This window comes from Mustela putorius, unplaced genomic scaffold (genome assembly GCF_011764305.1).
Source record: "Mustela putorius furo isolate JIRA1106 unplaced genomic scaffold, ASM1176430v1.1 tig00000127_pilon_pilon_pilon, whole genome shotgun sequence".
In the NCBI taxonomy this organism is placed as follows: Eukaryota; Metazoa; Chordata; class Mammalia; order Carnivora; family Mustelidae; genus Mustela; species Mustela putorius.
This window is the reverse complement of record NW_025421288.1, coordinates 10,174,343-10,301,907: the sequence shown is the minus strand read 5'-3', so window position 1 is coordinate 10,301,907 and position 127,565 is coordinate 10,174,343. Positions and strand designations below refer to the sequence as shown.

Below are 127,565 nucleotides of genomic sequence, written 5' to 3'. Positions count from 1 at the left end.
TTTCTCTAGAATGTGCGATTATTTGTCGTATGTTATACTCAGATAACAGGAAAAATCTCATTCCACATCCTGTTACAAATGCTTAGTGGTCATTTGGATTTCCTTTTCTGCAGCTGGCATGTCTACATCCTTTGTCATTTGCCTTTTATGACCAAGTAGCAGGAGCTCTTTGTATATCATCGACCAAAGGTCGCAAATTATGGCCCTTAGACCAAAACTGGCCAGCTGCCTGTTTCTGTAAGGCCTTCTAGTTAAGAGTATTTTTTACATTTTTAAGTGGTTGGAAAAAATTAAAAAAAGAGTATTTTAAGATGCATGGAAATGATATGAAATCCAAATTTCAATATGCATAAAATTTTATTGGAATGAAGCGGTGTTCATTTGTTTACAGTCTATGGCTGAGTCTGTGCTACAGAGACAGACTTGAATAGTTGTGACAGAGACCATATGACCCTCAAACCTCAAATATCTACCCTCTGTCATTTACAGAAAATGTCTGCAGACCTGTCAAAGACGATAACCACTGTCTAGCAAGTGTGTTGCACCCAGACTCTTTCCAATCTGTATTTTAACTTTGTCGTTTCTTCTACCAAAGTTTTAGAATTTTGTTTAAAGATTTTATTTTTAAGTAATCTCTACAGGCAATGTGGGGTTTGAACTCACAACCCTGAGATCAGGAGTCAATGACTCCACCAACTGAGCCAGCCAGGTGCCCCTCCCATTTTTATGTCCGCTGTTTCCTTTGTGGCTTTTTGGTTTCCTGTTCTGCTTAATAAAGTCTCCCTAAACAAAGCTTGTTTATGCCAATTTCCTTCTAACTTCTCTTTGATTAATTTAATTGTTTTACATTTCATCTTTTGACCTCTATCTACTCTCTCTCTCTACTTGTTTTATTTATATTGTGAGGAATGATTTATCTTTGTTTTCTTCCAGGCAAACAGCCAGTATGTCAGGTAAACTTAGTAAATGAAACATTGTTCTCCAAGTGAACCGAACTGTGATCTTTTCATGTATCAAGTCCCCATAAATACTTGAATCTACTTCTTGGATGTTTTCCCCCCATTCTGTTGATTTATTTATTGCCTTTTCTGTGTCATGATAATAATTTTTTTGATTACAGTAGTGGGTCAAATAGGTTTTGGATCAGGAACGTATCGTCAAGTCCTAAAATAACAGTGACTTGGGCAAAAACAGAAGTTTATTTCTCTGTCAGATAAAAGAATCCAGAAATGGGCAGCCTGGGACTGATGTGATGGCTTCATGTTCATCACGGGCTGAATTCCTTCCACCTTTCTCTTCAACTATGCTTGTGTTAGCATCCATACTTAAGGTCAGCTCAGAGTCCAAGATGGCTTCTGGAATGCCAGCCATCACATCACTTTCCAAGCGGGGTAGGGGTGAGACTTTTCCAAACCTTCCAAACCTTCATCTGTTCCTCTCTGAAGGAGTCATTCTGTAAACCCTTCTGACAACTTTTAGATTTTAGTCATCAAGCCATATCTTTAAAGGAGGCCAGGATATGCAAGTTTATAAGTTTTTTTTTTTTTAAAGATTTTATTTATTTATTTGACAGGCAGAGATCACAAGTAGGCAGAGAGGTGGGCAGAGATAGAGAGGAAGGGAAGCAGGCTCCCTGCTGAGCAGAGAGCCCGATGTGGGGCTCGATCCCAGGACTCTGGGATCATAACCTGAGCTGAAGGCAGAGGCTTTAACCCACTGAGCCACCCAGGCGCCCCTAAGAGATGATTTTAAACTTTAAAATCCTTTTATGTTTTCCAGCCCATCCCAGGCCATTCTGATTGGAGGTATTTAAAGTTTTTATTTACTTGGGAAGAATTGATACGTTTTTTATAAAAAGATTTTTTTTTAAGATTTTATTTTTAAGGAATCACACTCAGCATGGAGCTTAAACTCACAACCCTGAGGTCAAGAGCCGCATGCTCCACTGACCCAGCCAGCCAGGTGCCTCAAGAATTGATACTTAAATGATATCAAGCAGGATCTTGATATCTCTTCATTTTTCTAGGCCTTGTGTTTATGTCCTTAAATACAACTTTGCAGCTTTTTCCATATAGATCCTGATTTTGTTCAAATTATTGATGCAATATTTTTTTCTTGGTCTTGTGAATGGAATATTTTTTCCACACTGATTTCTACTTGGTTATTGACAATTCGAAGAAAAGCTATTGGGTGTTTTTTGGTTTTTGTTTTAAATTTATTTGAGGGTGGGAAGGAGCAGAGGGAGAGAGAGAGAATCTGAAGCAGACTCCCTGCTGAGCACAGAGCCCAACGTGGGACTCGATCTCACGACCTTGAGATCATGACCTGAGTTGAAACCAAGAGCCAGACTCTCAACCGACTGAAACACCCAGGCGCCCCAGCTATTGGTTTTTGGTACATATTTCTTGAAGCCAGTCATTTTTGCCAAATCCCTTCATTTTAATGTTTTAGAAGAGCCTCAGATTTTCTAGATTATATTGCTATAAATAAAGGTATCTGTTTCCCCTTCTTTTCCAATATTGATGCTAGTCCTTCTATTTTCCTGCATCAGCACATTGATTCAAACCTTGAAATCACAGTCGAGGGTGCCTGGGTGGCTCAGTTGGTGAAGCGTCTGCCTTCGGCTCAGGTTGTAATCTCAGGGTCCTGGGATCAAGTCCTGCATCAGGTTTCCTGCTCAGCGGCGAGTCTGTGTCTCCCTCTTCTTCTGTGATCTCTCTTGCTTTCACTCTCTCTCAGATAATAAAATAAATCTTAGAAAAAAAGCTCACAGTTGAAACAGAACGGGCATCTTGCCCTTTGGCTGTTTCTAAGAGTAGTGGCTTTGGCATGGCCTCGTATGGTTTGGTGATTGCTACTGGTTTTGTTAAGAATACATAATCAGGGGTTGGTTGTTTTCTTCCAATTCTCTTTTACTCAGAGTTTATTAGGAATGGCTGCTGAATTGTACACAACCACAAGACAACGATTTTCTCTTTTAACTCACAAATGTAATAAAGCAAATCTTGTCACTTCGCACCCACTAAGAAGGCTATAATAAAAGAGATCAGCGGGGCGCCTGGGTGGCTCAGGCGGTTGACTGTCTTGACTCTTGGTTTTGGCTCCGGTCATGATCTCAGAGTTGTGAGATTGAGCCCAAGCCCTGCATAGAGCTCTTGGGATTCTCTGCTTGGGATTCTCTCTCGGCCCCTTCCCTCCCAGCCCCCACCACTCGCACGCTCCTGCGTGTGCTCTCCTTCTCTCTCAAAAAAGGAAAGAAAGAGGGCTCAGTCATTTAAGTTTCCCAGGGTTCTGGGATCGAGTCCTGCATCAGGCTCCTTGCTTAGCAGGGAGCCTGCTGTTTCCCCTGCTTGTGCTCTCTCCGTCTTTCTGACAAATAAATAAAATATTGAATGAAAGAAAGAACGAACAAGCATAGGAATAGAAGGCCACATAATATATAATTCCATTTATATAATATGTCTGAAAGAGACAAATCCATAGAGATGGAGAATGGATTAGTGGTTGCCAGGAGCTGGGGGAGGGAAGAAATGGGGAGTGACTGCTAATGGGTATAGGGTTTCTTTTTGGAGTAAAGAGAATGTTCTAAAATTCGATAGTGGTGATGGTTGCCCAATGTGTAAATATATGACATTGTGAATATAATAAAAACCGCTGAATTGTACCATTTTATAGGGTGAGTTATCCCAATAAAACTTTTATTTTAAACAAGGTTATGTGTGTTCTAAGCAATATAGTCTACTGTAAATGTCTAAAATTTTCTTTACTTTGAGATACTATATAATTAATATAATTCCTGTTAAGCTGTGAAATAAACCTTATTATCCTGAAGGGCTTGGCGGGGGGTGGGGGGTGTGAGTGCGTGTCACTAATTTTTTGAGTGACTTGTCATCTCTAAGGAACTGTATAGTCAGGGAATAAAATGCAGAGTCCCAAGCAGCAACATCCTAAAATCTGTGGGTAAAAACCCGGGCTGCTTGTGGTGAGGAAGGGCACATCCTGGTGCATGTGGCCAGGGTCAGTCAGGAAAGGGCTGCTCCCAGGGAGGTTCCAGAACAGCCTGTGTTCTGAGCGACCTCTTGGGTCCCACTCACTGCACCCTTGCTCTGGGACAGCCGTTTCTTTGACCTTTGCTATGTCGTGTGATGATGGTATGATCCCCGAGTTCATGAAATAGTTACTTCTACTTCCCAAATGTGAATACAGAAGCTCTGAAAGGGAGGTGAGGTGTCCAGAGAAGGTTCTCAGCTTAAAGGCAATGATGGATCCCAGCCTAGCCCAGGTCTCCACCCCATGTCCATGCTTTAATTGCGGCTGAAACAGACACACAACCATCGTCTCGATGTGGCCATGCAATATTTGCAAAGTGTCGTACAAGCGACAATGCTTTTTCTATCTTTTGTCTTTTGGTTTTTAGCATCTTCTTGTGAGGAAGACCTTGTTAATCCCGGCTTCCTGATAGGGATCCCATAAATGCAGCGAGGTTAGGTAAGTGGCTGGAGGTCACACAGCTGCTAAGAGCGGAGCAGACTGAGGACTGGGTCTTTTTTGCTGTAGCCTTGAGGGGGTGTAGAGAAACCACTGTGGGAGCCCTCAGGAAACAGTGAGGGGAGACTTCAAACCAGCTCCCGTCATTGATTTCCAGGACTCGGATTGCAAACGGGGGACCTCGAGGATCTCACATTTATTAGAAATGTTGGAAAGGGTGAAGGTCCGGGCCCGTCGTACACTGCCGCTAGCAACACACCGGGCGGGTAGGTCACATGTCTCTGTTCGTTCCCTCGCAGGGGTGGACTCAAATCAGATGGAGCGTGGGGTTGAGAGAGTTGTGTTTGGAAACTGCAAAGTGTGGCTTTGAGAGAATTGAGTCAAACTGCAGCAGCAGTATATAAATTTATTATATAATATTTATAATCCATAACGTAATTAATAACATATACCATAAGAGTAAACCATCACATCCATCCCCGGCCCAAGGACACCAAAGAGAAATTTTAAAGGACTTGAGGGAAGTGCAGAGATAGGATGGAAATACTTTGAACTGTCATATGATAATGTCATTTGTATGAAGTGAGAAAGAAAATTTGAGAGCGTTACAACAGAATCCCAAGACAAGCAATGCGATATCCTAAGTGAGAAAGGACTAATTTTACTCTTTAAAAAAAAAAAGATTTTATTTATTTATTTGACACACAGAGCGAGATCACAAGTAGGCAGAGAGGCAGGCAGAGACAGAGGGAGAAGCAGTCCCACCCCAGGACCCTGAGATCATGACCTGAGCCAAAGGCAGAGGCTTAACTCACTGAGCCACCCAGGCGCCCCTAATTTTACTCTTTAAATTCATTTTACACCTTAATTATTTGCTTATCATGGTAAAGACACAACATAAAATTTACCACCTTAGCCATCTTTCAGTGTACTGCTAGTGTGATCTCCTCATTTATCTTTGGCACTCTTGCTGCTGGGAGCCATTGCTCTACCCTGTAGGCATGTTGCCACCAGGTGGCGGCAGAGTGTCGCAGTCCAGAACCGTTACTCCAGCGGGCCTTTCTGGATCCCCGGTCGGTTGCTAGCGAAACCAGGGCTCTTTGGATGGTGGGGTGGGGGTAGGGGACAGAATTAAAACAAAGCCATGAACCTTGAGCCAATTAACTACTGTTTACTGAGTAACCATCACGTCTGAGGCACTGGATTCTCTCTGTGGCAGAAAGGGATCTGGGTTACAAGGACAGTCTAATAATAAGAGCATAATGAGAGCAGCTGGATCCACACCAAAGGGGTTGGGCACCATGCTGGGGCTTCTTCTGTCTTATCCTCACTCCTTAAAGCAACCTTGTGTGGCATTATTGCTCCCCGCCTCCTTTCTGCGGCCACACTGGTCCTTTGTCACCAGGCTTTTCATCGCCACTGGGGCCCCCACCCGGACCAGTCCCCTCTTCCCAGAGCTAACTCCAATTCTTTCCTGTTTTCATCTTGGGGCTGTCTTCTCTGACCTCCAGGACCTCTCTTTTGGGATCCTAATTACAACTTTATTTTTTTAACTTTTAAAAAAAAGATTTTATTTATTTATTTGACAGACAGAGATCACAAGTAGGCAGAGAGGCAGGCAGAGAGAGAGAGAGAGAGAGGGCGAAGCAGGCTCCCTGCTGAGGAGAGAGCCCCATGCGGGGCTCGATCTCAGGACCCTGGGATCATGACCTGAGCTGAAGGCAGAGGCTTCAACCCACTGAGCCACCCAGGTGCCCCTAATTACAACTTTAATTTCATGTTTATTTCTTGTGTTAGTTAATATCTTGGGTTAGTCAATATCTCTCCAGCCCATTTTACCCTAAGCTCCACTGGGCAGGCGGCATGTGTGTTTTTAGACCCTGGTGCCTGACACATGGTAGGCTCTCAAGCCCACTGCATACTGAAGGAACAAAGGAAACAAGGTATTTGCTTAGGGTCCCACAGCCAGTAGAGATCCCAACCTAGAGGGGCTGCAGATTTGCACTCTGTCCTCTCAGGTTGGCTTTGAGCCCTTTGTGACCTTGGGGAGGTTATCTATTTCTGCACTTCAGTTTCCTAATTTGTCAAATGAGCATAAAACCCTGCCGGGGTCCCTGGATGGCTTGGCTCAGTCTGTTGAGTGTCTGACCCTCAATTTCAGCTCAGGTTGTGATCTCAGGGTCCTGAGCCCAGGTTGCATTGAGCTCAGCGTTTGGGGGGGGGTCTGCTTGAGTTTCTCAACCTCTGCTTCTGCCTCAGCTTGCTTGCACTCTCTCTCTCTCTCTCTCCCTCTCTCTCTCAAATAAATACTCTTAAAAAAAAAAAAAAAGGAAGAAAACCATGCAGAAGGACTGTTGGACCCCAGGTCAGCTGTGACAGTGAAATGAGTTGATACATCCAAAGCATTTAGGTACTAGGGTATGGGGCAGAGACCCACAGGAGAACATAAATGATCTCATTAATAATGCCTTTATTATTATTTTATTTATTTATTATTTTATTATTATTGCTATGTAAAGATCTTTATTTATTTGAGAGAGAGAGAGAAAAAGAGAGCATGAGCTGAGGGGAGGGGCAGAGAGAGAGAGAAGCAGGCTCCCCACTGAGCAGGGAGCTTGATGCAGGGTTCAATCCCAGGACCCAAGCCAAAGGCAGACACTCAACTGACTGAGCCACCCAGGCGTTCCTCATTAATAATGTTCTATATTGATTACATGTTGAAATGATAATATCTGAAATACCTTGGGGTTAAATAAAATATCTTTTATCATAATGTATACTATAAATTAGTTTTTTGAAACTTCTAAAAAATGTGGCCACTAGGAAATTTAAAATTACGTATGTGACTTGGGTTCTGTTTCTAGCAGACAACCGCTGCTCTAGGTCGCGGTTTCAATGTGGAATTAGCTGGGTGGTCTAAAAGCAGGCTTTGACCTGCCCTGTTGGGTGAACTGGAAAGAGTAGCTGATATCTCTGAATCTCAGTTTCCTCCTGTGTAAGCAGGAAAAGTCACAGACGTGTGGTGCCTTTTTATACTGGGGTATAATGCTGGTCAGCCCCTTGCACAGTGCCTGGTATCTGGAATGTCCTTGATAAACTTTAATTATCCTAATTGTGATCGTGGCAAGGAGTAGACTACATTCCGATGGTGGAAACTGCTGGCCGTCCTATACCCGTGTTTCATTTCTTCTACCAAGACACACCAGCTTCTTAGCTGGCCCAGTGGCTACCCAGAATCAAACCTACATCTCCTAGCCTCCCTTGTAGCCTCGTGTGGCCATCTACCAGGTTCTGGCGAATAGGATGTGAGTCATAGAGAAGTGGGTACCCTCTGGGCTGTGTCCTTAAGGGAAAGAAGCAACAGGCCCCCATCTCCCAATGGTTGGAATGGGGCATGACGGCAGCGATCTTGGATTGTGAGGACAAAAGGAAAGCCCAAAGACCAATGTTCTTAGGTCTCTGATGCTGTGGAGACACATTCCTTCCAGCCTGGATGCCTTATGTCTGACCTATAACAGGAGAGTGAAATTGATTTTTTAAAAACCACCGTTGGGGCACCTGGATGACTCAGGCGGTTAAGCGTCTGACTCTTGATCTCAGCTCAGGTCTTGATCTCAAGGTTGTGAGTTCAAGCCCCACACTGGGCTCCACGCTGGGCATAGAACCAATATAAAAACCACTATTCTTTTGTCTGTGCGCTCTAATGAGTACAGCTCTGGTGTGGAGAGACTGTCCAAGCTAGCACCTGGGATACCAAGATTCCCATGAGTAGCTGAGTTCCAGACCCTGAAGGGTATAAATATTCTACTTGCCTTGGTCCAGATTGGTCCAGGACCAGGTAGGACTGACCTTGTGTGTTGAGGCCCTCAGTGTAGCTGGAGGAAGCCAGGAGTGGACATCCTTGCTTCTCCAAAGGTCTTCACCTCTACTCCTTGGTCCTGTTTCCCAAAGAAGGAGCCCTTGGGTATTTGTGTGCAACTCACCCCTTGGAGTTGCCCAGAGTGTAGAGCTCTGAATGGACCTGCATTCCTCAGGCCTGAGGATTCCTGGTGCAGCCACAAGCGCATCGGTATCCTGGTTTAAAAACTAGTCTAGGTGTTTATAAGCTAGACTTTCAAAAATGAGTTCAGTGGGGACGACATCACCTGGGCCTCTCTGAGGAGGAGGAAGGTGAAGGAAGCCATGGAGATCCAGTGTAGACAACCAGCTCCTCACTGGCCTCACTTCTCAACTTGAACCTCACCCGTTGTCTTCTCAGAAGGATGCAGTGAGAGCTCTGGGCTTAACAACAGGTGGGTGTAAAAGCCGGGGAAATCAGCTGACGTGGGTCCAGTGCCCACTCCCTCTGAATGTGAAAGACCCTGGAGAAGCCCAGAGGGAGGGAGCTGTTTGGGGTCAAAGACCTTAACTAGGTAATTTCAGCAAGAGGTTTAAAAAAAATCTCCACAAGGTCTTTGATGTTCTTCCCTCCCATAGGTGAAGCCTAATTCCCCTCCTGTCATGCACGGCTTGGACTCAGGGCCTCATTTTTTTTTGTGACTAGAATGTGGTGGGAAAAGCCCGTGTGTGACATCTGAAATTGGGACAGAAAAGCCATTGTGGCTCCAGTCTCTCTCGGATCCCTCGCTCTGAGGAAGCCAGGTGCCATGCTGTGGGGACACTCCAGCAGCTCTGTGGACAGGTCGACGTGGCAGAGAACGAGGCCTCCCGCCACCACCTGTCAATGAGCATCTTTTGGCAACAGCTCCTTCAGGCGACATAGCCCCAGCCAGCCTCCTGACTATCACCTCACGAGGAACGCAAACCCAGAAGCACCGGACTCAGTGGCTCCCGAATTCCTCACCTGCAGAGACTGTGGGGTAAGACATTTGTTATTCTGAGCTGCTAACTTTCTGACTAATTTGTCACACAGCCATGTATAGCTAATACATTCAGGTTTCCAGAGATTTCTCTGGGTGGAAGCTTCTCTTGGACACTTGCCCTCCGTGCCCAGATGACTTCTTGCCATATTTTCAGAGATATAAAATCTTCAGGAACAGCATAAAAATTTTAAAATATTTGTTGAGGGGGTGCCTGGCTGGCTCAGTCAGAAGAGTGTGTGGCTCTTGATCTCGGGATCGTGAGTTCAAGACCCACATTGGGTGTAGAGATGACTTTAAATAAAATAAAATATTTATTTGTTGACTTGAATGCAGAACGAGAATACACAATACAAGAATAAGCAATTTAATTAAGTTTGCAAATGATCCAAGCAGCGTTGAGGTGGCTCCCTCCACAGCTGTGGCTTCAGGGCCCACCCCTACCCAGATGGCTCATGGATTTTTACCTGTAGTGGATCGTTGTGGATTTTTCCTTTGAGGTCAGAGGTGCAGGCACAACTGCTTTCTTTTGGAGGGAAAACATCTTAAGTTCAGGATTCCCTAAACTAAATTAGGACCTTCCCCTTCAACATGGTCCTCTTCTGGCATTGCCTGTCCTAGCGAATGACACCAACGTCCATCTAGAACCATGCGTCTCAAGTCTGGGAGTCGCCTGGATGAAGCTCTCGGCCCCTCCCACCACATTGCTTCCCTCTTCTTCCCCAGTGAAACCCCTTTTCCTCACCCCATCACCACCATTCAAGTCCAGGCCACACCCCATCTCCCCTGCACATCTGCAGTGACCTACCAATTGGTCTTCACACCACTCTGGCTCCCTTCTCATCTGTTTTCTACTCCACAACCAGCGTGGTTTTTTTCAAAAAGCAATGTAATCCTATCACACTTGCCTCCTCTCGCCTCTTGCCCCCTCTTGCATTAAGAGTCAACCTTCACTTCCTGTTGCTCATAGGATGATGAGCCATATCCTTACTGTGGCCTCAAGACTCTGCCCAGTTTGGCTTCAGCTACCTCCCTCCAGCCTCCTTTGATATTACTGCGTTCCAGTCCCAGGGGCCTTGCTTCCATGATGGAGCCAAACTTCTTCCTGCCACAGGACTCTTGCGCATGCCCTTCTCCTCTGATTGGGTCTGTCTTTACCCCTCTCATTGCTTCATACTCTCCATTCTTTTTTCACATCACAGACTAAGTAGGAACTATCCCCAACCCACCTGACCAGGTCAGTCCACACCCCCCATCATACCCTCTCATAACTCTTATCCTAATGGAAATGTTATATTATTTTTGACCCCATACCAAATGGTAGGGAACCTGGCTATAAACTCATGGTTTTGTTTCAGTGCCTGGATGTGAGAAATGTTCAGTAAGTATTAGCTGAATGAATGTTACTTTCTGTTATCTTCAGAATAGCCCTGTGAGGTCACTATTTTTAATAAAAATTATTTATCTATTTATTTACTTATTTAGAGAGGAGGGGGAGAGGGACAGAGACTCTTGAGCAGACCCCCCCCCACACACACACCCTGCTGTGTGTGGAACCTCATGTAGGGCTCGATCTCCTGAACCTGAGATCATGACCTGAGTCGAAATCAAGAGTCGGATGCTTAACTGACTAAGCCACCCCGGTACCCTGGGTGTACCCTGAGGTACACATGTTTATCTTCATTTTCCAGATGGGGAGACTGAGGTTAAATGACCTGCCCAAGGCCATGCAGGCAGAAGCTGAACTCACCTCCAGCTGAGTGTACAGACCACATCATCTGTTTCTCTGCTGCTGGGCCAAGGCCCAGATGTCTTTCTGAGTTTTATCTAAGTTTTTTTCACTTCCTTTTATATAACCTGAAAATTTCCTGAGAAGCTCTTGAGTCAATAGCCCTCCTCTTAAAAAACAGTTGTTATTGCCATGATGTTTTAAGAATTGTAGTAAATGACGCATGATAAGAATCAGGCCAGGTGAATTGCTTTCCTCCTGCTGTAGAACAGCTTAATGTTTGGTGATTAAGCAGAACCGCTGAGTGCAGCTGTGCAGGCTGTTCACTGAGCAAGGGTGCCCAACCAAATGGGTGGGAAAGTGATGGTGAAATTGAGCCCACATTTTGCTGGCCAAGCTGCGCTGTGAAGCTGTATCTCCCCAGGGTGTGGTGGGGGTTGGGACTCTTTCCAGCATGTGCAAAGGCACCCCTCACTCCCCGAGCTAGGGGCTCAGGAAGCCGCCTCTGCCCGGAGGGGAGTGCCTTTCTCAAGTTCACTCAAGGGTAGTATATGGGCTAGGTGGCCTGGGGTTTATGGTCAGCCCATTTGCACATTTTAATTGAATCGAGCTTTCTCTGCTGTAGCAATTTTGGAAGAAAAGGGGCCTTGTGTATTTGGGGACTATCGTGTATGAACAGGAAAAGGTGGGAATGACATTAGCCATTCTCTGTCCCAGCCCCACTTTCAGGTCTGGTGGCTCATCTCCTGGACATTCTTCCATAGGGCACAATGTTAACTGTCCTAGAACCAGGGCTAGACTGAACTGGGCCCCAGTTTTTCTCTCTTGTCCTTGCAGGTGACGTTGTGGGAGCTGGCCTGGGTCTCCAATGATCATGTGACCGGGCAAGATGAACTTCGCTTCTCTGTAGCAAACACTCACTTGAAGGGCAGCTTGAGGACACTGGTTTTGTTTTAAATATTTTATTTATTTATTTGACAGAGAGGGAGAGATCACAAGTAGGCAGAGAGGGTGGGGGGAAGCAGGCTCCCTGCTACGCAGAGAGCCTGATGCGGGGTTCGATCCCAGGACCCTGAGATCATGACCTGAGCCGAAGGCAGAGGCTTAACCCACTGAGCCACCCAGGCGCCTCGTGTTTTGTTTTTTTAAGGTTTTATTTTATTTTATTTTTCAAGATTTTATTTATTTATTTATTTGACAGAGAGATCACAAGTAGGCAGAGAGGCAGACAGAGGGGCGGGGAGGGAAGCAGGCTCCTCGCCCAGCCGAGAGCCTGACGCGGGGCTCGATCCTAGAACCCCGAGATCATGACCCAAGCTGAAGGCAGAGGCTTTAACCCACTGAGCCAATCACGTGATCCAAGGCTTTATTTTTTTTTTATTTGTCAGAGAGAGAGCACAAGCAGGGGGAGCAACAGGCAGAGGAAGAAAGCAAGCTCCGTGCTGAGCAGGGAGCCCCATATGGGACTCGATCTCAGGACTCTAGGATCATGACCGGAGCCAAAGGCAGATGCTTAACTGACTGCACCACCCAGACATCCGAGGTGAGTGTTTTCACCATGTTCTCCCCTCCCCACCTTCAAAGAAGAACGACTTCTCCGGGGCTCATCTCCCTCAAGCCTGGTGAGGGCCTTTCCCCATCTGAGGTGCTCCCCCTTAAAACCCCGTCAGAGGAGTGCTGTTGGCTCAGACACTCTAGCTTCCTCAGGCTGAACGGACTGGCCAGTTTAATAAATTCAAATATTCTAAATATTCTTCTGGCTTGTCCTGGGAGACGAGGTGGTGTGTCAGGTGGGCCCTAAAGAAGGAGCTATGAAGGATGCCCATTTTTTGGTTTTATTTTGTTTTGTAAAATTAGCTGATTTTTTTTAGTACTGAAAAAAGCAAATACCTTGAACTTACGCAGATAGCTAGCAAGTGGCCAGAAAGCCAAGTGCATTTTCAGCTCCATTTACATGGAATTAAAGCAACAAGTTTTGTGCATCACCTTATCTTGCTAAACACCAAATGTTCAATTTGTTCCTGCAGTTGAAATGAGCTTACTACAACGTCTTATTGTTCATAATTATCAGGCTGACTCTGGCACTCTGTTCTCCCACAATTCTTTATCTTGTTTTCTTCTCATGAAAGTATTTCAACAGTTATACCTCCTTTCCTAACCAAACCCAAAAAAGTCTAGAATTTTGAGCCTCCCCCTTTTTAAAAAATATTTTATTTATTTATTTATTTGACAGAGAGAGAGATCAGAGAGAGAGGCAGGCAGAGAGAGAGAGGGAAGCAGGCTCCCTGCCGAGCAAAGAGCCTGATGTGGGGCTCGATCCCAGGATCCTGAGATCATGACCTGAGCTGAAGGCAGAGGCTTAACCCACTGAGCCACCCAGGTGCCCCTTGAGCCCTTTTTAAATAAAAGGTGATGTTTAGCTATTTCCACTTCTGTGTGTAAGACTTAAGTGTCCCTTTATGTTCTAATGTCACTCGGTCGCTCTTTTAAGCATCTATCTATCTCTCTGTATATATTTTAAAGATTTTATTTATTTGAGAGAGAAGGAGAGCACGCCAAGAGCAGGGGGAGAGGCAGAGGGAGAAGCAGACTCCCCGCTGAGCAGGGAGCCAAGCAGGCCATCCCAGGACCCTGCAATCATGATCTGAGCCAAAGGCAGTTGCTTAAGTGAGCCACATCAGAAATATATTGGATGGCTTGCTGATAAGTGACAGTATCTTGTTAGGTATATTGAATGAAAAGTGATCATTTCAAGTTTGCTGATTGAATTTACTTTCAAACATTGAAAATTTTGCTTCAAATGGACATTAAGGAGACTTGTCAATTCTTCGTTTTTACCTGCTTACATGAAGTTAGGCAAAAGTTGGGGAAGAGAATAAACTGTCCATATTATGGTAAAACAAAGTTATAACACAGAGACCCTTGTCATATGTCCCCAGAGTTTCCCTGAAGAGCCACATTCTTGCAGCAAGCAAGCATTTACCCCTTTAATGCCTGAATTCCAGTGCCCCCCCCCCCCGGCCTTCCCCAGGAGACTCTGTGGCTCCCGCCTGTCATGCATGGCTTCCTTCACTCAGTGCCCACTCAGCTTCTCCCCATGTCCCTTCTCTCGCCTGTTCTGTCTCTTGCTCACAGATGAACACCTTCCATGGAAAAGGCCTGGCTTTATGCAGATGGGACCAGTGACATAATTTAAAGGGCTTAGGCAGAAATGAAAATGCTCAGAAATGATTATGAATATCAAGATGGTGGCCGCAGAGCATTAAACCAAATGTGGGACACTCCCGAGTGTGGGGACAGTTGGTGTTGATGTTGGCTTGACGTTGGCTTGAAGTTGGTGTTCAGTAATTCTCAGCTAATACCAGAGGATCCCTTTGCTTGCAGCCAGCACTGGGCCACGACTGAGTGGTTGGCGGCCCTTCTCTCGACTTGGGCTTCTCATTTGCTCTCTTTCTGCGCAAAGGGTCTATATTATAATCCTTACTAAATCTTCCTGAGACCAGCTGCTGGTCTAGGAGAGGAAGAGGGAATGCTAGTAACAGCCTTGGCTGAGGAACCAGGAGATCTGGAGAGGATTATAAGACAAATGATTTTAGGTTGCCCTCGAGTGAGTGCTTGCTAAAGAGAGAAATGGCCCTGGGGCCTGGGAGCCAATCACAATAGTAGCACTGAGGGTATTTTCTTTAGACATTCTTTCTCTCTGGCACAGAACTATGCTGGAACAAAGCAAATAGTAAGAAATGACCCAGAAAAGTCACATTTTTCATACATTACCTTGTCTATTCAAAGTAATCTGCAGCCAGGGTGCCTGGGTGGCTCAGTTGGTTGAACATCTGACTCTTAATTTCAGCTCAGGTCTAGATCTTATGGGTCATGAGATCGAGCCCCACATTGGGCTCTGTGCTCAGGAGGGAGTCTGCTTGAAGATTGTCTTTCTGCCCCTCCTCCCCACCAAATAAATAAATCTTTTAAAAAAAGAAATCAGCACCCATCAGGGATGGTTCCTGTTTGCATATGAAGGAGACTTCATGCTCAGGTCCTCTTCAGCCATTGGACTCCAGCACTGGTCACGTGCTCAAAGACATCTGGAGAGGAAGTATCAGGAGCAGTGCGACGGTGGAAATGTTCTGGATCTGTGCCGTCCTCTACAGCAGCCGCATATGGTTGCTGAGCGCTTGAATTGTGGCTAGTGAAACCGAGGAAATGAATTTTAAATTTCATTTAATTTTAATCAGTTTTGGTTTCAATCTCGGTAACCACCTGTGGCCGATAGCAACCACACTGGACAGCACAGACTAAAGCCCCAGCCCAGATGGAGACACCGTATCTTCAAACAACTTTTAATCTTCTAGGGCAGGCAAAGCACAGTGCAGGGAACCATAGGGAGGGCCGCCGAGCCTCCCACCCTTCCTGCTGCTGGACTCTTGTAGGAGACAAGATGGGGAACAATAACTAAGAATTAGAGAATCTACAAGCTGATGAGAACTCAAGCTTACTTTGTCCTTTTCTGGTGATGTTGTTAGACTCTGTCTGTTGTAGAAATGCCCCTAGGATGGGATGCTGATGGTGATGTGATGAGAGTTTTCCACTGGGAAGTTACCCAGGACCGTGGCACTTTTCTTTTTTTAAAGATTGTATTTATTTACTTGACACAGTCTGAGAGACAGCAAGAGAGGGAATACAAGCAGGGGGAGTGTGAGTGGGAGAGTGGGAGAGGGAGAAGCAGGCTTCCTGCTGAGCAGGGAGCCCCACATGGGGCTCCATCCCAGGACCCCATCCAGCCCCAAGATCATGACCCCAGCCGAAGGCCGACACCAGCCGACACCCAATGAGCCACCCATGAGTCCCTGGGACTGTGGAACTTCTGAAATGGTGGAGTAAGGACCTTCAAATATCTCTGCCCCCCAAAACAATGTGAACACTTAAAAAAGATATAAAAATCAACTTTATTCAGAACTCTGAAAACGAATCAAAATTAATCAAGAGGCTTGTAACAGATGCTCCACAGATTAGTCATAAGCAAAATGCCCATCAAAACCACAATGAGATGACACTACACCCACTGACTCTAATGAAAAAAAAAAAAAAAAAAAAAAGGAAAATAACAGGTTTTGGCAAGGATGTGGAGAAATTGGAGCCCTCAGATATTGCCTTGCAGGGGGGAACGTAAAGCGGTGCCATCTCAGGGCAAAACAGTCTGGCCATCCCTCCAAAAGTTACCATATGGCCTAATGATTCCTTGTGTAGATATACAACCCAAAGAACTAAAAACAGGCGTTCAAACAACTACTTGTACACCAACGTTCATAGCAACACAAATCACAGTCGCCCCAAAGTGGAAACAACTCGTATGACCAAGAGTTGACGAATGGATGAACAGGTCGGTAGATCCCTGACATGGAATGTTATTGGGCATAAAAAGGAACGAATCACTGACACGTGCTATGGTGTGGTTGACCCTTGATAGCATTACGCTGCGTTGAGGAAAGCAGACACAAACGACCACATATTATACGTTCTCATTCATATGAAATATCCAAAATAGGCAAGTCTGTAGAGTCAGGAAGTAGATCTGCGCACGCCAGGTATTGGGGGAAAAGAGGTATGAACAGTGATTGCTGATAGATACGGAGGTTCTGTACAGGGTGTCGAATATGCTCTAAAATTACCCAGTGGTGACAGTTGCACAAATTCGTGAATATACTATGAACCACAGAATTATGAACTTTAGAAGGTTAAATGTTATGGTATGTGCATTATAGCTCAATAAAACTGTTATTAAAACAACCACACGAAGCTACTGAGTACGAAAGACCTACTTTGTCCTTTAGCTTTGTTTTGTTTTTAATTATTTATTCTAAACATTGTGGTGAAATAGACATAACATAAAATAGGCACCCATCAGCCATGTAAGAGCGATTAGCCTGGACGCCATTCTTGTCTTGGGTGACAGGCTCTCTGGGCTCCTTTCCGACTGATCCCCACAAAAGAAGTTGGGAGTGTCAGTTTGGCGAGGACTCAGAACTCCTTTCGGGACAGATCACTGGATGAGAGGGAGCTAGAGAAAAGCAAGCAGCCACTAAGGGGCCTGGCCAAGGCTACCTTTTGGGCCCCTGAAAGCTCTTCAGGGGACCTGGTTCCTTACTTGCCCATCTGCGCATCCAGAAAGAACCCCTCTACTACTTTTTTCTTAGCTGATTCCTCCCATAGGAGAATGAGGGGAAAGTCCAGGATGGGCCTCTGGACATTCTCTTGTGAGTAGCTTGGGTGGCCTTCAAGGGACCTCACTCGCAGTTCCCTGTTCTGGTAAGGAACAGTCTCCTGTTTCTGACTCCTCCTCTTCTGAGCATTACTGGGATGTCCTTTGAACTGGTTACACCACTTATGTGAAGGAATGGCCAAGCAGGGCAAAAAAACTAAGATCTAAGGGATCTCCCAACTTTTCGGTCCCATCAGGGCTTATCCCAGGTGGATTTCCCCTCCCTGGGTGCCCCATCTTGCCCCTCCCGGTGGCTGTGCCAGAAAGAACAACTCTACTTAAAGAAGTCTGGAGTATCCACTGAGTTCTAAAGGAGTCTTAAGGGTGGGGAAGCCAGGGTTGCTCTCTGGAGGTAGGGCCAAGCTTGGGTAAGTGCGACTTCTCCCAGCACCTTTCAGAGAGGATGGGGTCGGGGGTGGGGATGGGGGGATTGGCAGGGCTCTGGCTGTCAGAGGCGAGAGTAGGGCCACACATCAGGAAAAGATGAGGAGAACTGAGGTGGGGAATGCCTTGTCCCTCTTCCCAAGTCTCCCTAATCAGCTTTAAGAAATTGAAGTAAGGGATGCCTTTTCCTCTCTCCTTGTGGATGAGTAATTAACTCCCCGACCAACACCCTTCTTCCTTCAGAATCTCTCCCTGGCATTATAGGTTACAGGAAGGGTATCAGACCTGTAAATCACTCAATATCATTCACTCGAATGCCTTCCTGGTTTTAACTGACGAAGGCAACTCATTTGCTTTTGTCTGGGGCACGGCCACAATACAAGTTGGAGGATGAGACTTGGCCACCTGAGTGACTTTGCCTTCTGGGTGCTAACTGGGAAAAAGGTGGCTCATTTTCTTTTGTTCTGATTTTCACCATGTAGGATTGATCCAGCCTCCTACTGCTTTCATTTGGACCCCCAACCCCCAGTGGGGTAGGGAGGAATCAAGGAACATCACATCCACATCAAAAGTTGATTGGCACACGGAGTCTGCAGGGGAATCCTGCCTGGCTTCACCCTTCCTGGGGTAAGATCAGGTCCCCTAACCTGTCCCTCCCTATCTTGGAACCCCTGCTGGTGCTCGAGGGCTTGACCCTCTTCGAGAACAGGTAGTGCTCCAAGGCGGACCAAAGGGAGGGGCTGCGACAAGACCTGAGATGAGGGGGGACCTCAAAGTTTTCCAAACTCGGATGTAAGGCTTCTGTTAAATCAGACCCTCTCTGAAGCAGAAAAATGGGGCGTCCTGGCCACTGCTTAAGAATACGGGGATCAAGAGATGGGTGAGCCCATGGATGGTCTTGCTTTCCAACTGGAGCGCTTGTTATTCCTCCTCAAGACCCCAACTGGGGACCCTCTCAAGACCTCAGTGAGGATATGAATGATCCCTTTGGAAATTGGTATCACCGGCCCTTCCAAGCCTGCATCATAGAGGGATTGAAACCTAGAGGTTTCTCTCCCTCATTCATTTCCCGCGTTAATGGCTATAATTGGAGCCAACTGTGATTCGTCTGTCTCAGGATGGAGACTTTTAAGGACTATTCCCAAGTCCCTGTAGAAACTCTGTTTGTTTTGGGAAATTCACTGTCTTCTCTGGCCTGACATGGATGGCATATTTCCACTTTGGTGGAAAAAAACATGCCATCTACTCATCTGTCCAAGCTGGTAAGGTTTAGAACCAGGAGGGATTCCATCTAGGTTTGCTGAAGGTCAAATAAGCTCACGTTAAAATGGCTGCTAATCTTGTCTCAGAGTCTTCCTGGGTAATTTTTAAGGAAGTTCTGCTTGGATGTTAAATGAGATTACATCTAGGTCTTTTCCAAATAGGATAAAGTGCTAATAAAGCATTGATTACCGGACTTAGGTTTGTGCTTTTAAAGGATATCTGGGTCTGTTGGTAAAAAATTGGTGGTTAATCTTGTCTCGAAGTTTTCTAGGGAAATTTTTAAGGAGGTGGCTTTCAAAGTCTCTGGTAAGGGTATCTGGGTCTATAGGTAAGTTAAGTGTCAACCCAAACTCGGGAAGAAAACCCAACAATTTTCTCAGATTGAGAGAGGTTCTCATTGAATACACAGCCGGCTCTCCTGGTGCTCCCCATGCTGAGGTCATTCTTAAAGATCCAATCAGCTTCCAGGTTCCGAAGGCTCTGGCACCAAATGCCCTATCTATGGCTGCCTGGGACACTGGAAGTGAGAATGCCCCCAGTGACAAAAACTAAGGAGGACACTGGAAATCTGAAGGCCCTCGGGGACCTTAATCCTCAAGGGCTCAGGTGGCCAGAGCCCTGATTGGGACTGCTGGGTCCTGGGGCTCTCCATGGGGCTCCTCCCCAACAGCTCACCCTAGGGAACCCAGAGCCCCAGGCCGTTTTGGAAACACCAGGAAAACCAGCCCATTTCCTTCTTGATACAGGAGACACCCTTTCTGTTCTCTCTGCCCTGGGCCAACTATTCAACTGCGACTGTTGTCGTATCACTGGGCGACCCATTAGCCAGATTTTTTCCTCATCTTCTGGGATGCACCTGGGGATCTGATTTTCTTCCTTCCTTCCTTCCTTCCTTCCTTTCTTTCTTTCTTTCACTTGTTTCTTTTCTTCTCTCTCTCTCTCTCTCTTTTTTTTTCTGGTGCAAAAAAGTGATTTTATTAAAGCACGGGGACAGGACCATCGACAGAAAGAGCTGTAGTGGGGTCAGAAGAAGTGGCCCATTACATACATTCAAGTCGGGTGGGGGTTAGGGAGAGTGTAAGTCTCTAAAGAATTTTGGAAGCAAGGTTTCCAGGACCTTGAGGAGGCTAGCCATTGTGGCCAAAATGTGATTTATTACCGTCTAATAAAACCTTAGTCATGAGACCCTTCAGATGTATATCGGTGGGCCATAAGCTTGGTGGGGGGGAGGTGATCACTAACATGGATCTTGGTGGGGTTTAGAGATAAAGGAATCTTCTAAAGAATTTTTATATGTTAAAGTGGACTTACAGGACCTTGGGGGGTGGGGGTGTGGGGCTAAGATTGGCTTTTGCCCTTAGGAAAGTAGCATCATTGAGGCAATAGAGTCCTTAGAGGAAGAAGGTCCCCTGCCTGTTTCCAGGACTGTCAGTGGGGTAGTGAGGAAATTTAATAATTTTTCTTCTGTCTTTGTTTCCCACATCACCCATCACCCATCACAAAACACCTGAGGGGTGTTTTCGGGTTTCATTTGCTGCAGCTGAGGTCAGCTGGAAAGAAGAGCTGAAGGAGAAATGTAAGACAAAGGTCAGGGAGTACAAGCAGGTGGGCAGTGAGCGTCAGGCCCTGGGGTCCAGCGGGTGAAATCCCCGAATGCTCTTCCATCACAGGCATGTAGGAAAGATGTTCGGGTTCGAAGCCAACAGCCAAGAAAGAATTCTTGAGAAGTTTTGGTGCCAAAAGGGTTTTTTTAAAGCACAGGGACAGGACCTATAGGCAGGAAGAGCTGCCTCTCTCACTCTTTAAGTCCAGAAGTTCCACACTTCTTTTAGGTAAAGAGAAACTCTCGTAGTGATGGCCCCTAGTCAGGCTGGCAATGGCCTCCCTGTAATGGAGGCTGATATTAATTCCCAGGTCTGGGCATCCCAGGCCAAGGTGGGTTGGGACTTAACATAAGCAGTGCCTGTCCCCATATACCTAAAGGACCCCACCGCTTTCCCTTGATGGAAAGGTTATTGGGACATGATAGGACACAGTCACGGAGAAAGGGCAGGTCCCCTATATTGGTTGATCAAGGACACCCAGACAAGCCAGTACCTACCTATTAATGTGGGATCCAGAGTCAGAGAAAGCTTTTAAGAATCTCAAGAGGGCCTTTCTCAGTGCCCAGCTCTAAGTCTTTCCACTGTGAAGGATGTGACAGAAAGGGAATGACCTCGGGCGTCCTAATCCCCGGCTGGCCAGCATGCCTTAGGGGCAGCTATAGCTGCTGGCTCCCTTGATTCCCGAATCTATGAAACTGATTCTGGGACAGGAAAAACGTGAAGAATGACCAGTTCCCCCATTCACAAGTCCCCAGAGGCAAACAGTGAGTAGGAAGTTACCCTGGGGAAGACGGGCAAAGGGACAGGTATCCTCTGGTTTGGGTAGACACCCTTGCCTACTGGGTTAAGGTCTTTCCCTCTAGAACCAAAAAAGCCACAGAAGATCCCTTGGCTTGGACTCCCCCAGACCCTGCAGAGGGAGTAGCCAAGGTTCGGGGCTCTATCACACCATGTCTGAAGACGTCAATCCTTGGAAGAATGAAATGGCACAAGAGACAAGTAAAAATTGGGTGTCTCTACTCCCTATCGCCTTATATGGGAGACCCTTCCTTGTCAATGACCTGCTGACAGACAAGGAAGTCTTTGATTTAATAAATCATCTCATCCCTCTTGCAAGAAGCTTCCCAACTCCCAGCCCCCAAATAACCAACCTCTCCTACTTCACCCTGGGGGCCAAGTCTTGTTAGAGCCAGTCTGGGAAGACCCGCACCCAGGGACAACTCCCAACAGCAATGTGCCTGAAGTTCAAGCCTGGGTCCCCGAAACCCTTCTGGGAACCTAGAGAGGACCTCCAACTTGTCTTGGAGGCACAAGAAACAGATAAGTCTTTTTCCTTTTGCCGGCCATCGCCTCACAAATACATGCTCTATTTCTCGCCGGACGCCCGGCTGTACTCGGTCTTGCATTATGCATTGGGCCTTGCCTCCTTTAGATCTTCCAGAATAAAGATCATCAAACTCCAAATGATGGTGGTTCAGAAGGAGCCTCGCACGGAGGTCAAACCAGACACCTGCAGGGGACCGCGTGACAGATCTTGATGAGAGGAGCCCTGACTGCCGCCCCATCCATGCCCCTGACCAGCAGGAAGTAGCTACGATCGGTCGTCACCCTTTTTCCCTGACAGTAGTTGGGGTTACCTCTTTAGAGGAGGGAATGATGAAGGATAATTGGAAGGCAGGCAGGCAGGAACAAGGGACCCCCCAACACCTTAAGAGGAAACCACCCTTTAAAGGATTTTATGCTGCCCTGGAAGGAGCCCTCCACCCTTCCCACAGGATAGATAGGTGACAGAAACTTGATTGGATGACAGGTGCAGGGACGGTTAATCAGATGAAAACAGCTGGCCAACAAGCCCATAAAAATCCCTAGACTTAGAAACTCCCGGTGGCAACCCCTTGGGGTCCCTCCCTCCTCGAGAGCTTTGTACTATCCCTTCACTATCGCTCAATAAACCTTGTTTTGCTGCCCACCAAAAATAAATAAACAAATAAAAATAAAACAAATATCATACAGATTTTTAAGGCATTGGTCAAGCAAAATAGGAAATACTAAAGTCAGTCATTAAAATTCTGAAAAATTCATATGATATGTGAAATCATATTCGTATATGATTTATCATTCTTGAACTCAGGTATGATCAAAATATTTTATTTATTTATTTATTTTTAAAGATTTTACTTTTAAATTTATTTTTTTTTTAAGATTTTATTTATTTATTTGACAGAGGGAGAGATCACAGGTAGACAGGGAGGCAGGTGGGGGGGGGGAGCAGGCTCCTTGCTGAGCCTAGAGCCCATTCAGGGCTCCATCCCAGGACCTTGAGATCATGACCTGAGCCGAAGTCAGAGGCTTAACCCACTGAGCCACGCAGGGGCCCCTAAGGTTTTTATTTTTAAGTCATCTCTACAACCAATGTGGGACTCAAACTTACAGCCCTGGGATCAAGAGTCCCTCGTGGGGCACCCCGATGGCTCAGCTGGTTGGGTGTCTAACTCTTGACTTCAGCTCAGGGAGTCTGCTTGAGATTCTCTCTCGCTCCCCCTCTGGCCCTCCCTGCTGTATGTGTCGGTGTGTGTGGAGTCACGCGCTCTCTCTCAAGTAAATAAATCTTAAAAAAAAAAAAAAAGAGGGCACCTGGGTGGCTCAGTGGGTTAGGGCCTCTGCCTTCGGCTCAGGTCGCGATCCCAGGGTCCTGGGAACGAGCCCTGCATCAGGCTCTCTGCTCAGCAGGGAGCCTGCTTCCTCCTCTCTCTCTCTCTCTCTCTGTCTGCCTCTCCCCCAACTTGTGATCTCTGTCTGTCAAACAAATAAATAAAATCTTAAAAAGAAAAAAAAAGAAGAAGGAGCATTTGCTTCACTGACTGAGCCAGCCGGGTGCCCCGATCTAAATCTTTGTAAACTTAGGTTTTCTTTCTTTTTTTTTTTTAAGATTTTATTTATTTATTAGAGAGATAAAGAGAGAACACAAGTAGGCAAAGAGGCAGGCAGAGAGAGGGGGAGAAGCAGGCACTCTGCTGAGCAGGGAACTGGATGTGGGGCTCAATCCCAGGAGCCTGAGATCATGATCTGAGCCAAAGGCAGAGGCTTAACCCACTGAGTCACCCAGGAGCCCCTAAACTTAGGTTTTCTGAAGCAGTCAAGTTTTATAGTCTGCTTTGATGTACTACTTTAATTCAGTTATGTTCAACCATTATCTGTTTTCAAAAAAGGGATTTTTATTTCTAAAAACAAACCATGATATAATTCATAATCATAATTCAAACGAGAATTGAATATTGGTTAATCGTTCATACTTAAAGCAGATAAATAAGTAAACAACAAACAGAAATAACAAAATATGAATTAGCATTTGAGAAACTTAGCTGAATTTTTTTGTATTCTATTTAACATCATTAGATCAGAGGCTAGTAACAAAAACATGAACACTGCAATAATCCTGTCTTCTATGTTAGAGAAAACGTAGGTGTAGGGAAAAAAAATACATACATTTACATGCCCATGCTGGATAGAGAAGCTCAGTGATAACCAGCGGACACCCTGATTTTCAGAAATTCAGGAGGCTCTTCTCCATACCGAAGCCCTGTGGGTCTCAAGCATATGTCCTTGTATATCAAATGACCATTACCAAGCTTAGCGATATCAGTAACTAGCAAGCGGTACTATGTCAACAGCACTCTGATCAACATCTTGGACACGCCCCTCACCACCTCTCTTTGGAAGCTCTGCTAGGTTTTTGGCCTTTTGGAGTCTCAGGCATTCACCCTGTGATCTGGGCTGCCTCCCTGGGCTGCTCGCCAGAGAGCTGGTTGGGTCATCCACAGGCAATGTAGGATATGACCTTGAGCTGCAGCTACTAAGGGTTTCAGGGTCTGATAAGAGCCACCACCAAGGAGACAAAACCCTTGGGGAGGCAGCCTGGGGGGACGTTTTCAGCCATCATGTCATTGTTTTAGATTAATCATAGAAAAAAACTGTTGGACTTGAAAAATATTTCAATCATAAAAATTTCCAAACAGGGCGCCTGGGTGGCTCAGTGGGTTAAGCCCCTGCCTTCTGCTCAGGTATGATCTCAGCGTCCTGGGATCAAGCCCCACATCAGGCTCTCTCTCAGCAGGGAGCCTGCCCCCTGACCCCCATGCACCTGTCTCTCTGCCTACTTGTGATCTGTCTGCCAAATAAATAAATAAAGTCTTAAAAAATTTTTCCAAACACGTCCCAAAGTAGGAAGATCAAAGAACTCCCTGCTTCAACCCTGGCACTCACTCTGTCCACTTTTCTAGAATTTTAAAGCAAATTCCCGATGTTTCATTTCATTCCTAAATACTTCAGCTTCACATCTTTTTTCTTTTTTAAAAAGGGACGTTGGCTTCTGTTACCTGATGCCACTTCACAAAATCGACGGATCCCTTCATATCTACTTAAAGCTCATTCTTCATATTCAAGTGTCACAGATTGTCCAATACGTGTCATTTCCCGTTGGTCTCTAAGTCGAATGACTCATCTGCCTTATAATATTTCCAGAGCACAGCCCTATCGTTGCTTTCCATGGTGGTCAAGCGGGGTGCCACCGCATTTCCTTGGCAAGACGTGTCACATTTCCAAAACATGAGAAAGTGAAGAGAGAGGAAGGGCCATTCAGAATATAGGTGTGGGTCCAGAGAAATCACACCGTACATTTGACTTTTGTCTTTTCTGGGAGAAGTGAGGCCAATCCTTTCTTTGTGGTATTTTCACTGACGTTTCTTTGCTTGTCACGAGCCATCTTCACTCTGGGTAAGGAAAGAAACAGAACAACATGCTCTGAGCGGAAAAGCGAGAGCTTCAGAAATGGACGGGCTCCTGGGTCTCTGCCACCGCCCTGAGAAGGAGGGTGCTTGCTGCCCCAGAAGAAGGGTGAAATGGAGATGCAGAGCTGCCCCCTGAGAGGTGCCCCCAGGCCAGGCCAGCCCAGCCCAGCCCATCTGACCTGCAGACACACCCAAGCCCAGCCCCGATCCTCCAAGCCACAGATAAGGAACCCACTTGCAAAGAAGTGCTTTGTGGGTAGATTAGATGACCGTCTTCCTTCTAACCTAGAAAGCATGGCTGAACTTCATTTGAAGGGACAGACTGACTCACTTGTTCCCTACCCCGTGTTTTGCAGCCACAGGTTAGGTGACAAGAGGGATTTAGCCATGCGACAGCTCCCCTCCACATACAAAGTGATGATGTATTTAATAGAAGGAGAATTAGGCAGCACTGTATATGGCCTCCTGTGGGATTCACCTCCAAATGCTTCCTCAGGCTCCCGGGCGATCACCACCAATTTTAAGACACCTGAAGCCATTATGACATTTACAGAAGGAGGGGGAGGGGCAGTGCGAGTGGCCCCAGAGGTCCTGACATGGGCCCAGGGGGGTGCCCCCCACTCCTGCCAAGGCAGCAAGAACCCCAGAGGACCCTTTCCCACTGCTGGTCCCCACAGGCTACAAGGACTTTCTGAGACACTGGAGAGATGCGAGCAGGAAGTCTCTTACCTCTTCTCTGTCTCCTGGATGGTGTTCGGCAACGGCTGGTTGTTGGTCTCTATCAGGAAGGAGCCCGCTGTGGCTGCCAGGATCGGGACCAGGCCAAACATCACCGGCTGTAGCACTGGGCTATGGTTGCCCAGGATGTAGACCAGGGAGGACAAGAGGGAGCCCAGGCGTGTGCTGAAGATCCCAGCACTCATCCCGGTCTGCCTGAGGAGACAGAGAACACGGAAGGGGTTGGGACCGTGCAGGTGCACTGCCGGAATTCAAGCACCTGCACCAAGCCTGAGAGGATCTGGTGAATGAATGAATGAACCAGGCCCTGAGTGTCAGGGCTGGTGCACAAGAGATAAGAAGGCTGCGTGGCAAAGGGCCTGATCCTGGGATGGGTCATGTGGGGGCACATCATGGGGAAGGGAACCTTGATCTCAGATGCGCCCAGGGGGATGCTTACTGGGAGCCATGATAATGACGGAAAGCCTGACAGCTGATACTTACTGAGCACGTGCTCTGGGCTGGGCGCTGCTCCAACACTCAACTCCTCAGCTCTTCATTTCCTACCACTACCTGGGATACTGACATTTTTCCGAAGCTATAGACATGATACCGTTTATGGAGTGCCTGCCAAGTTCCGGTCACTATTCCAAGAGCAATGTCCTACGATACCCAAAATCACGTTAAAATAGGGACTTGAACCTGCTCTTTTGAGACATGAAACCACAAAACCATTTCCAAAAGAAGGCTGGTTTCCTTAGTGGCCCAGCTCTGAGCGACAGGGGCTGCAGTCTCGGTCCCAGAGACAATGACCCATCTTCTTACCTGACTTCGGTTGGGAAGAGCTCCATGGTGTATAGGTAGAGACAACTGAAACAGCCGGCCAGGCTCCCTTTCCCAAACAAACAGAGGATCATCTTAAAGGTATTCAAGTCTGAGAGAAGGCAGTGGGTGGGGTGTAGACAAAAGGGAGTTAATGAAATGTCAATGTAATCACTAATCACCTGTTCTGACATCTCATTGTGTCAAGCACCTCCCAGCCCCATGGCCTTTGCACTGGCCGTACTCCCTCCTCAGCGAGCTCTTCTCCCCACTATTCACCTTCTTCTTTCTTTCTTTCTTTTTTTTTTTTTTTAAAGATTTTATTTATTTATTTGACAAACAGAGATTATAAGTAGGCAGAGAGGAAGGCAGAGAGAGAGGAGGAAGCAGGCTCCGTGCTGAGCAGAGAGCCCGATGCGGGGCTCGATCCCAGGACCCTGGGATCATGACCTGAGCTGAAGGCAGTGGCTTTAACCCACTGAGCCATCCAGGCGCCCCTCACCTTCTTATTTCTCATCTTCTTCTCATCCTTCTCAACTCAAATGCTACTTTGGCGAGGAGGACTTCCCTGATCTGTTTCACTGAGCGGAGCCCACCATATATTCCCTTACTCCTTGGACATCTCCTCTGAGGCACTGATCTCAACTGCAATTAATTATAGTCTGTCTCCCTAAAGGCTTCTGTGTTCCCTGAACCTGGGTCTGGTCTGAGCCCCGGGGCCGGCAGGTGCTGGAGAAAGAGCAGTGAATAACTAACAACCAACCCAAGTTGCTACTTTCAGATGAGGCAGGGGCAGTTGGGGAGTGAGGAATGCTGAGATTTAGCCCTGTCCCGGGGAGTTGGGGAGGTGACTGTCCCACAGACATAGGGTTTTCATCAGTAAAATGATAGATGCGACAGTCTTCAACACATCCCCCACTTGCAGGATTCTAGATTTTTGTGATTCCTACAACCATTTCAGATTAGTATCCCTTGCTACTAGATCTCAGAGGGCTGAATTTATATCTTTATAAACTTACCTAATGATGATAGCTAAAATTTATTCAATGTTTCCCATGAGCCGGACACTGGGATATGAACTTTTTACACAGGATCTTTAATGATTTTTTAAAAATTATTGCAAACATGGAAAACTATAGAGATTGCTATGACAAAATGCCCATGTCACCATCATGTTGTTTTCCCCGATGTTAGCACCTATTAGCTGTGTGACCTTGGACAAGTCACTTCACCTCTCTGTGCTTTATTTATTTATGCTTCAGTTATAAAAGCAGCTTATGATGATCAGATGAGTTGATACATGTGAAGGACTAGCACAGTGCTTGGCAGGCAGTTAACCCCAAATAAGAGCTTCTTAATTATTCTTCCTAAACAACTGTGAGTGTCAATGGAGGGTAAGTGGGTCGACTTGTCCATGATCACAGGAAACCAGTTGAAAAAAGGTTCATCTGGTTCTCTAGTCTGCTCTGAATCATCAAACCAGACCGTGTCATCCATCATATCAGAAGAGAATTTTCACGAGACCCAGAAGAAAACCTCACCTTGAGGAAGAAATGAGGTGACAAGGATCACGCAACCGGCCGCCAGCTGCAAAGAGATGGCAGTGATTCGGCGGCCAAAGTAGCCCATGCTCAGGCCTGTCAGCAGCTTCATGGGGAAATCCACGACTGTAAACAGCAGTTGTGTCCAGTAGATGTTGAACCCAAATTTCTGCACATCCAAACCCAGCCCAAAAAAGGAGAAGCCTGCGGAAAACCTGGAGGAGAGAAAGTGCCAGCAATTTACTTCCTACTCAAGAGGTGACCCATGGTTTGCCTTTCTTTCAAATGGAAGGAGTCTCCAACATTCTGGCCACGGATAGGATGCGATCCTATTCTAGAACCCAATCCTCTCTGGTTCCAGACTTTGCCAGGTTTTCCCATCTTCTCAGATTGCTTCGCCCATGATCTGTTGCCTCCATCTCTGTCTCAAGCCAGTGGGGTACCAAGGAATGACAACTCAGGAGCAGCCGTCCGGTGAATGATTCGGGTGGGGGGTTGTCACTCTTTGGGGCACCACTCACCATCCCAGGGCGATACAGCAAGTTGTCCTGCGGAGTCCCGGAGTGCGGAAGAGATCGAGGAGGAATGGGGTCTCCTTGATAGCAGCTGTGTCCTCCTGCATGTGGAGCCTTACTACCTAGCAGGAAAAGACCAGAGTGGGGATGACGGAAGAAAGGGCTCCGGCCCTTAGTCCTTCCACTTCCTGATGCCCTACAATTACTTGATTCCTCCCACATTGGCCAATTCCTTCACACACACCCTCAAGGAGAAATACAGGACTTCAAATTATGGGCGTGCATTCTCTTATATAGCAACTTCTCCTTTTCTTTTAACTAGTGTTTCTTGATGGTCAACAATGACCACCATTTATTGAGTACTTGTTATGTGCCAGATGGGGGTCTAAGTACTGGATGTGAACGAACTTATTTAATGTAAGGGAGATTCTGCAATCCTTTTTACAGAAGAGGAAACAGAAGCTCCGAAGGTTAAATAATTTGCCCAAGGTCACAGAGCTCTAAGTAGGGAGCTGGGAGTCAAACCCCGGTGAATGGCCCCAAGTCTGGGATCTTAGCCATTGTTATTTTGTTTCTTCATGTTCGTAGTTAGAAAGGTCCCTGCCTCCTCTTTCTCCAGCTCTACTCTCAATTCCCCCTCTCCAGAACTGTCTTCTACTCTTCTAGGTGTTTCTTCTCATACTTATTTCCTATTTCCGGATAAAATGCTACACTGCTATGGCTTGATTTTCCAACTTTAGATTGATTTATGCTAAGAAAGAATGAAGGCTTAACCCTCTTACTCTACTACCTCTGACCTAACCCTTCCCTTCTGTAATTCTCCCAATGTAAGTCTCATTCAGAGTTGAACCATGTCGTGTACTCTGATTATATTTCTTTCTGTGATGTGAGCTTTTTATTTTCCTAAAGTTAATAATTGCCTCTTTTGTGTATTTGCTTGCTAATATTCTTGGTTTCTTAAGTACTTGGCACTTATTTATCCCCAAATTCTTTGATAGAATGATAAAATTCTTATTAAGAGGATAAAGTTCAATGAGCAATCTATCAAGATCATTTTTTTTCCTTCATGAAAGGCCTCTGGTATATGTCTATTTATGTGTTTCAGTACAGACTGATCATTCTTTAGGTTTTCTGTCCAACTCTTTCCCTTCTTTATTACCTTTCTCCTATTTGGGATCTTCTATTTCCTGGATTCCCTGGCTTACATCCTTGTTTTGGTGGAATGTCCCCTGTGGTAGCTTCTGAGAAAGGGTGTAACAAGACACTTTCCCCAAAGGTCCTCTGCCTATCTGATGGTGACAGCAACTGCTTCTGGATGTAGACACTTACCTCTTTGTTCACCCTCGGGAGGCCAACTTAAGCCCCCACTGAGAATTACTGCCAACTCAGGAGGAAGGGTTCGGGTAGTGTGTGGGTTCCCTTTGTGCCTACCTCTGGAGTGAGTTTCCTCCCCTGCTCCTTTCTGCCATTTAATGTTGCCACAGCCTGCAGATTTTTCACAGCCTTGTCAAGTTTGTTGTGGGTGATGAGCCAGCAAGCCGATTCTGGCAGACCCCTAACAGTGAGAGGGCATGGGGTAAGGGAGGGACCGGTCTGGAGGGAGGGACCGATCAGACAGGCAGAGCCTTGAGCCCAACCCTATCCCTGACCAGCTGGAAGGGCCAAGGGATCTCCATCCACAGTGCTTGCCCAGGTACGGGGCTCACACTCCCAATCACCATAGGTCAAGGGCTAGCCCACTTGGAAACAGGGAGATCCAAGAGAAAAATCGGAAAGAACAAAATGGGAGGAGCGTCAGTGAAAGGGGCCTTGGTTGTTTCCGCCATTTTTCTTTTGGTCCTACCGCAAGATATGAATTCGGGCACGTGTTTGTTTTTGCAGAACTGTCACCACGTTGCACACATTTTCTGTCTCCTGCATTTCTCATTTCATGCTGCGCTCTCAATACCTCTCATGGCGCTAGTTTGGGTCTCCCCTGTCATTTTGAGAATTTTGCCTACTTTCCCATGGCTCTGGATTTAAACCTCTTCTCAGTGGCCGGCGGGGTCAAGTGTGCAGCCACTTAGAACCCCAGATGGCGCGATTCACCAGACGATTCGCCAAGGTTGATACGGAGAAAAAGAAACCAAATGAAAACACCTTGTATATCAAGGGTCCTCTCTTCTCTCCTTAAGGAGGTTGGCCCGGTGATGGGTGTTAAGGCAGGCACGGATTGCATGGAGCACTGGGTGTTATACTCAAACAAGGAATCATGAACACTACATCAAAACACTAATGAAGGGGTTCCTGAGTGGCTCAGTGGGTTGAAGCCTCTGCCATTGGCTCAGGTCATGATCCCAGGGTCCTGGGATTGAGCCCCACATCGGGCTCTCTGCTCAGCAGGGAGTCTGCTTCTCTCTCTCTCTGCCTGCCTCTCTGCCTACGTGTGATATCTATCTGATAAATAAATAAAATCTTTTAAAAAACAGTAATGAAGTACTGTATGGTGATTAACATAACGTTAAAAAAAAAGAATATTAAAAAAAAAAAAGGAGATCAGATCTCAGCAGAGCCAAGCCAAGGTCGGCTCTGAGGCCAGCAAACACCTCACTGACATGAAGTCAGATCAGACAAGGCAACTCTACGTAGGCCAGGGGGCGTCTGGGAGCTGACATACCAGGAGTACAGAAGAATGATCACGTAGGCGACAGATAGGGTGCCCTGGAGCCAGCGCCAGGGGCGGATGAGGTAGGCCAGGCCTGTGAGGACCACCTGGCCCAACGTGATCATGTACATGGTGTAGATATTCACCAGCGTCCGCCTCTGCGTCGGGGTCCACTCCATGGCTGGGGATGACAAGTGTGGCAGTGCTGGTAGTGAGCTCCCAGGGCCAGGGAGAGGGGTCAGCCTGGGTGAATCAGGGGCAGGGACCCCAGACAAGGCCCCTGTGGAACTTGCCGCCGATGAACCCTATTGATGGGTGGGCTCTGACCCCGCTTGGTGCCTTGCAGGGCACACTGTCCTGAGCATCCCAAGCAACTTTGCCATCTCATTTGGTCTTTGTGACACCCCTCTACAGGGCCATCTGGGATCCATCACCCCCAACACAGGCAAGGAGTATGTCCCGGGGACTGGGAATTCGAGCCTGGGGCTTAAGCCACCACCTTCAAAGAGCGGACATTTCCTGAAGGTCTTCGAGGGGGCCGGGTATCATTCTATAAATAGGTATGAGATGAGGGAGGTTCAATCATTAACACCCCGTATCACAGATGGGGAAACGGAGGCCCAGACAGGGTAACTGAAGTGCCCACCCCCACCCCCGCCCCCCGGGTGGCACAGCGGTGAGCGGAGCAGCCAGGGCTCCGCAGGGGTACTCACTGAGGCAGAGGCTGGTGATAATGATGCCCGTCATGGCCATCCCGCTGAGGAACCTGAGCACGCAGTAGGCCAGGAAGTTGGGCGAGAAAGCGGCGCTGGTGCCCGCGGCCATCATCAGCAGTATCCCGCTCCGCAGCGCCGTCTTGCGTCCACACCTGCCACCGGGACCGACGGAGCCGCCGGCTGAGCCCCCGGGGTCCGGCTGCCAAGTGGCCTCTCTGCCCCCGCTTTCGCCCCAGCCTGCTGGCCTCCACCAGTCTGCCCCTCACTCCCCCGCATCCTTAGGAAAGGCCTTGGGAAGGGACTCCCGCCTTGCCCCCGCCCCTCCCCACACGAGTTGCGGAGGCCTAGATTCCCCTAGGGGAGGAGGGTTAATTCTTTGCCTCTTGGCTCCGTTCCTTGTTGAAGTACAGCTGTTTCCAGATGGGGCTGTGATGAGCATCTGCGTGTGGCTTCTGGTCCCTGCCCCATGGGGGAGGGAGTGTGAGCAGTGCCTCCAGTGTTCCAAGGGACCCTCGACCCCACACTCATTCTCTTCTACCCCCTCTCAGACCCCCGTGGGCCAGGCAGGTGCCAAGTGCTGAGGCCTCGACCGGGAGCTCCCTTGTCCCTTCCCATGGGACCCCCTACCCACACCCTCTGCCCTGGCCACTGCGCGAGAATCAGACAATAAGGAAGAAACGTAGGTAAAACACACAGACCGTCAGAGGCCACAGAACAGCGCGGAGCAGAGAAGAACAGGGAACGTCAGAGGGGCTGTCCTTGTAAATAGGGTGGCCAGAGAAGGCTCCTCTGGGCAGGTGACACCACAGAGTGCCACGGACATAGCACTGAGGTGTGTCATCTAAGGTCAAGAGCGTCATTTTCCCCATTTTACAGATGAGAAAACAGAGGCTCAAGTTGAAATGACTTGCGCCACACCCGCAGCCAGTGAGAAATCCCCATCATTGTACTCTGAGGCTGTGAGATGTGGCCTGAAGAGGGGTCCTGGGACTAGTGCCCCTGGTGGGGGAATAGCCAGTGCAAAGGCAGGAGGAGGATGGAGTAGGAGGGGCGGGGCCGGTGCTGGGTTCAGAGCCCTGGCTCCGGGGCCAGCCCGGGCAGGGCCAGCAGCCCATGCGCCCACCAGGCTTCACAGGCTAGGAACCAGCGGGCTGGCGGGAGGTCGAGCAGAGGAAAGGCAGGGTCTGTTCTGCACCTGATACGATCGCTCTTCCCATAGGTGTGAGAGCAACAGAAGGGGTCAGGGATAGGAAGAAGCAGGGGGGCTCCTTCAAAGGCTGTTGCAGCCGGCCCGGGGCCAGGGGAAAGAGGCTGCTCCCGGAGTTGCGGCCTCGGAGGCGGCGCGCGGAGGAGGCAGGTCCAGGTCTGTGCCGACGCAGAGCTGTACAGAGCAGACGGGGTTTGCTGGGATACGGGAGAGGAGGGAAATGGGCGAGGTAGGGGGGAGGAGGGGGGGAGCCAAGGGGAGGTCTCAAAAGGGATCAGGCAAACAGTGGAGAAGAGATGGGGTCACAGACTCAGGAGGTCCATCCAGCTCCTACTGGGCTCTTCCCAGAGGCGAGAGCTCTTGACTTGGAGCTCCACTCGGATGTGCTGCGGCCCTCAGCCATCTGTACGCACAGGACGAGCTGGCCAGGCTGCAGGCCCCTTGTTACTGGGGACTGGCGTTTAAGGCAAGAGATCCTTGCCGGCCCCATGGAGATGACTTTAATTCCCTCCTTTCACCTCTGAGTAGGTGGCGGGGTGGGGGACAGAGTCTGGGGCCCTCCAGGTGGCCTCCTATCCGATGAGCAAGGCGCCCCTCCTGCCCAGAGCTTAAGGCTGGGTGTACCAGCACAGGGGACTGTGGTTGAGTGTTCCAGGAGCCCAGCCAGGGGAGACACAGGCGACTGGGGTCACTGGGTGACTGGGAGGGCCCCTCAGTTGTACAGAAATGATCCCAAGAGCTAAGTGAACTTTCCAAGGTTTCCTAGAGGGGCAGAGCCCAGCTCCGCTAATGTCCACCTGCCATGTTCTTTCTGTGGCACCGGGGTGGGGGTGGGGGGAAGCATCCAACAGGCTGGCAAAAATCAAGAGAGGCAAAAGATTAGAAGACGCTGTACCCGGGAGTGGAGTTCTCAGAAATGTGCCTTGGCCTGTTCGGCTTGAACAAGGATCATCAGTCCAGATACGGCATCGAGCGCAAAGCTGCTTCCTTTTTTTTTTTTTTTTTTTAAGATTTTCTTATTTATTGGTCAGAGAGAGAGAGAGGGAGAGAGAGTGAGCACAGGCAGACAGCGTGGCAGGCAGAGGCAGAGGGAGAAGCAGACTCCCTGCCGAGCAAGGAGCCCGATATGGGGCTCGATCCCAGGACGCTGGGATCATGACCTGAGCCGAAGGCAGCTGCTTAACCAACTGAGCCACCCAGGCGTCCCGCAAAGCTGCTTCCTGATGAGAACATTGTCCTCACTTCCAAGAACATGGACAAAATGTCCACGCTGGAATCAGTTTTCCGTGGACCAGTGGTGCTGAGCCCCGCGTCATCTCTGAAATGGGAGCAGCCACCCAGGGCTATTGGGAGGACCTGGGAGAGCGCTCCGTAGAATCAGCCACTCACAGCAACAGTGACTGTGCCAGGGGCTCCTGCTTCCTGGGGAAGCGACCCGTGGAGGCAACCCAGCGGGGAAATCATGGCTGGCAGAAACAAGACCACGGACGCAGCTTTATCACCATTCCCATGATGAAGTTCTTCTGCCGCGTGACTCCAAATTCATCCCCAAGCAGAGAGTAATTCGAGAGTCATGATTGCAATTCATTGCAGAACAAAATAAGGAGGTGTCACCACCCCCAGCCCTCATCAGATGCAGGCACAGGGACTGTCTTCTAGAAAAGTTGGGGTGTCCGGGACCTGGGCAGGGAGGGGCGAGCGCTCTAGCCTGACCCCTCCGTTTGAGGTGTCGGGTGTAGCCCTGGCCGTCTGGCAGGGTAAGGAGGTACGGGGGTCTTCTCCTGTGGGGTCCTGAGCCGTTGAGGACAGTGGGGGGATAGCATGAACTCTAGCCTAGTTGGAAGTTTCTGGAGACTTCCTCAGGCCTCCTCCCCTCACCTGTCAGAGAAGATGCCAAAGACAGTAGCTCCGACCAGCTGTCCCATCATGTATATGGACTGGGCAATGGACTTCAGTGACTTGTGCTTGCACACCAAGTCCCACTGGACGGAAAGAGACAAGTGTCAGCAGGTGGCCCAATGTACCCTCACCGTGTGGCTTCCGTAGAATAGTAAGAGCTGCCTTGTCACCTCTTACACGCTAATACGGTCCCACAGCTTGTCCTTCAGCCCATAACCCTGCTTTCATGAGCACTGGCCCTTTTAGATTAAATGGCGGAAACCTCGATATCAGCATCACCGTGATGAATTAAGCACGTTATCCCAGATGTTTTATGAAACACTTGGTCCCGAGTCTTAGGAAACCTCTACCCTAAAAGAAAGATGACCAGCACAAATCTAGACCCAGTTTACTGGAAAGGCTTTCTTCTTCTTCTTCTTTTTTTTTTTTAAAGATTTTATTTATTTATTTGACAGAGAGAGATCACAAGTAGACAGAGAGGCAGGCAGAGAAAGAGAGAGGAGGAAGCAGGCTCCCTGCTGAGCAAAGAGCCTGATGCGGGACTCGATCCCAAGACCCTGAGATCATGACCTGAGCCGAAGGCAGCGGCTCAACCCACTGAGCCACCCAGGCGCCCGGAAAGGCTTTCTTCTTTCCTTCTTTTTGTTCCCATTTCATTCAGCAGTCTGGGAAATTTGGGAGAAAACAGGAAAACAAAGGCACCTGGGTGGCTCAGTGGGTTAAGCCTCTGCCTTCAGCTCAGGTCATGATGGCAGGGTCCTGGATTGACCCCCACATGCTGAGCAGGGAAACTGCTTCTCCCTCTCCCTCTCTCTCTGCTGTTTCCCCTGCTTGTGCTCCCTTGCTCTCTGCCAAATAAATAAATAAAATCTTAAAACACACACTCGCACACACAGGAAAATGTATGTCATGTCGATTTTCTGACTGCTTTGCAAATAGCTAAGTGAAGGCAAAATAAAATCATCAGACCAAGTGTCGGGGTGGGAGACGCAGTAGGACGGAGCCCTCTGATGTGTCTGAATGTCTTATGCACAGCGAAAACTTCAGCAGAATCTGGGGCCACTCTATGATCCTACAATCCCACTCTTGGGCATACACCCAGCAGAAATGAAAACCTGTGTCCACCCCAATACGTGTGCAAGAACACACATGACCGTGATATTCATAATAGCCCCAAACCGGAAATAGTGCAGGTGCATTTCTCGGTAGAAAGGACATAGATTGTGTGGTATATTCGTGCCATGGGATGCTCCGTGACCCTGAGAAAGAACCAGCTCCCAAATAATATATCAAGATGATTGACTCTTAAAAATCCATACTGAGTGAAAAAAATCCCAGCACACTGAAGAACACACACTATGATCCCATGGGTGTAGGGGGTGGGTGCGTAGTGATGTAGTGACATAGTGACATAGTGACGTAGAAAGGTGCAAGGGAGCCTTCTGGGGTCCTTAGAAGCATTCTGTATCTTGAGCTGGTGTTTACCTATGTAAATGTCATCCTGCCACACACTTAAATTTTGAGCATTTCATGGAACAATTTACACCTCCATTAAAATAAAACAAACAAAAAAGCATCTAAAGACCCAGCGTTCAGCTGTAGCCTTGTCTCACCTCAGAAACGATGGAGGAGGCAACACTCTGGTCATACACCCACCCATCCAGGCAGACCTCGGTGTCCAAGCTTAAAGAGGAGGTGTCGTTGAGGCTTAGGATCTGCCAATGGGGCTCAGAGAACCGCAGGCACCGCTCAGGTTTCCGGTCCTCGTCCAGGGGGATGAAGACCCTCAGTAAGTCCCCATCCCCCACACCGCCCAGGGCATGAGACCCATTGGTCCAGTTGGCCGGCCGGCAGTGATGCTCCGGGGTTATGGCGGTGAAGTTCTGCAGAAAGTTGTGACAGCCGATCAGGAGGGCGGGGAACATCATGAGAGCAGTCTGGAGGATCTGGAACTTTCCCATGCCGCCGATGGTGTGGAGCAGCTCCGAGAAGCCCATGGTGCGCTCTCTGCCGTGGCTGTTGACAGAGGTGTTTGCCCACATGCACCGCGGTCTAATTTATAGGCTCTCTCACCTCCTTCTAGTGGGTTCTTGGGAAAGAGCTTCTGGGTATCTGTCCAGAATCATGATATCATCACATCTTATTTGCTCTGCATCAGGAAATAAGGTGTTTCCACTTAAGACTATTTGTTCAAGGGGTGCCTGGGTGGCTCAGTCGTTAAGTGTCTGCTTTCTGCTCAGGTCATGCATGATCTTGGGGTCCTGGGTTCGAGCCTCGCATCAGGCTCTCTGCTCGGCAGGAAGCCTGCTTCTCTCTCTCCTTATCCCACACCCCCTGCTCGTGTTCCCTTTCTCGTTGTCTCTCTGTCAAATAGATCTTTAAAAAAAAAAAAAGAAAGAAATAATATTTCTTCAAAGAATAAACTTTTCACATGACCATTTCAACGGAGTCCTTCCGGGTAAGTTCCCTGTGTCTTAATTGCACAAGTCCATTGTCAATATTTACTAAAGACCTGCAGACTGGTTATTGTCCCCAGGCTCACGGGCATCATTACAGCTGTGCGTGTGGCAACAAAAAGTGATAAATTCTCGGGAGCCCGGGAGGCTCACTCCATTAAGCATCTGCCTTCAGATCAGGTCGTGATCCCCAGAGTTCTGGGATCGAGCCCCGCTTTGGGAAATCCCTGCTCGGCTGGGGCCTGCTATCTCTCTCTCTCCTCCTGCTTGCCACTCCCTTTGCTTGTGCGCTCTCTCTCTCACTCTCTCTCTCTCTCTCTCTCTCGCTCGCTCGCTGTGTCAAATAAATAAATTAATTAATTTAAAACACCTTTTTAAGAAAAAGTGATAAATTCTCTGAGTCAGCCTTGGTTAAGCTGAGAGGCAGAACTGTAGGCTCCGATCAAACCCGCACACGAGACAGCGCCCGGCCAAGGTCAAGGCCTGATTGATTTGGCTGGTAAAGATACAAGAAGCCGTTTTCTGTTTTAAGGTTTATTACTTACACAGACAGTGAGAAGACAAGTAAGTCAAAGGCGTCAGCTCCCTGAGGCTCTGGTCCAATACATCCAAAAAAGGATGACCTTGAAACCAAAGGGGTTAGGGGATGGCAAAATGAGTTGTGGGATGCCTGCAGCTGAGAAGCCGGCTCCAGACTGCAGCCAAGAGCCTGCAGCTCTCTCCCAGAGCGGGCGCTCAGAGGCCTCCAACCCCATCAGAACACAGGGGTGACAAGAAAGTCTCACGATGCTCCGGGGTACACAGGTGGGCAAGGGGCAGAGGCGTTGTGGTGGCTCCCACATTGGTCCCACTCTCTGGTGTCCCAGAAGACAGCAGCTTCTCACCCAGAAGTAGACGAGCCATGGTTCCAGCCTCTGCCTGCATGGCCTAGGTGGGGTCTCCAGGGCGCCATGGCCCACACGTTCCCCTAAAACTATACCCCCAACCCTTTACTCGCAGCTAAGGCCACTCCCCCAGACACTGGTGTTAATTGTACTCTTAGGGGCTTGAACCAAGTATTTTTTCCAATTTTTAAAATTGTGATTTAAAAAATTGTGGTAAAATACACATAAAATTTGCCATCTTTTAAAAAATATTTTATTTATTTATTTGACAGAAAGCGGCACAGCGAGAGAGGGAACACAAGCAGGGGGAGCAGGAGAGGGAGAAGCACGCTCCCTGCTGAGCAGGGTGTCCGATGCGGGGTTCGATTCCAGGACCCCGAGATCATGACCTGAGCCAAACACAGATGCTTCACGACTGAGCCACCCAGGTGCCCCATAAAAGTTGTCAGCTTAACCATGTTGAAAGGCACAGTTCAGTGGTATTAAGTACACTCACAATGTTATGCAAACATCACCACCGTCTACCTCTATAACTCATCTTGTTGAGCTGAAACTCTGTCCCCATGAAACACTAACTCCCCATCCCCCACTCTCCAAGCCCCTAGTCCCCAGCCTTCTACTCTGTCTCTACGATTTTCACCAAACTAAGCACCTCATATAAATGGAGTAACACAGATTAGGTTTTTTTGTGACCGGCGTATTTCACTTAGCATAATGTCCTTGTGGTTCATCCATTCTGTAGTGTGTTCAGAATTGCCTTCCTTTTAAGGCAGAATAATAATATCCCATTGTCTGTCTACACCACATTTTGTTTATCCACTCATCCATCAGTGGACCCGTGGTTTGCTTCCACATTTTAGCTCTTGTGAATAATACCGCCAATCACTGTGGACATACAGATATCTCTTGGAAGTCCTGCTTTCAGTTCTTGGGGGTATATACTCCAAAGTGGGGTTGTTGGATCATTAATGTAATCCCATGTTTAATGCTTGGAGGAACCATCATACCGCTTTCCAAGGGGGCAGCGCCATTTGGGTTCCCATCAACAGTGCCCAAATGTGGCAATTTCTCCACATCCTCGCCAGCACCTGTCATTAGTAGCCATCTAATGCGTGTCTGGGAGGGTCTCTCCTTGTAATTTCTATCTGCATTCCCCTACTGATCAGTGGCACGGAGCATCTTTTCACGTGCTTACTTACTGGCCATTTGTCTGTCTTTGGAAAATGTTTATTCAAGCCCTTTGCCTCTTTTTGAATCATCTTGGTCGGAGAGCTTTGGGTGTCCTCTGTGTATTTCTGGATATCCACCCCTCCTCAGATATATAAACTGCAAATATTTTCTCCCATTCTGTGGGTTACCGTGGACCCACTCCACTTTCCGTGCCTTAGAAACCATCAGACTACTGAGCACAGCTGCCCCTCTGTGCCTGCCCAGGGCTGTACCGCCCAGCCCCCCTCTGCAGCCAGCCAGCAAATAGGTCATTGAACAAATAACACAGCAAGAGTGGCCGCTGGCCACGCACTTCACCTTGCCAAGCTTGCAGGAAGTTCAGGGCGATAAGATTGCCGGTGGCTTGGGACGCCTGAGTGGCTCAGTTGGTTAAGCAGCTGCCTTCGGCTCAGGTCATGATCCCAGCGTCCTGGGATCGAGTCCCACATCGGGCTCCTTGCTCCGCAGGGAGTCTGCTTCTCCCTCTCTGACTCTGCCTTCCACTCTGTCTGCCTGTGCTCGCTCTTGCTCTCTCTCTGACAAATAAATAAATAAAATCTTTAAAAAAAAAAAAAAAAAAAAAGATTGCCGGTGGCCACCTGTGCTGGAGAGTTTAGAGTGACGACCAGTCTGTGAGAAACATAAAAACCCATCCAACAATAACAAGAGGAAAGCAAAGGGACTGAGCCAGTGTCCAGAATGTTCATCTTGTTCTGTCTTCTAGAGTGGAGGTTGCTCCCTCTTGGGTTCAGTAGCTTTTGGCAGGTGTCTAATTAAGACCTTATTACGGGCACCTGGGTGGCTCGGTTGGTTGAGCGTCTAAGCTTGATGTCGGCTCTGGTCATGATCTCAGGGTGGTGAGATCAAGCCCTGCGTTGGGCTCCATACTGGGACCTGCTTGAGATTCTCCCCTGCTCGCTCTCTCTCTGCCCCTCCCCCATCCCCAAAAGACTCTTTATTAGTCAGTGGTCAAGTTGAGGGTGGCAGCGAATGGCTGGGTTAAACTGCCCGGATGTCCCATGAACAGGTGAGAAAGAGATTAGTGTCCCTGCCCGTGCCCTGATCTCCCAGGTGTAAGGTGATCCCTTCTTCCCATAGTCCTGCGGGCCCCATGGCTACTCCGTCAACAATCAATTCGCCCTCTCCAGTCTTCTCCATGTCTTACCTGCCAAATAATGACATCAGCAGCCCTAGGAGTGGGTTTAACCTAGTACTGGTAATTCTTTTTTGCACTGGTATTTTTATTTTATTTTTATTTTTTAAAATATTTTATTTATTTACTTGATGGAGAGAGAGATCGAAAGTAGGCAGAGAGGCAGGCAGAAAGGGGGGTGGGAAGCAGGCTCCCCGCTGAGCAGAGAGCTGGACACAGGGCTTGATCCCAGGACCCTGAGATCATGATCTGAGCTGAAGGCAGATGCTTAACCCACTGAGCCACCCAAGTGCCCCTGCACTGGTTTTTTTTTGTTGTTGTTGTTGTTTTGTTTTGTTTTTTAAAGCATGAAAGTGATTCCAGGATTGAGAATCAAGATTTTACATTTTCTTTAAAAATAAAAATTACAGATGTTTACAACAGATTTGTTTTTAAAACTATAAAAAAAAAAGGAAAAAAACAGCTTTCCCCAGATGGAGTCACTTGTGCTAAATCCCACTCCAGCCAAGCAAGACTTATTACCTAATTGCCTAATTGCAGTTTTAGCGTCTCCTAGGAGTGGAATTTTAAACCAATTAGTGTAGCATTTCCTGATCCGCACTAGTGAGGTCGTCTGCTAGAGAGACCTCTGTCCTTCTGCCCAAAGGAAGGGGACTGTATTAATCCTTTCTTCCATTTGTGACTTCGATGTTGCTGCCTTAAAAAAGCTGTTTTCCTTTTGCCTTAAGAAGTTTTCCATTTTGTACAGCTCCTTGGAGCTCTTTTCTGTTTGCTAGGAGGGATGCTGCCCAAGTCATGAATCATTGAATAAAGCCAATTAGATCTTCAAATTTAATTTGGCAGGAGTAACAGAATCCAAAGCCAAACTCCTTTTTCTTTCTTTTTCTTTTTTTTTTAAAGTAGGCTCCACGCACAACATGGGGCTTGAACATAGGACACTACCAACTGAGGCAGCCTGATGTCCCAAAGCCAAGTTTCTGATGGCATTTGGGGACAGCAAGAAGCATAGGTGTGGTACCCTAAAAGCTCTTTTTTGAGTTCTTTTTCTTTACCTGTAAGTTCCTCTCGGTTCTGAGCTCCTGGTCTAACTGGCCTTTGGATGCAGGACGGGTCAGGCTGAGCTAGCAGACGATTCCGTCCAGGGCCCAACTGTGCTCACGAGTGGGTCTGCCCAGAGGCAAGCCTCTAGGCTATTAGGATTGAGACTGCCAGATTCTTGAATGGAAAGCACCTAGCCCTTAATTGCTTTTGAAGATCCATGTGAGAACTGTTAGTGGCAGTCCCCAGTCCCCAGCTGTTGGGGACTGCTGCTTCAATTCTCTCCCTAGTCCAAGCTTCCAAGGGAATTGTTGGTGCTGTGCATGGACCATTTGCTGGGCCAGGACAGAGTGACATGTCTCGGTTATTGCTGATCTATTAAGGTGCATATATGTTTCTTCATCTTGTCTTGTACAGGTAAAGGCTAGTTGCCCATGAGAACTCCAGGAGTCAAAAAAGTCCACCAAAATTGGTGGGCATTTAAAGCATTTATTTATATTTATTTTTGTTTTGTTTCATGTCATGTCATGTCATTTCATTTCAAGCATTTAAAAGTTGCTATGACACTGCCACCGCACCCAGAGACTCCATGTTAGGATAAGCTGGTCACGGAAGAGGTGAGATTAACACGAGGTCACCTACGAACCTCAAGAAAATTTCCGTGCACCAAGGTACACTGTATAACATCACACAGTTCCCAACCCACAATGGCACATCTTTTTGGGTAATAGTTTGGCTCCAAGATACCCAAAGTCACAGCTGAAAGTGCTCAGTGGGGAGCCTGCTTCTCCCTCTTCCACTCTTCTTGCTTGTATCTCCTCTCTCTCTGTCTGTCTCTCTCTTTATCTGTGTCAAACAAATAAATAAAAACCTTTAAAAATTTTAAAAATTTAGGGATGCCTGGGTGGCTCAGTTGGTTGGACGACTGCCTTCGGCTCAGGTCATGATCCTGGAGTCCCGGGATCGAGTCCCGCATCGGACTCCCAGCTCCATGGGGAGTCTGCTTCTCCCTCTGACCTTCTCCTCGCTCATGCTCTCTCTCACTGTGTCTCTCTCAAGTAAATAAATAAAAATCTTAAAAAAAAATTTTTTTTAAATTTAAAAATAAGTAACTAAATAAAAACAACCAGACATTACAATGGTCATTACAGGGAATGTTCCTATAGGTAAGCTTGTTCATTTAAAAAGTGAACATGAGGGGCGCCTGGGTGGCTCAGTGGGTTAAAGCCTCTGCCTTTGGCTCAGGTCATGATCCCAGGGTCCTGGGATCGAGCCCTGCATCGGGCTCTCTGCTCAGCAGGGAGCCTGCTTCCTCCTCTCTCTCTCTGCCTGCCTCTCTACCTACTTGTAATCTCTGTCTGTCAAATAAATAAATAAATCTTTTTTTTTTTTTTAAGTGCATGTGAAAGTAAGGGTTTTCAAATTAAACAAGCAGAACAGGATACTTATTTTGGCTGGCATGCAGAAACCTCCAAAAGGCTAAGATTTTTTTTTCAAAAAGGCTAAGATTTATGGTAAAAAGCTAATGAAAAATTAAAGATAAAATTGTACCTAGAACAAAAGACTGGAAGGCTGAGAAAAGCAAGCCTTCTGCTCCCCTCAGTCCTCCCTGGAGCATCTGCAATGCCGTGTGCATTGCCTGTCCCCTAGGGAGAGACTGCCAAGCAGGTACCTTTTGAAATAAGACCACTCAAGGCTGCCGATGGTCCTCTTCCAGTCTCCTACCCTCCTCGAGCAAAGGCCCATCTGAGACCCAGCACCGCATCATCCTTTCCAAATCCAAGCCAACGATCATTGACCTTCAGGAGTGACTCCAGATCTTGTGACAATAGCGTCTTGTACACCCTCCCTGTGGATGGCTCCCAGACCCACAGGGTTAATAACACCAGAAAGAGTTGCTGTTCGTCCCAGCTGAAAGTGACAAAATATTTAAAAGAATGTTTAAGTAGCTCTATGGTTGGAAGTTGGACAGGTGGTTGGATGATATTCCAAGATATCATCTTGGATAAGAACTTTTTTTTTTTTTTTTTGGCCTTCACCGCTGTGCTAAATGCATCCAAAAGGACAGAAAAACTTTCCAATATAGTTGGATGGTTATGTTAGTATTTTGATATCTTTTAGGCGGCAATCCAATTCCCTGAGGAATTAAAAACAGCTCTCCTCGTTTCACAACTTGAGTCTTTACAGAATCCAGGTAAGGCTCTAGAATATTCAACGTCTCTTTTACCAATCCCTCAACCTCTCCTACTGATCGCCAAAGGCCCCTTCTTGTGCCTCTGAGATGTACGTGTGCTACCTGGTCTTCTCCAGGAACTTTTATCTAGGTCATGTCTTTAACATGCCAATGTCAGGGGCACCTGGCTGGCTCAGTGGGTGGGGTGTGTGACCCTTGATCTTGGGGTCATGAGTTCAAGCCCCAAGTTGGTTTTAAGGCTTACTTAAAAATTAATAAAATTAAAAATTTTAAAATAAAATAAAATATCAACTTCAGGGAAGTCATTCTTACCAGAAGAAAAACAAAAGTAGGAAAGCTTATTTGAAATTTAAACAAATAAGAAACAATAACAACTTTAAGTGTCTCCTCCACAAATGCCTATCACATGGTAGGAATCTGAGAGTGGAACACAGCCTTTCTGTGTCTGTCCTATGTCCACGTGTGTCTGTGTGAGTCTGTGTGTGTGTAAATTCGTAGCATTTTCTAACTGCAGATGGTATTGCCAAAATTAATTTGTTAAAGATCTCCCCTTAACTGGCTTAAAGAAAATCAAGTGCTTACATACAAAATCAAGTGCTTAGTGTTTACATAAATTAAATTCTCAAAAATATAATAGAAACTTAATCCAGATGAGGGTGCCTGGGTGGTACAGTCGGTTGGGTGTCTAACTTTTGGTTTTGGTTCTGGTTGTGATCTCCGGCTGGTGGGATCAAGCCCTGTGTCAGGCTCTGAGCTTAGCAAGGAGTCAGCTTGATACACTCGCCCTCTGCCCTTCCCTACCACATGTGTGCATATAAGCACACACACACACACACACACACACACACACTACGGGAAATAAATCAATATTTAAAAAAAAAAGAATTTTAATCCAGATCAATTTCCAGGACATGTGATGTGGGGAAATATTTGATATTAAAGCTAGTTTCAGTTTGTGAATTTATTTTTATTTTTATTTTATTTTTTATTTATTTACTTGACACACAGAGAGAGATCACAAGTAGGCAGAGGCAGGCAGAGGGCAGGGAGGGAAGCGGGCTCCCCGCCCAGCAGAGAGCTGGATGCAGGGCTCGATCCCAGGACCCTGAGATCTGACCTGAGCCGAAGGCAAAGGCTTAACCCACTGAGCCATCCAGGCGCCCAGTTTGTGGATTTAATTAAGGCAGGAATATCTTTAGAGTTAGCAGCATTGAATATAATCTTTTTAGTCCCCCTAGGCTTACTAAAGGCCTGGTAAGTTCATATTATTGCTTACAGAATTCGTCAGCAGGAAAAATACCTCGAGACAATGGCTGACTGTCTTTTAAAAAAATATATATTTTATTTATTTATTTTCAGAGGGAGAGAGGTTGTGCAAGCATGTGAGTCGGGGACGAAGGGCAGAGCGAGAGAGGGAATCTCCAGCAGACTCCACAGTGAGCATGGAGCCTGGCCGGATCGCATCACCCGGAGATCATGACCAGGGCCAAAACCAAGAGTCAGACACTTGGTGGACTGGGCCACCCAACTTTGTGTAGAATCTAAGTGTATTCATTGAGAGGCCAATCTGTAGAATGCTAGAGTAACATTTCACAACTGTTTGCTCCTTTTTCTTTGTTTTACTTTTCTTCTTTTAAGGGTTAAGAATTCCAATATACCAGCTACTAGAAATAATAAGGTAAATTATCCACATGCGAGGAAAGTTAAGAGTGTGAGAAGGTATGGGGAATGGAGGCATGTTTTTGTGTTGAGGGAGAAGTAATTTTGTTCCAATCTGAGGCTGGTTGTCCAAAGAGGAAAAACATAGGACAAATCTGAAAGTAAGCAGGTTTTGTGAAAAGGAGTCTGGGAAAAGGAATTTTAGTGTGGTCAGGCTAAATGAATTTAAAGGTTAAAAGAAGCTTTAACATCAATAGTATACTTATGCAAAACTAAACTTTAGGTTTTTCTTTTATCTGCTGAAAGGACATGTTTTCTTTATTTTTCTAAAAAAGGGTGTTTTAAAATGATAATGAAAACATAACAGTTCAAAATCTGTGGGACACAGCAAAGGCAGTCCTGAGAGGAAAATATATAGTGGTACAGGACTTTCTCAAGAAACAAGAAAGGTCTCAAATACACAACCTAACCCTACACCTGAAGGAGCTGGAGAAAGAACAAGAAAGAAAGCCTAAACCCAGCAGGAGAAGAGAAATCGTAAAGATCAGAGCAGAAATCAATGAAATAGAAACAAAAAAACCAATAGAACAAATCAACAAAACTTGGAGCTGGTTCTTTGAAAGAATTAATAAGATTGATAAACCCCTGGCCAGACTTATCAAAATGAAAAGAGAAAGGACCCAAATAAATAAAATAATGAATGAAAGAAGAGAGATCACAACCAACACCAAAGAAATACAAACAATTATAAAAACATACTGTGAGCAACTCTACGCCAACAAATTTGACAATCTGGAAGAAATGGATGCATTTTTTTTTTAAAGATTTTATTTATTTATCAGAGAGAGAGAAGGGGAGAGAGCAAGCACAGGCAGACAGAATGGCAGGCAGAGGCAGAGGGAGAAGCAGGCTCCCTGCTGAGCAAGGAGCCCGATGTGGGATTCGATCCCAGGACGCCAGGATCATGACCTGAGCCGAAGGCAGCTGCTTAACCAACTGAGCCACCCAGGCATCCCGGATGCATTTTTTTTAAAAAGATTTTATTTATTTATTTGGCAGACAGAGATCACAAGTAGGCAGAGAAGCAGGCAGAGAGAGAGAGAGAGAGGAGGAAGCAGGCTCCTTGCTGAGCAGAGAGCCTGATGTGGGGCTCGATCCCGGAACCTTGGGATCATGACCTGAGCCGAAGGCAGAGGCTTTAACCAACTGAGCCACCCAGGCACCCCAAAATGGATGCATTTCTAAAGACATATAAACTACCACAACTGAACCAGGAAGAAATAGAAAACCTGAACAGACCCATAACCAGTAAGGAGATTGAAACAGCCATCAAAAATCTCCAAACAAACAAAAGCCTAGGGCCAGACAGCTTCCCAGGGGAATTCAACCAAACATTTAAAAAAGAATTAATTCCTATTCTCCTGAAACGGTTCCAAAAAATAGAAATGGAAGGAAAACTTCCAAACTCATTTTATGAGGCCAGCATCACCTTGATCCCAAAACCAGACAAGGATCCCATCAAAAAAGAGAATTATTGGGGTGCCTGGGTGGCTCAGTGGGTTAAGCCACTGCCTTCGGCTCAGGTCATGATCTCAGGGTCCTGGGATCAAGTTCCGCATCGGGCTCTCTGCTCAGCAGGGAGCCTGCTTCCTCCTCTCTCTCTCTCTCTGCCTGCTTCTCTGCCTACTTGTGATGTCTCTCTGTCAAATAAATAAAATTAAAAATCTTTAAAAAAAAAAAAGACATCCAGATCGGCACAGTAGAAGTCAAACTATCACTCTTCACAGATGATATGATACTATTTGTGGAAAACCCAAAAGACTTCACTCCAAAACTGCTAGAACTTGTACAGGAATTTAGTAAAGTGTCAGGATATAAAATCAATGCACAGAAATCAGTTGCATTTCTCTACATCAACAACAAGACAGAAGAAAGAGAAATTAAGGAGTCAATTCCATTTACAATTGCACCCAAAACTATTAGATACCTAGGAATAAACCTAACCAAAGAGGCAAAGAATCTATACTCAGGAAACTATAAAGTACTCATGAAAGAAATTGAGGAAGACACAAAGAAATGGAAAAATGTTCCATGATCCTGGATTGGGAGACCAAATATTGTGAAAATGTCTATGCTACCTAAAGCAATCTACACACTTAATGCAATCCCTATCAAAATCCCACCCATTTTTTTCTCAAAGAAATGGAACAAACAATCCTAAAATTTAAATGGAACCAGAAAAGACCTCAAATAGCCAAAGGAATATTGAAAAAGAAAGCCAAAGTTGGTGGCATCACAATTCTGGACTTCAAGCTCTATTACAAAGCCATCATCATCATCAAGACACTATGGTACTGGCACAAAAACAGACACATAGATCAATGGAACAGAATAGAGAGCCCAGAAATAGACCCTCAACTCTATGGTCAACTAATCTTCGACAAAAGAGGAAAGAATGTCCAATGGAAAAATGACAGCCTCTTCAATAAATGGTTTTGGGAAAATTGGACAGCCACATGCAGAAAAATGAAATCGGACCATTTGCTTACACCACACACGAAAATAGACTCAAAATGGATGAAAGACCTCAATGTGAGAAAGGAATCCATCAAAATCCTTGAGGAGAACACAGGCAGCAACCTCTTTGACCTCAGCTGCAGCAACTTCTTCCTAGGAACATTGCCAAAGGCAAGGGAAGCGAGGGCAAAAATGAACTATTGGGATTTCATCAAGATCAAAAGCTTTTGCACAGCAAAGGAAACAGTCAACAAAACCAAAAGACAACTGACAGAATGGGAGAAGATATTGGCAAATGACATATCAGATAAAGGGCTAGCGTCCAAAACCTATAAAGAACTTAGCAAACTCAACACCCAAAGAACAAATAATCCAATCAAGAAATGGGCAGAGGACGTGAACAGACATTTCTGCAAAGAAGACATCCAGATGGCCAACAGACACATGAAAAAGTGCTCCACATCACTCGGCATCAGGGAAATACAAATCAAAACCACAATGAGATATCACCTCACACCAGTCAGAATGGCTAAAATTAACAAGTGAGGAAATGACAGATGCTGGCGAGGATGGGGAGAAAGGGGAACCCTCCTACATTGTTGGTGGGAATGCGAGCTGGTGCAACCACTCTGGAAAATAGCATAGAGGTTCCTCAAAAAGTTGAAAATAGACCTACCTTATGACCCAGCAATTTCACTACTGGGTATTTACCCTAAAGATACAAATGTAGTGATCCGAAGGGGCACGTGCACCTGAATGTTTATAGTAGCAATGTCTACAATAGCCAAACTATGGAAAGAACCTAGATGTCCATCAACAGATGAATGGATAAAGAAGAGGTGGTATATATACACAATGGAATACTATGCAGCCATCAAAAGAAATGAAATCTTGCCATTTGCGATGACGTGGATGGAACTAGAGGGTATCATGCTTAGTGAAATAAGTCAATCAGAGAAAGACAGCTGTCATATGCTCTCCCTGATATGAGGAAGTAGAGATGCAACATGGGGGGTTTGGGAGTAGGAAAAGAATAAATGAAACAAGCTGGGATTGGGAGGGAGACAAACCATAACTGACTCTTAATTTCACAAAACAAACGAGGGTTGCTGGGGGCAGGGGGGTCAGGATAGGGGGGTGTGGTTATGGACATTGGGGAGGGTATGTGCTATGGTGAGTGCTGTGAAGTGTGTAAACCTGGAGATTCACAGACCTGTACCCCTGGGGATAAAAATACATTCTATGTTTATGAATAAATAAAAATTAAAAAATTAAATAAAAAGAATAAAAATTAAAAAGGGTGTTTTAAAAGATTTTATTTATTTATTTGACAGAGACAGAGAGATCACAAGTAGGCAGAGGCAGGCAGAGAGGGGGGGGGAAGCAGGCTCCCCGCTGAGCAGAGAGCCCAGTTCAGGGCTGGATCTCAGAACTCTGGGATCATGACCTAAGCTGAAGGCAGACACTTAACTAACTGAGCACCCAGGTGCACCAACTTTTGATTTTTTTTTTATTATTAACATATAATGTATTATTTGTTTCAGGGGTACAGGTCTGTGAATCATCAGTCTTACACAATTTGCAGCGCTCACCATAGCACATACAGTCGTCAGTGTCCATCACCCAGCCGCACTACCCCCCCCCCACCCTCCAGCAACCCTCAGTTTGTTTCCAGAGATTAAGCGAGTCTCTTATGGTTTTTCTTCCTCTCTGGTTTCATCTTGTTTCATTTTTCCCTCCCTTCCCCTGTGATCCTCCGTCTTATTTCTCAAATTCCACATATCAGGGAGATCATATGGTAATTGTCTTTCTCTGGTTGACTTATTTTGCTTAGCATAATACCCTCTGTTCCATCCACATTGTTGCAAATGGAAAGATTTCATTTTTGATAGCTGCATAATATTCCACCATATATATACACCACATCTTCTTTATCCATTCATCTGTTGATGGACATCTGGGCTCCTTTCATCATTTGGCTATTGTGGACCTTTGATTTTTTTAAAAAGGTTTTACTTATTTATTTAAGAGTGAGAGCGGGAGCAGGGGGAGAGGCAAAAGAGAAACAGACACCCCACTGAGCACTGAGCCCAATGTAGGGCTTGATACCAGGATCCCAAGATCCTGACCTGAAGCTAAATCAAGAGTTGGATGCCTTTGAGCCACACAGGCACTCTATCTTTGATCTTTTTAATCAAAACTATTTCCTGTGTTTGCTGTCTTTATCTGATCTTTGACTACTTAGCTAATACTTTCAATATTAACAGTACTAAGTTTTTCTCAGAATTACGCAACTGTCTATATTTGCCTGTGAAGTCTTTGTCACTTTGGTTAAATAGATAACTTAGTCATGTTTTAGTGACCCATAATCCCATTTAACGAAAGGTTTTAAAAACTTTCGATGTTTTTTTTTTTTGAGAGAGAAAGAGAGATAGAGAGTGTGTGTGTGTGTGTGTGTATGTGAGAGAGAGAGAGAGAGAGAGAGAATGAGAGAGAGAGAGAGAGAGAGAGCACCTGTGTGAGTGGGGGGTGGCGGGGCAGAAGGAGAGGGAGGGAGAGAAACTCCAGAATGCTCCGAGCTCAGCACCGATCTGACGCAGGGCTCGATCTCACAAGGCGGAGATCACGACTTGAGCCAAAATCAAGAGTCAGACACGTAACCAGCTGAGTCATCTAGGCTCCCCAAAAACTTTTGATATTTTTGACAAACTTCCTCAAAATCAAGTTCTTAAATGAACTCTCATTCTCCTTCTCCAAGTAGGCTCCATCCTGGGCATGGAGCCCAACATGGGGCTTGAACTCACAACCCTGAGATCAAAACCTGAGCTGAGATCAGGAGTTGGATGCTTGACTGACTGAGCTACCCAAGAACCCCAGTGAAGTCTGATCTCAAACTAACTTGGAGATTTTTTGGAGGTCCTTGGAACATCTCAAAAGGTTTGTTCTCTCTCTTTATAAGAAGGGAGATGTGAAACTAATTAGGCTGATTTGATATGTTAAATTACATAGGAAGCATTGTCAAATAAGAAGTTACACTAGTGGGTGCCTGGGTGGCTCAGTTGATTAAGCATCCAACTCTTGATTTTGGCTCAGGTCATATCTCAGGGTCATGAGATCAAGCCCCGTGTCGGGCTCCATGATTTGCGGGGAGTCTGCTTGAGGTTCTCTCTCTCCCTCTGTTCCTCCCCCCAGTAGCATTCTTCCCCCTCTTCTACTAAATCTATCTTAAAAATAAAGTAAAAAATAAAATATTGTGTCACAGAAACAACCAGATTTTCTTGTCAGTTCCATTATAATGAACTTTCATAAGATCTTTAATAATGGATATCTAAAAATCTTTGTCATTTACAGAGTTTTTATTTTACTCTGATGCTTTTATAAAAGTGTTCCAACAAATTGCTTCATATTCAAGGAAACTCCTGGGAAGTACTTTAGGATACAGGGCTGTTGTTCTTTTCAAAATCATTTTAAGTTTAAAAAAAATCACTTTAAGTTCATAAAAGTGAACTGGTAAGAATTTACAGAACTAATGGAAAAACTGGGTTCAAGCAGAACAAGAATGAATAAAGTGGGACCAAAGAAACTGATGAGGATGATTATAATTTTTATGACTTTTTATTTGAAACGTTGCTGGTTCTTGAACATTTGTTTTTTTTTTTTTTCCAGATTTAAGAAAATTTTGTTCTCTTTTCTCTTACTATGGCTCATGGTGATTTGCTAAGGTATACCTTTATAAACAAAGACGAAACATTAATTTCCTCTCCCTCCCTGATCCTGCCAGAAACTCTTGTTCTTTCCATGGTAATATATTTAGTTATGTGTGTAAGCTCAGTAAGAATCTATTCTCCTCGTAACAGGACACAACCGGAGACACTGGGTGTATTACCAAACCTTTGATTGGAACGTCATATTTGAGAAAGATATGCAAGCCTCAGATATGATCAGATAGCTTTAAGGAGCTGTTTTAACCTTGGCTTGGCTTCCTGGCCTCTGGCTTTTAAGAATTCAATCTGAGTTTCGTTATAGAAATTTCCAGCAAAGGGGCGCCTGGGTGGCCAAGCTGGCTAAGCAGCTGTCTCCGGCTCAGGTCATGATCCCGGGGTCATAGGATCAAGTTCCTTATCAGACTCCCTGTTCAGCAAGGAGCCTCCATCTCCCTCTGTCTGCTGCTCCCCTAGCTTGTGCTTGCTCGCTCTTTCTCTGTCAAATAAATAAATAAAATCTCAAAAAAAAAAAAAAAGTTTTCAGGAAAGCTGTCTTAAAAAGAGCTTATATGGTCAATCACTATTTTTGCTTTGCTTATGTAGATAATCAGGCCAAGTTTAATACAAATAAATTAGTTTTACTGTGATTATCTTTGGCTTAAAATAAGCAGACGGGGGGGAATGATCGCCAAGAGAAAAATTATGTTTGCACCTTTGCCTAGATATTAGATTCTCATCCTGCTCGTTGCCTTTGAGGTTTTGGGACACACCTGTAAAATGGACGCAATCCTGTATTCTTCTAGTTTCCTCAAATATCTGGCGATGACTCCCCAAATGTTCTAATTTTCTCCCACCCTTCTGATCTGGAATTCCCCTTGAATCTCTCTCAAAGGGACTCTCCGAGGTCTGTGTGGTCCTGTGCAGACCCGGAAGACCTCCAAAGCGAACTGACCAAGAGGAGAAGCAGCTGATCTTGAAGGTGAGTGTGTCTACCCAAGATGCTGAGTCAAAACTTCGAAGTTCAGCTACACATGAAATCCTTCCTTCTTTTCTTTCATTTACGCTGGCCTTGGCCTGAAGAGACAACACCATCGTCGGGATCTCCCAGGCCATTACAGTGGGGGTGGGGGGTGGGGGGCGGGGGGTGCTAATCTTTCAGACTGCTGGATTGGTCATCAAAAACTCTGACCTTGGGGCGCCTGGGTGGCTCAGTGGGTTAAAGCCTCTGCCTTCGGCTCAGTCATGATCCCAGGGTCCTGGGATAGAGCCCCACATGGAGCTCTCTGCGAAGCAGTAAGCCTGCTTCCCTTCCTCTCTCTTTGCCTGCCTCTCTGCCTACTTGCAATCTCTGTCTTTCAAATAAATAAATAAAGTCTTAAAAACAAAAACAAAAACAAAAAACTCTAACCTATCTATGATGCCAGAGGCCTCCTGGTCCATTTCGCTGTTGCTGGCTAACAGTGCCAAACTTGAGGGACTGCGTGTCGAGGCTGTATGCGAAGAAAGGGACACAGGGCAAAGGTAACCAGAACAAAATTCCCTGTGTGGCCTGCAGCCCTTTAAATATTTCCATGCCTTGTGGATGTCACCTTTCTGGTCCAGAATCCAGCAGGAAATTCCCAGAAGGCCTTTATGAGTCCTTCATGCCTCCATGCAGAGCCTTACTTCCCCGGTTAGGAATAAATGTAAATGAGGCTATAATCAGGAGCGTCTCCTTAACTCTTGAAATTATTGCAGATTTGCTGCTAAAGCGATAGCTACCCAAGAAAAAGGCTTAGGTTCTCTGGCCCAAGTTGTTCTTGATAAGAGGATGACCCTGGATTATATTTCAGCCGAGCGAGGTGTCTGGGCTGAGGCCAACACTACCGGCTACACCCGGATCGAAACTTCTGGGGAGGGACGCTTGGGTGGTTCAGTTGGTTAAGCAGCTGCCTTCGGCTCAGGTCATGATCCCAGCGTCCTGGGATCGAGTCCCACATCGGGCTCCTTGCTCGGCAGGGAGCCTGCTTCTCCCTCTGCCTCTGCCTGCCATTCTGGCTGCCTGTGCTCACTCTCTCTCCCTCTCTCTCTCTCTCTCTGATGAATAAATAAAATCTTAAAAAAAAAAAAAAAAAGAAACTTCTGGGGAAGTTGAAACTCAATTACATGAGCCCAGTTGTACCTAATTACGTACCATGACATAATTACACTGAGCCAGCTGCTTGGCTTAGAAAGGTGACTCCTTCAAAGGGGTCTTTGAAGAGTGCTCCAGTCACTGGGAATTATCCTGTCTATAATAACCAGAGTAATCTCCCTGGCATGTTGTATTATCTCAAAAGTTTGTTTTTAAAGGATTTTATTTATTTATTTGTCAGAGAGAGAGAGAGAGCACAAGCAGGGGGAGCGGCAGGCAGAGGGAGAAGTAGGCTCCCTGCCGAGTGAGGAACCTGATGCGGAACTCGATCCCAGGATCCCGGGATCATGACTCAAGCCGAAGACAGACGCTTAACCAACTGAGCGGCCTAGGCATCCCTCTCTCAAAAGTTTAAATTCATGTTGGCAGCTACTAATCACCAAGCAAATGGTCTCTCGAAGACTGGAACATCAGAAAGGAATAAAGACTAAAAAATTGTAAACTTGAAGTTATGATTTGTGAATACCAGAGATTCAGTAAAAAACCTTGCAAAAACCATCCTGACTTGTGGCCTCTGTGTCACCCAGAGGATCAGTACAGGCTGGGACAAGTACAGAGCAGTCGCTGAGAGTGGCACCCATGCCTTAAATTTTGATTACATCCTCTCAGGTTGGGAGTCTAATCAAAAGGGCAGAATCATTTAAAAAAGGAACAACAGGCCAAAATAGAGTCACTTGTGCCAAACCCCACACCAACGAACCAAGACTTAATACCTAACCAAATGGCAGTTTTAGCTTCTTCTGGGAGAGGCTGGAACCAATCAGTCTGGAATTTCCTGATCAGCCCCAGTGAGGTCATCTGCTTGATAAAGCCCCTCCCCACTGACACCCTGTCCTTTCCTAAAGGAAGGTGACCTTCTTGAAATAATCCTTTCTTCTGTTTATGACTGCCATATCCCTTTCCTTTTCTGCCCACAAAAGCTTTCCATTCTGTGTAGATCCTCAGAGCTCCTTTCTGTGTTCTGGATGAGCTGTTGCCTGATTCATGAAATGTTGAGTAAAGTCAATTAGACCTTTAAATTTACTCAAATTCTGGGCATTTTAAAAAGATTTTATTAATTTGAGAGAGATAGAGTGAGTGAGCACAAGCAAAGGGAGCAGGAGAGGGAGAGGGAGCAGCAGGCTCCCCACTGAGCAGGGAGCCTAATTCGGGTCTCGATCCCAGGACCTGGAGATCATGACATGAGCCGAAGGCAGATGCTTAACTGACTGAGCCACCCGGGTGCCCCCTAATTCTGCTTTTCAATAAAATATGTACAAAATCTTGTTTCTCTATTCAGGTCTTCCATTTTGCTTTTCTGCCTCCTCCCTCAGAGTTTAGCAGTGACATATCATTTTTTTTAAGATTTTATTTATTTATTTGACAGGGAGAGATCACAAGTAGGCAGAGAAGCAGGCAGAGAGAGAGAGGAGGAAGCAGCCTCCCCACTGAGCAGAGAGCCCGATGTGGGACTCAATTCCAGGACCCTGAGATCATGACCTGAGCTGAGGGCAGTGGCTTAACCCACTGAGCCACCCAGGTGCCCTACATGTCACTTTTAAAAAAAAAAATCCTCATACCATTTCGTCTACTCCAGCAACATGAACTGAGTTCTTGCTCTGAGTGGACCATGGTAGCTACACACGAAGTTGACATAACTGTCTTCAAGGAGCCATTTCAGCCTGTAATGAATCCATCACAAACGGTGAGGGCAGAATCACCCAGAGGCAGGCAGGGAAGGTAGGGAATGCACCTGGAGGCGGGGACTGTCATGGTGGATCTTAAGGCATGACAGCAGCCTGCTGCCTTTCAAATTACTGATCCACTGGGGGCTGTGGGTTGAGAACAACTCAGAAAGGAAACTCACATCAAAGATCGCTGAATGAGAGGTGAGATCTATGGGAGGAACTGAGGCTTTGGTGCATCAGGGCTCATGCCTTGGGACAGCTTTCTGGAAGATTCTCCAAGCTCTGTTCCAAAGTGTAAGCTGCTGAAAGACTTGACCTTGGCGAAATGACATGTTGCAGTGGTTCCTGCCCAAACTGTGATATTCTTACTTTTTTCCCAGATTGTCCTTTTTTCCTAGAGCTTTAGGGGTGGAGCCCTGATCTCATCGATTCTCTGGTAATTCCAGGGGAAGGGATCAGACAGGGAAGTTTGCTCAAGACTACTCAGTGAACCAGGATTTGAATCCTTCATGAATCCAATCTGAATGACAGTGAAGGCCAAGGTCAGAGGTGCAGGCACCTGTCCAACATCTGGACTGGGAATGGATCTGAATGGAATGAATTCACCTCCCTGTGAGATGTTTGGAGAACCAAGCCACATCCTGTTTCCGCAAGGTGGTATTGCCAGGAATGCGCGGGAGGGGTTGAGGTCTCCATCCAGTGCCTGAGTCCAGCTTCATCACATATTCAACTAACTACTTACTAAGCATGTGCCACGTGCAAATCCCACATTTGCTAGTCGAGAAGGTAAGTCATACAAACTAGGAGAAAAGAGTTTAATTGCATATATGGGCAAGACAGAGTAAATGCCAAAGGAGTGGAGCAGAGTGAGGTCGCAAGGACAAGCTGGGTGGGGCCATCCCAGGGACAACCAGGGGCACAAGTGTCAGCCACCCTAACCTTGCAAAGACACAATGTTTGGCACCTGGACAGGGTCTCTCTTGACTTTCTACACATTTGTGATGCCAGTCGGCTGCTGGTGGTCAGTTTCTTTTTTTTTTTTTTTTAAAGATTTTATTTATTTATTTGACAGACAGAGATCACAAGTAGGCAGAGAGGCAGGCAGAGAGAGAGAGGGGGAAGCAGGCTCCCTGCTGAGTAGAGAGCCTGATGTGGGGCTCGATCCCAGGACCCTGGGATCATGACCTGAGCTGAAGACAGAGGCTTTAACCCACTGAGCCACCCAGGCGTCCCAAGGTGGTCAGTTTCTTTCTAGGAACCAGAGCGCTGGCTTGTGGCTGGCTCTTTGGGACGGTCCTTGGCCTCCCTCACCCCCATCAGCGTCAGGAACAGCCGTGGGGGTGTCTGGACATCCAAAGAGGTATTGTGAGCCAGCACTAGGCTTCTGGCAGCTTAGATGGTTTCTTTGAGGGGAGAAGCTCCGAGCTGCTGGAGAGAAATTTCTTCCCTCTTCTCTTCTTCATCCTTCTTGGAAAGACCTCCTTTGACTCTGTTGAAATGAAAAGGCAAATGGAAAAATAAGACAAAAAGGCAGAAAGGAGGTGGCAAGAAGCAGGTTGTGTGTGCACAGCCTTCAAGACCTGGGTCTCTACTGTCTGCAAACCCCCAAGGATGGTAGAAGCCACAGAGGCCCTTCCCCTAGTCCTCATGGGGGCCCCTCAGGGAAAGACTGCAAGGTTAAAAAGTTTTCCAACGAAGATTTGAGGCCAGAAACACACCCAAGGTCTCTCAACTGGTTAATGGGGCACCAGGCTCACTGAACTTGCTGGGGCTGGGCCTGGCTCCCTTGCGGGCCAAGGACACCCCCAGAGACCATGGGGGGACGGGGCACTGCCAAGGCCCTTCTCCCTCTTCCCCAGGTAGAGAATCAGTCAGGCAGGAGCAGAGAGGAAAGTCAGGGGCTGGGCCTCCCAAACGGTATGAGGACTGCCCCATGGGGCTTTCCATCCTTTGAACAGGTGCAGTTTTGCCTTTTTCGATTGTATTCCTCGATCTTTGAAATAATTCGTGTTTTGGTCCCTTTTATTTCATCCTGGAATTGTGCAGCCCGAGAATGGTTTGTTCTACATAGTTTTGTTAGTTTCTTGTTTTCGTCATTTACACCTCTCATCAATTTCTCTAGTCTATTTTCCCTGGCTCCGGTGTGAGAACGTTTTCAATGTTCCAGATGTTTAATCAGAGCTTTCATCCTGGATTGTAACTCTTTTATTGCTAACCTTTTAGTCCAATGGTTTAAGCCATTTTTGGGTGTGATTATCTCTTCACATAATTCCAAAGAAACGTCTCTTTCTACTCCCTCTACTGCCCGCCATGTCTCTCTTTTCTGCACTTGAAGCCTTGTAGCCTTTTTTTTTTTTAAAGATTTTATTTATTTATTTGACAGAGAGAGATCACAGTAGGAGAGAGGAAGGGAAGAGATCACAGAGAGAGAGGAAGGGAAGCAGGCCCCCTGCTGAGCAGAGAGCCCGATGTGGGACTCGATCCCAGGACCCTGAGATCATGACCTGATCCGAAGGCAGCGGCTTAACCCACTGAGCCACCCAGGTGCCCTGCCTTGTAGCCTTTTTGACTCTGTCTCTTGGGTCCATTCACCCATTGTGTGCCTGCCAGGTGGGGGCTGAGGGACAGAAGCCTGTCCCACCTGCCTCTGTCTCCTCAGCTCCCACCCATGGATTCCCCATCCCTTCCAAAGACAATTCCTAAAAACCCAGAGGCCGACATTCTCCAGATTCAACTGCTCCAATGGTTAGACTGGCTCAATGCCATTTTTAAAATTTATCATATGAGCAAAGATGACCAGAAGGCCTGTTGTGGGACCTGAAATCCATGGTCTTCTTTTCTTAAATTCTGGAATATAATACAATAAGCATTGAAAGTGTACGGGGGGGGGGGGCGCCTGGGTGGCTCAGTGGATTAAAGCCTCTGCCTTCAGCTCAGGTCATGATCCCAGGGTCCTGGGATTGAGCCCCGCATCGGGCTGTCTGCTCAGTGGGGAGCCTGCTTCCCCGTCTCTCTCTGCCTGCTTCTCTGCCTGCTTGTGATCTCCATCTGTCAAATAAATAAATAAAATCTTTAAAAAAATAAAATAAAATAAAATAAAAGTGTACTGGGGTCAGCCATGCAGCTGGTGTTCACCATGCGTGAGACGGTGGCAGGAGGTCCCAGCTGACCAATGGGTTGGGCTTTAGTCTTGGTGGAGCGTCAGACCTCCTGCTGAAAGCCTGAAACCCATCCCCCACCCCTCACCTCTCTAAGCCCCCACTACCAGTGGAAGAAACTCCATGGAAGGTCACTAACGGGAGCCTCACAAATGTGTCCAGGCCCTGTGGCCTCTCATCTGGGTCTTTCCACCATTTTGGCAGGCTTTAAGGAGCATTAACCTCTTCCCAGACCCATCCCTAGCTTCTGGGCCTTGAGAAGGGCTTCCCTGTGCCTGGGAAATGACCTAATTGAATTCTTTTTTTTTTCTTTTTAATTTTTAAATATTTTATTTATTTATTTGACAGAGAGAGATACAGGGAGAGAGGGAATACAAGCAGAGGGAGTGGGAGAGGGGGAAGCAGGCTCCCTGCCGAGCAGAGAGCCTGATGCGGGCTCAATCCCAGGACCCTGGGATCATGACCTGAGCCAAAAGCAGACACTCAATACTGAGCCACCTAGGTGCCCCGACCTAACTGAATTCTTATAATTATTTTCATTGTGTGCCTCTCCATCTAGGTTACCAAAGAAAGCCTGCTCAATATAGACAATTTGGAGATAATTTTCCTATTAAAATATTTTTAATGTTTTATTCATTTATCTAATCTCTATCCAGTGCAGGGCTCAAACTCAGGACCCCAAGACTGAATCTCTTGTTCTTCTGACTGAGCCAGCCAGGTACCCCTGTAGATAATTTTTTAAAATGCAACGTAGCCAGGGGGTGCCTGAGTGGCTCAGTTGGTTAAGCGGCTGCCTTTGGATCGGGTCATGATCCCAGGGTCCTGGCATCGAGTCCCACATCGGGCTCCCTGCTCAGCAGAGAGCCTGCTTCTCTCTCTTCCTCTGCCTGCCTCTCTGCCTACTTGTGATCTCTCTGTCAGATAAGTAAATAAAATCTTAAAAAAAAAAAAAAAGAAAAAGAAAAAGCAAAGTAACCAGGAAAAAAATTCTCACTCATACCTTGAGGCACCAATTGTCACCATTTTAAGATATTTCTTTCTTGCGAGTCTCTATTTTTTTTTTTGAAGTTTATTTTTATTTTATTTATTTATTTACTTGCTTACGTAATCTCCACACCTGATGTGGGGCTCAAACCCATGACCTCAAGATCAAGAGTTGTATGTTCCATACACTAAGCCAGCCAGACATCCCTTGAGTCTCTTCTTTATTTTTTTTTTTAAGATTTTATTTATTTATTTGACAGACACATATCACAAGCAGGCAGAGAGGCAGGCAGAGAGAGAGGGAGAAGCAGGTTTCCCACGGAGCAAAGAGCCCAATGTGGGGCTTGATCCCAGGACCCTGGAATCATGACCTGAGCTGAAGGTAGATGTTTTAACCCACTGAGCCACCCAGGCGCCCCGAGTCTCTTATTTCTTGACATAATTAGGAAATATCATAATTGATTTTAATATACTGTTTAAAAATATAGTATAAACATTCCCCAGGCCCTTAAAAAGTCTTCATCGGGGCGCCTGGTGGCTCAGTGGGTAAAGCCTCTGTCTTCGGCTCAGGTCATGATCTCGGGGTCGTAGGATCAAGCCCTGCATCAGGTTCTGAGATCAAGCCCCACATCCGGCTCTCTGCTCAGCAGGGAGCCTGCTTCCCCTCTCTCTCTGCCTGCATCTCTGCTTACTTGTGATCTCTGTGAAGTGGATAAATAAAATCTTAAAAAAAGTCTTAATCAACATAACTTTTTACTATTGCACGGTATATTATAATTGATTGAAATTGTTGGAGAGCTGGAGAGTTTACATTTTTTCCGGGCGTATTAAATATGGTGATGAATATCCTTGTCAATATCCTTTGTCCACATTTCAGCTTATTTGCTTACTGCAGAGTCCTGCAAATGTTGTTGTTACTTAGAAGCATATGAAAATTTGCCATCTCATGATCAGTAATGCCAAAGAAACTTCCAGAAACTTGCAGGAGTTTCCTCCTTCCTGTCTATACGTCTTCCTTGACTACTACTATGTTTTAAATGTTTTCCTTATTGGATATTTAAAAATGACCTCTTTCCCATTTTATTTTACATTTATTTGATTATGACTGACGTGAATAGCTTTCCTCTGTTTATTTTCTATCAGCATTTCCTCTTTTGTGAATGTTCTATTCTTACAGAAGAGGGTTTTTTGAGCAGGGTTCGTCCACTCTTCCTTTGCTGTGTTGCCCCAACAAACTGGGGCAGAAGCCCAGCTGGGTCACAGAGGCTGACCTGGCCCCACACCAGGCATACAGACCATTCTGGAAAAACAGTATCTGCTCTTGTGATTAATGAAGGATGGGAACAATTTACATAGAAATTATTCATTAACAAATGGATTTTTGGCAGCCTGTGAAGTAAAAACGGAGGAGGTTCCCTTACATCTTTACATAACCCAGGAACCAGTAGTAGAAGGTGTGTTACTGCTGATCCCTCTTGGTTTGCCGCCATCTTGGAGATGGGTAACATGAACCTTGGAAAGAGACATTTTCTTCTCATCTTAATCTTTGACACCCCAGGGGGATGCCTGGGTGGCTCAGTGGGTTAGGCTGCTGCCTTCGGCTCAGGTCACGATCCCAGGGTCCTAGGATCGAGTCCCGCATCAGGCTCCTTGCTCAGCAGAGAGCTTGCTTCTTTCTCCGCCTCTGCCTGCCTCTCTGACTACTTGTGTGCTCTCTCTCTCTTTATGACAAATACATAAATAAATAAAATCTTAAAAAAAAAAAAGTGACCTGCTTCCCCCTCTCTCTCTCTACCTGCCTCTCTGCCTACTTGTGATCTCTCTCTGTGTGTCAAATAAATAAATAAAGTCTTAAAAAAAAGAAAAGAAAAGAAAATTCCACTCGACAGAGGCTGTTTCTTGCCTCCTGTTCCCCAACATCACCATTTCCTACAAAACCAAAACAAGTTGAGTTGTCTCTGTCTCTTATTTGGTTATGGGGGAATTGTCAAGAAGAACCCTGGACAGGTTATTAAAGAAGAACATGGACCAGAACCCTTGAGAATCATGCAGGAGCATATTAATTTTTTTATCTGATTATAAGCCCCTCAGGGGCTCTAAAAATCCTAACTGCAGGTGCCTGGGTGGCTCAGTTGGTTAAGCGACTGCCTTATGCTCAGGTCACGATCCCGGAGTCCTTGAATCAAGTCCCGCACTGGGATCCCAGCTCCATGGGGAGTCTGTGTTTCCTTCTGACCTTCTCCCATATCAAGTTCTCTCTCTCTCTCTCTCCCTCTCTCTCTCAAATAAATAAATAAATAAATATCTTAAAAATAAAAAAATCCTAACTGCAAGAGGTCCCATGGCTGTTGGAACAGGTAATCATGAAGAACACTCATTCTTCATGGGGGTGATGTTGTTTCCAGGAGGCAAAAACTGGTTCTTGGTGGGGGGAGAGGGGGACACAAAAAATCCAAGATAGTAAATGGTTTGTGGCCTTCCAAAGGGCCACAGTATGTCAACAGATACACAGTGTATCTGTGGTATTACATTGTTATTGGGAGGGTGGGGGTGTGATTAGGGGGAAAGAAATGTATATATAGAAAAAGCCCCGCAGTGGGGAGGGGAGGGGTGATAATGAGAAATGGTTGAGAAACTGTCCCAAAGCAACTGCTCGTCCAGCTCCAACCCAAGAGCAGGTTTTGTTCCCCAAGATGTGAGCCCATTCTATTTGCTAAAAAAGCATCGTGCTATTTCCTCCTTAATAAATCACAGGTTTAGGGGCGCCTGGGTGGCTCAGACAGGGAAGCATCTGACTTCAGCTCAGGTCAAGATCTCAGGACCTTGGGACTGAGCCCCAAGACCCCATCAGGCTCTGTGTTCAGTGGGGAGTCCGCTTTACCCTCTCCCTCTGCCCTTCCTGCCGCTCGTGCTCTCTCTCTTTCTCTCTCAAATAAATAAACACAATCTTAACCAAAAAATCACTCACAGCTTTAGATTTCTTATGCAAAAGTTTATACAAGATGCAAACAGGCTCTGAATGTGGCTCATCTACCTTTTGGCCTTGTTATACTTGCTATAATCTCAAGGGGGCATCTAGAGGCATGTGAGGTTGGCGAGTGGGGAGGTCAGGGGGATTGCCCTTTATCTGTTTATGACAATGACAACCTCATCAAGAATATATGGGAAAACTTTTCTTCCCTTCTCTTCCTGAACAATTTGATCTTAAAGCCATCATGTGGGGCAAAGCAAGGTAGGTGTCCACATAGAGGGACCAGGATGGACCTTTGGAGCCCAGGGCGGGTGTTGAGGGGTCCGCGGAGGAGAGGGATGGGTCACATGCTGGGGGATTGATGAGTTAGGCAACTAGGTTAAGGCGGAGGGAAGGCAGGTTTCTCCTTGTCAGAGAAGGGAGTTAAATATGAAAAGGGACCAAACTGGGATAAACCTGGTGGTGGGTGCTGTTGGATTGGAGTTGGAAGTAATGGTGTGACTCATGGTTTTCAGTATGATCTACAGATATTAAAAAAAAAAAAAAGATGTACTGCTCTCTGTATCTATATGTATATTCATATATTCCCTACTTCTGTCTGCTGAGAGGTCTTGAGAGCAGGAAAAAAACCATAATAATGAGTCCCTCATACGTGGATCTTGGATTGTTTTTAATTTAAGATTTATTTGAGAGAGAGTGAAGGGTGCGGGAGGAGCAGAGAGAGAGAGAGAATCTCAAACAGACGCTCTGCTGAGCCCAATGGCGGGGGCCCATCTTACAACCCTGAGACCGTGACCTGAGCCAAAATCAAGAGGCAGACCCTTAACCAACTGAACCACCCAGGCGCCCCAAGGACCTTGGCTTCTAAATACCAATCTTTCTTAAAATGAACCAAGTAGTCAGGGAAAGGGTTGCTACCAAGACAGCTATGGGGAAATGAGCTAGACTAGCCAGAAAACAAGGACATACTGAAAGAATTGTGAAAGAACACAGAAGTCAGAAAGTTGTACCAGCTGGTGGGATACAATGAGCAGGACTCGGGCTCATGCCTGTGATAACCGTGCCAGAGATGTCTAAGCTGCAACCGGTAACATTGGAAAACCCCAACCCGGGGGGAAATCTACAGAACAACTGGTCTGGCATCTTCAAAACGGTCAAGGTCATGGTGAATTCACAGCTAGTCTGTGGCAGCTCCGTGTTCAACTTCAAAGACACCTGGAGCCAAGACACTGACCATCAACCACAGCGAGGATGAAATAGACTAGCCAGTAATTCATCAGGTGCTGTCAAAGTGGGGCTCTCCCTCTGGAGGACGCCTCTCCCAGCCCGTCTAGTATGGTGTGTTGAAAATTATGAACTTATGGTCTGCAGTTGGTTTACCTGGTTCTACCACCTGATTTTAGCTGTGACCAATGGGATACCGAGAAAACCCCTCAACAGGCGTATGTGCCTAGGCTTCCCTGAGATTTCGGTATCTCCCTTTCATGCTGAAAGCCTGTGACAGAGACCAGAGGGCAGACAGGACCCCCGGGTGGTGCACCAGGATACCCTGGGCCTTCCTGATGGTTGCCTGCATTTTTTCCTCTCTTAACTGTTTTGCATCCTTCATCTCTTAAAAGCCCTTTATAAGTGTACTTTATGGCCTCACACTTGTCCTTCCTAGTATAAAACCTTGTCGATCTGTTGGAGTCTAGAGGGTCCGAGAACACCGGAGGACTTCGTCCAGCCCAAACGAAATACAACGTCTAAATGCCTCTTCTGATTCTGAACCACATCCTCTTGTTCTATAGTATGTTGGGGGTAGGCCAGGGATGGGGGTGGGGAAGACAAGCAGAACTTGACCAAGGCCAGAGGATTAAATGGAAATCATTTATCAATATTAGCTTTCTGACTGGGATGGCTCCACTGAGGTTGTGTAACAGAACATCCTTGTTGGAGAGAATTACACATTAGAGTATTTGGCAGGGGGGTCTCGACCACGTTCTCCTCTAGGGTTCAGACGAGGAGGGTATTTTTGAGATTGCCCCAGACCTCGCTCAACACACACAGACACAAACACCCTCAAACATATGTTAATGTAAAAAATAAATGATAAAACCATACAAAATCTGGGATGACTCTGCAGCATTTGTGAAGCTTCAGAGAACACTGTTTTTAGATGTTGGTTAGTTTCGCCACATGGTCAAGGTCTCCACACCCCCAGGATGACCGGGCTCCTGTAGGACCAGCTAGGTCAGATCTGATCAGCAAATCGTTGTGAGAAAGAATGGCTTTCTCCCAACTATTTTATTCTATTTTATTTTAAAGATTTTACTTACTGGGGTGCCTGGGTGTCTCAGTTGGTTAAGCCACTGCCTTCGACTCAGGTCATGATCCCAGAGTCCCGGAATCGAGTCCCACATCAGGCTCCTAGCTCTACGGGGAGTCTGCTTCTCCCTCTGACCTTCTCCCTTCTCTTGCTCTCTCTCTCTCTCTCTCAAGTAAATAAATAATATCTTTTTAAAAAAATAAAGATTTTACTTACTTATTTGATACAGAGTGAGAACACAGGGGAAGCGGCAGACAGAGGGAGAAGCAGACTCCCAGTTGAGCATGGAGCCTAGAGCCCAACTTGGTGCTCAATCCCAGGACCCCAGGGTTAATGACCTCACCCAAAGGCAGATGCCTCACCAACTGAGCCACCCAGGTGCCCCTCAACAATTTAAAAAATAAAATTATTTTTAGGGGCGCCTGGGTGGCTCAGTCAGTTAAGCATTGGATTCTTGATTTCAGCTCAGGTCATGATCTCAGGGTTGTGGAATTGAGCCCCATGTCTGGCTCCGTGCTCGGCATGGAGTCTGCTTGAGATTCTCTCTCTCCCTCACTCTCCCCCTGCACTCTCTCTCTCAATAAATTAAATTAAATTAGTTTTAGTAAATGGTCTCCATCATGTAATTGGTTCACATCTGTAACAACATACAGTAGCTTTATAATAAATGTTCCTGGCAGGATCAAAGGGAGCTCTGTTACTCAAAACTCGAATTCATTTGGCATTACTGAGATTTTTCTAGAGCTCGGATTTCAAACACAGTCCACCTCGCAGGTCCCTAGAGCAACGGCTCCAGCTGCCAGATCAAGCTGGACCCCGAGAAAGCTACAGCCTCGGGCCCTGTTCCCTTACCCCATCTAAGGGTCTTCGGTGACCTCACTGTTGCTGGGAAACGCACCAAGTCCACCGCATTTTCAGAAAGATCCTCAAGGACATCACCTTACTCAGTGACCGCCCCAAGGAGATCCATGAGAGAAATTTTTTCCAATGTTAATTGTTGAGGAAAGTTCCACTTTCCCCAGAGAACTGGTAGCGCTTTTCCTTTCTGACAATACGACAAAAGTCATTAAGGGGCGTTTCCCTTTCTGGTGTTCTGGGCCAATCTGGAAGGCCACCCCGGCAGCCACACAGGCCTCTCTTTGCTTCTGAATGTGGCACCTCTCCTCCCTACAAACCGTCATCCCCATGTCTCTGCCAGGCTTGACCTCAACTCATTCCCTGTTTTGCCTGGTCTCCAATTTATTCTTTGTTCTATGTCACCATTCACGGTTGGGTCTGTCCTTGATGAAAGCCAAGCCTCTTACACAAAGGTGGGTGGGCGAGGCTGGTCTTCCCGGTGTGGCTCTCACCCACCCACCATGACATTGGTACCGCAGCGGGAGGACCCTCATGGCCCCAAGTCATTTCACAGGAACCTGCAGCCTGTTTGGCCCCACCCCCACCCCACCATGCCCAGAGGCTCCTTACCTCCTCTCCATGGCCTCGATGGTCTCCAGCAGGGGCGCGTTGCGGGTCTCAGCCAAGAAGCAGACAGCCAGCCCAGCCAGGATCGAAGTGGCCCCAAAGCCCATGGGGGGCAGGATGGCACTGAACTCCCCGAGCGTGGTGATCAGGGGTGCAACCAGACCCCCAAAGCGGGCACTGACCGAGGCAAAGCCCATCCCCATCTGCCTAAAAAGTGCAGACTGGTCAGTGACTGTGGCCCAGACTGCCTAGAGGGCCGGGCCCCGGGTGTCAGGGAGCAGATGGAAAGAAGGAGGGGTCCTGCTTCACCAAACTCAGCAGGTGCTGAGGCCTGGGGCTCCGGGGTCTCCCAGCTTGGGGCAGGTGCTGCTCTGCTCCCCTCACCCCATGGACCCACCTGATCTCTGTGGGGTACAGCTCTCCAGTGAACAGGTACACACAGATGAACGAGCTGGCCAGGCAGCCTTTGCCTAGTGCTGCCTGGGCCGTGCGCAGGGTCTGCATATCTGCAGAGAGGTGGACAGAGCCAGGGGTTAGGGGGAGCTCAGAGCCCCAAAGGGGTCAGGGAGGCAGAGGGGTAGCAGTGGGAGCAGGGGTGCTCGGGAGGGGATGGGATATGGGGAAGAGGCTGAGGCTGAGGCTCAGAGCCCGAAAAGGGAGGAGGGAGGCCAAGCAGCGGGCGGCACGGATTGGAATCCGCATCACCTCATGTTGCCCCCCGAGGCCCCGGAATGCCCCACCCTGCTCTTCTCTCACTTCTGCCTCTTTTTCCCCTTTCTGAGGCAAGACAAACTTTGGAGTGAGGCCTGGGTTCAAACCCCAGCTCTGAGCCAGCTGGGTGATCTTGGTCACTTGCATTTAACCTCTCTGGTGTCCTCAACCATAAAATGAGGAAAATACCAGCACCTGCTTCGCCGGGTTGTCATAAGTTTCCATGACGTCAGGAGTGCAAAGGGCTCAGCGCTCACTCAATGTTTGCTCTTACCATTATTAACTTGTCCTGCTGTTGGTTATGAACAGTAAAACCCCCACGGCACGCCCAACCTCCAAGCAACGGTCAAGGAAATTATGGTACATCCTCCGGCTGTGCACTGGGTCCAGGAGGGAAGACGTAAAAGATACCCACACCTGGACCCTACCCCCCTCCATGACATTAAAGCCTCTTGGGGAGAGCCTCAAGTTTGGGTATTTCTTTCAAGGTCCCTCGGAGATTCCAACAAGCAGCCAGAGTTGTAAAACACCAATCTGGATGAATTGTCATACAGTAATACAACACTGGGGTCATGGGACATTTGTATGAACAGGAACAAGCATCTCGGGACACCTGGGTGACACAGGCCATTAAGCATCCAACTCTCAGTCTCAACTCAGGTGTTGACCTCAGAGTCATGAGTTCAAGTCCCACGCTGGACTCCACACTGGGCATGGAGTCTACTTAAAAAATAATAATAATAAATAGGGGATTCTGGGTGGCTCGGGTGAGCGACTGACTTCAGCTCAGGTCATGATCTTGGGATCCTGGGGTCAACCCTCCTCAGCAGGGAGTCTGTTTCTCCCTCCCTCTCTGTTCCTCCTACCATGTTCTGGCACTCTCTCTAAACTGAATGAAAAAAAGCTTTAAAAATAATAATAACAATAAATAAATAAAATGAAAAAGCACATTTATGTTATATAGTGAAATAGGATATATTTTATATATATAAATAAGATATACACATACATATAAATATAATCATATGTATACACACATATAATATTATCTCAATTATGTCAAATACAAAATCTACAAAAAGAAAAAAAGATTGGATAAAATGTGTCAAAATACCAATAGTAGTAATGTACCATTCCATAGGAAGGTAATAAGACACTGAGAAATCAGACAAGTGGCCCAAGGCCATGAGCCCTTGGCTTCCCACAAGCTCTAGGACTCTTGACATTCAACCCCGGCTTCTTGTTGGAATCACTGGACTGTTTATTAGATACCTACATTTGGGTCCCATTCCTTGACACTGGAACCCCTGGGAACTGGGAATTTCAAAGGTCATCAACCTGATCTCCCTGACAAGATGGTAAATGCCTTGGGGGCAAAGACTCATGTCTCTGCCAATTCTCCACCATGACCCTGATACTGAGCCCTGAGTGCTTAGTAAAAACTCTGCTAATAGATAGTCACTTCCTTTCCAGATCCTGAAGAACATCCCTCAGTCCTGTTCCCTTGTTGTAGTCAAGGCTCACCAGACCCCAGAGACTCCCGGGCAGTCACGGCAAGAGCAGATGGCTCACCTTCGGGCACAAACATGTTCACGATCACCATGAGCCCAGCCAGGATGAGGAAGGAGGCCACGGTGGCCCGGCGGCCCACATAAATCATGGTGGTGGTGGCCACCAGCATGGCCGGGATGTCTATGACCCCGAACAGGACCTGCACCAGGTATACACTGAGTCCAAACTTCTGCAAGTCCATGGCCAGCCCGTAGTAAGCCATGGAGGTGGAGAACCTGGAAGATGCAGCAGAACGGTCCTGCTTCAGCCCAAGGTCCACAGTTCTGGACCCAGGAGATGGCACACAGGATGAACGACATAGGACTCCATTTTCAGGGAGTGAAAATCCCCTGAATTTAACATGCCCCTCTCCCCTTCCCCTCACCAAATCCAAGTCTCTGACTTGGGTTTTAGAGCCCAGGCTACCCTCCCTCCATGTCCCTGCTTAAGCACCTGCTCCCCGAGACCAAATGTGGGCTCCGGAGTGTGAGTGTTTTTCCCTATCTGCACTGCTCCAGCCCCTCCTCCTCCCTTCAGTGGCTGATCTGAACTTCACATCTAAGAGCTGGAAGGAGAAAACGAGAGCCTTCCAACCAGGCGAAGACCCCGTCGGACCCTCACAGCGTCTCCCGATGTTTACTGAGAAGTCTGCACCCGTAGATGGCTGCTTCTGCCGAGGCGGGGTTTACAGTCAATCTGATGGCAAAGGTCTGGAATTCCCACACTGCGGGGAGGGGTGGGGGGGCTCTAGAGAAATTTAAAATGTCCCTGCGGCAGTGTCTCAAAGAGTTATTTGTACATCCGTGTTCATAGCAGCACTGTTCACAAGAGTGGAAAGGTGGCAGCAAGCCCAAGTGTCCATCAACTGACGGGTAGATAAACCGCACGTGGGGAACGCGGGTGATTACTCAGCCTTCCGAAGCAGGAAGCAGGCGCTGAACTGCACAGCGATCAGCCATCCTGATGCCACACTTCGTTAGGTGTCATTGAGCCCACTTAACAATAAAAGCATGGGACAGGCCCTCATGCACCCGGCGGGTCGGCCTGGCCACGTTTCCCTGCAACACCTCATGCGACACAAGCTCTGGGACATCTGGGGGCAGAGGGAGGTGGAAAAATGGAATTTGGCAGGGGGCTCTCTCCAAGCAGGACCCCGGCCTCTGCCCCCTTAGTGCTTACTGAGAAACGCCTCCCTTCCTCCCACCTACCCCCAGCTACTTGAGTCGGGGAGATGGAGAAGAAAAGACCCTTCTAGAAAGCTGATACAGTTATTCTTGTTGACTCTAGGCAGGTCTGGGTTCATGTAACACGCAAAGATATTTACAGAGATGGTTGCGTTATTAGAAGCAAGTAGCGGATCTGTGTGGTACTGACCCATTTTTGTAAGAATACATGTGGCGTCGTCTGTGTACAAAGGTCTGGAAGGATATGGACTCGTGCTTGGCAGGGCTTGCTGCTGGGGGGGTGGGGTGAGCAGAGTGGGAGGAGGAGCTTTCGGTTTTCTTCAGTACAGTGATAGCAGGTTCGAGTCTTGAGTTTACCAAGATACTGTTCTATACGTGAATGTTTCTAATCTCCACAACCGCCCTATGTGGTAGGTATTATTATGATATCAGTGTTACAGGTGGGGAAACTGAGGCACAGAGAGGTTAAGGAACTCGCCCAAGATGACACAGACAGAGCTGTGGCAGATAAGTGGCAGAGCTGAGATTCGAATCCAAGCAGTCGGGTTCCAGAGTCCTGCCTTTTGTTTTGTCTTGTTTTTAATTTTTATTTTGTTTTTAATTTTTTTAAGATTTTATTTATTTATGTGACAGAGAGAGACAGAGCACAAGTAGGCAGAGGGAGGGGGAGAAGCAGACTCTCCGCTGAGCAGGGAGCCCGATGCGGTGCTCGATCCCAGGACCCTGGGCGACGACCTGAGGCAAAGGCAGAGACTTAACCCACTGAGCCACCCAGGCGCCCCTGTTTTGTCTTGTTTTTTATTTATTTTTTATTTTTTATTTTTTTAAAGATTTTATTTATTTATTTGACAGGCAGAGATTACAAGTAGGCTGAGAGGTAGGCAGAGAGAGAGGAGGAAGCAGGCTCCCTGCTGAGCAGAGAGCCCGATGCGGGGCTCGATCCCAGGACCCTGGGATCATGACCTGAGCCAAAGGCAGAGGCTTTAACCCACTGAGCCACCCAGGTGCCCCTTGTCTTGTTTTTTAAATTGAACTACACTTGAGTCTAGTCTCACAACCAATACATGACCCTGTCTACGTTTCTGGGTTGTTTGAAAAATCAAATTTTTTCCCAATGAGTATGCAGTGGTTTTGTAATTTAGGAATAAAAAAACAACCAACCAGTAGAGAAAAAGAAATCCACGTTACAGGAGGCATTTACAACAGGAGCTTGTGAAAGCCTACCAGTTCCTCAAAATTCTTTTTCCTCCTCCCAAATCTCCCCACCTGCCTGCAGAAACTCCATCCGGCTGACCCAGTCCCTAGCTGCCCGAATTACTTCCTTCAAACAGAAACGGGCCTTAGCTTATTCTCTCCAGAAGGATCCAAGAGGGGACTTTCAACCCTGGAATTTTTCATTCATGATGATTCTTCCCGGTGGGAAGAGGAGAGCGAAGCAGGGGGTGGGCCCCAACTTGGGTTCTGAGGAGCCCTCTGGCTGCCCAGGGCAGAAGCCCTCCAAAGGTCCAGAGTGGTGGACAATCCCACCAGTGCATAGGGGACACAGCTCCAAACTTAAATCAGAGACTAGACTCTACCTGAGCACTTAACTTGGCCAGGTGTGGGGGGTTACATGTCTAAACATTTAGTTCTCAAAAGGACCTTAGTGGTAGGCATCTAAGCTGGAAACTGTGGCACCAGGAGGCTGGCTGCCTCGCTCAAGGTCACCCAGGTCATCTGGTCATCTACCACAGCCTGGCTGGTAACCACTGAGTAAGAATGCTGGGTGTCCTCCTGAGAACAGATGACTTGTAGCCTGTGTTCCCTACTTCACAAACCCTTACTATTTACATACCTAGTCCTGGTCCTTAAAATACCCTCTACCCCCTTTCTAAATCCATTCCTCATCTTAGGATTTGCCAGCTCCAGTCTGTGCTAATGGGAACAAGTTGTCCTTGTGGTTTGATCCGTTTTACACTTCCTGTTTATCTAGGTGGCCGCTCTGAATTCCTTCCTGGTCCCCTGGCAAACTCCACAACCGTTTTTGTAAAACCCACTTAGACGCCATCTCCTGCATGATGTGCTCGGCAGCTCCAGTCAGGAGAACTGCTGTAAGGACACTTGTCATACCTCATAGACATTATTGTCTCCTTGTCTGTCCCTTCCTGACCCACAAGTGTTTCTCCAGAGTTGGACACTTCCTAGAATCTCCTGGAGAGCCCCAAAGGGCCTATCAGGAGGGGACAAGGTGCATTTTGGAAAAGCTGCATGGGTAATTCCAATGGGCGCCCCCAGCCCCACCAAGGTGAGACCCACTGTCCAGATGTGGGGTCCCCAGATCAGCACAAATGTCTCATCTATGACCACATCTTAGCACTGAGCAGAGGGCCAGAGAACCGTAGATAAAGGGTAGGGAACAAGGTCGAATTCACGAGGCTCACCTGCTCATTGCATTAAGAGTATTTGAGAACAGAGTTTGGAAGTGGCGATAAGAGGAGGCTTGGCCCTGCCTCAGGTCAAAGACGTGGGCTCGAGCACATCACCTACCAGACCACCATGAGACAGCACGTGATCTTCCGGATAGCCGGGGTTCGGAAGAGGTCCAAGACTGAGTTAGAGGTGCGCACGCTTGCGATCTCACTCTGGAGGTAGGAGTTCACCACCTGGACACGGGAAGTTTGATCAGCAAAAGGAAAGGATCTGGGACCCTGTTTTCCTGCGAGGAGTCCCTTCATCTGGGGAGAGGAAGGTCAAGGCTGCGGTCCCCGGCAAGATGGCTGGTTCTAGTCTCTGCATCCTGGGACTGATGGCTTTCAACAGATTTGTTTCCAGAGCTTCGGGATGAAGCAGAGGCTCCAGTGTGAGTCCCAGGGCTCCTGAGCTGCCTGCTGATTAGGCTGAAATCGCCACCTGTGGTTCTGGAGGGACCCTCACACCTCACTCCCAGGAGAGACTCTGAGATAGGCCTGGGTCGTGGTTAAAGGCAGGGGTTCTGAGCGGTTCTGCCACTTTCCACTGTGTGTTCTTAGGCAAATGACCCGGCCCATTCAAACTTGGCCTCCTCAACCACAAAAGTAACACATTAAATGAGATTATGGGCATAAAGCCCTCAGCAGAGTGCCTAGCATGGGGCTCGAGGAAACCCTACTTACTCATAATAAATGGTGACGATCTTACAAATGGTAATTCTCTGATGCTGGTATTTATCGTAAGGGTACCTTTATTATTGATTCTTTGATAATTTCCTCTTACGGCTTCTACTTCAATATTTTCACTTTATTATTTTATCTAAATTTCGGCAATTCCATGGGAATGGGGTTATTTCCCCATGGCAGAGATGGATGGACCGATGAACAAAGCAGTTAAATGATTTCTCGCAGACCGCCCAGCCCTTCGATGGTGATGCCTTCTCGCCTCCCCAGAAGTCTTCCCTCTCTCCTCACTCCCAGCCTCTCCACCTGGATGGTGGGGCGCGTCCTGGCAAGCTACTGAGTCCTGGCACATCCTGAGGCCACCAGCCAGATTAGAAACGGTCCCTCCCCTTTCTTCCAGCCCCGCCGCCTACCTCTTTGGTCAGCCTCTCCCCTTCCTGCGTTCTCCCGTTCATGACGGCCACCTTCCGCAGGTTCTCCACGGCTAACTGCGACCGGCCGTGCAGCAGGAGCCAGCGGGATGACTCTGGCAGCCACCTGGGACCAAGAGAAGGATGAAGGACCGCAGGGGTGAGTAGAGCGCCTTCCATTCTCCAAACGCAAATGCACCTTCTTTTCCTTTCCAGCCGCCTCCAGACTCAGGAAGACTGGGGACACACCAGCTTCCCTTTCCCAAAGCACAGCGGACAGGGACCCACTGAAAGGCACCTAAAAAACGGTGACAGATTCAGTTTTGAATCTGGTTCTGACCCTGCCGTGTGGCTTGAATAAGTCATGGCTCTCTCTGGGCTGCGTCTCAGTTCCCCTCCTGTTGGGAGTTGCAAAGGAACTGATGAGCAAAGCAAAACCACTCGAACGTTCTGGAGCCCTACATCAACGGAAGGGATTTTATCAGAGCTTCCTGACAGCCGTGGGCAATGCCTGTGAGCCTGTGGTCCCCACAAGCATCCACCCCCTTTCAAGTCCCCACCATGCCCGGCAAGGCTCAGTCACACAGGGGCACCCTCCCAACCCCCCTCCATGTCGGGACGTACCAAGAATAGAGGAAGAAGATGAGGAACGGAACAGAGACAGCAAACTGCAGCCAGCGCCAGGGGCGGATCAGGTATGCCACTCCGGCCAGGATGAGCTGACCCAGGGTAAAGGAGTACCCCAGCAAGACCCCGGCCACGGTCCGGCCCCGGGTGGGCATCCACTCCACGACTGCAGAGGGAATCAGGGCAGGATCAGTGGCACCACAGCCCCCAAGGTTGTCTAATGCACCTGTGCCCTCATATCGACTCTGTGGCCACTTGAAATTTTTCCAGAGATCTACTGAGACACAGGTGCACCCAAGAACTAAATATAACCAGTAAGGGACACCTGGGTGGCTCAGTCAGTTAAGCATCTGCTTTCAGCTCAGGTGGTGATCCCAGGGTCCTGGGATCGAGCCCTGCATCTGCTCCTTGCTCAGCGGGGAGCCTGCTTCTGCCTCTGCCTGCTGTTCCCTTTTCTTGTGTTCTCTCTGACAAATAAATTTTTTAAAAAATCTTTAAAAAAATTAAAAAATACATATAACCAATTAAACCACAAGAATGTTAGAAAAAATCATGGCAATTTTTTTTCAATCTTAGAGTCAGGAAAATCTTTTCTAAGAATGCCAGAAAACCCAGAAAAAAAACAAAAGCAACGAATGGGAAAATCAACAAATTTGACTTTATAAAAATAAGAGTGTCTGCATATAAAAACCAACGCCTTGACTGGCTTTAACAAAAACAAACAAGCACCATAAATCAAGTCATAATGTCAACAAAAACATGCAAACAAAAACTTTGCAACTCAAATTATAGATAAAAGGTACATTTCCTTAATATTGGAAGGGCTCTTATATATCTATAGGAAAACCACCAAAAGGAAAAAAAAAAAAAAAAAAAACAGAAGAAAAGAAAAAAACAAAAAAAGAAAAAGCCCACAAAAACCAGCAAAAGATATAAATGGTTGGTAGGAAAGGAAATATTATGGCTCTTAATTATATGATTTTTTTGTAAATAGCAGAACTTGGAAACAACCTAGCTGTCCACGCATGGGGCACTGGTTAAGAAATCACGCACGCTCTTACAAGGCAACCGTAGCCCATTAATGAGGACACTTCCCCTTCCCAGAAGCAGGCAGCTCCTGCGTCCTGTCCATCACCAAATCCTGTTGCTTCTACCAACAGAATCCAGTTGAGCCCTTCCTGCTAGCACGCACCTGGGGGAGTAGCTAGCCACTCCCCCCACCGCCCTACCCCACCCCACCCCACCCCTGCAGCCAAGCCACTCTGCCGCTGGCTGGCTGGCGGGGAGGCATGAGGCTTGGAACTGGCCGCCCTGGTGGCAAACACTCAGTCAGATCAGGTCAGGCCTCTCCTCGGCTTGGGGTCCTCCAGGTTCTCCTGCCTTTCAGAGTCAAAGCCAAAGTCTGTAAGTGGTCACAGGCCCTAAGGACCTACAACCCCAACTCCCTGACCTCACCTGTCACCACTCCACCCCCTGCTTCCCACCCTCCCGCCACAAAAACCCCCTCCTCGGGAGGCCTGGGTGGCTCAGTCAGCTAAGCGCCTGCCTTCAGCTCAGGTCATGATCGGGGGGTCCTGGGATCGAGCCCCGAATCTGGCTCCTTCTCTCAGCGACAAGCCTGCTTCTCCCTCCACCTGCCGGTCCCCTGTTCGTGCTCGCTCTCTCTCTGACAAATAAATAAATAAATTCTTTAAAAAAAAAAAAAAAAAAAAAAGAGGGCGCCTGGGTGGCTCAGTGGGTTAAGCCGCTGCCTTCGGCTCAGGTCATGATCTCAGGGTCCTGGGATCGAGTCCCGCATCGGGCTCTCTGCTCAGCAGGGAGCCTGCTTCCTTCTCTCTCTCTCTCTGCCTGCCTCTCAGTGTACTTGTAATTTCTCTCTGTCAAATAAATAAATAAAATCTTTAAAGAAAAAGAAAAAAAGAACCCCCTCATCTTGACCCCACTAGAAACACACACCCCTCGGGGCCTTTGCCTGGAATGTTCCTCTCCCAGATAGCGGCGGGGCACACCCCCTCCCTCCTGCAAGCTCTGCCCAGTGACCCCTCTCAGCGAGGACTTGCCCTGGCCGCTCCACCGTCCCCCCAGCTCCCTGCTCGCTCATTCCCTTTCTGGGCTTTAGTTTCCTCTGCAGCATGGGTGCCCTTCACACACACTGTATAAGCCGCTTGTTTGTGCGGCTTTCTTCCTGCACAAAACAGAGGCTCCGTGGGACCAGAAATCTGCTATGTACCTTGTTCCATCTCTGGCGCTCAGAGCCGCATCTGGTATGTAGTGGTAGTACAGGGTGTGTGTGTGTGTGTGTGTGTGTGCGCGCAGGGATATGCGTATATGGGTGCGTGCACAGGTAGGAGAGTTTATGTGTTCGTAGGAGGTGTGTCTCACAGACCCAATTCTAGCACGACACGGGCCGTGCATGTCCGATCCCGCCTTCCGATCCCACCAGCTGTGGCTGGGCGCCCGCCCTGGAGGCTGAGGCCAGTGGGCTGGGATTTGTGGGGATCACGCGTGAGATCAACAACCTTCAGGGTCCTGATTCAGAGAGGGGGATGTCAGGTGTGCGAGCCTGGTGCGGCCTGGTTCTCCAGCCCTAAGATTTTCCCCCATCCCTGAAATGAAGGACCCATCCCGTCTTCGGCAGCAGTGTCTGGATCCCTCAGACCCTCCCTGAGCCTGGTAGTGTCCCAGGTGTCCCAGCTAGCCCTTAGCACAAACCGGTGGCCGGCCTGTGTGCACCATAGGCTTTCTACTGCCTGACGGCGCTCCATGCCGGAGCGACCAGCAGCAGCCGGAAACCAGCCTGGAGTGAGGACTGACCCTGTCACTTTGGGCGTGGGGGACATTCCCATCTGGCTCCCAAGGGGCCAGGTCTCCACCTTGGGGCTAAGGAGCCTGGGTGAGCCCTGCCCTTTTTGGAGCCACAGCATCTTAGGACAGCCTGGAGCCTTGGGGACCACTGCATCTCAGCTCCCTTTGTGACCCCACACTGAACCTGGCATACAGTAGGTGCTTACTAAGTGGTTCCTAGGGACTATAGCACACAGGAAACAACCCAAGTCTCTCAGCATATGGAGGGACGCGTTGCTGCCAGGGTCTGCGGCTCACGGCCGGTGGGGAGAGCCCAGATAGCCCGAGAACCCCGGGGCGGGGTGGGGGTGGCGAGTGTTTCTGAGTGGAAGTCACTGGACGTGCATCCCAACACAATAGTAAAGACGTCCACAGATCTGGCGTGATCCCCACTTCCACAAGCCGGCCGCCCCGCCAGGGCCCTCCTTAGCTGGACTCACCCAGGGAGAGGGAGTTGAGGATGATTCCAGAGAAGGTCATGCCCATCAGGAACCGGAAGACGCAGTAGGCACCGAAGGAGCCGAAGTAGGCGGTGGCGGCCCCGGAAACTGCCAGCTGCAGGTACGACCAGACCAGGGGGCCCTTGCGGCCCAGCCTGAGCCGGGCGCCGGGCTGGGGTTAGCTTCCGGGGGCAGCAGCCGCATCTCTCGTGGGGGCTGCCGGGGGAGGGAGAGAGGAAGCGGCTCCCCCAGGCCAGTCCCTCCAACAGAGCCAGGGGCACCTGCTGGGACGCAGGTGCTGGCTGCCGAGGGTCAGGGAGGGAAAACCGGACACGAAGACTTGTCTTTTTTTTTTTTTTAACATATTTTCTTTCTTTTTTTTTTTTTAAGATTTTATTTATTTATTTGACAGAGAGAGATCACAAGTAGGGAGAGAGGCAGGCAGAGAGAGAGAGGAGGAAGCAGGCTCCCTGCTGAGCAGAGAGCCCGATGCGGGACTCCATCCCAGGACCCTGAGATCATGACCTGAGGCGAAGGGAGAGGCTTAACCCACTGAGCCACCCAGGCGCCCCAAGACTTGTCTTTTGTCTTTTGTTCCTTCACCAGAGGAGTGTATCTGCCTCCCTGCCCCAACCCCGCTCCTGATCTTCGGGGCTTGTGGTCAGAAGGCCCCCTGAGTGAGCTTCTGGCTGGACAGAGGCCTCACACCAGGACTCAGGGGCCAGTGGGAGCAGGACCCCAGCGTCGAGTCCTCATTTGAGCTGGTCATGCTGGGGAGGTCCAGGTGGGACGGGGGCTTGTCACAGCACAAATGGGTCGAAGGTCAGGGTTCAGGGTAGCAGGGTTATCCTGGTCCAGCCTTGGCCCTGCCCCATGTGTGAGTGAGGGTCCGGGGCCGGAGCCCTGGCGCGGCTGGGAGGGCAGCAGGCCAGGAAGGGGGCCGCACGCTGCTCGCCCCCCGACCCATTCACTTGTTCACGCATTCATTCTCTGACGCAAACATGCCTCAATCACCTCGAGGTAAGTAACCGTCCTGCACTGGGGGCTGGTGACAAACACGACACCGTGGGTAAGAGACAAGCTCGTCCACAGGAAGGGCGGGCTGTGCCATGACCTAGTACGGCCACAGTCATGGCAGAGCTGCCCACGAGGGGCCTAAAGCACAGAGCCCGGGGCGGGGGGCCCTCTGGAACTGGCAGGGAGGGAGGGGAGATGGGGAGGGGGAAGGGGCGGACGAGCTGGAAGGCGGGAGCAAGAAGACAGGTGCGGAGCCGACTCCATCGTGGCCAAGCGCAGGGTTGGGTATCTTGGGGTCCCTCTAGAAGGGCTTCCAGCTACCCTCAGGGGCCGTTCTTCTTAGTTCCGGTCATCCATACCATAGAATTTCAGCAGGGACAGTAGGAAGAAGGACCAGAAAGTTCTTTGTAAAGGAACATGCAGAGGCCTGGAGGGGAAGTAAAAGCCAGGTCCAGAAGCACCCGTGGGGTGCACCAGCATTGGCATGACAAAGGTGAGACAGAGCATATGTACCCGTGGCACGGATGACATAAAATCATAAAATATTGGGGCAACTGGGTGGCTCAGTCATTAAGCACCTACCTTCAGCTCAGGTCGTGATCCCAGGGTCTCTGCATGGAGCCCCGCATCGGGCTCCCTGCTTGGTGGGAAGCCTGCTTCTCCCTCTCCTGCTCTCCCTACTTGGGTTCCCTCTCTCTGTGTCAATTAAATAAATAAAAACTTTTAAAGAGGGCGCCTAGGTGGCTCAGTGGGTTAAGCCGCTGCCTTCGGCTCAGGTCATGATCTCAGGGTCCTGGGATCGAGTCCCACATCGGGCTATCTGCTCAGCAGGGAGCCTGCTTCCTCCTCTCTCTCTCTGCCTGCCTCTCTGCTTACTTGTGATCTCTGTCAAATAAATAAAATCTTTAAAAAAAAAAAAAAACTTTTAAAGAATCATAAAATATATCTGGAAAGAGACACAGAAACCAGGCTGCCCTCTAGATATCAGTGGACGGTGGGACAGCAGCGGGAAAGGGACGCTTCCCTGCAGACTCTCCCACACCTTCTAGAACGGTGAACCATGCGAATACGTCATCTCTCTACCAATCAGCGTCAATAAAGTAAAATGAATGAAGAGGCTCAGGTGGCTGGGACGCTCCCCGTCAAGGCTCACCTGTCCGCGAGGCTGCCGAATACAGCGGCGCCCACCAGCACCCCGGCCATGTAGATGGACTGAGCTAGGTCGCGGAGGGGGCGGGCCTCACACACCAGATCCCACTGCAGGGGAGAAAGGGAGAGGGGCGCTCTAGCCTCGGCCTCGGGCAGCAGCCCCCCAACCCGTCCACCGCGCTGGCTCCCCCGCGGACCTCCGTCACGATGGTGGCCGGGAATGTGCTGAGGTCATAGACCCAGCCGTCCTTACAGTCCTCCGTGGCTGCCCCGTGGACAGAGGTGTTGGGGCTCAGGAGGGCCCACTGAGGTTCCGTGAAGCGCCGGCACGGTTCAGGGGCCCCGAGCTGGTCCAGGGGTACGGTGGCCCTCAGCCAGGCCCCCGAGTGGTTGGTGGCGGCCATGGTGTGGTTGGCGGAGCCCCGGCAGTGGTGGCTGGGCACAGCGGCCGTAAAATTCTGCAGGAAGTTGTGACACGCCAGCAGGCTGCAGGGCAGGAGGAGCAGGGCCGTGTAGACGAGCTGGAACCGCCCCACACCACCCAGGCTGTCCAGCAGGTCCGTGAAGGCCATGGCCACGGGCTATGGCCCAGCCTGCTGGGGCCTTATATAAAGGATGGGCCCCCCCGGGAGGTGGAGGTCAGGACCGCATGCCCTGCGTCCGGCAGGTCAGAGGGGTCCGGTTACACCTCATAGGAGGCCCTGGGAGTCCCCAGGCCTGCAGGGCTCCCCCTCCCTCCAGGGCCTCGGTCCTCACTTCTCTCCATCTCTGCTCCCAGTTAGAAAACCGGGGGTCCCAGAGCACTGCCTTGCAGCCCACCGCCGGGATCTGCAGGCCCAGCCGCCCCGCCCCTGCCGCCCCCCCCACCTGCGAGACCCCAGCAGTCCCTGCCGCCCATCACCACGCTCCCCTCTCTCCTGGGGGCCACCGAGAGGCACCTTCCAGAGCCCAATCCAGACAGTGTAGGGGACCCAGTCCCTGGGCCCCAGCCCCCAAGAAGAGGCTGCACAGGGTCAGCTGGGGTGGGGCAGGATGGGAATGCTGGGGCAGGGGCGCTCAGAGGCAGCCGGGATCTCCCCGCCTCTGTCGCAGGCACTCAGCCTCAGTGTGGGGTGTGTGGGCGGGTAAGGCCACCAGACCGTCCAGACTATTACCTCAATGCGCTCTCAAACCAAACCCCAACACAGAGAACTACAAGGGGGTGGAGGGGCATGAGACTGTCCTGCCAGCCCCCCACCTGGCCCCCCTCACCAGCCCAGACTCCCAGCAAGTGACAGGCACCCCCGCCCCCTGCTACTGACGGGACACCAAGGCCCAGGCCCAGCTCTAGGGCTCCTGGGGGTCAAATGCTGCTCGGGACAGGGAGTCCAGGCCCTGAACCAGCCTGTGGCAAGCAGTGCCCAGGACGTCTGCCACTCGGGGCTCTATCTGGGCCTCCCCCAGCCGCCGAGGGCAGCCACCATCCCCACCCCAGGCTCCGTCAGCCTCTGCCCTGCAGACACCATCCTAGTTTGTGGCGTACCCCCACCTCCCCCCGCTTCCCACTGTCCTCTCTCTTCTACCCTCACCGCAAGCCACTCTTATCTCTGGTAAGAAAAGCTGCGACCCAGAGGGGCTGAGCAGCTTACATAAGCTGCAGGTGTCCGGGTGAAGGAGGCCCTTGTGTTCTGGAAGCTTCCTGGGGGGTCAGGTTTGTGCTCAGTGGGAGTTCGGGTTGCAGCCGGAACCTTCCGGGCGGAGCGTACATGGAGGGCAGGGGTCAGGCCTCTGGAGCTTCGAGTTAGGGCACAGGGGACCAGCAAGGCTGGTCAGGGGGACCTCCCCAGTATGGCCTTGCCCCTGCAGCTGGGAGCCCCATCCTCCCCAGCTTCCTAGGTACCCGGACTCCAGCAGGGGTGTGAGCCCCCCCAGGAGGAGCCGCAGCGAGGGGATGGTGGGAGGCCCTGGGCTGTCCCTCCAGCTCCAGGCTTGCTGGTGCCTTCCTGGGCAGCAGCTTGGGGCAGAAATACACTCCGGACACAGGGGTGGGGCCTTTTCCTTTATTGTTTGGGGTTTCTCGGCATGGAAATGTGAGATCCCCACCCCACCCCATACCCAGGTGCCTCTGGCACCCCCATTACTGGTACACCAGTCCCTGAAGAGTCCCCGTTAAAGTCACCAATATAAAAAAGGAAGGAGCGGGGGAGGGAGCACCCGACTACCCCTCAGGCCCAGCGACTCCTGGCTGGCAGGTGGGGCAGGGCAGGCCACAGAGAGGAGGGACACGGGCTTCTGCGCAGGAAGGAGCGGGCCTTCCCAGGCCCAGGAGGAGGCCTCGGCTGGGAAGGGCCCTGCACAGCTGGGCTGTAACTGTGCAGAGCTAGTGGTTCTGTCTGAAGGTCTGCAGGTGACACTGGGTGGCGGGGCGGAGGGGGGCTCTGGACACCGTCGGGACACCAGGAGGCCCGGGGCTGTCGGCTCCCCCTGGAGCCCCATCCTGAGGCAGGGACAAGCGAGAGCTGCCTTCCTTGTTTGGAGACCGGAGGGGCAGACGAGTCCCCCCCTGCCTCCCCCCAGCCCACAGAGGGCAAAGGCAGGGAAGGCCACACGGCTCTGCGCAGAGCAGATGAGCCGCGGCAGCTGGGACATGTAGGACAGGAGGACGAGGCCGCCTCCCGCTCCGAGGAAGGCACTTGCAGCTGGTGTGGCCTGCTGTGGCATGGCGGGAAGGCATGGCTTGGCAGACGAGCGAGAGGAACACAGCAAGGGGGCCTGAGCCCCTGCCTCATGCAAACATGGTCAGCTGTAACCACTGCCGGGGGTGGGGGGTGGAGAGACGGGTCAGGCGGGGACAGCAGAGACGCCAAGTCCAGCCTCCCGCCCCAGAAGACACTGTCGCTTCACCCACTGAGGGCAGGTGGGAGGGGGCCCTCTGGGGGAAGGAGCGCCGCAGAGACCTCCCGGAGCCCGGCCCTCCCTCCCTGCTCCCTTCCCTGGACCCAGGCGACCCCACCCCCTCCTTCAAGGACTCAGGAGGCCTGGCCTTTGGGGCTGGGTCTGAAGCCCTAGGCTTGCTACCCCCGAGCAGGTAAGGAAGTTCCACCAACCCTAAATGCCCTCCCCTGCCACAGCCAAGGGCAGTGCCCACCTTGAACAGATCAAAGGTCACGACACCATCCAGATCCGTGTCCAGAGTTTTGAAAAATCCTACATTCAAAAGAAGATGTTCTGGCACTGAGAACCCAGTAGAACATTCCTACAAGACCAGGACCCACCCTGCCCCTCATTCCCCATCCCCACAGCACCCCAAGCCCTCACCTGTGCCTGCCGGGGAAACCGCTCTTCCTGCTGCCCGAGCCCCGCTGCTGCCAGGTTCCCGCTCCCCTAACCTCCCAGCACTCAGCCTGCAGGGTCCCAAGTGCCGCGCCCTTCACCTCTCTGGCACACGCCATGGCACGTCTGTCCTATCTCTCCCTATTGCCCTGTCATTCCCCCACAGCTGATGAGAGACAGAACCAGAGGCAGGAGCCCGACGGGGCACTCACGGAACATGGTCTCCAGCCGCACTAGGCAGCACACGAAGTTGTCGAAGTCCACGGCCAGGTCTGGCTCCGAGTAGCGGGTGATAATGAGCTCATACAGCTTCTTGTTGAGCTTGAAGCCTGGCCCGGGAGAGTGGGTAAGGGCCAGGGAGGCATGGCCTGGCCCGAGGGGACAGGGAGGGGAACTGGAGGCAGGGGGCAGGGTGAGCCCTGCAGCTCCAAGGCCTGAAGGCCTCCTGAGTAGGGCCTGCTGCTGGGAGGGGCTGGGCAAGCAAGTGCCAGCCCCAGAGGGAGCGAGGGCCTGACAGCCCCAGGGAATCAGGGGCCAGAGGGCCCAGGGGTCAAGTTTTATTTGTGCGGAAAGCCCTGGCCTCATCCGGACACGCACCTCCCTCACTCGAGGCTCAGGCACCAAGCTCCACCCCACCCTGGCTGTGTGGCAGCAGGCCAGTCACTTTCCCTCTCTGAGCCCTACTTTCTTCGGCGTACAGTGGAGATAGTAAGAGACCCTTGCCCAGTCAGGCTGCAGAGGACAAAAGGAAATGCTGACAAAGCACTTAGCTCAGTCCCCACAGGATGCCACAACCAATCATCACCACCATCCCAGGGACAAGGACAGTGTGCTAGCCTGCCACCCTGGGTCACTAGTGGGGAATCGGCCTGGGGCCATCGGGCCTCTGGCACTCAGGCCTTACCCGCAGACTCTATGGCCATCCGCATCTCGTAGGCGCTCATGCTGCCCGACTTGTCCAAGTCAAACTTCCGGAAGATGGACTAGAGCAGGGAGCAGAGGGTGAGGGCCGGGCCGAGGGAGGCACCCAGCCCTTCCCGCCACCCCCCAGGGTGGGGGCTTGATGAGGGTGCAGGGGAAAGACCCGAAAGGTGGGCCAGGGGCTGGGATCTGGAGACGTGGCCCCAGGGTGGGCACAGGCCCTGCCTGGGATCGAGGCCACAGCAGAGGGCGGGCACCAGCAGGGCTGAGGGACCACCCACCAGGTAATTCCGGATTCGGTTCCACAGGATGTTAAACTCCACCAGGCCCAGTTTCCCGTTGCCGTCCCGCTGGTGGCTACTGTTAAGAAGCTTAAACCAGGGGCGTGTGGGAGGCTCATTTGGGTAAGCATCTGCCTTCAGCCCAGGTCATGATCTCGGGGTCCAGAGATCGAGCCCCGCATCAGGTTCCCTGCTGAGCAGGGAACCTGCTTCTCCCTCTGCCTCTGCCTCTTCCCTGCTCGTGCGCATGTGTGCACCCTCGCTCTCTAATAAATATTTTTAAAAGGGCAGCTTAAACCAGGCACAGGGTGAGAACAACCGGGAAGAAGGGGAGACTGACCTCAAGGTGAGGGGAGACGGGAAGAGGCAGGAACCTGCAAAGCCAGGGGGGTTGGGTTCAGAGGATACAAAAAGCACCAACTTGAAGGTCACTCAAGGACCTAGACCCTGCTCTATCGCTCACTCAACACAAAGCCTGTGCCTCCGTTTCCCCTTCCCAGTCAACGGGAAGTTGCCCGAGAAAAGAGCTTGTCTGTCCACACTTGACAGGGCTTTTGTCCCTTTCTCTGCACTGTTCCTGGGAGAGGTCACAGGGTGTCCCTCTCCCACTCGCTGCCCAACCCAAGCAGCCTCAGGAAACAGAAGCGAAGGATACGTCCATGAGGTTCACCATGCTGCGGCACGACTCCAGGCTGAAGCCCTTGGTACGCAAGTCCTTGTCTGCAAGAAAACCAGTTCCAACACCTCAACCCCGCAAGCTTCTGCGGCACCGCGCAGGGGTCCCCAGGGGGACGGGGACCAGGCGAGCACGATTCCTGGCGCCTGGCATGGAAAGTCTAGCAGAGTGGGTGCGTCAGGTCATTTTTATCGTTAGCACGGTTTAAAGTACTAGAACAATCAAGCTGGTGTGCCGTCAGCCATGTCCCTGCCAGAGAAGAGCCACAAATGAAAGGGAGTCAGTGCCAAACAGACGTGGGACAGACGCAGTACGAACGTGAGGCCAAGGCGGCCATGGCAGGGCTGGGGTTTGCCACGGGCCCCACCGCGGGGCCAGAGGAGAGGGCTCTGGGCTGAGGGAGCAGCGTGGAAGGAGGTCGGAGGCGGGGGCAAAGGGAAGGTCGGGGGTGGCTGCCCTTGGCTGTGCACATGGCGGGGAGTGGAGGGGGAGCCAGCCTCGTTCTGCTTGATGCCACTTGGCCCGGCCCTGGGGTGTATCTTCTTGAGGGGGGTGGGCTTCTCCTTCATACTATGGTGCTTGTCAACAGCTCCGCTTCTAGAACAACACTGAGCCCCGGCACTCGGGCAGAGAACAGGGACCGGCCAGATGGTGGAAGGAGTCCGAGAGGGAAGTGGGGTGAGCAGGGCTCAGAAAGGCAATGGGGGCTTGCCCCACCCACGAACACCGAGGACTTGGGTTTGGCTCAATGTGGGAGCAGAAACCCAGATTGTGGAGTTCAGAGGAAGCGAGGACCCAGGGCGGAGAGGTGCCGGGACGCTCACGTTTGCTGATGATCCTGTTCAGAATGGTCTGCAGCTCCTTGACGCTGATCTCCATGTCCTGGGGGGGAGACGGATGGCACCACCCACCCTGGGGAAAGGCTGCCCCCCGCTGCCCCGGAGCCCCTCACCCCAGCCCACCCAGCCTACCTCCCCTGCCAGCTGCCTGAAGAGGGTCTTGAAACTCGCGTCAATCTCCTCTTCTGAGAGCACTTGCTGGATGGAGAGCAGAGGAGAGCAGGTCAGGAGCGAGGCTGGGACCACTCGTCACCACCTGCCCCCTCATCACGTCTCGGAGCCTCACTCTTCTCACCTGGAAAGTGGGAATCTAGACCCGCCCCCCCCCCCCCCCCCCCGCCGCGCCCCGTCCACCTGCCCAGGGCTCTGTGGCCCAAACTGGGCACCCTTCAGATCTGTGATGGGGGGGCAAGTTCCCGAACCTCCCTGAACTTGAGCTTCTCGCTGAAGGGTAACAGGGTGACCGCATCCTGACACAGTTGTCATGGAGGAAACGGGGTGACCAAGGAGCTCAGCAAAAACCCGAAAGAGACGAGCTCAGGGATCTCGCACCACTATTACCTCAAAAGCCTTTGCAAACTGTCAGGTGCTGGGCGGATGAGGGATCAGGATCCCTCTCACAGCTCCTCGCAGGAGCCAAGACGCCCAGGTCCCCACGACACACCCAGGTTGAGGGCAGAAGAGGAAGGCAGGGGGTAGGGAGTGTGGGGGGTGGGTAGGGCACGCACCTCATCAGGGAGATTGGCCTGGATCTGGTCGTCCAGCTCCCTGCAGGGGTGGGGAGAGGGGGGGTCCAGTCAGGAGGGCGCAGGGAGACCCCAAGCAGGTGGGGAGCAGGCACTGGCGAGAGGCTCTCGACTCACTGGGTCCCTGCGCTCTTCTCCGAGAAGAAGCGCAGCACGAAGTCCCCCTCCTTGTTGGGCTCGAAGGTGGAGGGCACCACCACGTACTCCCCGGGCGGCAGGCGGAAGCGGGTGCTGACCTCCCGCAGGTTGATGAACTGCTCTGAGCGCGCCCGCGAGGAGTTCGCCAGGAAGAAGTCCCGCTTCAGGTGCACTGCGGGCTGGCCCACCAGCTGGCCGGAAGCAAGGAGGGGGCGGGGCTGCAGATGGCCACGCCCCTGTCCCCCCAGGATCCGCCCACTGACCCAGACCCTGACAACTCTGACAAATGGTTTCGTCTGTTTCCTCATGGGTCAGGCGCAGGCGACAACCCTGCCTACCGCACAGGGCGGCGGCGAGGAGACACTCTGGAGGTGGACGGGGATTCTAGGGCACCACTGAAGAAACATTCCCACGATTATTCCCCAAGTCACTCAACACAGGTACGTTCCGGGGGGTGGGGCCCTCGTTTAAAGCTCACGCGGGCCATGTGAGCTGGTGTTCTCGCTGACACTGAGGCTTGGAGCTAAGGCAGCTTGCTGAGGGCTGCGGAGTATTTAGCTATCCCGGGCAGCCGCAGCCAGCGCTCACTCAGGGGAAACAGCAAGACAGGAAGAGCCTCAGGTGTGTGGGAGAGGGCGGGGTGGGGGGGGGGGAACTGCTCTGAGGGCCAGGGTTCAAATCCAGCTCCCTCACTTGTTACCTGCCCTGGCGCCCAGAACAGCAGTGTCTGCCCCCAGCCCCGGGAGAGGGGAGGAGGGCAGTTAGCGAGCCATAAGAGGAGGTGACTTCTTAACTCTCTATGCGCGAGCCATCTTGCTCCCCTCTGGGCACCGTCAGGCCCCCTGTGTTCAGGGGTATGGAAATCCAGGTGGTTCTGGTGTCACACCTACCTCCGGAGGGACCTGCCAGAGAGATGGAGGAGTTAAGAGACCTGCGCCTGGCCCAGAGCTGGGGGTGGGGGGCAGCATTTCCTGGGCAGAGGTCCTGAGTTCTTAAGAATGATGGGTTGAAGACACCAGGAGGCAGAGCCCAGGACCACTGGTGGCCGCAGACCCATCATCACAGCAGAGCGGGATCGCAGGACCTCAGGAAAGGGAGCCTGGTCCTCTTCAGGCAGGAGGCAGGGTTCTCTTCATCCTCAGAATGCCCTGGGCCTTGGCTCTGAATCAGAGAACCCCCGGACAGACCCCAGGTGGCCAGCTGCCATGTCCCAAAGGCCAGGGACATCAGAGGTCTATACCAGTCTGCGACCAGGAGCTCTGGGCCTGGGTCAAGACCGCAGTCATTCTTTGCCCCTACCAGCAAGGTCCAGAAGTTTGTGTCTTAAACATAAGGGGTGAAGCGGGGCCCTCCCAAGCCAGCCTCTGCTTATACACTTCTAAGACAGGGAGCTCACTACTCCACCAGGACACACACATGCCTACTTCTTTCTGAAGCCAAGCCCAAGCCTGTCCCCTAAAAGCTACCTCCCAGTTGTCAACTAAGCCAAATCCCTCTACCCAAGAGCGACTTCAGCAGGTGCCTCTGGGGACAGTGTCCCAGGCCTCCTGCCTGAACGCTATGGCAGCAGGGTCCTCTGGCGCCCCCTGCTGGAACTCGCCAGCAGGCTTCTCCGCTGGTTCTGGGCCAACTCCCCGGGCTCACCTCATAGACCGCGAAGCCAATGGTCTCCATGTCCCGGCCAAAGCGGCGCTCGCGGCGACGGTGCTTCTGCATGAGGGCGAGCACGAAGCTGCAGCCTGACTCGCGACCCCCGTAGTCGTCGTCTGCATCATCCGTCTCCTCCAGCCGGATCTTGAACTGGGGATTGACCCAGAAGGTCGCTGCAGGAGGTGGGTGGTCGGCAGGAATCAGAGGAGGAACAGGGTGGAGTGGCCCCTCTGCGTGTCTGTTCACCCAGTCATCCAACAAACAGTTCTAAGTGTGCACCGTGTGCCCTGTGACAGCCCTGCAGCGGGGACACACGGTCCCTACCCTCCTAAGCTCGCATTCCAGGAGGGGAGCAAAGTATGAGCAAGTCAGTGTAACTGACAGAACAGTTACAAAAATAAGCAAGCTGGAGGTCGTCAGGCTGGGCATCTCCGAGGAGGTGATAATTGAGAGAGATGGAAAGGAGAAGCCCTGGGAAGACCCTGGGCAGCAGAAGAGAGAACCAAGAGCCCCACACATGAGGGACAGCCAGGATCTAAGGCAGCATCGGACTCCAGCGAGCACGGGGGATCCAGAAAGGTGGCAAAGGGGCAGGAGCAGGGTGGGTGGTAAGGAGTGTGGTTTGAATCGAAGAGCAAAAGGACCTCCCCAGCCCCAACAGGCTTGCACCAGAAGGGGCCCGAAAAGATTTGGGTAACTGCTGTGTGGACAATGACCTAGGGAAGAAAAAGAGAAAGCAGGGTCTGACAGGAGGCCTCAGAGCTGCAAGGGTGACAAAGACATTTCTGGCAGTTGGGTGATTCAGCGGCCCACAGCCCCTAAAACAACCAGGTGCTGGATACAATACTCGAAACCACTTTTTAGACACGAATAAGCCACGGCATTCCCCTCCCCCCCACACAAGGTGACATTAACCAAAATGAAATGCGCTCAAGTGCCAGCCAGGATGTGGAGAGCAGAACCTCCGACAGGGCTGGTGGGGGTGCAGAAGGGGGCAGCCACTGCGCAGAACAGTCCGCCAGTTCTTCAAATGGTTAAACACAGAATGACCCTATGACCTTGCACTTCCAATCCGAGGTACATCCCCAAGTAAGCAAAAATGTACATCCACACAAAAACTTGCATGTGAGTGCTCTTAGTTGCATCATTTATAATATCCAAATGCAGAAATAACCCAATTGTCCATCAACTGAGGAACAGACAGGAAAATTGTGGCATAACCAAATGATGGAATATTACTCAGCAACAAAAAAGGAATGGAGCACAGATGCACACTCTTAACATGGGTGAGTGTACAAACAGGCAAATCCACGCAACGGGGTGTGGGGGGTTACGGAGGAACGAGGAGGAAGAAGGGCTCAGGAGTGACAGCCATGGGGTGTGTGGTTTCTTTGGGGGCTAAAAAATGTTCTAGGGGCGCCTGGGTGGCTCAGTGGATTAAAGCCTCTGCCTTCGGCTCAGGTCATGATCTCAGGGTCTTGGGATCGAGCCCTGAATCGGGCTTTCTGCTCAGCAGGGAACCTGCTTCCCTTCCTCTATCTCTGCCTGCCTCTCTGCCTACTTGTGATCTCTGTCAAATAAATAAATCTTTAAAAAAAAAAAGTTCTAAAATTGATGTGGTGATAGATCTACAATATATGAAAATAAACAGTGATTTTTATACTTGAGGTAGGTGAATTGTATCATAAGTGAACTACATCTCAGTAAAGTCTTTTTTTATTTTTATTTTTTTTTTAAGATTTTATTTATTTATTTGACAGAGAGACACACAGCTAGGGAGGGAACACAAGCAAGGGGAGTGGGAGAGGGAGAAGCAGGCTTCCCGCTGAGCAGGGATTCCGATTGGGGGCTGGATCCCAGGACCCTGGGATCATGACCCCAGCCAAAGGCAGACACTTAATGACTGAGTCACCCAGGCACCCAGTAAAGCCTTTTTAAAAAATCGACATGAGGTAGGGGACCTGGGTGGCTCGGCAGGTTGTGTGTCTGACTCCGGCTCCGGTCACAGTCTCGGGGTCCTGGGATCAAGCAAGCCCCATGTCAGGCTCCCCACTCAGCAGAGTCTGCTTACCCTTCTCCCTCTGCCTCTCCTGCTCATGCTTTTTCTCTCAAATAAATAAACATAATCTTTAAACAAACAAACAAAAAGGACACTAGGAGCCTACAAGGTAAATAACGCCAAAGGACTTCTGCTGACTCCTGGAAACCCTGAGCCCTGGGTTCTGGCACAGGAGACCAAATCTAATAGGATGGCACCTGGGTGGCTCAGGCAGTTAAGCGCCTGCTTTTGGCTCAGGTTGTGATCCCAGGGTCCTGGGATGGAGTCCGGCATCGGGCTCCCTGCTCAGCGGGGAGTCTGGTTCTCTGCCCCTCCCCTGGCTCATGCGCTTTCTCTCTCTCCCTCTTGCTCACTCTCTAAGTAAATAAATAAAATCTTAAAAAAAAAAAAAAATCTAATAGGAGATCCTGGTGATATAACTGAGACCCTATGAGGAATGCCAACAGTGTTAATAGTGAAAGAAAAATAAACCCCATTGGGAAGAAGGGGGGAAAATCTCCCGGAGAATTTACACCCACAAGCCTTCAAGAGAGCTTGTGGTTTTATTTATTTATTTATTTCATTTTAATATTTTATTTATTTGATAGAGATCACAAGTAGGCAGAGAGGCAGGCAGAGAGAGAGAAGGAAGCAGGCTCCCCGCTGAGCAGAGAGCCCAATGCAGGGCTCAATCCCAGGACCCTGGGACCATGACCCGAGTTGAAGGCAGAGGCTTTAACCCACTGAGTCCACCCAGGAGCCCCAAACTTGGGTTTTACTTCATGCTGCCTGTGGGATCAAGGAAATCTTAAGGAGAGAATTTGTTTTTGAAAGAGTCCTGGGTTAGCAGCATCCCAGGTGACTGACAGAAACACTCGAGGAACCCAACTTTACCCAAGGACTCCAAGACCTCCCACCCATGAACTTGTAGGCCAAATGGGTCAAAAATCTCACAATGCAGGGGCGTCTGGGTGGCTCAGTCGGTTAAGTATCTGCCTTTCGCTCAGGTCATGATCCCAGGGTCCCAGGATCGAGACCCACGTGAGGCTCCTTGCTCAGTGGCGTGTCTGCTTCTCCCACTGCCTGCTGCTCCTCTGCTTATGCTGACAAATAAATAAAATTTAAAAAAAAAACTCACAAGGAAAGAAGGCATGAGGAGTAAAAACCAGCAGCCACAGTGGACAAAAACCAACCCACCAAGACTTCAGATATTGCAATAATCAGACACAGCATATAAAAAAGACTAGACATATATTTAAAGAAATAAATGAAAAACTTGAAAATATGAGGAAGAATGAACAGATTTGAAAAAGAGACATCAGAACTTCTAGACATAAATTTTTAAACAAAATTAAGTACTTGTTAGAAGGATTAACCAACAGGGGCACCTGGATGGCTCAGTGGGTTAAGCCTCTGCCTTTGACTCAGGTCATGATCTCAGGGTCCTTGGATCGAGCCCTGAATCAGGCTTTCTGCTCAGTAAGAAGCCTGCTTCCTCCTCTCTCTCTGCCTGCCTCTCTGCCTACTTGTGATCTCTGTCTGTCATATAAATAAATAAAATATTTTTTTTTAAAAAAAGACATTAGAGTATTGAGAATGGAAGGAACGCTCCAAAATGTGACCCAGGGAGATTAGATGGAAAACTGAAGCGATGTTAAGAGACACAGACGACAAAGCAAGAAGTTCCAGCTTACATTAGATTGGAATTCTAAAAGGAAAAAAACGAAGAGTGTAAGACAGAGCTGCTATTCTAGAAGCTCATGACTAAAAATTTTCTAGAATTGTCTGAACACATCAATTTGCAGATGGACAAAGTCCAATGACTCCAAAGAGGAATGAAAACAAATCCACACTTCAGTACATCATGGTGAAATGACAGAGTATCAAAGGTAAACAATCTTAAAACAGAAAAGACAAAGCATCGCAGGAGGCATGGGAGACAGAGTCTGACTCCCGGAGCAACAGAAGCAGAATGAAGAGTAACAACTTCCTTCAATGGGCTGGGAAGTCTCACAATCCAGAATTCTGTGTTCAGAGAACTGTTGAGAATAAACACCCTATGAGGGCATTTTACAGAGCTACTGAGAACGTTTACGGAAGGAGAGGGAGGAGGAGACGGACAGTAAGAAACACAAAGGGTGTATTTCGGGGAGATGGAAAATGGTCTCAGACGAAAGTTGTGAAAATGGTGAGAAAAAAATTATGTGGAAAATCTAATGAATATGGACTATATCAAATAGTGATGATGATGATATTTAAGAATTAAATATAAAGATATTAAGAAAAGTGTTTAGAATTAAAATCTAAAAACAGCATATTAAACAAAGGGAGGGGTGAGCCAAGTTAAGTAGTCTAAGGTCTTTGCATCGTTCAGGAGGAGGGTAAAGATATTGATCAACTAACTTCAGAATGTATTAAGAACGTATATCTTCGGGGCTGCCTGGGTGGCTCAGTCGTTAAGCATCTGCCTTAGCTTGGGTCAGGATCCCAGGGTCCTAGGATAGAGCCCCACATCAGGCTCTCTGCTCAGCGGGAAGCCTGCTTCTCCCTCTCCCATTCCCCCTGCTTGTGTTCCCTCTCTCGCTGAGTCTCTTTCTCTGTCAAATATATAAATAAAAAATCTTAAAAAAAAAAAAAGTATATCTTCCAAATTCATAGACTGAAAAGCCAGCAGAGAAAAAGGTTAAAGAATTCAATCCAAAATAAGGCATAACAGGAGGGACAAATAAAATGTGCAGTAAGTCTGCTGAAATAAATGCAAAGTTATTAGTAATCACTGTAACTGTAAGTGGATTAAACTTTTCTAATCAAATGGCAAAATTTTTCAAACAGATTATTAAAAAGCCAGCTACAGTCAGTTTATGAAAGATAACAACTAAAACACTGAGCTTTAGAAAAGATCAGACATCACAGAGTATAGTGAAACATACCACAAAATTACCAGAAGAAAACTGTAATTGCTATAGTGACATTGAGTGAAATATACTTAAAACTACAAGATTTGTTACTGAAGGGGGAGCCTGGGTCACTCAGTCACTAAGCATCTGCCTTCGGCTCAGGTCACGATTCCAGGGTCCGAGGATCGAGCCCCACACTGGGCTCCCTGCTCTGCGGGGACCCTGCTTCTCCCTCTCCCACTCTCCCTGCTTGTGTTCCCTCTCTTGCTCTCTCTTCTTCTGTCAAACATATAAACAGAATCTTAAAAAAAAAAAAAAATTGTTACCAAAAAAGGTAGCCATTAAGTAACAACAAAACAGGTTCAATTCACTAGCAACTGAAAACAATTCTAAGCCTGATGCACCTAATATCATAATGCAGAACATGTAGAGAAAAATAACTGACATATAAAGGGAAAATCAGCAAAACCATCAGGAGGGGGTTTGATTTTATCCTCCCTCTTCCAGTAATTAACAGATTAAGTTTCATATGGTGAACAATTATAAAGCATTCCCCCTAGCCCTCAGAACTGTGTCATGGTCAAGAGAACAGACTGCAGGGCTGCAATCCTGGGTTCAAATCCCAGCTCCGCCACTTCTTAGTGACCCACCTTCCTTAACTGTTAAACACGTAATAATGAAAGTACCTACCTCGTAGGGTCAGTGTGAAAGTTAAGCAAGTTACTGCACTTCAAATACTTAGAGGAATGCTTGGCATATAATACAAAACAGGTAAGTGTTGGCCAGTCTTATTGAGAATGTGGGGACACAGAGGAAAACTCACCACGTGCTGGCCTGCAGAACCAGCTTCTATTTATTTCAAAGCAATGATCTCATACAGATTGTAAAAGAATAATTAGCAGGTTATAACTGGGAGGTTTGGTTATAGGCTCAATCTCAATACAGGCATATTCAGATTTTCTGTTTTCCTTAAGTCAATGTTGGTAGCCTGTCTCTTTCTAGGAACTTGTCCATTTCATCTAGGTTAGCTGATTTGTTGGCACACAATTATTCACAGTATCTCCTTATAATCCATTTATTTCTGTTGGGTTTGTAGTCATGTTCTCTCTTTAATTCCTGATTTTACTAACTGGAGTCTTCTTTTTTCTTGTTTAGTTTGGCTAAAGATTTGCCAATTTTGCTGAGCTTTTCAAAGGACTGACTATTGATCTCCCTGACTTTTCTCTATTGTTTCTCTATTCTCTGATTCCTTTCTTTGGACTTTCATCCTTATTATTTCCTTTCTTATGCTTGCTTTGGGTTTAGTTTGCAATTTTACAGGTTATTGATCTCAGATTTTTTTTTAAATACAGGCACATAGTGTTTTAATTACTATTCTACATGATTTCTCATTTACATGATCATTTCTTTTTGATAAACCAACTCATTCTATGTGACACTACCTTGACACCAAAGCCAGATAAAGACATCCCAAGAAAATCACAGGACATCACTTATAAATATCAAAGTAAAAATCCCCCAAAAATACTAGCAAATCAAATCCAAAGGTATCTTAAAAGGATCAGACCCCATGAAACAGGATTTATCTCAGAATGAGGGATAGTTTCAACATAAGAAAATCAACCAATGTAATATATATACTACATTAACAGAAGAAAGGGGGAAAACCTACATGATCATCGTAATTGATATAGAAAAGGCATTTCATGAAGTCCAACACACATTCATGATAAAAAAAAAATTTCAGAAAACTAAGAATAGGGGCGCTTGGGTGGTTCAGTCATTAAGCATCTGCCTTGGGCTCGGGTCATGATCCCAGGTCCTGGGATCGAGCCCCATGTCGGGCTCCTTGGTCAGCAGGAAGCCTGCTTCTCCTTCTCCCACCCCCCCTGCTTGTGTCCCTCTCTCACTGTTTCTCTATCAAATAAATAAAATCTTAAAAAAAAAAAATACCCACTAGGAACAAAATGGCATGACCTCAATATGACAAAGAATGTTTATAGAAAAGCCAGTAATATCATACTCAGAGACTGCAACTTTCACCCTAAGACCAGGAACAAGATGCCTGCTTATACCACTGCTATATAACCACGGTATGGGAAGCTCTAGCTAGAGCAATTAGTCAAGGGGAGAAAAAAAAGCATTCAAATTGCAAAGGAAAAAAACTATTTCCATTTGCAAATAACATGATCCTGTATATAGAAAAACATGAAGAATCCACAAGAAAGTTACGAGAACTAGTATCAAAGTCAGCAAAGCTGCAGATTACGAAGCTCAAGACACAAAAATCAATTGTGTTTCCATACACCAACAATGAACAATTGAAAAAGGAAATTAGTAAAATAATTCCTTTACAACAGTATACAAAAGAATAAACTACCTAGATATAAATTTAACAAAGGAGCTGAAAAACTTAACATTGCTGAAAGAAATTAATGAAAAAATAAAAAGATACCCCAAGTTCATGGATCAGATAATTTAGTATTATTAAAATGTCAACACTATCGGAAGTGATCTGCAGATTCAATATAATCTTTACTAAAATTCCAACACCTTTCTTCACAGAAGTGGAAAAGCATTATCCTCAGACTCATATGGAATTATAAGGGGCCCAGAAGTCATAATGATTATGAAAAAAAACGCAAAAGGTAGAAGACTCACACTTCCGGATTTCAAAGCTTACTACAAAGCTACAGTAATTGCTACAGTAACTATAACATTGTGGTACAGGCTTAAGAATGGATATAGAGGGGTGTGTGGGTTGCTCAGTCAGTTAAGCATCTGACTCCTGATTTCACCTCAGATCACGATCTCAGGGTTGTGAGATCGAGCCCTGCGTTGGGCTCTTTGCTGAGCATGGAGTCTGCTTGGGATTCTCTCTCCCTCACACATGCTCTCTGAGTGAATGAATGAGTAAATGAATGAATAAATAAAATCTTAAAATAAAAAAGGGATATATAAACTAAAAGAAAAGGACTGAGTCCCAAAACAAACCCATATACATAGATGGCCAACTGATTTTTACCATGGGTGCCAAGACCATTCAATGGGGAAAACGTAGTTTTGTCAACAGATCATGCTGAAACAACTGATGTCCACACGCACACGAATTCAGCTGGACACCTATCTCACACCATATATGGTACTACAGTGATCAGTGATCTCTTACACTACTATTGTGCTTATTTGGGGGTACTACAAGTTGTACCCACTTAAACAAATGCCATGCGTGTTCTAACAATTCCACCCACCGGCTGTCCACCTTTCTCCCTCTTCTGGGGCCTTCCTATTCCTGGAGACACAACAATATTAAAATGAGACCAGTGCATCACCCTACAATGGCCTCTGAGTGTTCAAATGAAAGAGTCCCATGTCTCCCACTTTTAATCAAAAACTAGAAATGATTCAGCTTAATGAGGAAGGTGTGTCAAAAGCCAAAAGGGGCAGAAGGCTAGGCCTCCTGCATCAAACAGCCAAGTTGTGACGACAAAGGAAAAATTCTTTTTTTTTAAGATTTTATTTATTTATTTATTTGACAGATAGAGATCACACGTAGGCAGAGAGGCAGGCAGAGAGAGAGGAGGAAGCAGGCTCCCCGCTGAGTAGAGAGTCCCACGCGGGGCTCGATCCCAGGACCCTGGGATTAAGCCCCAGATGGGGCTCCCCACTCAGTGAGGAATCTGCTTCACCCTCTACCCCTCTCCAGCTCAAGGGCCTGTGTGCACTCTCTTTCTCTCTCAAAATAAATAAGATCTTTAAAAAAATAAAAGCACTATTCCAGTGAACACATGATAAGAAAGTGAGATAACCTTATCACTGATAAGAAGTTTTAGTGGTCCGGACAAAAGATCAAACCAGCCCCAACGTTCCCTAGGCGAAGACCTAATCCAGAGCAAGGTCCTAATTCTCTCCAATTCTGGGAAGGCTGAGTGAGGTGAGGAAGCTGCAGAAGGAAAGTCTGAAGGCACCAGACGTTGGTTCATACATTTGAGAAAAGAAGCCAACTCCGTAACATGAAGGTGCCAGGAGACACAGCAAGTAGGAGCGGCAGCAGCAAGTTCCCAGCAGATCAAGCTGAGAGCATGAATGCAAGCAGCTACACTAACCAACAGATTTTCAGTGTAAACAAAGCAGCCTTCTATTGGAGGAAGATGCCATCTATGACTTTCATAGCTGGAGAGGAGAAGTCAATGCCTGCTCTCAAGGCGTCAAAGGATAGGCTGACTCTCTCATTAGCGGCTAACACAGTTGTTAACTTTAAGTTGAAGGCAGTGCTCATTTATTGTTCCATAAATCCTAGGGCTCTTTAGAATTATGCCAAACCTACTCTGTCTGTGCCCTCTAAATTATTAATTTTTTTACATGATCTCTACACCCAACCTGGGGCTCAAACTCATGACCTGGAGATCAAGAGTTGCACGCTCCTCCTACTTAACCAGCCAGATGCCCCCAGCTGTGCTCTTTGAATGGAATAACAAAGCCTCTGTGACAGCACATCTGTTTATAACATGCTTTATGAACATTTCAAGACCATTGCTGAGATCTCCTGTTCATAAGATTCCTTTTGAAATATGACTGCTCTTTGACAATCCACCTGGTCACCCAAGAACTCTGATGGGGACACACAATGATATTAATGCTGTTTTCATGCCTAGCATAGTACCCATAATGCAGCTGCCGGATCAAGGAGTAATTTCAAGTCTTTCTGCTTACGCTTTTCAAGTCTTACTACTTAAGAAATACATTTTGTAAGAAGACAGTGATTCCTCTGATGGATCTTGGCAAAGTTAACTGAAATTCTTCTAGGGGGCGCTTGGGTGACTCTGACGGTTAAGCATCTGCCTTCAACTCAGGTCATGATCCCAGGGTCCTGGGATCAAGCCCCACATTGGGTTCCAAGCTCAGTGGAGAGACTGCTTCTCCCTCTCTCTGCCAATCCCCCTGCTTGTGCTCTTTCTCTCCGTCAAATTATTAAAATCTTAAATAAAATAAAATTAAAATGACCTGACTATTTGAATAGCAACTCTGAAAAACATACATAAGTGGCCGATGAATACATGAAAAGACATTCTTTTCAACATCATTCATCATTAGGGAAATGCAAATTGTCAATGAGATGCCATTTTATACCCACCAGGGGCAGCTACAATAAAAAACCTGGTCAATGACAAGTGTTGACAAGCATGTGGAGAAACCGGAAGTCCGACAGCGCTAGCGGGAATGTATCACGGTGCTGTCACTTTAGGAAATAGGTGGCAGTTCCTCAGAGTCAAACATGGGGTTACCATGCAACCCAACAATTTCGCTCCTAAGAAGAGACCCAAGGGAACATCTGCTCCCACAAATACAGGTACATGAATGCTCGTGGCAGTACGACTCATAAGAGCCCAAAACTAGAAACAATCTCAATGTCCAACAACTGATGACTGAATGAGCGTAAGGTGGTGTTATACACACCGTGAAGTATTTTTCAGCCATAAAAAAGAAATCCAGTACTGGGAGCATGCTGCCACAGGGACAGCCTTTGAAAACATTATAATAAGGGAAAGAAGCCATGTATGAAAAGCCACATGTTGTATGATCCCATTTACAATGCCTAGAAGACACAAATCTACAGAGACAAAATGTAGAGCAGTGGTTCCCAGGGGCTTAGGGAGAGAGAGGGAGAGAGGGAGTGATCCTTATGGATACAAGGTTTCTTTGGGGAGTAGTGAAAAGGTTCTGGCATTAGATAGTGGTGGTGATGGCCCAACACTGCAGGTATACAAAAAAATCACTGGTGCCTGGGTGTCTAAGTTGTTAAGCATCTGCCTTCAGCTCAGGTCATGATCCCAGGGTCCTGGGATCAAGTTCCGCATAGGTGTCCCTGCTCAGCAGGGGGCCTGCTTTTCTCTCCTCCCTGCTTTTGCTCTAACTATCTCTGTCTCTCTCTCTCTCTCTCTCAAATAAATAAAAGCTTTTAAAAAATTATAGTTTAAAAAATTTGCTAGAGGGGCACCTGGGTGGCTCAGTCCATTAAGTGTCTGACTCTGGATATCAGCTCAGGTCATGATCTCAGGGACAGGACATGGAGCCCTATGGGCATGAAGTTTGCTTAAGATTCTGTTCCTGTGTCCCCCTCCCACCGCCAACTACTCTCTTGCCCCATGCACTATTGGGAAAAAAAATAAAAAAAGATTGCTGGATACAAAATAAATTTAAAAGGTCAAGTGCATGTTACTGTGTTATTTGGGAAAGAGAATTTGAAGAGACGCCATTTATAATAGCAACAAGATGATACAGTACCTAGTAATTAAGCTCAAAGATATTTAAGTCTTCTAGATGAAAATTATAAAATTTCATTGAAAGACACTAAGAAGACCAAAACAGAAACATGCCACATTCTTGGATAAGATGACTCAAAGCTTTAAAGATGTCAGTTCTCCCCAAATCGATTCACAGTGTCAGCGCAATTCCACATAAAGTCTCAAAATGATTCTCTGTAAGGCTTAGTAGCTGATTCTAAAATTCGTACAGGAAAACAGAGGGCACGAATAGCTAAGAGACTCTTGAAGGCGTTTGTCCCACCCCCAAAGGACTTCTCGCAGATCTCTAGCAATGAAATCAACGTGCTATCCACAGAAGCAGAAAACCAAGGGATGGAATGGTGAGTCCAGAAGGAGACGCACACAGATACGGGAACAATCGCACGGAGCGTCACCGCAGCGAGAAAAGGAGAGAGTTTTCTTAATAAATGATGCAGGGCACAGCTATTGCCTATTTGAGGAAAAACTGGAACTGGATCCCCACAAGGAGGAAAAAATGCTTCAAAACAGGGCTATGAGCCATGCTGGGAACACGGAGGACACGGGACATGGGAACAGAGCGGTGGCGGGGGAGGGTCTGGGTAAGCCAAAGATACGGGTGGCCTTCCAAAGAGATCGCACGGTGAGGACGGAAGCTAGACCACAGCGGGTTAAAAATCTGAACTGGAAGCTGAAAGGAAACGGGGAGTGTAGCGAACCGGAACATTTTGCTTCGAAGGGGAGCAGAGCAATGGGTGGGGAAGTCTGGTTACGAGAGGTGCTCTCAGACGGGGGAAACGGAGAACAGGGGCCGGGGGTGATGGATGATGGAGCCTAAGGCTTTCAGACACGTGGGAGAACAGGAGCCAGAGCAGGGGCAAGGGTGGCCCCCCATGAGCACGGGCAGTTCTGTCATTGTCACAGTCAAGAGAGCAGTAATGACGGGCATAGGCCAAGACAGGCAGGACGAACACCAGAGGCGCCCTGCGGGAAGTAGAGGTATCCCTCAAGTGCAAGGCCAGGTCCGCAGATGGGAGTAACCGCGGAGGCAGATCTGAGGGAGTGGAGATGTTCCTAACTGGCAAGGGAACTGGCGGGAACCATGCAAGGTGGTCCTCTGAGGGCCACGGCTGTGAATTTACAGGGAAAATGCTGCCCCCGTTGCGTGACAGGGAATATGCAGCCCCTCTCAGTGGTCCTGCAGCTGATGGAGAGGGTTCAGCTGGGATTCTTCGGGGGAGGGGGAGGAGCAGAGGGAGCCAGGAGCCAGAGTGTCTGCGGGGACAAGATGCCATGGTGACTCTAACTGGTGAGAAGAAAAGGCACAATGACTGGGGAAGGACAGAGCAACAGTGGGCTTCACAGACCAGACGGTCAGATGAGGCTGAGGGCTGCCGGAGGAGGGGGCCCAAAGGGTCAGGGCAGAGGTCAGGGTGCGAGGTCTGGCCAGGCTCCGGTGGGCCTCCGGGGGGGTGCCTGAACTAAGGTGGAAGAAAGGGTCTCTGCGGGTGTGGGTGGGGAGGAATGGAGAGCCCAGGCTGTGGCCCACGTCACCCGCATGGATTCAGAAGTTCAGGGAACAGTGGCCGGAGGCCCAGGCAGGAAGACAGCAAGCCAGGAGGGAAGGTTCCAGAAAGAGGAGTAAAGGATACTCCCCGAGGAAAATCTCAGAGGTCAGCACAACCAGGCCATCTCACAAATGAGAAAAACGGGGAGGCTTGGGGAGGAGACGCGCGGGAAGCAAGGTGAGCGAACCAGGAGGCAGCCAGGCCCAGACGCCACCCCTGGGTGCCCCGCGGGCCTCGAGGTCAGGTCACCTGGGTAGTTCCGGCAGCCGCCCGCGGTGCTCCCCCGCCGCCAGGTGCCCTCGTACAGCGTCGTGTTCCACTTGCGGATGGACCGGCTCTTGAGCGCATCGGGCGTCAGGTTGCAGATCTCCAGGCGCGTGAACTCACGCATGAAGTCCCGGAAGGACATCCTGGGGTCCCGGAACACAGTTGAGCCCCGGTCCCCAGCCAGGGCACAGAGGGAGGGTGCAGGTGTGGGGTTTGTGGAGCTCGGGAACTGGAGCGCAAACCCCAGAGGGCCGGACAGGGCAGGGGCCGCTCACCAGAACTCTCCATCCTCCATCTTCACCCGGAGCTGCTCCCGCTCGTAAGGGTCCACATTATTCCACTCCGAGGAGCTGGGGGGAGAGGGCGCTGCCAGGTGCCGGCAGGACTGACCCGCGACCTCCGTCCCTGGGGCCCATCCTCCCTGAGCCCCGGTCAGAAGGCCTCCGTGTGGTCCAGCCCAATGTCCCAATTCCAGGGGTTGTCACAGGAGGACCAGCTCCAAGGATGCTCGGCCTGAACTGTGTCGGGACAGTCCCCCAGAACCAGTAACACAGAGATGCCCTCCAAAACCCCCCTCCCCGGTCAGTCCTGAGCACAGCCCCAGCACAGACGCGGGCAGCCCCGACCAGCCTCCCCAGCCAGGGTCCACTGCCCCTCACCCGTCACTCCAGGCTCCCGTCCACTCCACCTCGCCCCAGGGGTTCCGCATCCGGATCAGGCTCACCATCTGGCCCTGGTAGTTCACCTGTTCCCCAGAGCTCCCGTCAGTGCCCGCTTCGAGCAAAAGTCACTTCCCGCCCCTTCACCCTCAGGAGTCCTGCTCAGCGCCCAGCACCGCAGCAGGGGGAATACAGCCGGTTCTCTAGGAATTTACCGTGGAGGGAGGCAGCTATGCACACAAGCTACCGAAAACCAGGGCAGAGCAAGATAAACATTTCAGGATCAGGGGCCACGAGTAACATGCTTTGGGAGGTCAAAGAGCCAGCCCTTCCCCCAAGCCCTGGGCGCAAGCCAAACAGGCAAAGGCAAGAGAGGAGGCGGGAACCACCCTCCAGGGAAGAACCCCATGTGGGCTGCTACCTGCTTGGCCCCTGTCACAGAGTAAGCATGGCCCTTCACCAGCTTCTTGAAGGTGATGGCCTCCATGTCCAGAACGCTGGAGATCTGCACAGCAACACAAGTGTCGTGGTCAGGGGCCAGGTTCCAGGGACCACAGGCACCCGCATCCCCAGTCAGGAGGTGAGTCCCAAGCATCACAGGTCCCAGACATCCCCCAAACACATACGACGGCCACTGAGAGTGGCAAGCAGGGACCCTGACTCTACCTAACGCCCCCACATACACTGCACCTCTGAAAGGGGAGGGTCACTCCTCCAATGCCACCACTGGCGGAGGGGGGCCTGGGCAGCCCACTGACACTGCTTTGGCCAGAGCTGGCCAGACCCATGCACACACACACGTGCACACACACACATAGCGTGTGCTCTCCCAGAGCCCCAAGGCCCTCACGGAGAGGGATGCGGTGAGGTGGAGAAGGGGGTGAGGACAGAACTGAGTCAGCGAGGACTGGGGGAGAAGGGCAAGAGCAGGGATGGGGTTAGAGCTAAGGACACAGTGATGTGGGGGGAGGAGCCCGAGGTCAAGGGTAAGTGGTGAGGACAGAAAAGCAGCAGGGGAGGTGATGAACAGCACTGGCCAACAGCACCGGGCAGCAGAAGGGCAGGAAAACAAGCTGTCTGTCTGAGGTCTGGGGGACAGGAACGACACCAGCCACGAAGGAGGCAGACAGGACTGAGGTGACAGATGAGGCTGGGTGAGAATCCAGCGATGGGGTGAGGTGATGGGTCTGGAGCCAAGTCTGGGGCCAGGACAAGGCCCCGGGCTGGGCTGGAAAAGGAAACCGCTGGAAGAGAAGACAGGTCATGCGGGGGAGGGGTGCTCAGGGGTCAAGGCTGGGTGCACTCACGTCAATGGAGCAGCCCAGGAGGGACCCCCGCTCCAGGGCCTTGAGGATGATTTGATAGAGGTCGCTGGGTGCCTTGCGCAGCTCATACCACTCGGTGACCCCGCCTGTGAAGTCCTCGAAGCCTTCTGAAGTGCTGCCCCCGGAGAGGGCCTCATAGCTGCCATTCACCCTGCGGGCAGCCCCAGGTCAGCGCTCTGGCAGCAAACAAGGCCCCAGGGTCCCCTGCCATGGCCCATGGCCCCTACTCACTTGGCATAAGCCTTCTCGAGCAGGGCACTCCAGAACTCGTTGCCTTGGGCAGAGTGAACAAACACCAGCTTCCCATCCTTCATGGGCAGCAGGTCATCCACGACTACGTCCACCCATTCCCCAAACTGCCACAGCTGGAGGGGACGAGAGCACGGTGAGCACCTGAGCCCCACCATCTGCTAGATGCCGGACCACGCACCCCAGATCTAGGAGCCTGAACGAGGTGGCCTCTCTGAATCTCAGTTTCCCTGGCCAGAAAAGGGAACAGTGGAGCCTTCTTCAAGGGAAAACAAACCATGCTCACAGAGCTAAAAAGTTTTTAGGGCAGCATTACTGATACTCTGGAAACAGACCAAGGTGCTTTCTCAGGTATGGAGAGGCTGGAAGGCCCTGGGGGCTTGGCTCTCGTGGACCTAGTCCCCTCCCTTCTGCATTCTAGGTCTTATTCTAGGTCATTCTAGGTCCGGATGTGTGTCTGGAGGCGGTGCGCGACAGGATACACATGTAAAGGAAGTGTGGATCAAAAAACATGGCACCTAGACCACGAGATGGATGCGGTTCCCGCATTCATGGGTTTGCTTCAGAGATGGCGGGAGAGACAGGCCCAGGACCTTCCCAGGACCAGAGACATCAAGAGCCTGGGGCCAGAAGCGATGGAGTGCCAGGTAGGTGGGAAGGAGTGCAGAACAGCCTTGCAACGAGAGGAAGCGGGCCCAAGTAGTTAGGATTTGGGGGCAGGCGTACGGAACAGGCCAATCAGGAGGCCAGGGAGGAGCGGATTGGAGGAGGGCGGGAAGGGGGCGGGGCAGAGAGGCCATACCCCTGCAAGCGGGACCCTGCAGGTGCAACCCTAGGACCCTCTGGTCTGCTCTGCTCAGGCCCAGGGCAGGATGGAACAGGGAAAAGGACCCCCTGAACAGGCCAGAGAGGAGAAGGCCCTGGAATCCCCCGGGGCAGGGTTGGGGCCACTAGGGCCAGAGGGTCTAATCCAGGGTTGATGGGGGTTTCTCTCTCCCAGCATCAGCTGACTGAGAATTCCTTAGTGTGACTTGAGAAATGGGCTCTGTGTGCAAAAAGGGAATGGGGGGGGGGGGTCCTGGGTGGCTCAGTGGGTTAAGCCTCTGCCTTCGGCTCAGGTCATGATCTCAGGGTCTTGGGATCAAGCCCCACATCAGGCTCTCTGCTCAGGAGCGAGCGTGCTTCCCCCTCTCCTTCTGCCTGCCTCTCTGCCTACTTGTGATCTCTGTCAAATAAATAAGTAAAATATTTTAGAAAGGAGGGGGATAGCAGGTTTAAACAGATTTAATCCCTTCTTTCTTCTCTGCAGGGCTCTGTCAGAGGCTAGAGGCTGCCAAAGTGCAGGAGGAGGTGGGGAGAGGGGCCACTTGCGCCACCGGTGGGGATGGCCACCTGTGCTGGTCTGTTTTCCCACAGGGGATCACTATCCATTCTTCAGATGGGACACTGAGACCCTGTGGAGGAAAAGCATTTGTCCCCCAGGAAATACTACAGAGATCTTTCGATTCCTCCGAGCACTTTCCTCCTGATACCCACAACCACACGGGAAAGCCGCCAGCCGAAATACCTGCCTTGCCCAGCCGTTTCACACATGACAGATCTGAGATGGCATCAAGAGGTCAAATTCTTTCTAGAGGGAGGACCGATCCCCGCAGGGTGTGGACTTAAGCTGCCCTAACATCAGAGTGCTGTGAGTCACCGGTCCTCACCTCCTCTAGGGCCTGCTACCCCCTTTTCCCCTGGTCCTAGGTGGATCCGGGGCTCCTCACCTGGAAATGGAAGATGCCGGCATAGCCGTTCTGGAAGCTTTGGCCGTGTGGAACCACTCGATGAAGAAGCGTGTCATTGAGGGTGAGGGAGGCAATGGCAGCCAGGAGCCAACAGTCCCCTGGGATGGGAGGGACCCAATCAGGACTGCTCTGCACATCTGCTCCCCGGGAAGCATGGATGCCCATTCCTGGGAGAACCTGGGATTCCCTGGGCACCCTGTCCCTCAACAAAGAGACCTGACCTAGGAATCCAGGCAAACCAGCCCAGCGCTGATAGCCAGAACCTGCCTGAGCTTGCAGGAGGGAGGGAGGGGTTAGGGCAGAGCCGGAAGGAACAGGCAGGGGGAACTACTCTGGAAAAAACACTCAGAATCCCAACACCCCCCCCAACCAAAGGCCTACCCAGTGCTCCCTGGCAGATGTCTGTGCGCGTGGCTCCATCCACAATGAACTGGGGATTCGAGAGCAGCTCCTGCAAGAGACCCGAGTCCTGTCTCTGGGCCAGACCCCCCCCCCCGAAACTGGAACCCAGCCGCCCCACAGCCCACTCCCCACCAGGGACCTGGAGTCCTATTCCCACTCCTCCCCCAGGACAGGGGTAAACTGAGCCCACCCCGGGGGAGGGGGTCCCTCTCACCGTGGGGCGCTTCCACTTGATGCCATAGGTTTTGGAGGAGTTGGGGCCCAGGTCCTTGTAGCCTAGGCTCTGGGGCACCGGGGGGAAAGCCTCGTCACGAAAGAGGGCCCCACTCTGCAGGCAATGAGCCCGCAGCTGCTCATAGTCTTGGCCCATGTACTTGATGGCGTTTTCATGGCGCCCAAGGCCCAGATCCTTGGCCCGCTGCTTCTGCACTTGAGCAGACACCCCGGTGCAGTACACGGGGGTGATGAGCTCCTCAGCCATCCTGCAGGACAGACCAGCGTGCTCAGAACCCAGGCCTTCCCAGAGCTAGAACTGGGTCTCCTGCCTGCCCCAGACCACCCCTACTTTCCAAACCTGGGGTTTCCCCACCTCACCGCTCCGCTCATAGAACCCAGGACTCTCTGCCACCTCCTTATGCCCCCAGAAACCAGGAGGGGGGCATGTTCCGCCCCTCGGTGCACTGGCCACCCTCTCCCCAACTCTACATAATGCTAACCCCTCCCCTTCCCAGACTCCCATCGTCGCGGGCCCGCAGTGCTGGGCTCAGCGGGCCAGGCAGGTGGGGCAAGGCAGAGCCGGGAGATGACACAGGAACCCCTTCCCCAAACAGCCAAGCTCCCTAGGCACTGGCCCCTTTACCGGACTGGGAGGCTGAGAACTCCAGGCAGCCAGGGTCCCCCTCCCCAGCGCCCTGAGACGGGCTGGGTGATCCAGGGCTGCCGGGCCTCCGTCCCGACCCCTCCGGCCTTCCCCCAGCCCAGCCCCTGGAGACAGTGGTGAGCGCAGGCTGGGCCGGCTGCCTGGGCTGAGCGGCTTCCCGAGCCGCCGCCCCTGTCCCGGGCACTCAGAAGACCCGGCGCAGGGGGGCAGCCCCTCAGCCCGAGAGCAGTGGCCAGAGGTCGGGAAATCCTGGCCGGGACACCCAGCTCCTTACCTGGGGGAGCAGTGTTTGGGGGATCGCTGCAGTCCCTGCGGCTGCCTTCCCGGGTGGCGGCTCAGGGCAGGGCCCAACCAGGAAGAGCGCTCCTCCCCGCCCTCCTCCCGCTGCCCCTCCGCCCTCCTCTCCCCCTCCCTCCTCCTGCTCCTCCTCGGCCTCCTACCCGGCTTCCCCTCGGCTCCCCCTTATCTCGGCGTCCCCTTCTCCGACTATCTCTCTCCCAGGGTCTCCCCACCCCTCCCACCGCCGCCGCGCCCGCGCGAGGACAGATCACTGAAAGGCACAGCGGTGCCCGGGGAGGGGCCGCTGCGGCCCAGACGGAAGGGCACCGCGGGGGCGGGGGAGGGGAGCGCGGGGGAGGGCAGGGCCGGGGGTATTTTTAACCCGGGGCCGCGGCTCGGGTTGCAGGGCGGGGCCGCCCCACCCCAGGCGGCGCCCCCGGAGGGCATTCCCCGGGGCTCAGCTCGCCTCGCCTCCCGCCGCCCCCCGCCAGCCCCGCCGCGCCCCCAGCGCGGGGCAGAGATTGCCTCTGGCAGCGGCGGCCTCTCGGAGGAGGGGCCGGGCTGGCGGCGGGCGCACCCCTGCCGGACGCGGGCCACACGGCAGCCGGGGCCCCGCCGCAGCCCGGCTCCGCGCCGCCACCCCGCTACCCGCCCCCGCGGCTCCAGCTCGGGGCGCCTCCAACCCGGCCCGAGCGGCTCCGCGCGCCCCCCGGCCCCGGCTCGCGGCGCGACCTTGAGCGAGTCCCGGCCCCTCCCGGCCTCGGTTTCCCGGGTGTGTGCGGCGAGAATGGGACGGAGCCCGGCAATGGCGGGAACCCATCTTCCTCCTGCGCTCGGGGGTTTCTTGGACCCGGAACCGGCGAGAGGTGGGCGTCTGTGCCCGCGCCCCCGAGTCCTCGGCCCACCCACCTGGATGCGTCCTTGTGCCGCCTTACCCGGGAGGGGGCGGCAGAGGCTGCAGGCAGGTCGGCGGGCCCACGCTAGACCGACCGATCCGCCTCCCGCCTCCCGCCTCCCGAGCTGTGCTGGGAGAAGTCGGAGAGCCCGGAGCCCGAGGGTGGAGGACTGCGGCGTTCGCCCAGCTCAGGGCTTCTCGCTGACCACGGGGGCCAGGCCCAGCAGCCGCTGCCGCTCTCCTAGCATGTATACACGAGCATTTTGTTGGGGAAACAGTGCATTACCTTTCCTAGGATTCCAGGACACATGGACCCCGGAAGGGTGAGAGCCCCTGATTTAACCCAACCTCATTCACAGCCTCACTTTACAGATGAGGAAAACTGAGGCCGAAGGATGCGACTTGCCGAGTCCCCTCACCTGGGGCCGGATCCAGGGCTCTTTGCTCTTCTCCCTTCAGCATTCATGTGTCCACTCTTGGCTAAACCTTCTTGCCAAAGCCTCTCTGTACAGCAGAGACCCATGACTAAGACACACCAGCCCCCTCTGGGGGAGTGGGCTCTCCTGGTCCCCTGGTTTTGGTGGTTGGGAAGTTGAGTCCTGATGGACACGTAGAAGTTAACTAGGCAATGAATTGCTGGAGAGGGTGTCCCAGGGGAACACAGCTTATGCAAAGGGCCGCAGGCTGGGAGAGGACATGGCAATGAGGGGAACAGCAGGTGTTCCTTGTAACTAGATGACCAGGAATAAGGGGGCCTTCAAGAAGAAAGAAGCTCTGGAGAGGTACGTGGGTCGACCTATATATCCCACAGTCCCCAGAATCACCTTCACAAAGCTATCACTGCTACTGTATTTGATTGTTCATGAACTAGGCACCGACCATCTCCTGTATGTGCACAGACTGGGCTCACCTGAGCCTAAGATGGTGAAGACCCCATGGCCACACCCCCTCTGAAGGAGGGGCTCACTCATGTAATTATGATCCCCATAATTAGGAAGAATTGATGCCAAGTCCTATCTAGTCCAGGGGTTAGGAGTGGGCATAAATCAGACACAGGGAGGTATGAGAGGCTAGGGGAGATGCCAGGCTGGGGAACTGCGTTGGCACAGTGGAGAAACTAAAATATGCATAATGTAACTTGAGCAGAGAGAGAGAGAGAGTTATAGCAGGACTAGGTGAACCACAGGAGTTTCCATCTTATTCTCCTAGGGGTAGAAGGCTGTCAGATTTGTGCAGATGAAGAAGGAGGCTGCAAGGGAGTGGGTTGGAGGGGGCAGGAGAGGAAGCAGGGGGCGCAGATAAAAGACCAGAGAGAGGGGGGCACCTGGGTGGCTCAGCGGGTTAAGCCTCTGCCTTCAGCTTCGGTCATGATCTCAGGGTCCTGGGATTGAGCCCCGCATCGGGCTCTCTGCTCAGCAGGGAGCCTGCTTCCCCCCTCTCTCTCTGCCTGCCTCTCTGCCTACTTGTGATCTCTGTCAAATAAATAAATAAAATCTTTAAAAGAAAAAAGAAAAGAAAAATACTGACCATGTTGGCAAGGATGTGAAAGAGCTGAAGTTCTCAAATGCTGCTGGTGGGAATTCAGAATGACATCGCCACTCTGGAAACCAGTTTGACAGTTTCTTCAAAATATGTTTCCTAAACATATATTTAGCGATAAATAAAAGTGACCTATAGAGCTTCAGAAAGACAGTAGAAAATCTCAAATGCCGGTTATTCAGTAGAAGAAGCCAGAAAAAAAAGCTGTATAGTATGTGATTCCAACTACATAACATTCTGTAAAAGCCAAAACTAGAGAGAGAAATAAGGGACCAGTGGTTGCCAGGGGTTTGCGGGAGGAGGGGAGAGATGAATAGGACATTTTTAGGGCAGTAAAAGTTCTGTATATTATAATGGTAGATACATGACATTACGCACTTGTCAAAACCCATAGAATGTACAACATTAAGAGTAAATCCTAACATAAACCATTACCTCTCTCTCGCTGCCTGCCTCTTTCCAATGAAGAAATAAAATCTTTTTAAAAATGGTCTTTAAAAAAGGAAACAGTTAAACATAAACCTGCCATATAGGACCCATTATTCCTCTCCTAGGCATTTACCCAAGAGAGATAAAAGCTTAGGTCCACACCAAGACTAGTGTGTGAATAGTCATAGATTTTTCTTCCTTTTGGTGGTCAAAAGATCATGGAGTCTTCTCCTTTGTTTGTTTGTTTTTTCTTTACTAATATTTTCTTTTTTTTTTTTTAAGATTTTATTTATTTATTTGACAGAGAGAGAGATCACAAGTAGGCAGAGAGGCAGGCAGAGAGAGAAGGGGAAGCAGGCTCCCTGCTGAGCACAGAGCCCAATGCAGGGCTTGATCCCAGGACCCTGAGATCATGACCCCAGCTGAAGGCAGAGGCTTTAACCCACTGAGCCACCAGGCGCCCCCAGTCTTCTCCTTTGTAGCCGGGCATCCCACCGCACCACTGCTGACATCATCCATGGTCATGACGTTGGCAGCCGTCAACCCCGCTGCCCACAGACTGGGCAAGCCCTACGATTTCTGTAATGGCTCCCAAGCATTCTAGTTAAAGATCGGTGTGGTATCTGTCCGGCAATGTTAATGGATAGATAGTGTCCGAAAGAGATGTTTCCACTGGGTTTAATTCTTTTCTGCTCTGTCTTTTGGTGGTTCCTTGAGGGTTTTGATGATCAGGGCAGAGGCAAAAAGTACTACCCCAACCAATGAACAAAGGAATATCATAGCCTGAGTTACATGTGACTCACTAAATTAAATAAAACTTATTGTACACACACATACACACACAAAAGAAAGAAGGTGCCACCCCCATTTGGTCCTGTCTGTGTCCTCAGTCCTTGTAATCACCTGTTGCTTTTGGCAATGTCATCTCCAGTCTTCTGGGGGGACAGACCCCAAGGGCCAATCTTGGGGGCCAGCACCAATGTGGCCCCGACCTCTCCGCCAGTGCATCTCAGGTGTACAATTCTGATTGCCTTGGGGTCAAACCTAAACAGCAGGGTGGAGGCAGCTAGTGCCAGATGAAGCCAGATTTGGGACGAACCAGGAAGTTGCACCGGGCCCCCCTAAGAGCACAGAGCAGAAAGCTATTCACAGCAATTTTAGTCATAGCAGGCCAAACTAGAACCAATCAAATCTTCATCTGTGCATTGTGAATACATAAACTAAAGGTGGTATACATACACAGTAGAATACTACCCAGCTATAAAAAGGACCAGATGAATCTCGGAATAATTATAACAAGTGTAAGAAGCCAGACAAAAATATATATTATATACTTCCACTTCTATGAAAAGTCTAGAAAAAGGATGCCAATTTAGTGAAAGCAGATCAGTGGTTACTTGGGGGTAGGGAGAGGGCGCCAGCAGGTGGGAAATTGTGGGGAGGATTACAAAGGGGCTGGAGGAAACTTTTGAGGGATGGATCATGTTCATTACTCCATTATGGTAACGGTTTCAGGGGTGAATACCTGTCAAAACAAAATGTATATTTTAAATGTGTGTGGTTTATTGTCTGCCAGCCAGACCTCAACAAACCTATTGAAAACACCAATAGGATTTGGAGTGCCTGGATGGCTCAGTTGGTAGATCACGTGACTCCGGAGCTCAGGGTTGTAAGGTCAAGCCCTATGTGAATATAGGACTACTTTCTTAAAAAAGTCTTTTTTTTAAAATCAGTCTTTTTTTTTCTTTTTTTAAAGATTTAATTTACTTATTTGACAGAGAGAGACTGCGAGAGCAGGAACACAAGCAGGGGGAGTGGGAGAGGGAGAAGCAGGCTTCCTGCCAAGCAGGGAGTCCAATGTGGGGCTCGATCCCAGGACCCTGGGATAATGACCTGAGCCAAAGGCAGACACTTAACCAACTGAACCACCCAGTGCCCCTAGAAAATCAGTCTTAAAAAAAAAAAAAAGAAAAGCAAACAAACAAACACGAATAGGACTTAGGGTTAGACATGGCTCTTGGAACACAGTAGGGAATCAAAGACAACTCCAAACCCTTGACCTGGCTTGACCACCTGAGTAAATAAAAGGATGGCTCATCAAGCTGGGGACAACAGTACAAGACTTTGGGGGAACACCTCCTCCAAGCAGACAAGCCCAAAGTGGGAACAGCTCTCAGAAGAAAGGTACAAATTTGGAAGTCATTAGCCATTAGTGCCACCTGAAAGAAGAGGTCAGGGGACAGACACTCTATTCTGGATACCAAGATACTTCATAAAGATGTCAGTTTTCGGGCGCCTGGGTGGCTCAGTGGGTTAAGCCGCTGCCTTCGGCTCAGGTCATGATCTCAGAGTCCTGGGATCGAGTCCCACATCGGGCTCTCTGCTCAGCAGGGAGCCTGCTTCCCTCTCTCTCTCTCTCTCTCTCTGCCTGCCTCTCCATCTACTTGTGATTTCTCTCTGTCAAATAAATAAATTTAAAAAAAAAAGAAAGAAATTGTGATTTAAAAAAAAAAAACAAAAAAACAAAAACAAAAAAAAAGATGTCAGTTTTCCATAAAGCAATCTATATAGGGGCGCCTGGGTGGCTCAGTGGGTTGAGCCACTGCCTTCGGCTCGGGTCATGGTCTCAGGGTCCTGGGATCGAGTCCCGCATCGGGCTCTCTGCTCGGCGGGGGGCCTGCTTCCCTTCCTCTCTCTCTGCCTGCCTCTCTGCCTACTTGTGATCTCTGTCTGTCAAATAAATAAATAAAGTCTTTTTTAAAAAAAAAAAAAGAAAGAAAAATCTAGAATTAGATCTAAATTCACATGGGAATTTAGTTTTTAATAAAAGTAGCATTTCAAGTCTGTTGAGAAAAGATGAGTTTAAATGAAAGGCAATAGGAAAATGGGAAGGAATTTTGCATATGATAAATTCCAGATGAACTCAAGATCTGGATGTAAAAAAACGAAAATAAAAATGTAGCCAAGGGGTGCTTTGGTGACTCAGTGGGTTAAAGCCTCTGCCTTCAGCTCAGGTCATGATCTCAGGGTCCTGGGATGGAGCCCCTCATGCGGCTTTCTGCTCAGCAGGGAGCCTGCATCCTCTTCTCTCTCTCTCTCTCTCTGCCTGCCTCTCCCCCAACTTGAAATCTCTGTCAAATAAATAAATAAAATATTTTTTATATGTAGCCAAGAGCTAAGGAAAAAGATTCTTTAGTCATCTCAGTGTGAAAAAGTTCTTTTTAACTATGATATGAAATCCAGAAGCCACAAAAAAAAAACCACCTTATTTTACTGCATTAAAAAACCTACCCAGCAAAGTCAGCAAGAAACTTACAACTGACTTCTTGAAGAGCTGTTTTTCCTGCAAACCCTTGTACGTCAATCAGAAACAAAAAAAATGGGAGAAATGGACAAAGAATAGGGTTGTTCACAGAGAAGACAAACAGCTCTTAATTGTATGAACTTTAACTCACTAAGGAGAAATGCAAATTAGAACTTCACCAAGAGACCATTTTTCACTTAACAGTTTGGCAAAGATAAAAAAAATCTGGTATGTCAGGGCGCCTGGGTGAATCAGTCGGTGAAGCAGTTGCCTTTGGCTCAGGTCATAATGTCAGGGTCCTGGGATCGAGCCCCACATCAGGCAGAGAGCCTGTTTCTCCCTCTCTCTCTGCCTGCTGCTCTGCCTCCTTGTACTCTATCTCCGTGTCAAATAAATAACCCCCCCCAAAAAAAATCTGGTATGTCACTGATGGGTGAATGTTCTGGAAAACAGCCTTTATATGTACTGCTAGAGGTGGCGATCGGTATGTGCACGGCCTCTATAAAGGGACATTTGGCAAAAATTGTAAAAATGACTATTTTGACATGGCCTTGGGGCAATTCTTCAAGGAATTCCTACTACAGGTATCTTTTCATATTTGAATAATGATGTCCTTACAAAGTCTTGGTGACTCTCTGTAGGACGACTTGGAATAGCAGAATTCTGGAAGCAACTTAAATGTCAATGGATAAGGAACAAACTACATTTTGGTATGGCTATGAAGAGGAATACTATACAGCCATCAAAAGGAATGTATGGATAAGGAACCATCTTCAAACCTGGGGTACCCACAACCCCCTCCTCAGGTTTGATCATTTGGTATTAGACTCACAGAACTCAGGAAAGTACTTTACTTAGGAGTTTTATTTTAAAAGACACAACTCTGAAGCAGCCAAATAAAAGATGTGCCTAGGACAAGGAATGGCAGGGAAGGACACAGAACTTCTGTGCCCTCTCTCGGCAGCCCACCAACCCAGCACCTCTGTGTCCACCCATCCAGAACTGCTCCGATTTCCTGACCCCCTCTCCTCCCTGCAGGAGGTGGGGAAGCTGAAAATTCCTGCTCCTGATTGGTTTTTCTGGGGTAAGGAGGGGTCCCACATGGAGTCACTTCATTAGCATGAACTCAGGTGTGGTTCAAAGGGGCTCATGGTGAGAACCAAATTCACTCCTGTGACTTAGAACATTGTAAGGATTTTAGTAACTCCGGGCCAGGAACCAGGGACGGGGGACAAGGACCAAATCCATACATTTTTTTTTTTTTTTTCATACTACATTTGGTTAGGTCTGCTTATACTCTTTCTCTGGAAGGGGAACCAGGGATACGAGGTAACTCTTAGTTCAAAATTTAAAGTCTAGGGCGCCTGGGTGGCTCAGTGGGTTAAGCCTCTGCCTTCAGCTCAGGTCATGATCTCAGCGTCCTGGGATCGAGTCCTGTATCGGGCTCTCTGCTCATCGGAGAGCCCGCTTCCCCCCCTCTCTCTGCCTGCCTCTCTGACTACTTGTGATTTCTCTCTGTGTGTGTCAAATAAATAAATAAAATCCTTAAAAAATGTAAAATGTACACGTGAATATATTACCTCTCTGAAAAACAAATGAAAAGGACTTTGTAGCCCATGTCTTAGCTTTTAATGCCTGCAATCCCCCAGCTTTCTCATTTCCATGCTTCCTGGGAGCCACTCGGTGTGCAGGGAAATGGTGTGCAGATCCCCTTGTCTGACGCTGGTGGATTTCACCAGCTTCAGACCAGCAGCTCCCCCAAACACACCCTCCCCTCCAGACTTTCCCTAGGTAGCCATTCACTCTACTGGTGACACCCAGGGCTTGCCTCTGAGCTCTGTTCTTGAGACACTTCTAAACACTTCTAGGATTACTGTGCTCAAACCTCACAACAGGGACACCTGGATGGCCCAGTCGCTTAAACATCTGCCTTCAGCTCAGGTCATGATCCCAGGGTCCTGGGATCAAACTCCACATGGGACTCCTCGCTTGCTCGGTGGGAAGCCTGCTTCTTCCTCTACCCTCTGCCTACCACTCGGCTGACTTGTGCTCTCTCTCTCTCTGACAAATAAAATCTTTAAAAAAAGAATACCTCTTGGGCGCCTGGGTGGCTCAGTGGTTAAGCCGCTGCCTTCGGCTCAGGTCATGATCTCAGGGTCCTGGGATCGAGTCCCGCATCGGGCTCTCTGCTCAGCAGGGAGCCTGCTTCCTCCTCTCTCTCTCTCTCTCTGCCTGCCTCTCTGCCTACTTGTGATTTCTCTCTGTCAAATAAATAAATAAAATCTTTAAAAAAAAAAAAAAAAGAATACCTCTTGTCATTCAACCTCACAGACAACATGCACAGGTGATATTATAGAAGGGAAAGTGAGGTTGGGTGACTGGTCGTCACTGGAAAGGGGAATTGTTATCAGAGCCTCTACTCGTGAGTCTCCATCACTGGCGCTTAAAGTTGGCAGACCCCCTTCTCTTCCCATTCCCTCCCCAGCCCTGCCCTGGGTCAAGGAGCCAGGCCAGGGCCTAAGCACAGTCGGTGTCCTATGGACACGAGTTTATTAGAGGGGCCAGGGTCAGAGTGGGTACATCTGGGAGGAGGTGACAGGGGGCCTGGGCAGCTCAGCCAGCCTGACGTCAATAGGACAGAAGGCTGGGGTGGGGGGCCCACAGCTAGTGGACCTTGGGTCAGCGGGCGAGCAGGTGGGCTACTCTTCACCCAGCGAGTGTCAGCACCCAGGGCACGGTGGAGGCTTCGGGAGGACTGCGGAGAAAGGACGAAGAGGCTCATCAGAGAAGAAACTTACCACATGCACACAGCTAGGAGGTGGCAGGGCTGGGCCAGGGGCCCAAGCCTGCTGGACCCCAGGTCCTGGGTCCCTTCTTCCCATTTTATCAGGCCCCGCACCTGCCTCCTAGGCTCCCAAGGCCAGCCCCAGCTGCTGTCCCCAACTCACTGTGGAGAGTGTAGGTGCCCGGCTCCAGCTGCAGTTGGGGGGGCGGGATGATGAGGAAGCCGCCCACCAAGGGGTCTTCAGCCACTGAGAGGCAAGCTTCGAGGGGAGCGCAATGCCACTCAGGGTTTGGGGAAGGGCACTTGGATAAGACAGGCACCGGGTGGGGCTGGTGGCAGCACTGGCTGTGGGAAGGGGGCTGGCCGTGGAGGGAACAGGGAGGTGGCGAGGGGCTGGGCGGCCCAGGAAGGAGGACCTGGGCCTTTGGACCCCTCTGAGCCCCACCGTGCTGGGGGTGCCGCTCTCGAGTCCAGGCCCAGTGGGACGGCTCCTTGGCCATGACCTGCCGTGAGTAGAGTCCGTAGTAAATAGGGGGTGGGAGGTCCAGCCTTGTGCCCCCCACCCCAGAACGATGGCGGGGCCTCACCTCCTCACAGCACTCGCGGCTCACCATGGCCCGGAAGCCCATCCGGGCCCACAGCTTATCCCTCTGATGCAGGAAATCCGCCACCCGGAGATGCCAGTCTTTTCCCAGGGCCCACAGAAAAATCACGCATTTGGGGTCCTCCACATCCTCCTCCATGTCATTAGCGAGAAACCTGGCAGGCAGCGAGCAGAGGCCATAAGCCTGTGGGTCCCCCCCCCCCCCCCCACCCGCATCCCACAACCCCCATCCAGCGTCTCCACCGCCCGCCCTGGCCACTCACAGAGCCAGGAACAGGTTGCTGTGGGTGTACTCGTGGAGCTTCAGGTTGGCGCGCCGGAAGTAGACCAGCACCATGGCCAGAAGATACTGCAGACCCAGAAAGGGGGAGAGGTTACAGGGAGGAACAGGGGAGGGGGGGCTCTACTCCCACGGTGTCACCTCACCTTATCTGAAATCTGGAAACAGGGATCTTTGGAAAGGAATTCCTGGAGGAAGCTGTGCTCTGCGGTAGAGAAGAGAGATGGCGGACTGGGGTTACCATCGGCCCCCATAAGACAAGAGCGGCTTCAGGGTTCCAAAGCCCAAGCCTCGGCTGAACCCACATCCTGCCAGGACCCCTCCCTTCCCCTTGCCACACTGGGGTCACCTGCAAAGGGAAGGGACAGAGATTTCAGAGGCAAGCGTGGGCAAGGGAGATCCTACCTCTCATCCTAATGTCAGTGCCAGGCCCCACAGCCCCTTCCATGCCGGCCCCCAAGTGAACTCACCCAGCAGGTTGAGAAAGGCCTGGAGCTCCTGGTGCGGGCGCTGATGGACAGACCCACTCCCCCCACCTGGATGGCTCCAGCCCCCCAGCTTCACCTGGGTGGCAACCTCGGGCAAAGTGGCCAAGTCTTGAGTGTCGCTCATCTCAAAGCGGGTGGGAGCAGGTGCGGCGGGGCAGGACGGCCTGCAGAGAAAGCAGCCTCCGGATTTAGCACCTACCCTCCTCGCCCCCCACAAATCCAGGGGTTTGGTGAGGCTGGCCTGACAGAGGACCTCCAGGAGGTGGGGAGATGGGCATGGAGACTTGGAATGGGGGGCGGGGCGGTGCCAGGAGCAGACAGAAACTGGCCTCCGTGTGGGGTGAGGAGGCCCGAAAAGAAGCAGAGTCCCTGGAGCCCGCAGCAGCAGCAGCACCCCCCACCCCACTCCATCCCGGCACCCCAGGCCGGGCCAGGGAGGAAGCCGAGCAGCAACAGGGCCCCGTGGAGGGCTTCCTAAGTGCCTGGAGCTGTGCTAAATTCTTTAAGAGCATTATCTCTCTTCCTCCGGGTAGGTGGGTCTAGGTCAATACCCATCGCGCAAACATGGAAGTGAAGAGCGGAAGTCTCATGGCCACTTAAATACGCTGCCTGCCTGACCCTCAAAGCCCAGGAGTTTAATTGCTCCTCTGGCCCCCCAACTCTCCCCTCACCAAAGCAGCATACTTGGAAGGACCACCAACCCACTTCTTCACGGAGAGGAAAGTGAGGCCCAGAGTGGGGAATGTGATTAGACCAATAATTGCATTTAGAGTCATGTGAAGTGGGGTCACCTCAAAATTTTCACGCTACGGGGAGAGGCACCAACTCCGGGGCTCAGAAGTTGCCGCGCACCACCCTGTGGCCAACCTGGGGACCTCCACCTAGGCTCCTACAAGCCAAGCCGCCCACCCTTCTCCAAACAGCCTTACCTGAGCTAGGGGATTACCTACAGCATGACTCCAGCCCCCCAGCCGGGATTTATATACTCCTGGCGCTGCTCCGCCCCCGAAGCCCTCCACCAATCAGACCCCTTCCTGGGGATGGGGTGGGGCTTTGGGCCATCACCACCCACTTCTGCCTGGAGTGAACACGGTCTCCACGTTAGCCTCCCAGCTGCGGCCTCCCAAGGTAAGAGCTTCTCCAAGGGTTCATCACCTGCAAGAGGGGTAAAGGCAGGACGGCGGGACCCCAGGACCGGAGTGGCGACACGGCCCCCTCCCCACCTCTTCATAAAGGTGGAGCCAAGGGGCGGGCTGGAAACGGGGCCGGGGCACCATTCACTGATTGTGCCTTGGTGGGGCTGGGTTGCTGGCCGGGGCTGTGTTTGTTTCAGATCCAGGAACCTCAAAACCTAGGAGCCAGAGAGGAGAGTGTCTTGGCATGAGAATTCCCAGAGTCCACATCCCCCTTCCAAGATCCTTGAGCGGCAGGGGGAGCCTTGTCAGTGGCTCCGAGGTAGGACGAGAGGCCTTTGCCAAAGACCAACAAGCCCCTCCCACCCAACCCCACCCCACCCCCAGTCCGGTGCACACCTTAAGCCTTTCCGCCTTCACTGGGTCATTTACTCTCTCTACAATCCCAGGCGACAGTCAGCACCTTTATTACTTTCTACATTTGACAAGTGACACTTTTTTCCCCCATTTTTTTTTATTGTGGTCAAATACACATCATGTACAATTTAGTATCTTAGCCGTTTTTGAGTAGATTTAAGTACATTCGTACTGTTTTGCAAACATGACCATCATCTATCTCCAGAATGCTTCATCTTGCAAAAGTGGGTGTCTACACCTATCAAACAATCACCCCCCCCTTCCCCTCCCCCAGTGCAGGGTAACCACCATGCTGCTTTCTGTGTCTATGAATTCAGCTACTCTAGGGGCCTCCTACAAGGAGAATCAGGCAGGAGTTGTCTTTTTGTGACCGGCTTATTTCGCTTAGCATGTCTTCAGGGTTCATCCGCACCCTGGCATATGTCAGAATTTCCTTCCTTTTTAAGGCTGAGTAATATTCCGCTCCGCGGATAGACCGCAGTTTGCTTATCCGTTCATTCACCGATGGGCAGGCACATAGGCTGTTTCCCCCATCCTGGCTCTGGTGAATAAGGCAGCCATGAGCGTAAGTGTACGAATATCTCGAGACCTGGCTGTTCATTCTTTGAGGTGCACACTGAGAAGGGTCAGGTGGTAATTCTATATTTAATTCTTTGAGGAAGCATCAAGCTGTTTTCCACAGCTAGGGCACCATTTTGCAGTCGCGCAAACGGAGGCCGAGGGTTCTAACTTCGCATTGTGGCCAACATTGCTATTTTCTGTTTTGTTGATGGTAGCCACCCTAATGAGTGAGAGGTGCTAACGGATGACTTTTAAAATACGTATTTACGGTCACCTGGGTGGCTCAGTCGGTTGAGCATGTGCCTTCTGCTCAGGTCATGATCTCGGGGTCCTGGGACTGAGTCCCCACATCTGGCTCCCTGCTCCGTGGGGAGCCTGCTTCTCCCTCTGACTCTCCCTCTCCAATCTCTCTTGCTCTCATTCTCTCTCAAATAAATTAATCTTTAAATAAAATAAAATATGTATTCAATAAAAATGGAGGCCAGAAAGAAGTTGAATCATTCATGCTCCAAATCCCACCAGAGGTGACAACAGAAGTGGGCTCAAGTCACATGACCAACACGTCTGCCACTGCGAGGTTGTTTTTGTGGTTCTCACTGACATTTTTCAGATGCGAAACTGAGGCTCATTGGGGCCAACGTTTGAGTGAAGGAGGGAAGGAATGTGGCAGGGCCCGGTGTGGAGGTCAGGCCTGCGGACCTCAGTTGCCACAGTGCCACGGTTCACTGTTGGACACTCAGCAGCTGTCTCGGCTTTGCTCCCAGTCTCGGGCTTTGACCCTGGCTGCCAAGTGTGACTTTTCATTCCTAGGGACTCTCCCTCCTGTTCTGCGTTCCTTCGTCTCTGTCAGTTTCTGAATCCATTAATCTCTTGATCTTTATGTCTCTCAATCTCTCTGCATTTCTGGGTATCTGGGTATATTGGGGTCTCTTGGTGTCTCCGTGTCTTGGGGTTTCTTGTGGTGTCTCTGGATCTCTGGGTCTCTCTCAGTGTCTGGGTCTCTATATGCATCTCTGGATCTCTTGGTCACTCTGGATCTCTGGACATCTCTCAGTTTCTGCATGCCTTAGAATCTTTGGGTTTCTGAGTCTCTGTGAGTATCTCTGAATCTCTCCTTTCTTTGTGTCTCTGGTCTGAGTCCTCTCCTTGGGGCCACCTCCCACACTCCCTGAGGCTGCTGAGCCTCTCTCTGACTACAGGGTCCCATCAGGCCGCCCTGCTTGTGTGTGTGTGTGGGGAGGGGTGCCATGTCTGTGTTTCCCCTTGTGTATTTGATGTTGGCCTCCCCAGAAAGGAAACTGTGACCCCCACGGTCTCCATACCAAGTCCCCTAAACATGTCACTAAAGAGCCTATAACTGAATCAGTTCCCATGTTCGTCACGACCACCCACGATGTTGATATGGTTAGTGACCTCGTTTTACAAATCAGAAGGATGACAACTAAACCCCAGAGTTTGGATGGTCCCTGGGAGGTTATGCAACTCAGCTAGTGAGGGGAGGGCCACATTTCAACCTGGCGGTCTGGCCTAAGCCACGGAGCCTGGCTGTCTGGTCTAGCGCTGTTTCCAGACAGAGCCTGACACAGAGAAGGTGTTCAGAACAAACGAGCGAATGAATGAATAACGAGTCCCCCAGACCAGCTGTGTTTTCAGCCCCCCACCCTCAGCAGGTGGGTACAAAGAAGCCTCAGGTGGGTTTCCGGCCCAATCCCTTCAGTGCCAGCCTTGGGTTCCACGCTCCACACTGGAGAGAACGTTTTCGTTTTTCATTTTGAAAGAATTCTCGACTCACATAGATATTGCCTGAAAAGTATGGAGGGATGCTTGGATGGCTCAGTCGGTTAAGCGTCCAACTCTTGATTTCGGCTCGGGTGGTAATCTCAGGGTCATAAGATCGAGCCCCACACAGGGCTCTGCACTGAACGTGATGCCTGCTTACGATTCTCTCTTCCTCTCTCTCTGCCCCTCCCCCACTCCCATGCCTCTTAAAAAAAAAGGAAAAGTATGGAAAAGTTTGTGGCCTCTTTGCCCAGCTTCCCCCAATGCTAACATCTTACAAACCAGAAAACACTGAGAACCAGGAAATTGACATTGGTATAACAAAACTGCACCTCATCCAGATTTCATCAGTTTTGACAAGCACTCATTTATTTATTTGCATGGTGTCTGGTTCTATAAATGTTATCACACGCTTGGACTGGTGTATCTGCAACCCCAAGCAGGATACAAACAATTCCATCACCCAGAGGAGCTCCCTTACCAGTCCTTCAGAGGCACACCCTCCGCCCCACCCGCCTCCAGCAACCATTCCTGTGTCACCACCGTAAGAACATTACACAATTAGAATCATACTGGATGTGACCTTGGAGGCTGGCTTTTTCACTCTGCGTTTCATCTGCCCAGGTTGCTGCATGTATCAAAGGTTCGTTCCTTTTTATGACCATGTTTTGTTTTTTAAAAGATTTTATGGGGGCACCTGGGTGGCTCAGTGGGTTAAAGCCTCTGCCTTCGGCTCAGGTCATGATCCCAGGGTCCTGGGATCGAGCCCCGTATCGGGCTCTCTGCTCCGCAGGGAGCCTGCTTCCTCCTCTCTCTGTGCCTGCTTCTCTGCCTACTTGTGACCTCTGTATGTCAAATAAATAAATAAAATCTTAAAAAAAAAGATTTTATGTATTTGTTTGTTTGTCAGAGAGAGAGAGAGAACACAAACAGGAAAGCTGCAGGCAGAGGTAGAAGAAGAAGCAGGCTCCCTGCCGACAAGGAGCCTGATTCAGGACTTGATCTTAGGACCCTGGAATCACTTCTTGAGCCGAAGGCAGGCGCTTAACTGACTGAGCCACTCAGGCATCCCATGACCATGTATTTTTATTACCAACTAGTATTCCACAGTTCGGAATGGGTTGTCACCAGTATGGGCTATTACAGTTAAAGCTGCTATGAATGTTTGTATACGGTCTTTACATGGCCATACGTTTTTATTTCTCTAAGATAAACACCTAGGGGGAGTCATATTGTAAATGTATGTTTAACTTTATAAGGGACTGTGAAACTTTTTCAGAGACAATTTTCGTATTGTCAGTATTCTTTATTTTAGTCCTATGGTTTGTTTTTCTTTCTTTTCACTCCCTCCTAGGCATTTCTACCTGTAAAGGAATATGTAACTTCTCTTTTTTAATTATTATTTTTGTTTTATGTGTTATTTTATTATTTTATTTTATTATCTTTTATTATTCTGACATCCTCTACATATAAACTTTCAATAACTGGATTTCTAAGCAACAAATTCTAATTAAATAATTTTGGGGGCGCCGGGGTGGCTCAGTGGGTTAAGCCTCTGCTTTCAGCTCAGGTCATGATCTCAGGGTCCTGGGATTGAGCCCACATCGGGCTCTCTGCTCAGCGGGGAGCCTGCTTCCTCCTCTCTCTGCCTACTTGTAATCTCTCTTTCTCCGTCAAATAAATAAATAAAATCTTTAAAGAAAAAATCTTTAAAAGAATAATAATCTTTACTGAAATTCTTTGTATAATGTGTCACGCATTTCTGTGTCTAACCATACTTACTTATGTGGTTTCCTTAGTCGTGTGGGTTTCATTTGCACTTCCCTAACGGCTGATGATACTGAACATCTTGTGCTTATTTTCAATTGTGGAGTGTATCGTAGCCCTCTTCCCCACCAAGAGATGTTAGCCCTCCCTCCTCCATTTCCTGTGAATGTGATGTGCTTTGGAAACAGGGTCTCTGCAGATGTAATCAGGTAAAGATGAGATCAGACTTGATAAGGGTAAGTCCTAGTCTAGTATGACTGGTGTCCTTAGAAGGGAAGAGCCACTGAGACAGACACAGAGAGGAGAACACCAGGTGAAGACAGATGCATGGGGAGGAGGGGAAAGGGGGCCCTGGATGGCTCAGTTGGTGGAACATCTGACTCCTGGTTTTGGTTCAGGTCATGATCTCATCAAGGTCATGATCTCATCAAGGTCACAGAGATTGAGCCCTGCGAGGGCTCCAGGCTCAGCGGGGAGTCTGATGGAGATTCTCTCTCTCCCTCTGCCCCTTGTCCTTGTCCGGCGCTCACGCCCTCTCTCTCTCTCTCTCTCTGTCTCAGATAAAATCCCCAGACCGAAGACAGCCATGTAACAGCAGAGGCAGACGCTGGAACGTTGTGACTGCCATCCAGGGAACACCACAGTGTGCTTGCACCCACCAGAGAGACAGCATGGAGCCACTAACACCTTGATTTTGGGCTTCTGGCCTCCAACGCGGAGATAGTAGCTTTTTCCCAAAGCCCTCCCGCTCATGGTGCTTTGCTATGTGGCAGCCCTGGGACATGCGTACATTTTGCAACATAATAACAACAAAATTAGGGGTCGTTCCACAGTACATTTTTTATTGCCCTGCGTCAACCACATAGAAAAGTACACAGACCAGAGAACTGCATCTTCTCTGGTCAAGTGTTTCTTGAGATCTGTTGCCTGTTTGTTAATTGGATGTCTGTTTTCTTATCGTCAAGTCTCGAGCATTCTTTACATATTCTCAGTGCAAGCTTTTGTCAGATAAGTGATTTGTAAATATTTTCTCCCGAACTAGAGCTTGTCATTTTGCCTCTTACTGTTGTCTTTCAGGGAGCACAACTGTCATTTTTGATGATGTTCCGTGATCGACTGTTGTTAATAAACTGTGGGATTTCAAAGGTAGGGGTTCTCCCATTTGAGGGCCTCAAGGAGCCCAAGAGAGAGACAAAAATAAGAGAGGAGAGGGTGCCTGGGTGGCTCAGTGGGTTAAGCTGCTGCCTTCGGCTCAGGTTGTGATCTCAGGGTCCTGGGATCGAGTCCCGCATCGGGCTCTCTGCTCAGCAGGGAGACTGCTTCCCTTCCTCTCTCTCTCTGCCTGCCTCTCTGCCTACTTGTGATCTCTCTCTCTCTCTGTCAAATAAATAAATAAATAAATCTTTTTAAAAAAACTCCCATAATTTAAAAAAAAAAAAAAATATATATATATATATGAGAGGAGAGAGGGAGCCAAGGGTAGATCACTCTAGAAGAAAAAACCAGAGTCTCAGGGCTGGGGATGCCCAGTCTGGGTGTGTAGGAGGCCCAGGGGGCGGGAGCGGGGGCAGGAGCTGGGGTGAGGGGACTGGAGGATGGAGGAGCTGGAGATGAGCCCTGAGTGGGCATGTTCGGGGGGTCACCATGGAACACAATCGTGGAGGCAGAGGGCAGCCAAACTTCCAGGCCTGGTTCTGGAGGCCCTTCTCGGCCCATGCTCCTAGATTTGCTACCTGAATTGTCTTGTCTATTCCACTGGCTGTAGATCTTTCCAGAGGCCGCAGAGGCTCTTCCCAGCCCTGACACTCCCTCATGTCCACACTTATACCTCTCGCTGCCTCTCAGCCCTCTCTGCTGGTTTTCTCCAGGCACCTCACAATCTGCCCCCAGGAACCATTCCTTCCTCCTGTCCCCGACCACTTACCAGCAGTTGTTCAAAAGCAACATAGTAACAACAAAATTGGGGCCCTTCCTCAGTACATTTTTTTATTGCCCTGCCTCAACCACATAGAAAAGTACACAGAACAGAAATGAGTTCCGTGATGAATTTTCAGAACCCACCTGTGTAGCCGGGGGCCCCAGTCTCTATCCACCGCCCCCATCCCCCATGCTCCCCAAAGGCCAGTCAGTGTTCTGGACTCTAATCTCATCAGTTAGTTTTGCCTGTTTTTAACTTTACGTAAATAGAAGTACACAGTAGGTTTGCTCTGGGGTGAGATTTCGTCATGCTGCTGCTTCCTTCCCCTTGCTGGTGAGAATTTGGATTTTTTTTTTTTTTTTGACAGATAGAGATCACAAGCAGGCAGAGAGAGAGGAGGAAGCAGGCTCCACGCTGAGCACAGAGTCCGATGCGGGGCTCGATCCCAGAACGCTGGGATCGTGACTTGCACCAAAGGCAGAGGCTTTAACCCACTGAGGCACCCAGGCGCCACTTGGGTGAGAATTTAAAAGTATTTTTACTTTCTTTTTCATCCCTGACATCCAGTTCATCACTACATCTTATGGATTCTCTCTCAAAAATCGCTCCCTAGTTCATGCCCATCTACCCCCAGCTGCCTCCCCGGCCATCAACTCCTGCCTGATGACCCCCGTGGTCTGCTGAGTATTCTCTGCCTTCTTGTGCTCTTGGCCCTCCCTAGAGCTGCGGTGATCTTTGAAAAATAGTCCTTTCAGGGAGGTCGGTTAAGCGTCTGCCTTAGCTCTGGTCATGTTCTCAGGGTCCTGGGATCGAGTCCCGCATCATGCTCCCTGCTCAGCGGGGAGTTGGTAAAAACTTAAAAATTAAAATAAAAATAGTTGGGGCGCCTGAGTGGCTCAGTGGGTTAAAGCCTCTGCCTTCAGCTCAGGTCATGATCCCAGGGTCCTGGGATTGAGCCCCGCATCGGGCTCTCTGCTTAGCGGGGAGCCTGCTTCCTCCTCTCTCTCTCTGTCTGCCTCTCTGCCTACTTGTGATCTCTGTCTGTCAAATAAATAAATAAAATCTTCAAAAATAAATAAATAAAAATAAAAATAAAAATAGTCCTTTTAATAAAATACAACCTCCTTAACCATGGTACTTAGATATGATCACATCTTGTTTCCCTGTCACCTCCCAGTACATCAATGCCTTTAGATCAGGGACCTGGTCAGCTTTGTCTGTCCCCAAGCTTCCAGCCCTGACTCAGAGCCTACTGTGTAGCCCTCTGCTCACATTCCCCAGGATGAACTGATGGCTTACCAGGCCCTGCACCCTCTGGTCTTGCTCCTGACTGTGGCCCTGGCACCGCCCCTCCCCCACCTTCCAGTCAGACCAGCTTCTTTAGTTCTTCTCTGAACTCTGTCCCCCACTCCTTGCCCCAGGGCCTTTATGCATGCTAGTTCCTCCAAATAAGACAGGTGTCCTTTCTCTGGGACAATTCTACTCCCTTACCCCCTTTTATACTTACCGGGTGGCTTGCTTCAGTTGCTGGAATTTGAATAGAAATGGTTTATGCCGTATCTGAGCAGAAGCTGTCAGAGTCCCAAGATGGTTCTACCCTTCCTCTTTTCCAGCTGCACTGGACAGCCTCTCTAGCCTGGAGTCCGGAAGAAAGAAGCCATGGAACGGATCCCGAGCCAAGCTGTAAAGGGCATGGATTGTGAACAAGAGATAAACGTTTGTTTTTGAAAGCCACTGAGATTTGGGAATTGCTTATTGTCGTATCAGATCTCTATTTGCTGCTGTGACAAACTGCCAGCAATAGAACAAATTTACTATCTTTTATATGAATCTATTCTATTGCAGGTTCTGGAGGTTCCATGTGGACCTGGCCTGCATTCCTTGGTTCATGGCCTCACCCTCTGTCTTCACAGAGAGCAGCCCCATGTCTTCAAATCTCGAACTCGGACCCCACTTCCACTTTTAAGGACCCTGATGATGACATTGAGCTCACCTAGATAATCCACGATAATCTCTCCATCTCCAGATCCCAGACTTAATCGCCTCTCCAAAGTACCCTTCGCTCTGAGGTCAGATTCCCAGTTTCCAGGAACTGGGAGGCAGACATCTTTGAGAGGCCGCTATTCTACCCACTATATATATTACAGCATAATTTATGCACTGCTACCAAATTTCCTATTTATAAAATCGTATATTAGCACTGCGTGCTATCTATAAAAATACACATGAAACACAAGGATATGGGGGTACCTGGGTGGCTCAGTCGGTTGGGCGGCTGACTCTTGATTTCAGCTCAGGCTGTGATCTCAGGGTCATGAGATCGAGCCCCGTGTCAGGCTCCTTGCCAGGCATGGAGCCTGCTTGGGATTCTCTCTCTCTCCATCTGTCCTGCCCCACATTGCTCATGCTCTTTCAAAAGGAAAAAAAA

At 49.4% G+C, this 127,565-nt stretch overlaps 4 protein-coding genes and 1 long non-coding RNA gene across 8 annotated transcripts; 1 reads left to right on the top strand and 4 right to left on the bottom strand.

Annotated features, from left to right (window-relative positions):
- Positions 1 to 24,715: 24,715 nt before the first annotated feature.
- Positions 24,716 to 37,475, bottom strand: LOC101688727 (solute carrier family 22 member 20-like). The gene is made up of 10 exons (XM_004770071.3): positions 37,048 to 37,475; positions 35,414 to 35,517; positions 32,326 to 32,480; positions 31,625 to 31,793; positions 30,400 to 30,523; positions 28,975 to 29,090; positions 28,454 to 28,668; positions 26,916 to 27,024; positions 26,103 to 26,306; positions 24,716 to 25,355 (listed from the first exon to the last, which is right to left on the bottom strand). The coding sequence occupies exons 1-10, from the start codon at positions 37,429 to 37,431 to the stop codon at positions 25,250 to 25,252; spliced, it is 1,686 nt and encodes a 561-aa protein (XP_004770128.2). The 5' UTR covers positions 37,432 to 37,475; the 3' UTR covers positions 24,716 to 25,249.
- A 19,775-nt stretch (positions 37,476 to 57,250) lies between these two features.
- On the bottom strand, positions 57,251 to 81,923 carry LOC101689006 (solute carrier family 22 member 20). Its single transcript, XM_004770072.3, has 10 exons — positions 80,235 to 81,923; positions 80,042 to 80,145; positions 77,872 to 78,026; positions 74,585 to 74,753; positions 73,964 to 74,087; positions 72,946 to 73,061; positions 69,257 to 69,471; positions 67,371 to 67,479; positions 66,977 to 67,180; positions 57,251 to 57,577 (listed from the first exon to the last, which is right to left on the bottom strand). Exons 1-10 carry the CDS (start codon positions 80,607 to 80,609, stop codon positions 57,481 to 57,483), a joined length of 1,668 nt encoding a protein of 555 aa, XP_004770129.2. The 5' UTR covers positions 80,610 to 81,923; the 3' UTR covers positions 57,251 to 57,480.
- A 139-nt stretch (positions 81,924 to 82,062) lies between these two features.
- CAPN1 (calpain 1) lies at positions 82,063 to 108,259 on the bottom strand. 4 transcript variants are annotated; one of them, XM_013044643.2, is made up of 22 exons: positions 108,148 to 108,259; positions 106,294 to 106,561; positions 106,059 to 106,128; positions 105,657 to 105,775; positions 103,870 to 104,003; positions 103,621 to 103,789; positions 102,735 to 102,818; positions 102,314 to 102,399; positions 101,930 to 102,004; positions 101,637 to 101,797; positions 88,595 to 88,773; positions 87,841 to 87,852; positions 86,930 to 87,141; positions 86,795 to 86,834; positions 86,199 to 86,264; positions 86,052 to 86,109; positions 85,207 to 85,271; positions 84,552 to 84,620; positions 84,254 to 84,332; positions 83,562 to 83,678; positions 83,165 to 83,223; positions 82,063 to 82,828 (listed from the first exon to the last, which is right to left on the bottom strand). In XM_013044643.2, exons 2-22 carry the CDS (start codon positions 106,558 to 106,560, stop codon positions 82,802 to 82,804), a joined length of 2,148 nt encoding a protein of 715 aa, XP_012900097.1. In that variant the 5' UTR covers position 106,561; positions 108,148 to 108,259; the 3' UTR covers positions 82,063 to 82,801. The 4 variants fall into 4 exon arrangements, with proteins under 4 accessions (XP_012900097.1, XP_044920747.1, XP_012900096.1 ...); XM_045064812.1 differs by lacking the exon at positions 108,148 to 108,259 and adding an exon at positions 107,971 to 108,083; XM_013044642.2 differs by lacking the exon at positions 108,148 to 108,259 and adding an exon at positions 107,400 to 107,561.
- Positions 108,260 to 115,861: 7,602 nt separating this feature from the next.
- On the bottom strand, positions 115,862 to 117,839 carry SPDYC (speedy/RINGO cell cycle regulator family member C). Its single transcript, XM_045068854.1, has 4 exons — positions 117,058 to 117,839; positions 116,778 to 116,949; positions 116,354 to 116,693; positions 115,862 to 116,160 (listed from the first exon to the last, which is right to left on the bottom strand). The coding sequence occupies exons 1-4, from the start codon at positions 117,129 to 117,131 to the stop codon at positions 116,126 to 116,128; spliced, it is 621 nt and encodes a 206-aa protein (XP_044924789.1). The 5' UTR covers positions 117,132 to 117,839; the 3' UTR covers positions 115,862 to 116,125.
- Positions 117,840 to 121,992: 4,153 nt separating this feature from the next.
- LOC123387355 lies at positions 121,993 to 126,871 on the top strand. Its single transcript, XR_006601797.1, has 3 exons — positions 121,993 to 122,095; positions 123,780 to 124,365; positions 126,751 to 126,871. It is a non-coding gene; the product is annotated as an uncharacterized LOC123387355 (long non-coding RNA).
- The last annotated feature ends 694 nt before the right edge of the window (positions 126,872 to 127,565 follow it).

Excerpts from the sequence above, each read along its gene's own strand:
- LOC101688727 (XM_004770071.3), bottom strand. The coding sequence starts at position 37,431 with ATGGGCTTCTCGGAGCTGCTCCACACCATCGGCGGCATGGGAAAGTTC. Across the intron at positions 35,518-37,047 it reads CCTCCTCCATCGTTTCTGAG|TGGGACTTGGTGTGCAAGCA; the intron begins GTGAGACAAGGC and ends CTTTCCGTCCAG. Across the intron at positions 27,025-28,453 it reads CACCTCATTTCTTCCTCAAG|ACTTGAATACCTTTAAGATG; the intron begins GTGAGGTTTTCT and ends GCCTTCTCTCAG.
- LOC101689006 (XM_004770072.3), bottom strand. The coding sequence starts at position 80,609 with ATGGCCTTCACGGACCTGCTGGACAGCCTGGGTGGTGTGGGGCGGTTC. Across the intron at positions 74,088-74,584 it reads ATCTTCTTCCTCTATTCTTG|GTGGCTGCCAGAGTCATCCC; the intron begins GTACGTCCCGAC and ends TCTTGGTCCCAG. Across the intron at positions 67,181-67,370 it reads CTGTACCCCACAGAGATCAG|GCAGATGGGGATGGGCTTTG; the intron begins GTGGGTCCATGG and ends TGCACTTTTTAG.
- CAPN1 (XM_013044643.2), bottom strand. The coding sequence starts at position 106,560 with ATGGCTGAGGAGCTCATCACCCCCGTGTACTGCACCGGGGTGTCTGCT. Across the intron at positions 102,819-103,620 it reads TCCTGGGCTGCTCCATTGAC|ATCTCCAGCGTTCTGGACAT; the intron begins GTGAGTGCACCC and ends GTTGCTGTGCAG. Across the intron at positions 86,110-86,198 it reads TCAGGCAGCTGGCAGGGGAG|GACATGGAGATCAGCGTCAA; the intron begins GTAGGCTGGGTG and ends TCTCCCCCCCAG.
- SPDYC (XM_045068854.1), bottom strand. The coding sequence starts at position 117,131 with ATGGTGCTGGTCTACTTCCGGCGCGCCAACCTGAAGCTCCACGAGTAC. Across the intron at positions 116,950-117,057 it reads AGCAACCTGTTCCTGGCTCT|GTTTCTCGCTAATGACATGG; the intron begins GTGAGTGGCCAG and ends GCTGCCTGCCAG. Across the intron at positions 116,161-116,353 it reads GGGCACCTACACTCTCCACA|TCCTCCCGAAGCCTCCACCG; the intron begins GTGAGTTGGGGA and ends CTTTCTCCGCAG.